The 121,896-nt window shown below is 40.7% G+C and overlaps 1 protein-coding gene across 3 annotated transcripts; it reads left to right on the top strand.

Annotated features, from left to right (window-relative positions):
- Positions 1 to 2,731: 2,731 nt before the first annotated feature.
- Positions 2,732 to 70,208, top strand: pcgf3 (polycomb group ring finger 3). Of its 3 annotated transcripts, none has more exons than XM_003443371.5 (10): positions 2,732 to 2,884; positions 33,901 to 34,010; positions 38,017 to 38,134; positions 44,398 to 44,494; positions 47,734 to 47,789; positions 48,078 to 48,185; positions 55,288 to 55,376; positions 59,935 to 60,072; positions 63,272 to 63,352; positions 64,504 to 70,208. In XM_003443371.5, exons 2-10 carry the CDS (start codon positions 33,996 to 33,998, stop codon positions 64,549 to 64,551), a joined length of 750 nt encoding a protein of 249 aa, XP_003443419.2. In that variant the 5' UTR covers positions 2,732 to 2,884; positions 33,901 to 33,995; the 3' UTR covers positions 64,552 to 70,208. The 3 variants fall into 3 exon arrangements, with proteins under 3 accessions (XP_003443419.2, XP_025765700.1, XP_019219261.1); XM_025909915.1 differs by lacking the exon at positions 2,732 to 2,884 and adding an exon at positions 28,559 to 28,581; XM_019363716.2 differs by lacking the exons at positions 2,732 to 2,884; positions 33,901 to 34,010 and adding an exon at positions 37,756 to 37,869.
- Positions 70,209 to 121,896: the final 51,688 nt, after the last annotated feature.

The following is a 121,896-nucleotide window of genomic DNA, read 5'->3' as shown; positions in this document are numbered from 1 at the left end:
TGTGATTCACAGGAAAGTCGGGTGGAAAGAAAGTGAGAAATCAGATCAGATCAGTTCTGCTTTCATTTATTTCACCTGATCTAAATTGCAGAGGTGTTATGTTATCCATTTACCAGAAAACATTTGTAAGTTCAGGGACTTTTACAGTTTTGATCAGCTGTTATCATGGCTAAAATAAAATGCAGCTAAAAATGTTGGTGAACCAATAAAAAGTGCTTAGTTATATAAATGTAAATGGGCAATTTGTATGTTTATGAGTTTGTTTGTTTTTAATAAATAATAAACAGCTATTTATGATCTTGTACAGTTCATCATTGAAGTCTGCTGCTGTAAATCTTGAGCATTTTGACAAACAGATTTTGATCCAGATTTCTGGTAGGTGTTTAAGAGTGCACTGCAGGTGGTCTCACTAATGAATTTAAAAACAAAAGTGCTGTAAAGAAGAAGGATTTTCCACAATTTGGCATCCCCAAAACTTGTTCTTATTACTGGCTTGTTTCCATGGCTGGATTAGCCTCTTTTCGGAGAAACGTGCCGGGTCCCTTTTGGCTTCCAGCTTCATAATTTCTGTGCAAGAAGAAGACAACCGTACATTAATCAACAGACAGAGAAAAAAAATTAAAACCATCCAATATTTTAAAGAATTGTCTATTAAATTTAACATGATGGAGGTTTATTTGTTTACATAGAGAAATTAAAGCACAATTGTACAACCTCAACAGATGTTCTACTGAGAACTGATTAGACTATTATACTACTATATAGAACCAAAAATAAAGGAAGATTCAAAAGTAATTTGACCAAGAACAAAATTGGAAAAATTGATGGTTTGCTGCCCTGGAACCAGTTTTGGTTGCTGGAGAACACAGGAAGAGGGCCACAGCCTGATCCACATGGCACCTAACCCTCTGTGGGAAGAGGGCCCCCCATAAAGATGGGCTCCTGTGCTTCACTTAGGGCCAGTAAGCTAAGGCCATATGAAGTCCTGGTGCAGTTTCCCTTAGGAGAGCCTACCAGAGTCTACCAATTGCTTTTGACAACACAGCTCATCAGAGCTCACAAACCCCTCTGATGCAATAAGGTGACAATCAATGCCCCAAAAGGAGCCATTTTTCAATTTGCTGATGATGCCTACATGGTGAGGTGATTTGGGCATATCCTAGCAGGAGGAGGCCCCTAAGCAAAACGAGGAGACGCTGGAGAGAATGTGTCTCTCATCTGGTTTAGTTAATGTCCTGGTGTCCTCCCAGAAGAGCTGGAGGCAGCCAAAATCTTCAAATTCAACTTAATGATTTATTGGTCAAAAATCAATAAAACCTCTTATAACTTATAAACTATGAGTCTTAGAAGCGCAGTGTGCATCATCAATATATAAAAATACATATATAAAGATTTAAAATATCACATGACTTCTGACCTCTCCTTAAAGGTCAACAGATTCACCTGAAGGTCAAAGTGATAATAATGATAATAATGTTACATGGAGCTATTTATCTTTCTCACTGACCTTGTTTGTACTGACAACAGAGAATGCTATGTGAGGATGATAAAGATTATTATTTTATTATAATTTGTTATTTACATTACAGTAACAGGTTATAATTGTTTAAATACATAACAGTTTGAATACATGCATAATGTTCCTGAATGAGTGGAAAGTTTTAGAAAATACCCCAAACTGTGACCTAAAGACTTTTTTCACTTGATAGTCATTACTAAATGATTAAACGAATGCGGTGTACATCAACATAAATACAAAATAAATTGAGTAAAAATGATTTCAAGTATATTAAAATGGATTTCAGCATATCAGATAACAAAAGGTTGGACTTTGCACTTGTTCTTTACTGCACTGCTGACTTCTTAAATAAAAAAACATTAAAAAGAATAAATAAAACAAAGTGAACATATACAAAATTCAAAACTATTATAACTTTTATCTTTTATCTTTTATCACTTTTATTATTTTTTAAGTGGACCGGACCACTGAAACTCTGCTTTCTGTCAATGTAAAGACATTAAACTATACATGTAATCCCTGTGATTTCTTATGATAAGAAAAAGAAGTGTTTCAACAGCAGGTCTTGGTTTTTCTACATGATAAATGTGTCAGTTACAGAAAACGTTCCGGTAGCTCATTGGCCAGACTGTCCTGTATTTATAAACCATAAAGTTAGGTAATTCAAAGGAAATGTTCCTGTTTTTTAAACCGAAATTTCTAAAGCAGGTAGTGTAAAACAGAAACTTTCTGCCATTTAATAGTTTATCTATTACTAAACTACGTTGATGTAGTGTGAATGGCAATGTGTAAGGTCGTTTTTTAATAATAAATGCTGTAAAACTTATGAAAATACACTTAGAAGTCCAAAATCCATGCACTCCTTTACATTTTCAAAAGCCTTCCACTGAGCCCGCCTGTAGTCTTTGACGGGCCGATTCTGGCCCTCGGTCCTTATGTTTGACACCTATGAAGTGCAACCTGGTGTTTCTGGGGGGGTCGACTTCAAGGGGGCCAGACTTGCTTGTAACTAAAATATAAATTTTTATTGATTAATATGAAAGTATTCAAATAAATAAAGTATTTACAGCTTATAAACCCATAAAAAAGAAAATGGTGCCAACTCGATAATCAATAACAGAATCAGCGGATCGATTTTCAGAAATTTGCCGCCCTCGTTCAACTCGCGCCCCCTTCTTTTCCCCCCCGACTCTACCGCCTCCGGTTTGGTCCCTTGGCCGCTCTGCGCATGCGTTCTGCCGCTTCGAGAGCACAGTTTCGGCCTGTTCCGCGACCGCTCGGTCATTTTCGCCTCTTTGTTTTACTGATAGTGGATTTAACTCGGATTCAACCTAACATCCAACGGACCGTGCTGCTCCCAAACAGGTTAGTTCGTCTACCTGCACTTCTCCTCCTCATATGTCCGTGCTCGGCGGGTGTGTGGCCGGTTTACGGTCCTGGTTTGCGCCCCCTCCTCTACATTTTTCGCTTGTCTCTTTCCGCTTGGTGCTACGGGGCACGCTATACGTGTTGTGTTATGTGCCTGTGTGTGCGTGTGTGTGTGGTAGTGGTGGTGGTGTATGACCGGGCCCTGCAGTTGCAGACCGGGGATGGGGGTATTTTTGAGAGAGTAAAGTGTGCCGTAAAGGTGGCTTTAATGCTATCCGGGATGCACACGGTTAGCCGTCCCGGAGAGGAGGCTCTGGCAGCAGCCTGTCTGCCTGTCTCGTCATGTTTAAATGCTGTTGTTCTTCTAAACCAAACACCAGTTTTTGCTTCCCAGCGAACTGGAATGTTCTTGAAGGAAACAGCTCATGGTCCACCATTAGGCTCACTACCTCCAACACCTTCTCCCTCTCCTTCTCCTCCTGCTGTTGTTGCTGTCCAAAGTTCAGAGGAGGATCTGTGTGAGGTTCGGATTAAATGGAGACACAAAGTTGATGCTTTTTCTTTTTCCTCTGGGTGGATGTCGCCCCTCACAACCCTACTCCTGCTGCAGCAAACCCTGGGTGACATTGTGAGGGGGAAGGCGTGCAGCCAACAAGTCTGTGCAGCCCTTTTATTTGTACGTACATATATATATGTGTGTGTGTGTGTGTGTGTGTGTGTGTGTGTGTGTGTAGGGGGAGATGCGGATAAAGCTCAGCTTTACACAAGCCTTTCAGTGTGGTGGAGTCAGTTGGACTGAATCCAGGTTTAAATGCAAGGGTTTCCCTTAACTTTACACCACGACGGGAATCTGCAGCCTGGGAAGCATGCTGTGGGTGATTGCAGGTAGTGTCTAGGTGAGAAGTGGGTCCAGTTTGGTTAGGAATTAGTATGCACGGTCACAGACAAAGTTTTGGTGTCGAAATCTGTCAAATCAAGCCGTGTTTATGTGTAACCAACCAATTTCTTGTTGGAAAATGTGCTCTTAAATTGGATGCTGGCAGGGAGATTTATGTACACATGCCTGTTGTCAGAATTTGGTTGAAAAATCAAAAAGCATGATCACATTTTCCTACATACATATGCCATATTTAGTTACAATTAAGAATTTGGTTGGGATTTAAAAAGCATGCCCACATGTGACAGTTTAAATTCATTTTGAGAAATGTGCTGTTTGAGCAGAAATGCACGTGGACATTCCAGTATTCACAGTTTAGATAAGGGTCAAAAAAAGGTTCAAAAGTCTGTGAAATCATGCCTTCTTTTTGTCTGCATTTGAGCCACCCTACTGTCAAAAAACCCACTCCTCATTTGCTGTTTGCACTAAGAGCTTTATGTGCACAAGCCTGTTGTCGTCCTCATCTGCTGGAGGGGAAACTTTCTCCGTGCTTACTTTAAATCAGAGTTGAACAGCAGGATTTTGCCACTTTAAGAACAGATGAAGGCTGTCTTGGTCCAATATGCATCCTATGGCTAAGTGTAATGTAGTGTATAAAGTCTAGAATGGGAGAAATTGTTTATATTAAATTCTGAGAAGGTCATTTAACTTATTTTTAACCCAGAAATTGTGAAAGACTGTGAATATTTGTTCATTTCTGTAAATGGTGTAAACAATCCTGTACAGCAGTCAGACGGAGAGTTTTGTAGTTCACGTTTAAATGTGATGTCGCTGTCTCACAGTGGAATAAGGTCATCACAGAAACCACTGTTACACACAGCGGCACGTTTAAAAAAACACAAAACAAGCAAAAGCCAAAAAACAAATTCAGCCTCTCTCTTACATCGACGTCTAGACATCTTTTGATCTGCAGTTTACCAAATCAATGCTCATGCTCACTGTAAACCACAGGCCGTCAGACTGAGCAGACTTTTGTTGCACGGAAACCAGAGTGCTCATCATGCCAGTGATGAATTCAAGCTGCACCTTACAGCAACAGAAAGTCGACCTCCATAACCTCACTGACGCTATTTGATTCAAAACGTTGCCTGATGTTGAATGGGTGAATAATTTCGCTGCTTTTCGGAGTCTCGGTAGCTTTGATTCACCTGAGATGTCTCTTCTAACCTGCAGCCAGCGCGCTTGTGTTTAAACAGCTGAGCTGCTTTCTGATGCTTTACATCAGGGGTCCCCAATCCCAGTCCACGAGGGCCGGTGTCCCTGCAGGTTTTAGATCTCACCCTGGGTCCACACACCTGAATTACATGATTAGCTCATTACCAGGCCTCTGGAGAACTTCAAGACATGTTGAGAAGGTAATTTATCCATTTAAATCAGCTGTGATGGATCAAGGACACATCTAAAACCTGCAGGGACACCGGCCCTCGTGGACTGAGATTGGGGACCCCTGCTTTACATCATCACAGAGGAAAGAGATGCAGCGTTTGGCAAGGCCAGGTTCTCCTTGATGGGGCTTTCACACACTGTTGTTTTTTTTTTTTTTTCCGTGCTTCAGTTTAAAGTGAGTTGCTGCTATTGTCTGTCACAGCTCCAGCTTTTAATTTAGGTTGTAAAACACTTTGATTCACTTTAAATTAACTTCACTGAGCCTCTCAAACTGTGCTTGCATTTACCACATGGTATAGTTGCTTCATAGCACTCTACATATCCTCTTAGTGTCTACTTTCATATCGGGTTTCTGCTGACTTTGCAGGGGAACCCTAAATTACCTGCAGCTTTTCTTTAGCGCCGACCTCTGACCTGGATTCAATAACACCTAACGAGGTTTTCTAACGTTACAGTGAGATTTCTGCATTTTCATCAGCGGTTAATGAATACAAATGGCCAAAAGAACACGGAGCTTGACCTCTTTACCCCGAAACATGCATCTCTGCACTGTTTTAACAATGTTAATGGTCCCACTGGGCAGTCTGATAAAACTGTCCGCCCTGCAGGACAGGCGAGCATTATACGACCTCTTAAAGCATAGCGCTTCTTGATAATGAGAAAACTCAATAGTAAGTGAAGCTCCGGTAGATATAGCATTTGTCTCTTTCCTCGGACAGGAAATGATCTCGGGCAGCTCCCTAAATGAGCCGCTGAACGACCGTGGAGAATCCCTCGCCTGCAAATCATGTTGCAGCTCAGCGAGGCTGATCCCACCCGCTTCAGCGCTACTTTCGCTTTTTCCTCCTTCACACGGTTTCTTTGAACATTCAGTAATGGGAAATGGACACAGTATCATCCCTTTGCTTCAGTCCTTGCCCACCTTTACAGGTCATATACCGGCAGCAGTCCTAATAGTGTGTGTGCAAGGTTCTACAGATACTGATAAGATGATGTGATACTCTTGGAATTTCAGGAATAATGAAATTAGATGTATCAGATAGGTGCAAAGCAGGATTGTGTGATTAGTTGGTGATTTTTGAAGTAGCAGAAGTTGAGGGAGGCTTACATTCTTTACAGGACAGCACTTCCTTATTTTTAACCTGGAGCTGTGTGCTTCATGGCTGCCTCTGTGTCAAGGCAGAGGTGTCATTGAAATTAATGATCGCTGGGAGGGGAGGCTGTCTTTTTATAATGCAGCAGTTGTCAGTCTGATGTGGCCTGAAGGCGCGGTCATGTCACCATTTAAACCTGCAAAATAACTTCCTAATTTTTAAGTTGAGAGAACACTGATGTAGTCCATGAAATCCTTATGGATTTGTCACATTCTGCTGTGGTTAACATGCACATTGGAGCCACATTGAAGTCTTCTTGATAGCAGTACCAACTGGCGATCTTGCTCTTTGGGAAAGGTGCAGAACGAGCTGGTTGACCTGTTGGCTCAGGATGTTTCTGGCAGCTCATTAATGTAGCGCTGTCATTTTCCAAGAGACAAAGACTGGTGCAGCTGTCTAACTGGTGTTGTACATTAATGAAACAAGAATCAATTATTTAACTGACTGGTATTTTTGGTACCTACTAGCAAGGGCAGCCCAATGTAAACTTGAAGTTGTTATTATGGCCTATAATTATGTTTTAAAGTGTGAAATAGTGTTGCCTCCTCCTAGTAGAGTGGAATTTGGGACTGGTCTAACCTGAGCAGTTTTCACTCATGAGCTTTGGGCATTTTTCCAGGAATCAGGTTGGGATGTTTTTCCCAGTATCACATGTAGCACGCAGCAGGAAATAATCCACTTCAGCCATGCTCCATGCTCCATGTGGTTTAGGTGAGGGGAGGAGCCTGGGTAGAGCATGCAGGAGACTGCTTGCTTGTGACCCGCTTGCTAGTGGTGAATGTGCCGGTCTATTAGCTGTGCTTTTTGCACACTGACTCATCCCAGAATGGACTATGTAGAAGGAATCTGGCAGGTTAGATACCAGCTAATGTCCAACTAAACCGCACCGAACATCTGCGCTTTCACAACCACTCCAGTCATTGATTCCTGGAAAGACTCAGGGCTGCAGCACATGTGTGCAAATGGCTCCAGAAAATGGAGTTTTCTAGTTTCTGTTTAATATTGAAAAACAGTACATTTAGCTTTAAACCAGGATTTCTCTGACCTCAACCCGAAACCAGTGTCTAGACACAAAAAATGAAACCAAATGAGATCGAAACTCAAGATGAAAGTTGAGTGTGTTTGTGCTTCAGCTGCTTTATATTCTTCATCTAAGGGTTTTATTTTTCTTTTCTTTTATTGCTTTTCAAAAACTCTTGCATAGGTCGTTTCAGACAAGAGGAGCTGTTGTTGTCACTTAATCACTAACAGCATCTTTTTATGTTGTGATCAGATCTTAGAGTGATTACAAGCTGTTTTAACACATGAACTGAGCTCTCGAATTTGCTAGACATCACTTGACTGAGCTGTGTGTGGAAAAAGGCAAAAGTCCAACTAAAGATCAGACATTTTACCCTACCCCTCAACAATCTCCTGCCAGGAATCTGCTGACATTTGTGAGTACTTATATTAATGCTATGATTTTTTATTTTTTTTTTATTCCTTATACTGAAGCGATCATTGTTACTCTTTCGCTAATAAACTAAAAAGCTGAGACAAAAATGTAACGTGAAATCAACAGGAGGAATCGACGGTGCTAAACAGGCCAATCATAATTGCTGTGGGCTTCTTGGGAGGTGCACGTCAGGTTACGGTGTAGAGTTCCTGCTGAAAATTGGACACGATGAGGAATGAGAATAGTAGTTTTGAATCCACATGATGTCCTGTCTCCTGGATACCCAGGCAGAAGCCTCAAGTAAACCTAATGAGCTTTTCAGTAGTGAGACAGTGTTGTTTCCTGTGCTACATGTGAGAAAAGTCAGCTGTGACCAATAACCTGGCTTGGTTCTCCTGACCTTGTCCAGATTTCAAGTCTGAAAGCAGCTTTATTGTAGCAACAGAATGGGACGCAGCGTCTGACATTCCCATGTTATTCTCCATAGATACCGTTAGCCAATGCAAACAGCAGCCAGATTCTTTGAAGAAAATGTAACATTTCCAACAAACCCAGGTTGGAACCAGGTGGAATTATCTGTTTTGAAACACAATTTAGAAAGTAGTTTGTTTTCCTGTGTTGTTATTTACACCAGAGATTAAAAAAATCTCTGCAGACTTTCTGGCAGACTTTTTCATTTATAGCATAAACACAGTGGGTTATCTGAAGCAGCCGTAAGGCCAGAGGACAGAAGGAGACACTTAAAATCAGTACAGACTTGCAGTGAATGTTTTTGAGGCAGCTCGGTCTGCACTGGCTCTGCTGATAAGATTCATGGCTGTGCTCGGGCTTTCGCAGATCCTATCTGTTTTATGTCAACATCTCAAATAGCTGGTTGTCAACAGGTGGTGTGAATTTAAATGGTTTGCTTTGCCTTTGTGTTGACATTAAAAACATTCCCTGACATGCTAAGTGCTGCATTCAGGTGGATGAAATTGCAAACAAAAGACGGGGCGCCTGTGTTTCACATCCTCATTCTCCTTTTTGTCTTTAGTTATCTGCTTAAATGTAGATGACACGGCCACAAGTTTGTTTGTGTTAGAATAACTGGTTAAGTCGTTTGTAGTATTTCAGGATGCATGTAGCATAGTGACAGGGTAATAAACAAGCACAGCGTGGCTTCCAGACTCACTTGTTAGTTCAGCCAGTTTAATGAAGACAGGAAGACGGTGTACGTTAACAGCTCGGATGTACAGAGCTGCTCTGGAAAGGTTTCTCTTTCTGTGCTTTCAGTTGATGTCACCTTCCCTCTGGCAGCCATACTGCAGCTCTCCAGCTGCAGCTGACTGGTTTTTCATAATATTTGGTAAAACTGCTGCGCTTGTTTTCACGTGTAAATGATATTTTAGCACTCTGACAGTGCAGACTTTGTATTAAGCCCGTATCCTTTTGGATACGGGCTTGTGGCTCAAAGTTAGGAGTAACTGGTAAGTGGTTTGCAAAGTTAGGCAGCCAAAAAATGCTAAACATTATACCCAACCAAGATCAATATTTGACATGCTTGATACACACCGAAACAGGACATTTTAAGGTTAATATATTAAGATGGCAATACTGCTTTCTGGTTCACAAACCCAACTTTTATGTAAAGGTGCAGCCGTAAATAAAATTCTCTGGTCATTATAGTCATTATCCTCTGGAGTCCAGAGGCTCATTATTTAAACCCCTCGTAGCTGTGTGCCATAAAGTTATGATCGGGAAAAATGCAATCAATGGTCTTGCCAAGTAACCTTGAACACAGATATTTCTTAATATACACCAAAATATTCAGAGCAGCGATATCTGTATAGGTAAAATATAGGTTCTCAAAGTATGCCCTGGGGGCCAGTGGTGGGACTTTGTAACGTTTTGTGTGGTCGGCAAGCTTGATGAGACTTTCTAACATTAACACTACAGATGGTATCAAGCGATGCTAAAATAAAGGTACAAAGATGACAGTTAACTGCAAAAACCACAGCTTCTTTAACAGACACACTGCAAACACTGACTACATGCACTCAAACGTTTCCCCATCGTCAAACATGAAGCTATAATTTATTTATTTTTTGGCCTTTTAGCCTTTATTGGATTGAGATGGTGTAGATCACAGGTGTTGAACTCCAGGCCTCGAGGGCAGCTGTCCTGCTTGTTTTCTTAGCTTCTTATTGGCAAAGCACACCCGATTCAGGTAATCGGCAGCAGGCAGGGCAGGGATATCTCAAAAACAAGCAGGATGCTGGCCCTTGAGGGCTGAGTTTGACACCCCTGGTGTAGATGGACAGGAAAGTAGGGAGAGAGATTAGAAGACATGCAGCAAAGGGTTGTGGGTCAGACTCGAATCGGGTCCCACTGCTCTCTGGCCATTCGGCATATGGTCGCCTGATCACCCACTGAGCTAAACCAGGACCCACAAAGCAATAATTTTGAGCAAAATGCAGCTGAAATGTACAAAATCCAAGCACATTCATGAAAAGAGTCTCGTCAGTGCTCTGCGTGTAGCTTATTTGGCGAGTCTCAAGCAAACCCCAGTGACAGGACTGATCAAAAATTTTCCAGTTTTTCTACTGTTTACGTTCACCACCACCATCTTAGATTGCTAACTTGGTTGGGCTGCTCTGACTTTCGAGGTAGTACGAGCTGAACAGGCGTCCCACATTAGAACGCAGCCTAGAACGTAATCTGGACTGCAGCATAAGCCCAGTTCCAGACCAAAAGATTAAGACCTTCACCGAACCACTAGTCTTAATCCCTGTTTTGGCAATTGAGCACAAGTGTTTTTAAAATTTTTAATAGCAGTTTCTAGTCAAAGATATTGTCTCTTACACGCTGTCAGCCAAAATAAAAAATCTAATGCTGCTAAACAGCTGAATCCACATTCACAACAATGTGCTGTTTTTATGTGTGTTCTGTGGGAGAGCAGATTTTATTAACCTGCAGCTCTCGGTGCTGCTAAGTTTGTGATTTAACTGCAAAGGCTGTAAAATCACCAAAATTCAATTATGTAACTTCCCAAGCTGTCAGTTGTATTGTGGTGTTTTGTCGCAACCTATCGCCATGCCCTAAGGACAAAGGCGGTTAATCCAGTGCTGAACATGTGACTTGTTAGCTCGTCATAGACCACATGAGTTTGAAAGTAACACATGAACAAAACTTTCAGTAGTTTTGTGTTCTTTAGACTTGCCGCCCAGCTTTCAGTCGAAGGATCCAGTGAGAACTTTACAGATAAGAGTTTAGCTGATGCATAAAGTTACTCAAGGACGTGTTTGAAAAAGGTTGTGACCACATCGAATCACCACTGTTGTCTTGCCTGTTTTGATTTTCTCCTCTCAAACTAAGCTGCAGACAGACAATCTAACAGGTCAGCTTTTATTTAGTTGTCTGTCAGCTGTTTGATAAAATGCGGTCAAGGGTCAGCCAAGGTCTGACTTCTCCCTGAAGTCCAAAAACAAGTGCGGCACAAGTGACATTACTGTTTAGCATCTCTGTCCTTTTAACAAGCCCAGAAAGCCTTTTCTAAGTGAATGTCGACACGCCAAATGAGGTATTAATTACTTGCTTGCCTTGTACTTTGGCCCAGCTCGTACAGAGCGCGGATAATAACTCTCATCTCAGGATCTGTGTGTGACGCGCCCTGTCTTTTTCCCGCGGCCGCTAGCCCACGGTTTGTGGTTAAAACTGAGAAAAGCAAGACGGGACTACAATTCTGCCAGCCTGTTAACCAGCAAACCCACGTAATGGCTCATTGCATTCTTCTTGTTGCAGCAAGCTTTTCCCCCACCACAGACTGACTGGTGCATTTGAATATTTTTATTTATGAAACTAAAACAGGAAGTTTTAAGTATATGGGTGTAAAAAATTAACAGTGTGAAGCTGTGATTCTCCATCCTTCCTGTAAAGACTGCAGCATGTCTACAGCTGGCATATTGTTTGGGTTTAATTATGCTTAAATGGTGTCGGTGGAGGGTTTTATGTGTAAGTACGTTGTAGTTGCTTTGATTCTGCTTCCTCTTGTTGTTCTGTATTGTTTGGGTTTGAACTGTTTGAACAAATGTAAGGACATTAAAGATATAAATTTGTGCTTTGTGAAGTTGTGACTTCACAGTCTGTCACCAATCAGGACACGTTAAACTATGCTGCAGAAAAAAAGGCCTTTTTAATACATTTTAAAAAGTATTACCAGTCCATTTTAAAAAGTGGACTGGTGCCAGCTGAACTACCTCCAGATCAACGCCAGTAAAACCAAGGAGCTGGTGGTAGACTTCCGCAGGCACAAACATCCTCCACTGCAACCACTGAACATCCAAGGTATGGACATCGAGGCTGTGGACAGCTACAGGTACCTTGGTGTTCATCTGAACAACAAACTGGACTGGACTCATAACTCAGACGCCCTCTACAGGAAAGGGCAGAGCAGGCTGTACCTGCTTCGGAGACTCAGGTCGTTTGGAGTGGAGGGCCCACTCCTGAAGACCTTCTATGACTCTGTGGTGGCCTCAGCCATCTTTTATGGTGTGGTCTGCTGGGGGGGCAGCATCTCTGCTGGGGACAGGAAGAGACTGAACAGGCTGATCCGAAGGGCCAGCTCTGTTCTAGGATGCCCTCTGGACCCAGTGGAGGTGGTGAGTGACAGGAGAATGGTGGCTAAGCTGTCATCCCTGTTGGACAACATCTCCCACCCCATGCATGAGACTGTGAAGGCACTGAGCAGCTCCTTCAGTGGGAGACTGCGGCACCCACGGTGTGGGACGGAGAGATTTCGCAGGTCTTTCCTCCCCACTGCTGTCAGACTCTACAATAAAGACTTTTGCAGCTGATCAAACACACAAACCCACACATGTGCAATAAGACTGCTATACGTGCAATTCTTCTTCTGACGAAGTTGTGTTTTTGTATTTTCCTACTCAGTTGTATATAGTATTTGTATTTCTATTTTATTCTATTGTATATATTATTCTATTCTATTTTATTCTATTGTATATAGTATTTTATTTTATTTTATTGTATTTTATTGCATTCCAGTGTTTTCTAATTTCTGCTACATAACTTTGCACTTTTGCTGTAACAAAACAAATTTCCCACCTGTGGGACTAATAAAGGCCATCTTATCTTATCTTATCTTATCTTAAACATGCGTCTATTGCATTGATGCTACTCTTTGGTTAAAGTCCTTCAGTTTTCCTTTATTATTCCCTTTATTAAAAGTAGTAGCACTGTTTTTAGTCTTAAGGCAGCCGGACTTTTTTAGGTTAAAGTGCTAACGACAGCCATGACTGGATGGATGAAAATGTTCAGATACACTGCTCCTGAATCGACTTTATTTATCTTGCAGTCAGTCAGTTGTAAAAGCTTTGGACTTTGAAATAACATTTTTTTGCCACTTATTCTGGCCGCCTTGCCTTCAACCATTTAAAGTGAAGTGGGCCGCACCAATGTCTCAGTAAAGGTTGGTTGTCTCCTTCCCCTAACACCATCAGAAGAGGTACCTCTTTGACCTGGAGAGCTTTTTCTCAGTAGGGTGTGGATGTTTATTATCAGGTGTAAAGGTGTAAGACAGAAATGACAGTTTTAGGCCTTGTTAATTGGTGATAAGGGTTAATAGGCTGTGAAACCATCAAGGTTAGAGCATTAGGAAAATATGTATATGAAATTCCCCATAGTTTCTGTCATTTTTCATGCAAACCTTTCTCTGGTTTTTGGACTCTTTTTCTATTGGTTTTGGATTGTTGCTTGGATAAAATAAGAAATCCAAACCCACTCAGATTGACTTTGAGGGTCTTTTTCCTCAATGATTTAAAAAATTTAAAGTGGCAGTAGACTCCTGTCTCTCCTCTGTGCCTCTGTTGCAAAGATTGGTTCCATTTTTAACCTGTTTGCATTTCCTGGTTGCATTACACTAGTAGGTAAACAGATTTGTTGCTTTAATGTAATGTAAATAACCCAAATCATTATCTCTCTATGGCGTGAACGGTCGACTGGGCTTTCAGTTTCTGCCAGTCTCTCCTTTCGCCTTCTGTACCTTCTCTTTTCGTTTGCTGGGTCAAGTTTTTACATTTACTGTGGTTGTTTCACCGTCCAGTTTTTCAGCTACACAGGGCGTTTGATGGTGACCCTCGTCCTGTTGTGGTTATGAAGTCTTCACTGGCAGACGGATGTGCAAAGTTACACAGAGGCTTACAGGAAACTGGCTGTAATCATGTCGCTGTTGATTTAGCATTTACTACATAATGATTAAAGCAAAAAGCTTGCCTACACACATGCAGTTTTAACATACAGATGTACTCCACTTCCTTTGGGCTAACTCAAGCAAAACTAGCCGTTTGTTGGAGATAATTTGGATCACTTGGATTCGTTTTCTGTGACGGTTTGATTTGCAGCTCGTAACAGCAGTCGGTTTAGTTTAGACCCGAAAAGATCAATTTATTTTTTTAGTCAATGATGAGAAAATTTGTAGTTATTGTTAGTTGAACCTGCATGAAGCTCAATGTCTCATTATTTGGCGTATAAAATGTAAGGTTTTTATTTATGACAGCAAATTAAATATCGATGGTTCTAGGCTTTCTTAAGAAATAATCAGGAGGTAAATTGATAATAAAAATAACCCTTGGTTGTAGCTCTATTTCACTTTATTCCATCTCAGTGGTCTTATTGAACGGTTGCAGTTTCTCAGTATGATGGGGGCCGTTACATTCAATTTCTGCTGCTGTAAAAAGGCAGATTAAGAAGGGCCCCATCTTCTTTACAACCGGAAGAAATGCGTTCGTAATTTGAAGAGCATAAAACTCAGCAAGCAGAGGAAATGGCTTAAAGTGCTCAGGGTTATCGATTCAAGCTGTAAGACGCGTTTATAATTCCTGGTGTAACAATGGAAGCGGAGACATGGACAAGCAGTGTTGCTGTTAATGTGGCCTTAAGCAAAGTAGGCCACTCCCAGTCACACCAGTGGTGCTGTTAAGTTGCAAATTGCAGGTGACTGTGGCTTAACTGGGTGTAACTGAAAATATGAAGCAAAATTATGAAGAAAGAAAATACACGTTCAGCAAACCCTCCCTGGGTAAATAAAGGTTTAAAATGCAGTATATCACTGAGGCATTGTCAGGATAAGTGGTAGGTGGAGGACTCCTGCACTGTGTCGGTTTGTTAGAGCAGTGGCATTTCTGACGGGGGCCTGAAGACAGACGGAGTGAGTTAAGTGAATTTTGACACTTGAGTCCTTTAGAAAAGAGACTGGTGTAAGGTAATTACAACACTTAAGCCTTCAGAGCTAATTGTTTTATTTTATCCAAAGACAAATAAGCTGGCTAACTGGGAGAATATATATCACAGTTTTTATTCTCACAGCATTAAACTTGGAGATATGTCATGTCTGTAGATCAATTCTCTTTTGATGGCCAGTACCAGTTTTTAGTAATGAAGGAGACGCATAACTGATACTTGGAACTGGTTTGCAGCAAAAGAATAAAACGTTGAAGTCAAAATTTTGACTAAAACAAGTTATGGGACGAAAGCTCTCTTTCAAATGATGTTACTCAATTCCTAAAATGTATGTTTTATAATGTGTACATACTGTCGTAATCTGGATTATTTGTCCATGCAAATGTGCTTTTGGGTGCTTTCTTTACTGTTTTTAGATGCATGCATTGTTGTGGTATTCTGTTTTTCTGTGGTTATCAGTTTTTTCTTCTTTTTTGCATAAACCCTTACTGTGTCAGGGATTGTAGATGAACTTATTGTAGGTTCTTTAACTTGTAATATAAAGCACCTTGAGGCAACTGTTGTTTGTGATTTTGCACTATACACCGTATTTTCCGCACTATAAGGCGCCTTTAAAATCCTTTAATTTTCTCAAAAATCGACAGCGCGCCTTATGTATGAATTCTGGTTGTGCTTACTGACCTTGAACCAAATTTTATGTGGTACATGGCGCTTAAAAATCTGTAATCTGGGTCCAAAACTCTGTCTGCTTCCGGTCCCAAAGTCAAACGAACACTGCAGCATCACTAAGAGTTAAAAACTGTCTAAATTCTTTCATCTTTAATAAAATGATTAGCATTGCTGCTTTACCAGGTGCAACAATTAAGTTTAACATCGAGACATCCAAGAAAACCATGTTCTGCACCATGTTCTGACTGAGAGATTTTTGAAAAAGTTAAAACCTACAGCTCTGCTATCACTTCTAACGTAAATGAACTAAACAGCAGTGAGATTTGTAAGGTTACTGAAGTTGGGGTAGCTGGTATATAATGATGTGCTACATGATTGCTAGTGACATGCTATGCTATGTTAGCATAACGTAAACACAGTGAAGCTGGAGGATGAACGCTAACTTTTTTCCACTTGATAAAAGTTAATGTGGGGGTTCCCCATGGTTAGGGACAAATGTAATCGTATGGCAGGATGCTGTAAACGCACCAAACTTCAGTCAGGAGAACAACTGAGATAATACGAGGTTAGTCATTAATATACTGCAACAACACGGGAATAGAGCAGCTGCAAGAGAATTCAACATTAATGAATCAATGGTACGGAAGTGGAGGAAGCAAGAAGAATGACTTGAGTAAAGTTTGACTTATCTGACTGTTCCGGAGCGCCTCATGTATGAAAACAGACCTGTTCATCGACCTTAATTATTTTATTTTATTTTTAATTTTGCTAGTTGTTTTGATCTGTGTTGTTCAGCACTTTGGTCTGCCTGGTGTGTTTTTAAAGTGCTATACAAATAAACGATGATGATGGAGACGGTGATGTCTCTGTAACAAAGCGCATTATTTGGCACTGGAACTATGCTAGCTAATAACTTAAGTGAAAAGGTTGATGATGTTTATTTCAGCCACAGTGATATCTGATGCCTCACTTTTGAGTAATTGAGCATTTGAGTAGTGTGTAAATGTGCCTGTCTGTGCTTGCTGCTGATAAACTTCTATTCCTGATGAGTAACCATTCAGGTAGTTCTTCTGGAAGGCCATGGCTCTAGTCCACAGAGTAGAGAGGGCAGAAAGAGCTAAATCAGCTGATTTAAATATATTTACTAAAGAGGGAAGAAAGATTGACAGTCCCTGCTGTGAGTAAATTCGGCTGCAGTTTAGTGCTGACCATGCACTTGTTGCTATTAATAAATTACATCTGCTGTCTTTTTGGTGCCACAAAAAGAATCACACTTGCCTCTGTGGTGTAATAGCGTTATGATATTATTCAGTCTTAAGTGAAATGTGTATGGCTTTTGCTCTTTGTTGAAACTGCATCTGAACTCAGTTTTATGTGATGAAAGCTAATCCTTTGATCTTATCTACCAGACGAATGCCTGTTTCGGTCCTAATCGTGCTTTCATACAGATTATTTTGAGGGGGGCAGAGGGCGGTGGATGCTCAGAGGACTCTGTCACAGAACGAGGGTGCCATGTAAAACTCAAACTTGTGTCAGGCAGTTAATTTAAGTGAGCATGTTTATGTAGCGGTAAATGTTTACCCAGCAACCGACAGTCTGAAGGCACCCTGCTAATACGGTCTGGGTTAATAGTGGTATGGTATTTTTGCAGCCATTATCATAAACAAAATCTTTATTTAATGTGATGCCGTGTTGATCCTGCACTGTAATCGGCCAACTTCTTATTCTGCCTCTTCAGGAGCAGCTGGTGATAATCAAACTAAGCAACTTTTTCTAACAGCACAACTGTTCTATGACATTGTTATGATTAATAACTTTATTTTAGCAGATGACTGATGGATTGATCCATCAGTCATCTGCTGTGCTACCTCGGAAAGATCCTGATTTTTGTCTAATTAAAAAAAGACTCAGTAGTTGAAATGCTGAGCCTATTTTGTCTTATTTAGTTATATTATGTCACACAAATCACTAAAGATAAATGTAATTGTCCACTCGTGTTAGTATAGACCTCGTAAACACTCCAAAAGTTGAGGCTGAACAGAGTAAAAATAAGCAGCGTAAAGAATGTAAATAATGTTAATAACTTAATAACCTAAATGGGGCAAATTGTGCGTAGTTCCTTGTCTGTATTGGAGTTCAAGATTTACAGTTTAAAAACTCCTTATCAAAGGTCAACATCTCTAATACAGCCGGATTATTTTAGAGTGGAAAATTACACCAGACTACACAAAGGCTGTAGAACCGATGCCTACTTGTGAGCATGCAAATGTAATTTCATTGGGGTTAGAAGAGGTAACAGCTAATTAAGGTTTTAGAACTTAAAAAGGACCTTTTATATTATTTATTCATATACAGTCTTACAGTGGCTGTGGTAAAGCAAGTTCGATTCCTGGCTTTTCTAGACTCCATGGCAAAAGTATCTTGGGCAAGATGTTGAATGCTGAGTTGGTCCCGGTGCATTCATTAGAGTGTAAATTATGAGTGCACTTTAATGTAGACAAAAAAGTGCTCGAGTACAGTGGAAAAGCGCCATGTACCTGTTTGGTGTTTTTTTTTTTTTTTTTTTTTTCTTTCTTTTTTTCTTTCAAGTAATCTATATGAGCCAAAAGCTCAGGCTTTGCCTGCCCTCAATGTTTTGTTTTGGACAGGTTTTCTTCTAGTATTGCCTCTGTACGATGTCAGAAATAGAGGATGTACATAATACGGACATATCGGACACACAGCTGTGGTCATGTGTATTTAAACCTTTTTAAATACACATGAAAAAAGTTAAGGACAGTGGATGTATGAAGCCACAGTATAAGATAAGGCAAAGCAGCTCTATTGAGTCCTAAAATGGAAAATGGGGTCTTGAAATGAGATAGTGGGTCCCTGTTAACCCATGTAAGGTCTTTAATATGATAACTGTGATGGATAGGTTGTCGTCAGGTTTTAAGACCTCCATATTTCATAAAGGGGCTTTCGCATATTTCCTAACCAGCAAAAGGAAGCAGAAGTGAGCAGACAAATGGGAAATGTGCAGTCAAAACTGACTGGTGTGTGATATCACATCTTTCCTTCCCCCAGCTTCTTGTCATGCATTGAAAATGATCATCTCCTGCCTCAAACTTGTCTGTAAGAGGCTCCAGCTATAAGTGCTTCCTCTCTTTGTCTGCACGGCTCGAGTCGGAGCTGCTGCAATTAGCAGAACTTACTCCTTTTCGTACATTAGAGGCAGTCTAAGCCACAGTGTTAAGTGTACAATTTGCATCTTAATGTGGCCGTAATTCGTCATAATTTTCTTGCGTACGTTAACCATACGTAACTTATAATTATATATTATTTACAGTTAAAAAGCTGTGAGAATTGGCACTTCCAATTCTGAGGTCATAGCTGTCAGCTAGAAAAGGCTGAATTGCCTGCTCTGGGTTTGGGATGAGTTTTTGGGTCAAGTAGAAAAGTTCAAGCACCCCTTCATTTTTCATGAGTCAAGGAAGATTGACAGGTGGAACAGTGCAGAAGGTGAAAAAGAAAATTGTGGATACAAGCAATGGAAACGAGCTTCCTGTGAAGGGTGTCTGTGCCCAGCCATCCAGGAGTGACTCAGAGAAGAGCTGCTGTTCTCCTGCAACAGAATGACCTGCTGAGGTGGTTCAGGCATTTGAATAGGATGCCTCTTTTGTGAGTTGATTAGGGTATGTTTAGCCCTTCAGGGGCCCTGGGTCACACTAGAAAGATTATATATCTCGGCTACTTTGGAAACCTCTCTCTTTATCCCCACAAAAAATTTGCAAGGGAGGTTTGAGTGTGCCAGAAGCAGAAGATGGATGGATACAAGTTATTTTTACTCAGAAAAGTCAAGCGAAGACAGGCAAACAGAATTGTTCTGTACATTTTACCAAAACATAAAATTCAGTTCATCTTAAATGCAAGAGAGCTGAATCCTTGCAGCTGTACATTTGGTCATATTTTTTGCCAACCCCCCCAAAACCCCAAAATGTTTAGTTGGCTGCTGGCGGTACTCCGGATGATTATCTGGGAGAGAGACGAGCTACTTCACAGCATGTAGCTAAGGTTACACTGTTATCCCAGTGTATACCAGTGTGTGTATTTCTCATGCGCACTCATTCTCCTAATAACCTTTCTAATTAATCCACTCCTCACAATTGGCTGTCAAGAGGGCAATTATGGATTTTTGTCTTAAAGTCATTGATGTTTTCCGGCTTTTTGGAAGATATTGCTACATATCGGATTTTCATATTTTTGCTACAATTCATCACAAGACAAGTACAATGTTATCTGACATCTGAGTTCATTAAGCCTGTTATGCTCTTGTACTTGAGGAAAATTGAGCTGCGCTGAGCGCTTTTTATTGAATACTTTATATGAATAGAAAATATTTATGTACTTTAAAAAAAAAAAAAAAAAAAAGCTGCTTTAGCTGCTGTCCTTTGATTTTCCTCATTAGTTGTATTTATGACTTTGTCGATCAGGAGTTCTTGGAGTAAAAGTGTCTCACAGCCAGAAACTTAGAACTCTGTCTTCAGTCTCAAACCACAGTGCAGAAGTTCAGCGGAGGTTATCTGTGTTTGCAGCCAAGAATGGTTTCAGCCAAAAGGTGTGGTTGATGCAGAGCTCTGCTGTTATCTAGGGCTTAACAGTGTGGTGAAGTCTAATGAGCAACAGTTTGCCCTTTTGAACCACTGGAGAAAGTCTTAATTATCTTACATGTGCACATGAAAAGAAATGCATATTTTCATTGATACAGCCTTGAGGCAAGCCTGACTTGTAATGAATTGGATTATTAAGGTAGAAAAAAGCAGTAATTTATAGTCATGTTTCTGACCATCTGATGAATGTAGCTGCAATGTTTTTGATCTGCTTTGGTCTGTGCCAACAGTGCACACAAACTAGTTGCCAATATTGTAGCTGCGCATGTTAAGGAACCTCAGTCATGTGATATTTCTTTTTTCAGTGTGTAAAGCGTGCATTGCATCTAAAACCAGTGGTCTCCAGAGATTTAGTTATATTAAAGGTATGAATACTTGTCAGCTAGTCCCTATCAAACCTTGCTGGTTTGGTTCTGTGATGTTTATAACACCACTAGAGACCTGCAGCTAGCTGCTGAAAGACAATGGCTGCCCGTGACAGGAAGATTCAAACATGGAAGGAGCCAGCCGTGCAAATAAGCAACTCATCCGTTCCACCTCCGGAGTAATGTAGCAACACATCTGGGCGACGCATACCACAACAACTCGAATGGTGTGGAAGGTTGCAGTGTAGGGATGAAAGGAGTTTCCAGTTACTGCGCAAGTTAGGATCTAGATTTCCAGCAGAAGTCTACATCGAGCTTTATGGTGTTTTTATGCTCACCATGCGATGTTTGACATCATATCCTCTGGCGTGTGCCACTGTGTTTGTGACGCTTAAGCAAAATCACACCAGTGTGCGATCGTGTGCGTTTTTACCAACATTTTAATGATAATCCAGTACAGAAACTCAGAGAGATACAGGGAGCAACAGTTTGCAAACTTAAGACTTTTTGGGGAAAAAGAATAAATGCATGAGGATGCTGAGAGGGTGTACTGACACCTTCACTGCTGTGGATCTGAACTGAGCTGCTAGCACTGCTAATATTAGTCGCTGCGCATTATGTCTGCAAATATGCGTGGCTGCACATTTTGGCGTAATTTAAAATATGATTTTAAAGAATGTGCTTAAAGGTCAGGTGCTATGTTTGCACAGTGTTTAACCTCATCCTTTTAGAGTTAAATGTGGTTTGAGCATTTTGACTTTTACATTACTTGATAATCAGTCCCCCCCCCCCCATCACCTCCTCTTTAAACGCCTAGTAAATTATGTGCCAGGAACATCCATAATTAAAGTCAACATCTTAAATAACCCAACTAAACAGGTAATTCTCTTGACATTAGCTGATGTAAGATGATGTAAACATGAGAACTATATTTTTTTTCTAAGCTAATGGGACAGAGAGAAGCAGGGAGTGGAAAGCATTATTTCTAAAGCCTCACTTGAAGCTTATCTGTTTGGTCTCGGTGCCGCCGGGGTGGGTTGTGTGTCCTCAGCCTCTGGATATTAAGACTGTTTACTCTTTGAAATCGTCTCCTTATGTAGGCCAGTGTCTGTGCCGCTGTCTCTGTCTGCACAGCGGGATCACTGCATGCTCCTCAGTAGCGCGTGTGTTTGATTACTTGAAGAAGCTAGATAATGAACCCATTTGGCAAAGTTAAATCGTTTAAACATTCTTCAGAAGCTCCCTGCAGGGGCATTAGTATACTTTGCTTTGTACAAACCCATGGTCATTGGTGTTTCTTCTTCCAATGGAGTCATAAAAAAAAAACACCAGTCCAGTTAATGCTGCTACTGTAATCTACTCATTTCTCATTCTAGGATCACAATTACAACTGTTGCATGCCATTAAAAATATTGTTAGTCCACACAAGAAATAGTTGTTTATTTCCACACATGAAACTACTCCAAATCTCTTCCAAAGCATGGCCTGACACAGATTTTTGGGTGGTTTTTATCTCTCCCTGATATTGAATTTAGCAGAAACCATGTGAGGTCCTTCGTGTAAGTACAGAGGAGCTCTATGTTTGGCTTAGCGATTGTTTCGCTTGCCCTCTCAACTGAAAGCATCAGGTCCTACGATCAATAGCTGTATCACTCTGACCTTCTCAGACAGTTCCTCAAGCAAAGGAGGGTTTTTTTGTCTTTTGTTTTTGTTTTTTTTTAAAGAAAAAAAAACAAGAAAAGGATGTTTTGCGTCATTGCAGCAACCTTAGACTTACAACAAGAATATGTAAGTTGTGCTGATGACAAAACTCAGTCAATTTATTTATTAGACTGAAGAATTTGGTCAAATTTGGAGTGGAGTGGGTCCTTGCAAAGTGTTAAGCTGGTTTCATAACTCTGCTCCTAGCCTGGGTTTACATGGTTTAACATGAATTCAAGCAGCTTAACTCACTGACCCTTTTTATAGAAGCATAATTACAGCGATTTTTATCATTCTATCAGACAAATCAGGGAGTTGGTTGTAGACTAGACATTGCTGAAACTTATTAACCAAGTTAGGATCACCCAGAGCTATATTTCTGTATGAGATGATGTATGTTTTGGAACAGAGAGCTTGCTCGAACTGCAGTGGTTAGATTTTTATTGTTTTTGCTGCTCTACATCTAAAATATTAGTGTCATCTTTTTATAAGGTGTAGCCTGCTTAAAGCCAATAACAGGAAAAAATAAAAATAAATAAATGATTTGATGTGTGCAACTGTATATATTCTTGCCTAGCTGACAGTCCAGACCGTGACGTAGACACCAGGATGTAACCCACTGGTTAGTGAAGTCCTTGAGTTTTTAAAAACAGTTGTGATTAGCATGGGATGGATTTGTCTATGACATCGCATAATCTTAGGCTAGCAGCTCGTTAATTGTGCCCCGCTTTACCTTGTTTGTGTGTTTTGACTCAAATGAAGGTCACAATTAGAAAAAAAAGAAAAAAAAAAAGAACATGGTTTATTCAGTACGACTAACGACCCAGGACAAACTCACCAGTTTTTACAGAGGCCACAGAAAAAGGAGCTGATTTTCCCACAGACTTAAATCCTGTCAGACTTGGTTTTGCATCCAGAGTAGTTGCCCCCTGCTGGTCAATAAAAAGAATGCAAATTTGACTTACTTTTACCTTGGTTTTGTTTTTCAGACGTTGAAAGTCCATCGTTATTATACAGTTTATGGGTTTTCCAGCTAATCCCAGACAGAAACCCCAACTTTTGGTTAAAAACTGGTTTCTAAAGTCAAAGATGGCCCAGAAAAAGATCAGATTGAAATGTTTATTTTGAAGATGGCTTCATGAAGAACCCCACACAATCTGTAAACCATACGACAAAAGGGCTTTTTTTCAGCACTTTCCCTCAGGCCTCACTTGTATAGAAACACTGAGAGGTTGATCCAGCTCGTTTCAGATTTTATTCCAGAAGTTATGAATTTTGTTTCCCAAAAACAATAACTTAAGGTTCCTTCTGGCTTTTTAAACATCGGCTGAGTTTATAATCCTGCAGAACTACTTGGGTTTTGCATACAAATCAAATTTACTGGCTCATGAGCTACTAAGAAGGGAGTAGGAGGTAAATACACAACAACTCTCTCCTCACTATTCTCCCCCTTTTTTAATATAGGTCTGAGTAATTAGTCTCGTTTGAATGTTTTCATTAAATTAATTGGTAAAAGGTTGCCAGATTTCACAAAAATGCTAACGTATTTTTAGTTGAGCAGAACTGATCTGCATGTGAAAGGCTAACAGAACTGTTTTTAGTTACGGTAGTTAATAACTCCTTTGACTGCAACTAGAGCATCTGGATCAGTAGGTCTGCATAATAATTTGCAGCTCTTTTAATAATGTGAATTGTTTATGTCAATCGCCAGTTTGATCAATATTCATCAGATTCAAGTTAATTCAAGTTGGTGTGTAGGTACAAATAACTTCTTCATGGCAAAGTGAATGATTGTGCCAGACCTGCTTAAAAGAAGCGGGTTGTTTTCTGATGCTGTAACCGCGATCAGACATGTGAATATGGGTTTCTTTTCCATGTTGCCTCTGGGAAAGACTCCGTGTACTCGGCCCCCCACATCTCCCTCCTCGCTCTTTCCAGTCTGAAGTAAAAAGGAAGCATCTTCTCTGTGCTTAGGAAATTCAGAACAACCGCATCTTTAAAAGCATAAATGTAAAATTTCTTAAAACTTTCAGTAACTGTTTCGGATTACTCGAGCACCAGCTATTTCTGTTCTTAGGATCTGTTCTGTTTTGTGTCTGACCTGTGGGGCAAATTGCACATTAGCTTCAATAACTCCACCGCTGGCCCTCACAACCTCAACTCAGAGCTCAATTATTCAAGTGTTGCTGCTTCCTGGCAGCGCGTACAGCCTCCTGGCCTGCTGCAGTCTGCTTCTCTTTGGATCCCGTCTATTGTCTGACTGATTTCCCCAGGCACCGAGTACTGGCTGGAGGATTGAGGGCCATCAAACAGAATTAAGAGGAGACAATAAGTGTGTGTGTGACGGTGGATGTGTGTGCAAGTGTGTGAATACTCAGGCAAGAGTGCTTTTCCATTTTTGTGTAGTTTTGTGTGGATTTTAGTCTCTGTGTGTGTGTTTGTGTGTCTCTGTGTGTGTATTGAAATGAAGCCCGAGCTTCCACAACAAGCAGAGGCCTCTCCTCCTGGCTCCGTCCACTGATGCAGGCCTTCAGTGTCCGTCGCTCCAGCTGGCGGCCAATTTATACCGAGGCCAAACACTCCAATACCCACAGGCAAGCCAACAGGGGCTCTTTGTGATGCCAGAGTGTGTGTGAGAGAGTGTGTATGTCTCTCTCTGTGTACTTATCAGCTACTGAGCCAGTTGTTCAGCTCATGATTGACTGCAAACGTTGTTAATCTTAAGTCTTGGCTGCATTGCTTAAAGTGTGAATTACATTATAATAGTGGCTCAAAATCAATGAGTGCGCTGGAAGCTGTAAAGCTGCTGTGGGGAGGAAGAAATGTCTCGTTGCAATTTAAAAAAAACGACAACAACAAAAACCCCTGTGTGTAGATAAGAAAACAATGATTTATCACAAAGAGGGGATAAAATTACATTTTTATTAGGGACTTTGCTAAGAAAAGCCATTAAAGTCAAATGGATTCATCAAGTTTGCGGCGATGATTATTAATTACCTTCCTATTAATATGTCTGTTGTGACTCTGCTGGTAATACTTACTTTAGAATTCCCACCTCAGTTGTTAAAATTCAGCAAAATATTGAGTTGCGCTAAACTGCATATATTGAAGCAGCTAGTTTATCCCATCTGCCCAGAGCAACCGGTTTAAACAGCATCCACTAATACTCATCAGCTAGGCTGGGTGATTAATCAGATTTTATTTTCAGTTATGATTTTTCGCTTCCAGTAATCTTGAAAACAAAATAATCGGGATGAAATGATTATCCTTTTAAGTTTTTATTACTACTCAGATCAAGTGCACCCCTTTCCCTAAAAGACCTCCCTGAAGCTCAAGCTAACTTGCTGCTTAGTTCAGTTGAAGCCAGGATGACATAAAAAAAGCTTTTGTTGGACAAGATATATCTGGAGGAAGTAAAATCATGAGATTTTTCATAGATTTTACTGCATGCCCGCTGCATGATCTCTCTGAGTCTTTTGGGTTTTTCACGTGGGGAGTGACTGTTGGTTGTTGGGCTTTCTGTGGCTTGTCCAATAGTTGCCATGCAGACAGCCCCACACTTCACTGGTGCCTAGATCTCTCTTTTTCTTTCTCTTTCTTTTTGTTTCTCTTTTTATTTAGATGAGCTTTGTTTTGTTTTTGTTTTTTTACTTGCCTTAGAAAACCTAGCTTATCTTTTTCCCCCGACCATTTGCTGTAGTGTTAGTCGTTGTCCCGCTCAGATAATTCATCTGAGTATTTAGAGACATGGTTTGCAATCTGAAAGAAAAATAAAATGGGTAAATGTGCATTATTTTTTTATTTTTTTTTAAACTTGGGTAAAACATAAATTTTCCCCCCTATTACCTGGTTCCACATGAGTGGTTGGTTTGTTGGTTGTGAAACCCTCTGCAGACATTACACTAAGCTTTTGGAAAGAGAGCTCATGCTTTAGTCATGTATCTAACAGCGATGCAGCAGTAGACTGAGGATCACCCACTCTCATTGTGGTCACAACCAACGGTGCTCGAGTTTGAAATGCTGTGTCATAACACAGCTTTTCTCTGTGGTCTAGAGGTTGTTCAAAAGTAGCAGGAAAAATATTTCTCAACTTTTGACCCTTTTGGGGTTTTTTTGTCCCCCCCCGGTCAGATCTGATTTGTTACTTTTACTGAGTAAGAATCGAAGATTTGCTGGTAGTAAACATATTTTAATGTCCAAAATAATGCTGTCGAAGGAAAGAAATACCCTTTTTCTTTGCTAAAAGTTCTGTTTTCACTGCTAATCCCCTCTTTACATTATTTGCATGCAGCCACTAAAATCATCAAGGCCTTAATCAGGCCTAGTAACCAGTTGACCGACCTGTCTGGCCTGTTGTTCTGGTGTGTTTGGAGTGGTTCACTTAATTCCTGGCTTTTGGGTAGTTTTTGGCCAGATGTTGGTTGTATCACTATGCAGGTTTCCACAGAAAATGTGGTTTAAGTGCCTTGTTACTTATTTATTAATTTTACTTATTATTTTATTGTATAGTCTCCCAGGAGGTCAAATATGAGTTTTAAAACCATTTCTTATTATCTGTATGTCAACAACATTCAATCATTTCAGAGATCATTGATGCTCACATTAAATCTAACCTGCTCTCATTTTTTTTACAATTTAAAAAAAATAAATAAATAAAAATGGCTAAACTCAGGACCATTGTCTCTGGCGATGCCCATCATGTCTTCATCTCCTCCCACTTAAGTTATTGTAATGCACTATTTTCCTGTCTGTCTAAAGCATCGAGTAATCGCCTTCAATTTGTCCAAAGTGCAAGATTTTTAACTCTTAAACCTTCTCTTATCACCTGTTTTATTTTATTTATTTATTTATTTTAAACATCTGCAGTGGTTTCTGCTCAGGTTTAGATGTAAGGTTAAAATCTTGGAACTTATTTTTATTACCTTAGGAATTGACTAGTGGGTGTTTTATGACTGCAAAACCCATCTCACAAGGGCACAAGTCCACTGCGAGATGCCTCGTGGTGCAACCTGAGCGACTTGAGTGCTTCAGGAGACCTGCACGTTAACCACAGGGAGAAGGATGGAGAGCTGAAGCCAAACAGAAGCCAAAGCAGGGAGGTGATCTATAAACAACAGCTCCAGGCAACCTTTAAGAGCTTGATTTAATCTACTTGCATCTTTTTGACTACTGTGAGTGAGTCTGGGTTTTTAGGAAAGAGGTGCACATGATTTATAATACCTGACAACAGTAATATCGCTAAAGTGAATGAATGCAAAAAAAAAAAAATAGTTCCATATAGCTGTGTATATTTTTGAAATCGTGCTAAAAACATGTTTAGTCTTCCTCCTGACTCTGCTCAAGTTATTCATTCACCACATGACATAAAGGTGGCACTTGGCAGACTGTAACAAGGAACTTGCTGCAGTGAAATGTCATTTGATCTGCTCGGTTTGTTTCTCTCAAGGGTCAAGAGGGTCAAAAAAACCTTTGACCCCCACAGAAAGTCGGCACGCTGAAATTTCACCTGCACTGCTATTTCTGCCCTTTTGAGGCAGCTGGCTCTGCTTACAAGCTGTTACACAACAGCTCCAAAAATATGAAATGACTCCCTGAAATGTTTTGAATTGACTGTATTTAGCTTAGAGGAACAAATTTAACATCAAGAGGCTTTAAAAGATATGTTTCGACATGAGTTATAGGAGCTGAAACTATATTTTTGACAGTAATGTCTCTGTGGTGAGCTAAACATGCTTTTCAGACAGGCTCAAAATCTTTCACCTTTGTCTCATAACGCTCTCCTTGCCTCCCCTTCAGCTCCGCTGTCCCTTGGGGTAGATTTACCTTGCAGTGTAAAGACCTCTGGGAGTGTGGTCTTTCTTAAAATAAATCTTTGTTTATGGCGCCTCGTCACAGGAGATGTTCTTAGATGTCTGAGATTTATCATCAGAGATCATTTAAAATTGATCTCTGATAAAGACTGGATGTGACCATACCGAGATACCTTCATCTCTACAATACCTTTTTATTTAAGCTATAGATGAATATCACCAGCACAAATTAAAACTGTTGCTTTGACATTTGTTTTCTAGGGGGAAAAACAGTGCTGTGACCAGCCTCATGTGGTCGTTTCTGTGGCTCATGAAAAACCAGAGCGACTGGTTTCAGGAGAGTGCCGTTGGCGTGAATGTGAGTTTCTTGTGGCAAATAGTTGCTGTTGGACAGGTTTGAGTGGGAGGCTGTGATGATGTTGATGGGCTCACCGTGAATCACTCCAAAAAGAAAATAAGAGTGGGAACGGAGCCACATAATTTGGTACTTTTACTTTCATCTCACGGTCTTACTCAGTATCAGAGTTTCTTTAAGTAACAGAAGTGATTTCTACATAAAGAAAGATTCAAACTATCATCTATCATTTTAGTTGTTTCAGTCATGTTTTGGTTTTTAAAGATGAACTTTCTCAGATGTGATTGATGTGTTTCTTTGAATTTACCTGATTCTAAAATAAATCAGACAAACAGGCCTTTTCCACTTTTAGTTTTAGGGTTTTCCATCAGGTGGTACCAGGTACTTTTTTAAGTACATACTCAGTCAGGGTTCCAAGCAATCTGAGGTGATCTGAAAAAGTGACACCAGCAGATTGCATGTCACCAATTGATGAGTCATAAGAACGACTCCTTCATGAAAAATCAATACTGTCATATTTAAATTTGGCCAACTCCACAAAAAACAACATTATGGTCGCCGAGTCTGACAAAAAGCCGTGCACCACCTCCATTGTTGTGTTTTGTTTGTGTCCCATACAAATGACGTCATGGGATGTGCATTACGTGGTACTGAATTGTAATGGATCTATTCAATTCGAATAGGGGTGAAAGATCTCATTTTTAGTATTCTGAGATGCTGTATGAGCCAATACATTTATAAAAGAGACAACTTTTTGAGCTCTGATGTGTTAAATTTAAAGTGCCAAAACATTTGAAGTCTTAAACTGTGTACCCGATCTTGTCTGGTGAAGCACTTTTTGTTGCTGGGCTGAGACGTCTGTGCACCGCAGTCTCTTGAAAATTGTATGTGGGGTCGTTTGACTGACAGCAGGAGAAAATAAAAGTGGGTGAGAGCAAAAAGTGCAATATTGGAAGTTATTTTCACATCTCTTTGTGAAAAGGCAGCAGGAACTTTGATGTGGCAAATCACAAGAACAATTACAGACTTCAGGAAATGAAGTTTGTAGATAAAATGCTGCCAAAGGAACAATTTCCCCCTGGGTAGCCTCGGTTGCTGTATTGTTTTGGTCCTTGGCCTAAATGCGGGATATCGTATGGCTCTTTGTGATTCTAGCAAATATAATGTGAAAATAAGCCTTTCAATATGAGGGACAGCAAAAGTTATTTGCCTTTTTTCCTGGCAGAAAGGAAGCTGTTATTTGTGTTTATATCTACTGTGAATGTGTTAAAGCAGACTTTTCTACACTACTTCATGACTTCAGAATAATGAGGGTGAAGAAAAAAGAAGTTAAGTTTCTTCTTTTTTAATACAGGTTAAGGGTGAAATGTCAGGCAGTAGGGAAACGCTTTCAGAGCATCATTTAGGGATACACAGAGCAGATATTTGGCTCATATCTGTCTGTTTATGCCTTAAAAAGCTAAAAGGAGCATAGTGATGAAGGAAGCCAACAGCAAAGGGTTGGCAATTAGGAGGCATTTCACACCTCTGATACCAACAGCTTTTCTTGGTATGTTTGCAGTATTTTTTATTTATTTATTTATTAAATTTAAACACAAACTGTGGTCATAGTGAGTCTTACTGTGTTGGCTTTTCTTGCTCTCACTATTTTTAGGGTTATTGTAAAACAGGGCCTGTAGTTTGTTGTGGACTAAGACCAGTTATTTCTGCTATACTTCTTTGAGGTCTGCCATGGTTGGTACGCTGTAGTGGTCAGTAAAACCTGGCAGGCATGCACAGAATCCTACTTTCACTACCTGATGACAACATTTTTGTCACTAAGACCCCGTGGAGCCCAGCAGATTTGCTCATAACCTTTGTTGGGAAGCATTGCAAGCACAATGGGCTCTATTGTGCTTGCAGTAATCTTAATGTGGTAATATCAGCTTGTTTTTTTAGATTATTTCACTTAAACCAGTCAGATTCACTCCACGTGAGATTTATGTGTGAGATCACATTGGAGTGAAACTGAGATCAAGGAAAGCTGAAATAAAACTACATTGCAAATCAATTAGGAGAATCCCATTATACCTGCTGGTTGGCTGGAGCCTTTCTATTTCTTTGCATATTGTCCTTGTGCCTGTGTGGGTTCTCTCCAGGTACTCTGGCCTCCTCCCAAGTCCAAGACATTAGCCTAACTGGTGACTTTAAATTGGCCTCAGGGGTGAGCAGTTGTTACTCTGAGTAGTAGATGGACTGGAGACCCGTCCAGGGTGTAACATATGTGTATCACCCAATGTGACCAAATTACCCCTGGTATCAGATTGTTACTGTGTTGCCAGATGCCTGTAGTGTGGCACTAATTAATAAAGCTGATGCTTCAAACTGAACACCACTGGTGCACACACTGAAACAATGACGCGGTGAATAAATGCATAATTCAGCGGGCAATGTGAAATGATGGTATCAGATTATAAGTCACTGTGATTCCCACCTCTGCTGCTGACAGGTGAGACGGGCAGGAAATGAGCTGACACACAGAGGAGACTGAAATGCATCAGAGGCCTTTCATGGATTTGATAATGGTAGTTGCAATTAAAAGCTGTGTGTCTTACCCACTTGTCCTCCAGGATGCTGCTTTTATCTGGTAGTTGACAATGGTGGAAGTGTCTCTAATATAATGGTAGAAGCGCGGTGCCTTTTGTGCTGCTTTCTGCAGCTTTTAAATAGCTGGTATCCTTAAATGACCCTGAATGCAGCGGCCTCAAGTTGGCACTGAACTGAGCTGAGCCCAGTCGTGGTTTGTTATGTGGTATGCTTTATATATACTGTATATCTCATCTCTACTCCATCCCACAGACAGACATAGATGGTCAAATATGATTTCAAAGCAAAGCTCTGACAGCCTGAAGGTATTTTTTTCCTATGCTGTCCAAATAATGAAGTGATCTCAGAACAGCGTGTCCATAAAGAATACAGATGCAGTGCATGTGATAAAGATGAAATCCAATACGATGTGGAAGACTGACTTTGTTACATGTTTGTAATTGTTTTGTTTAGAGGATGCAAACTAATCTCACATGCACGCTGCAGTGCCAGATGTTTGTGGACACTTCCTCTTCTGTTTTCAATCAGTTATGTCTTGATGCTTCAGCATACTAGAGCTGCTATGGACCAATAATTGCTAAGTTTTAAATACTAATCACTAAAGGTAAAGCAAGAAATGTCAAATTTTAGAAAGTGTCAGCAGTGTGCATTCAGCTACAAAGAAGCAGTTTTTATCAGGCTTGTGTTAAAACAACTGACTAACACTACATCCAACACCTCTGGGAGCATGATGGTTCAAAACTGGCAGGAATCCTGTAATGTTATATAACATTACATTAAAGTGAGAGTCTCTTATGTTGAAATGTAAAGTTCAGGTGTACAAATGTGTATTTCAGAGCAGCTGACATGCTTCAAGGAGAGTTTTATTCCTATGTTTTTATTCCTGGACTCAAAATGGGACAAATAAGCCTGATTTATCTGATAACGTGACGTGATGGAGCCACTCAGTCAGTCTTTCTGCTGAACAATTTGTTTTAGCTCCCTTCTGCATCCCTTTAAATCAGCGTCGGGCAATTAATTTTCCCAGAGGCCGCATGAGAAACTAGGACCAGGGCTCCACCAATAATCTGAACTCAATTCTGCTTAATATTTATCTTTTCATAAATGGGTGCTGGCATTATAATTTCCGTATCCATGGAGCAGTAGGGTCTGCTGGATGCAAATTTCTTCGTCAGATGTTTGCATGCCTGTCTCTATAGGCATGTATAGTATTACAGGAAAGACTACCAGACCCTCGGGTCTGCAACAGCGTATAGTTGAGTCCAAATAGAACTATAACCCACACCTGCCTTTAAGCCATCATTCTCCTAATTGGCTGCCCTTCACAAGCAAAAGCAAACTGCAAGTAGGTGGGTCTCATGAACTTGAAGCCGGAGCAATTTTCCTGAGAGAACCATATAAAGGATATCTCCACTCTGACGTAATAGACGAACAAAGAAGAAGAACAAAATGTCATGAACAGAGTGTTTACAGCAGTCTGAAGTTTAAGCTTTTGGCTCACAGAGTTTACCTGTACCTATACTGACCTAACCATTAAGTATGAGCATCCACCACAGGAGTAGATACACGAGGCACAGACTGTGGGTGGAGTTTTACATTCAAGAGTCATCCACATGTCGTGGCAAATGGTGAGGCTAGGGTAAAATGATGTTGCATGCTGGTTCCTTTTTTAAGCTCGTTTCTAGTATTTTTTTTTTTTTAAGCTATTTTTATGTGCATTCCTGGTGGGGGTCATCTCAGACTTTGGAAACTCTGAGCTCAACCCCATGTCTGAAGAAATATCAAAGATTACATCACAGAAGTGTTGCTGGATGTCATGTGACTGTAACATCTGTGTGAATCTCATCGGCGTGCAGCCGCTCTGTAACAGGCCGCCGTACAGTGTGTGTGTCCTCAGCAACCGTCGCCGCATGTCATCTCTGTCGACTAACTGGGCTAATTTCATGGTCTGATGAGCAGACAGAGGAAGGCTGGCAGGATGGCAGACTCACCGTTGAAGGCACTTTCTTTTGAAGCTGTGAGTGTGTATGTGTGTGTTTGAAGGAGCGTTAGGGGTGGTGTGTGTTCGCCCATCGTGACTGGTGTGGTTGGACTCCTACAATTAGGTGATGAATCACACAGAGTGGCGGCAGAGCCAGTCACTGCAGCATGGCCGCTTTCCTTGTGTGGAGGACGACGGTGACGTTCACGAATGTTAAACTAAAGCGGTGTTTCAGTCAATCCTGCTTTTTGTGTGTGTGTGTGTGTGTGTGTGTCTGTCTGCGTGTTCCTTCTGGCCGAGCAGTCATTGTTGTGGCGTTTGGCTTGTCAGTCAAGCAGTGTGGGTGGTACTGAGATGTGTAGTTTTCCAGAGTGTGCTGACTGTGGGTGGCTTTCCTTCTTGGGGTTTTCAGTAAAACACAACCAAATATAAAGCTGTTATTTTAATAATTAAAAATCAAAATAATTTTTAGGCTAAATATCTGGTACTCTGGCTCTATGAATATGCAGAGCAGCTCAAGTTAACAGAATGATGGATGCTTAAAATCTGACAGCAGATTTGGAGGCCTGTAGGAACCACAGTCGTGCTGGTAGATGGTTGATATTTTATTTACAGCTTTTTCATGTATAAGACACTGATGATCTTTTAAAACCATCCAAATCAGGTGAATGGATTCACAGATATTAAAGCGAGGCCCTGTTCCTATAATTACTTATTGTTTACAATATTAAATCTGCTTCTTTCTTTGTTTGTAGGCTTTGATAAGAGGCTCTTCATGATGAGCAGCTAACACTGACGGCCGCACAACCACAGGAAGAGACGTGGCTGCTGCACCACCCACAGTTGACGCATGGCGGTATTAGGGGTAAGAATCGCTCTGTGAGGTTTATCGGTGCTTGAAGAAGTTAGAATGTTTTTACAATAACAGGAAACATCTTTTCCTTTCATCTTTTCAGTTTCTGTTTATGGTACAACCTGTGATATTAACTGTCATCTGAAAACGTTCTGTTTAGGTGTTATGATTCATAACAATGGAGAAATAAATGTTGAGCATTTGAGTGATTTTCAAACATTTTATGTCCAAGCGAGACCAAAGAATGAGCCAACATTTCAAGGCACACTTATTGCCATGTTCTTTAATTAAAATATCATCATTTCTTCTTTGAGATATATACAGCGGTGTGGTTTATGAAAAACTGAACAGCTTTACTGCTAAGAGGCAAGCAGCAGACAAATAAGTTTGATGAACTCATCGTCAGCGAGTGTGACCTCCTTTATTAAAGCACATGTTAAGTTCACTTGCAAAATTCTTCCCAGGAGCGGATGTCCCAGCAAATTCCCCCCACGGTCAGACTGTGCAGGACTCAGAGAAACTAGGAAAAAAATAGAGAGCTACATCTCAGACTGTACAGGCCTTGGTAGCCTCCTAAAGGTTGAAGCAGATGACGGTACAATTAGAAAAAGTCTGAACAAGTATTGAAGGTTTGAAAGGAAAGCCTCTTCTCGCTAAAAAGAAAATGACAGTACAGCTTAGGTTTGCAAAGCTGAATTTGAACAAACTACAAGACTTCTGGACCAAAGTGGAGATGTTTGTCCATAATACACAAAACCAAAGACAGCATATCAGCACAAAGACACCCCAGTCGTCTGCACGATGGGTGGAGGGCTGAGGATTTGGGCACCTTGTAGTTATTGAGTCAACTTTGAACTCCTGTGTTTACCAGAGTATTCTAGAGTCAAATGTGAGCTCATGTTGCTGCTGCTTGAAAGCTAAGGCTTAGCCCAAAATGGGTCGTATAACAGAACAATGATCCCAAGCACAGCAGCAGATCTACAACAGAACAGACCTCAGCCTTACTGAGCTGCTGTGGTTGGACCTTCAGAGAGCTGTGCATGAATGCAAACCTCACTGAAATGAAGCAACATTGGAAAAACGATTGAGCCAAAATTCCTCCACAGTGGTGTGTTAAACCGATAAAATCATACAGAAAACGATTAATTCAATGTATTGTTGCTAAAAGTGGTTCAACAAGCTTCTGAATCAGTAGATTTACCGTTAGCTCTAGAAATGTGCCTTCATCTGACTATCCAGTACTGTGAAAAACTGTAGTTCAAACTACTGCACAACATTTGGAAACCACCGGCCTAATAAGAAACAGTTTTGGAAACTGAAAGGGTTTCACTCCGGTGGTGTTTTTTCAGTGCTTTACTTGAAAAGATCACATTTTGAGAAGCAGCTAAAGATTTGAATGGATAAATTAGCATCATATTTATTAATCAGTAATGAACTTAAACATTTGATTCTGCATCAAACTGCTTTTTTGCCTGAAAAATTGGTTTATTACTTATTTATTTTTTCCCCCAGAAGTCATTATAAATCACAGATGTTCAGTTTAATATTATGCTAGCTAAAATATAAAGTTTCAAATTTAGAAAACATTTATTCAGTATTTACCTTTGATCACCTTGATTACCTTTGAAGTGCTGTTCATTACGAGCTCTTTAAATATCTCTAAACTTGTGCGAACACCTGACGTTTTGAGGAACATTTTTGATTGTTTTCCATCGTGGTGTGGAGACTCTTGAATCGGTCTGATAGTCAGGAAGGATTTCTGAGCAGGTTTGAGCCTCTAAATAATGAATGTTGGCTGTCTGACTGTCTCCTTCGCTGAGTGCAGCTGGCCATTATCTGAGGTATCCTTACTGGTTGTTGCACATCTGATCATTTGGCCTCAGCAGTCAGTCTGCTGTTGTCAACCTTTATGTCTCTGATTTATCTGTCAGGAAGGAAATATCGTAGCTCTTGTATATTAATTACATTTTATCCTTATGGTAAATTCACTAAACTATACGCACATGTATAGAGTTGAACTGCACATCTCTTTAAACTAACCAATCAGAAGATCAGCGGGGTCTCCTCAGGGTGTCTCTTCGAGGCTGAAGGGCTAGATCCAGTCACATAAAAGAGAAACACCTTTTAAAGATACCACTCAGACATCCTCTTCTAAAAATGATCGGTGACAGTGGAGATCAGAGAGAGTTTTAAAAAACAAAAATAAGCTTTTCAGGTAGTTTTCCCACTGTAATTCAGTTGTAACTAAGTCTGTACATCCGTCTCGATCTGAGTGAGACGGACTAAAGCAGGGTGCTGAAGAAGGCCACACTGTGTCGGAACCACCAGAATATAAAAATGGATTTTGAATATGCCTTTTGCTCGCTGTTTGCACGCAGAGGCAGCAAAACAGACAGAGTGGATTTCCCTCAGATGAAGACCAAGACAGAGCTAAATGAAATTCAAGGTCAACTCAATGATTTGTATATCAGATATTCACAAAAAGCCCTATAACTATGTAGGTGACCTATACAAGTGTGGTTTTGTCAACATATAGATGGTGCTGTATAAAGACTTAAAATCTCATGTCACACTTGACCTTTGACCTGTTCTTCAAGGTAAAGGGATTGATCTGAAGGTCAAATAGTGCCACTGTTATTGACATATAGGGAATGTTAATTATAGCTTAAAGGTACATTTAAAAAGAACACAAAATTAATATATAGAAAATATTAATTTCCTTAAAAGATTCGAGCTCTCTGAGTGCTTCTTTTTTTGTAGTTTAAGGCTTTTTGTCTTTTTTTTTTTTAAATTATTATAAATAAATGATTAAGTTGAACTTAAGGACCACAATGGACGTAAGCCAAATTTTAATGACCCCATTCGACACACCTACAAAGTTTTATCAGAATTCATTCTAAACTTTTCGAGCTATAATATTTACAGACAGACCTGCACACAAACGCTACAAAAAACAACATAAAAAAAGATTATTAGGTGGAGCTGATCAGATGGGGTCACCAGTGTTGCTTGATGTAATCAAAATAGGCTGAAGTTAAATTAAAATTAAATCAGAAGGAAAGATAAAAGCCATTTTCGCCTGTCGCCTTATCTTTGATTGAGCCTCAGTTCTGTTTATCAAGGCGACACTCTGTCAACTGTAAACTCAACGTTTCCACCCAAAGCAAACAAACCAATGAGTGTTGGTTTTCAGTCGTGTGTGTGTGTGTAAGTAAGCGGGGGGCAGTGTGCAATGTAGCCTATGAGTCAAAACATCTGCTCACAGCTGTTTGAAGCTTTATGCACGTGACGACTGTAGGAGCTCATCTGGATTACAGTAGTTTAACAGAGGACACATATTTAAATTGGTTAAACCGGAGTAGTAACAGTTGAGATTTTCCAGCCTAATTTTAAGCATTTATTAAAACAAGATAATACTCTAGTTATTTAGTACATAATCTGATTTCCAGTAAGATCTGTGTTGTTTGTAATTTTATTTGTACTAATCTAAACAGATCTAAAAGGATTTAAAGTCACATTTTTAGCAGCCACTAAGTGAAGTTTCTGGTCTGACAGGTGAGTTGACCGTTAACACCCGAGCAGAGTTTCTGTGAGAGCGGTCGACTCCCTAAAGATGCCCCTCGCAGAGTGAAACCACAGTTAGTCATGCTGTTACTCAACGCAAACTCAGCTCCTGTTTAGCAAATCACTGCTTTCAACATAGCTCCCGTGCAGCTCTGTTAAAGCATGAATCACCAGATGAGCAGCTCCCCCCGCAGCCTGTTCTGCCAGCCTGTCTGAGAGCGCCGCTACGCTCAGCTAAAGGCTCGGCCGATTTCGTCGTTAGTTCGAAGTCATTACTGCATTTGGAGACTCACCTGGCTTGTCTCAGGTAGGAGGTAAATTCAAGGGAACAGCAGGGTTTAAATAGCTGCAGTAGGCTATAAAACTTTTTCTTCAATTGCATCAAAAGATTAAAAACCCTGTTCTGAGGAAAGCGTGAAAGATGGCTAACTGCTAAATTTGTCTCCTCCTCCAGAACCCCGACATGCTGACGAGGAAGATAAAGCTGTGTCACATCAACGCCCACATCACATGTCGTCTGTGTGAGGGCTACCTGATCGACGCCACCACCGTCACAGAGTGCTTACACACCTGTAGGTCCTCCCCTCACTCTGTTTGTGATTACAAGTACTCTCACTTCTTCTTTCTCATCTGCTCGCTTCTGTTTTTAAGTTTTCTTTTGTGTCTCTCTCTCTCTCTCTCTCTCTCTCTCTCTCTCTCTCTCTCTCTCTCTCTCTCACACACACTCACTCACACACACACACACACACACACACACACACACACACACACACACACACACTCACACGAGGGCTGTTTTTGTCTCCCAGGATTTTTCTTGGCTCTTTGCCATTAGGGGAAAAAAATCCTGGAGGCAGAGAGATGCTTCTGATATCTGTGCAGCGCCGCTTGTTGCTGTCTCTGTGAAGCACCTGCTCTGTCTGTTGGTCAGGTTGACTGTTGCTTCTTCCTTTACTGTTTCTGCACAGCATAATCTAAAAACTGTCTTTATTTGTACAACAAATGGCTTTGAATATGAAGTAGATGCGCACACAAAGGCTCACAAGAGGGCAGACCAGGTATTCTGCACATTTATTAGTCTCATAAAAATATCAGACTAAGTCACCTCTTATCCACACAACGGTGCATCAGCTGCGTGTTTTCAATAAAGCGGTGTGATAACACCTGGTTCATCCTGCAGGTAGAGGCGTTATCTTGTCTGATCCAATGCCTTAACCCAGACACAAAGACTCATCTAAACTCAAATCTGGATCCATGAGCATCTTTAGAGTTCTCTTACAAATTCTTTCATGAATGAAACACATGAAAATAAGTAGTTTCTTTAGGGCGTAACCTTAAAAACAGAGTTCAGTCAGCATCTTCAGTAAAAATGATGAAAAACCCTCTCTTAATCAAAGCTGTGTCCACACTGGACGCGACCAGAAGTAACCACAGTGATAACCGCTGGTGACAGGAAGTGGGCGGGACCCGAGAGAAACTTTTCTCAGTTTCCAGGCGAGTAACTGAAGAGACCAATAAGAGTGAAGAACACTATTAGTTGACATGTGGCCTGGTGGTAAATACATTAGCTAATTAGCTGGAGCCTGAAATGTTGCAAGCGATCGGCCACCAACTTCAAAGCGATGCGTGAGCAGCCCATTGCTTCCGGTGTGGACGCAGCTTAAGGTTTAAGCTCAACTCATACAGTGTAATTAACCGCGTTTACACTGTCACTGATGTTAACTCAACCAAAGAGGTTTTGTAAAAAGTTCAGTGTAAATTGTGCCAGAGGTGATGATTGGGTCGACTTTCGATCTGCACCTGCATTCAGGACTCTTTTTCATCTCTGTGGATATTTCCCATCCTATCTGAAACTGAAAATTAGTCAAGTCGTTTTATTTTAATTCCAACCATGTGCAGCGGTACAGTACAAGACCATGGTGCTACATATGACATATAACAGACAATCAACACAGGACTACATAAAGTGCAATGTGCAAAAAATATCAAACCAAAAAAAAAAAAACCCACCAAAGACTGCAACACCAGACAGAATAGAACCATACAAACACAATAGTGCAATAGAAATGTGCAAAAGACTGAGTATTGTGCAAAGAGTCACTTGGTGTGAAGGTGTGTGTGTGTGTGTGTGTGTGTGTGTGTGTGTGTGTGTGTGTGTGTGTGTGTGTGTGTGTGTGTGTGTGTGTGTGTGTGTGTGTGTGTGTGTGTGTGTGTGTGTGTGTGATTCTGCAGCAAGTGCTTGGTAGTGATGTGTATGAAAGTATGCGTCTGTGTGTGTCAGTCCAGTCGCAATTAGAAACATTAGAAGATATTGTCTTAGTGACATTACACAAATTATTCCAGATCCACACATCTGCCTCAGTCCAGGTTCTTTATCCATGCATTGGTCTTGTTTTCACAGATACAGAACTTCAATCCCCCTTTTTTCCCCAAACACACACATTCTGATCCTGCCTTTAACTCCTAACCAGTTTCCTGGACTTAAAAAACCTCTTTAACCAGAGTCTGATGGACTGATTATAAACGCGTTAAGTGTGACTGCTCACATTTTGTTTGTCTCATGAAGAGGCTCCTCATGGCTACACTTTCTTACCTTTTTATTTTTTTTAATATTAGCAAGTTCTACCCTTAATTAATGTTAATTTTGTTTTGTTTTTTTAATATCAGCTCCAGATATAAGGGCCGCACTTACACCACCTGCTGGTTAGTACAGTTTTGGTGATAATAGGATAGGTTAAAAGGATTTTTAGACAGACTGTTGCTGAAATACAGAGTGACCACTTCAATCAGGCAACACCTGTGCTGATGACTGTAAGATTTTTATTATTGTGTAAATATATCAAATTTTAAGATACTTGGGGTCTTAGTCATGACGTTACATAACATAAAGAGCCATTTCTTAAAAGAAGGGACCAAAAAGAGAAGTCTTTGCAGAGGACTGGTTCATATTGGAGAACATGTGTATGCAAGGTATGCTGAGGAAAAATGCAACTGGAAATTATTTTGGTTAAATCAGATTCAAAAACTTAAAAAAAATAAAATAAATAAAGGTAGAACCTATTTTAATGTATTTTGCTGGTGTATTTAATGAAATGGCAAGATCAGCATGTAAAAACAGAAGCAAAGTCTGGCATAGCTGCTTTAGAGGAAAAGAGTCAGATACGTTGCACTGGTTGTTGTTGGTTTGTGCTTTCTGGTGCGTGAAACCAGACGGCGCTCATGTAGAAAGACTGATTCTGTGTGTTCACCAGCGTCTGATCGCAACGGCTGCAGAGTTCATAATAACTACTGCGTATGAGCTGATTGTGCTTTTCAAAAGTAAACAAACAAAGTAAGCCAGGACTCCTCAAAGGCCAAGAGAAGCTAAAACGCAGCTTCAGTTGCAGCGCTTCCGAAATTAAAATGTTTTCTGGTCTTACAAGATGAAACTGAATGGCTTTCATTTGGAGCGTTGGAGGTAATTTACAGATTAAAGGCCTTTTTAATGGGGTTTGAAAGTTCGGTCAGCAGCCAATTTGATCGTGGATTTGATTAGTGGGCGAGTAACTGAGAGTTGCTTCGTGTATCGGCAACAATAAGTAAGAAATTGACGTTTTTAATGTAGAAGGAGCTTTGCAGAAGAAATGAAAACGACAAAAAACCAAGAACAAAGAGGAAATAAAAGGTTTGACGACATCAGGCGCTGAAACCTCAAAGGCGAAGGAAATGTTGTTTTTGTTTTTTTTGTGCTTTTTATAACTTTACAAGAAATCGTGTTTGCTCTCCTTCTGAATTTCTTTGATTTTTCTTTTTTTTTGCTGATTTGTTACATATGTATCCGATCACACTAATTTTAATATTAGACAAAGATAACTCAAGCATACAAAATGCAAACCAGACATGTAAAGCTTGTAGGTGTGCTCCAGGTGGCTGCGTCTTTACAGGGTTAAAACCTGCATCACTGCTTTTATGTCAGTTTTTCCACAAGCAAAGTTGAAAGAGGATGAAAAGTGCAGACTTCATATTTTCAGCAAATGAGATGGTTGAGTTTGAATAACTAGGCACCAGATGGGGTATTTTGTTTTATTTTATTTTTTAAAATAAAATTCTCAGTAAGTTCTAAACCTTTTGAGGGCGTCTGGCTTCACTTCCTCAAGCGATTCCTCCAACATGTCACCAAACACTTCCTGAATACTGAGTGAGGCCTAGTTTATCCTGCAGTCTCACTTTTAATCAAGTCATCACGTGCTGAGTGGTTACACATTGTTTAGCATTTTATTGCTTTTTTTTCAACCTTGAATTTGACATTTCGTAATCCCCGCAGGGGTCTCCGAGTTGTCGAGGCCTTGGCCCGTTTCCCCCCCTGCTGCAACCTTAAGTGCCCTCTAATGCTCACATGAGAGTCTTTAGATTGCCCAGCCAACCACACCAAGCTGCTCGTGTTGGCAGTTTGAGATGGCTGTTTTTGTGAAATCACAATTTTCTGATAGTGCAGGATAATAAAAAGTGTCTGAGCATTTTGAGCTGGGGGGGCGCTCTCACCCCTGCTGTGTGTGGAGCAGCTTAATCGAACTTGACACATTTATTTCAGGAACAGCACAGTCGGCATTTGGGGAGATTAAAAATTAATTTGATAAATTAGAAACTGATTAGAGCAGAACAGTGAAAATAAACATAACCCTGTATCAGACATGTGCTGGAGTATATGTTAAGATAACCACAGACATTTTAGTACCTCTCTTGCCCACCAGAGGGAGCTCTTCACTCACAGATGGAAGCCCCTCTGCCCACTTCAGGCGTCAGAGTCCAGACGTGACGCTTTGACTCTCCCTCTCACTTGGAGAAGGGCTCCACCATTGGAGAGTGGAGACAAAGAGATTCACATCACGTCACCACTGCAGCTGTTCTGACAGATCGAGCTCTATTGTCACAGAAACGTGACAATAGAAAAAGTGTGGCTGAGATGGGTAAAGTGGTGAACCACTTGCTGCAAATTACAGTGCTGGGTTGTACACAACATGTGCTGTACACATGAAGGGATCCATAGGTGAGGGGTCAGTTTCTTTAAGCAAAGGCATCGTTGGCAGTTTGAGATTCATTAGACACCAGTTTGTGAACCAGTATGTCTTTTTTTTTTTTTTTAAATTAGTGCATCCTTGGATTACTTGATTATCTCACTGTCTCGTGTATTAAATGGTAAGTGGTCTGTATTTATTTACAGCTATACACACAGTCGGTGATGGATGCTTTTTTTGGTGCTAAGACTTTTTCACATGCAGACTTGTGATTAGTGAGATGACCCGCTGTGCCACCTGAGCCACCTCTTACTCAAATCAGCCATTAAAAAACTCATCAACCGTTTTAATGAGCAGAAATATTTCAATGTTTCCTTGGGTGATGCTTTTATTTACAACCATTTAATAAAAACTCAGCATGAATGAGCAGGATCAGGAAATGAGGAGCAGCCCGTCTGACCGGGAAAAGGAGACGAGATTATTAATGGAAACATTTGCAGGTTGTTGTTTGAGCCAATGCTCTTATCGTTCAACAGTGAGTGCAGCTGGGGAATCAGCTCCTATCATGACTTTAAAGTTGTACGTTGTTGTTATTATTTTTTAAATTGAGATCCATAAAAATCCGTAAGACTTGAGGAGATTTTACAGTGGGGAAAAATAAATGTATGGTATATTTGAGATTAAAGAGAGAGGCTTTAACACCTGTGTAGTCTAGCAGAGAGCACTGATGCTTATCATTTCTGAACTACATCATCTTGTCACCGAACACCTGCTTACATAAGCTGATGTCACTTTGACCATTAAATATCAGCTGGAGATGGTAAAGTTCGCCTTAGTTAAGTTTGCCAGCTGCCTCACGAAGCCCCTGAACTTTGCAGACAGACTGACTTTATTAGCCGGACTTTTAACTTGCTGTAACACACAGTCTCCTTGCACTTATGGATCTTGTGCTTCCTCCTGTACATTATATCCAGACAGACACTTCAGTGAAAGCTGGTTTAACATCTTATTAACCTGTTTTTTTGGTTTTTTTCGTCTGTTTTTAGAAAACGCCAAATCGATGAGACTTCAGTTAATAGTTGAAATCTTATCGTATATGAAAGCTGAAAGTGTTAATAGAATAAAATAGTTAATCACCTTAAAAAAATAAACTAAAGCTGTTAGCAATCAGTACTACCTTTGAAATCTTGCTATTTTGTGTTTAAGAGTTCTCAACTGGAGTTGAACTGGGGTCAGGCTGGTGCACCAGTACAGTGTAACCATTAAGGACACATTCTCCTTTACGCCCCGATGGCCTGGAAAAGCAAAGCCTGTTGAAGAAATGGGGATCAGACTGAAAAGACATTAAAAGGTTTAAGAATACTAACACACATCCAAAAATACCTGTTGGCAAAATTCTGCCTCCTGGTGGTGAGAGTTTTAGTTGCATTTTAAAGAGGGTAACTGATGCGGGGTGTAATTGTTGACCAAAAGATCAAGTTGGCCAAGTGTGTTTGAACTTTAGAGTCATTTGTAGACGTACATGAAGAAAATATAAAGGTACACAGCAAGTACAACAGCACTGCACAGAGATCAACGAATGCAGACTCGAGTATTAAAAAGCTGAGGAAAACCGTTTTCTTGTCATGTATTAAGCAGGGAAATCTAAAAATGTGTGGCATATTCTTTTCTCTACAAATAAAGACCTTGAATGAAAGATGCTCTGTGTGTGCGTGTGTGTGTGTGCGTGTGTGTGTGTGTGTGTGTGTGTGTGTGTGTGTGTGTGTGTGTGTGTGTGCGCGTGTGTGTGTGTGTGTGTACACGATGAAGAGTAACCGTACATTTCTGCTGTGCATCTCCAGTCTGCAGAAGCTGCCTTGTGAAGTATCTGGAGGAAAACAACACGTGCCCCACGTGTAGGATTGTTATTCATCAGAGCCATCCACTGCAGTATATCGGGTGAGTGAGGAACCACCGCAAAGCTGCGCACACACACAAACGCGCACACACACACTCACTCACTCACACACACTCTGAGTGCCATCAGCTGTGCTCTGCCAGTAAACAAACTGCCGAGGACCAAAGAGCCGGCGGTCCTTTTCCATTTGATTTCTGCTCTTCTGCAGGAAACAAAAACCCTCCCGGGGTGGTCCGGCTGCTTTCTTTTGTAGATTTGCACCTCGCACAAAAACACTTAAAGCCCACACCCATTCACAGCTCTGTTTTCTGTACGAGAGTCTAGAAAATACGCGCTCATTGTACAGTTAGTACAATCAATGTATTATTAAACTTTAACCGTTTAAACATGGAGGGCTGAGAGTGAGCAGCTTCTCACATTAATCACACGAGTCGCTGTGATATCATTGATTAGGTTTGCCTGTAATCTGTGGCTGGAACGATAACAGCTCTCCCCGTCTGCCTTACACGATAACGTCGGTGCAGAAGGTTGTTACTGTTAGTGATGCAATTATTACTATGATTTTTACAACGATTTATTTATTTATTTTTGCCTGCGTTGCTCACCTGAAATGTTATATGACTCAGGAAGGACGGCGGTTACGTTTTTATTTCCCCATGTTTTTCCCCTTTTTTGGATGTGCAGTAATACTTTCCAACACCCGTTAAAAAAAACAACAACTTTGAAATCTGTGGAGTTTCCCTCTGCTCTCATTAAAAACTAGTAAAATACACGAGCTAAATTACATTTTTCTCTTTAACAAAAGCAAAGAGATGCCCTTATCCACATCGCACATTTAAAATGTAAAAAACAGCTGTAGCCCACTGAGATCCAAAGATACTCATTGTCTTATTTTTATGTTTTATTTGCTTACGTGTGCAGTATAAAGCGCGGCTCGTTGCTATAAAGTAGATGTACAATAGATGATCCTGCAGCTATGATCATAAACCGCTGCTGGGATTTTGCATCAAAGTGGCATCGCAGCTCGGCGTTCCCCACTGTTTCTTGATAACTAAATATGAAAAAGGAAAGTTGTACTTCAAGTCTGTTAATTGAGTAGAGATAAGTGCGTTGACTTTTGTAAATATCTTATTGTTTTTGGAAGCCGTCTCCGCCTGGTTAAATCCTGCTCTGCGAAGCATCGTGTGGTGTCTGCCCCTCTGAGCGCTCACGCATTAACGTCTGATAAATGTGGCACACAAACCTAATGTGCACCAGCAATTTAGTCATTACTGTGTAAACTGCGCTTTCTGCAGACTCATTGTTTTGCAGGAAATGCTCCATTTCAAACACATTAGCTCTCTGCGCAGCTGGTTTTTTTTTTTTTTTCCTCCCTTCATTGTTTGCAGGAAATTGGAGCTGATGGAAAACATCACAAGTGATTTGAAGGCAAAACGCCCAGCAGATGACAGGCAAAACCCCATCTGCTCATTGGGAAGATTGATCAAAGTTGATGTTTGAGATTTAGGCTTAAAAATCACAGTCAGATGTCGTCTTCAGAGAATCAGCTGGGCAGAACAAATCCTGCCGCTCCGCCCGCCAAATGTGGCTTTCTTTGATTGTTTTAATCCATTTGGTTTTCACATACTTTAAATTGTTGCGGTTACATGCGTGCAAACAGCCTGGGAATCAGTAGCTCTGGGAAGGAAATGTGCACATATTGTTGCCACTTGGTCTCATTTACTTACTTCAAAACATGGTGTTGATTCATGCCACTGCTTTTTTTTAAATGATATATTTGTTACATTTATATTTTGGTTTCTATGTGTGTTAACATTTAGAGACAGTTCATGGCTGCTGGATCATTTTATTTAGAGTTAATGTGCACGTCACTCTGTTTTCATAGGCTTTTAAAACAGAGTCCATAGAAGGAGGAGAACAATGCCTGTAACTCGGAGTCCATGTGGAGTTGGCCACTGGTAGCCAAGGCTGATCTCTTCTTCAGGAAGGAGATCATGTGATAAGGACATGGTGGCATTGGGGAGGGAAAGACATGCAGTGGCTCATGAGACCCAATCAGAGCAGCAGATGTGGGCGTGTGAGACTGCAGTCGTTTTAGTTAGCACGGTCACATTTTAATTGTTGGGTTCTTCATGCTCTTATTTGCTTCTTTATCAGTGATAACTCAGGTGATTTGCACAGGGCTGGATGATGAGCACACTCATTGTCCATTTTTGTTCATGGGATATTTATTTGACCTTTTAAAGTCTCATGATTCAGAAACTTCCAGGCGGGATCAGGAAATAAAAACACAGAAACACACAATGTATTTGTGATTTTTGTCTACATTTCTCACAACTTGGACATTTTTAACGCCAGTAACAGATCTCAGGGCTATAATCACTTTTGTCCAGCAGGGGTCAGTGTTTCCCTGCTTTTTTGCAGGGGATCAATCCTCAGCATTAGGTGGCTGATTTTGGTCCCTGATATAACTCCTCCTCAGTGGATAGCAGGGAAGACAAACATGTCACATTTTTAGAGTTTTATTTATTCATTTTTCTCCTCCATAACCTTGCAACAAACAGCACACTTTGTCTGTTAGCTGGCTGTCAGCACTGGGTGTCAAAACACACCATCACACATAACGCGTACCCACTGTGCACCCGTGTCACCAGCACGGGGAAGCGGCCATTTAGCACTCTGACAGAGCGTATGCTGAACATCAGCCTTTGAGGGTGTCAGTTGGGGCTTTTTGAGATTTTTTTTCTTGCACGTCACCTTGAGATTTTCAGTCATTTAGCAGGATAGCGTTTTGCAGTGAGGGTGGCAAGAACTTGTAGTTTTACCTCGGGGCATTTGCAACATGTCATAACAGGATGCGCAAAATCTATAGGTTCTCAATAGTTCAACCAAATGTTATTCCACCCTCTCAGACTGCTGCGCGCAGAGGCCAGACTAATTATGCAGCATTAGTTACAAGAAAAGGAAAAAACTGAAGGGGAATTTTGATAAAAAGAAGCAGCAGAATATTGTTTCCCACGTTCTCTCCTATCATGTTAATGATCTCATGACGTCAGACTGAGGTTTTTTTGTGGATTCCAGTCCAGACTTGAAGGTAGGGCTCCACTGCTGTGAGTTACAAAAACATGCAAATGTGTTATGAAGTTGTGCAAGTGCATCTTCACCTTGTTAGCTGTGTGTTTTTGCATCTCTGGGTTTGAAACTCAGTTGCTTTTCCCTTTTTATAATGTTAATTTTCACTGAATGTTAAAGTAACTAATTATTTTCTTGTCCCTTATAGCCATGACAGAACAATGCAAGACATTGTCTATAAGTTGGTACCGGGACTACAAGAGGGTAAGTGTTGTGTATTTATTTACTGGGATGCAACCTACAAGAGATCCTTCCCTAAAACGTAACTTTTTAGCTTTCCCTTACATGCATGCATTGATAAACTGGCTGAAAAATGCATCATTTTAATATTGTTTTTCCTCGCTGTTGTGGGTGAACCTCAGAATTCCTAAGGAACAAGCTCCCTGTAGTGCACACACGCTTCTCTAAATGTTAAAAAGATGACAGCATCAACCTTGGCAAAAATAACTCTGCTGTTTTTAACTTTTTTTTTTCCCTTTGGCTCTTGTGCAGCGGAGATAAAGAAACAAAGGGAATTTTATCAGAAGTTGGGGATGGAGGTGCCCGGAGACATTAAAGGAGAACTTTGCAACATGAAGACTCATCTAGATCAACGCAACGGTACGATGGCCTCGCAGACTCGTGCTGTTTTCAGAACCACAGAAAAATTTTCTTGTTGCTTCATCTAGTTTGGAGCTGGCTCTGCATGTAAACCAACACCTAACATGCACCTGTGACTGGTCTCTTATTTGTTTGACGTGAAGGATTTCCCCTTTAGTGAACACAACCTTAAAGGTGGCACATAAGTGTCTGTGAATGCAGCATACGAGAGGATGTTGTTTGGCTTTGTCACGTGATGCGTGCTGTGAGTTGAAGGTCCTCCAAATAGCACCATGGCTCAACCTGGCTGGAAAAAATACTGCAGGCACAAAAACAAATATTTCCTGCAGCCTCTTTGAAAAATGGTGTAAATAATGTTGTATTGATTGTCCGGGTGGATTTTACCTGTTGGTAACCACAACAATCTAAGACACATGCACAATATGCACAATATGCACATACATATTATACTTGCATACTAACATGCAGATATTGTGTTTACATACTTGCACTCAGTGTGTTAGTAGAATTCAATCTTCAATTCAAGTCAGTTATGTCAAATCAAGCCAGCAGTCATCTCAAGAGTATTTATATTGTTAGACAAAGATCCTACAGTAATGCAGAGAAAACCCCAACAATTAGAGGAACCCCTATGAGCAGGAACTTGGCAACAGTAGGAAGGAAAAACTCAATTTTAACAGGAAGAAACCTCTGCAAGAATCAGGCTCAGAGAGGGGCAAACATCTGCTGTGACTGGTTAGAAGTGACTGGATGGAGACGGGACAAAAGACGAGCTGTGATGGATGTAGATGGGTTTGTTTGTTTGTTCCCAAGTCTTTAAGAGTATGGCATTTTGATTTTTTTTTTTTTTTTTAAATGAATGTGACAAGTGAGGGGTAGAGACCTTACTGAGAAACCTGCCGGTCACAGATCCCTAAAGAGCAGCCTGCTTATCATGTTTCATTGTAAACTATTCTGTGGTAATGTCATGTTGTTATAAATGAGACTTCACCTCTTCGGTGTGGATGTCGTGCTGATAATGTGTAAAGAATGAAGTCTCTGGCCAGTAATGAGAAACATTAGAAGCACAACTAAGAGTAACAGCGGAAGCCATTAAACAGTACAGATAAAGACAATTTAGCCAATCAGAACGAGCCTCTGGCCTGCTCTTTGTGCACAACGGCTTTTCCAAACCTGCTCGCTTCCAAGGGTTGGTGTAGATGTGTGCCCAGAGGGCTGTCATGCTGGCAGGCCTAATCGCTAGCTTAATCCCCCTCTCTGATTTTGGTAATTAAGGTTCAAATGGAAGTGGAACTGCTCTCTGCATTCTTCAGCTTTGTCGCTGGAAGTCAGGTTTAGCTGTAGAATATATACACACACACGCACACCTCTAAATGTTCATACACAAACACATTTTAAGGACCATTTGCACAGACGCCAACAGAAAAAGAAACAAAGCAACTCCTGGGCTGCATTTCATCATTGAACAAACAAATATGTCTCTAGCTTTGAGCGGTGATAAAAATAATCTTGACTTGAGGAAACTATAGAAAACCAAATGCACGTTATGGAAGTAGAAATTCGTTCTCTTTGGTGCGTTTCTGAAGATTTTAAAGCTACCAGCCTTTTAAGGAATTGAAAGCTTCCTTTTAACTCCAGTGAATTTCAGATAATTGGTTTACCATCTGGTCTCCCTCAAAGCTCGTCTCTATATACAATCACTGAAAACACAACAAAGAAAATGTCACACTGCACAACAAAATTTCTCTCATCATTTCATCCATCTGGTTCAACAACGTTAGAAAAAGATCTTAGACTATTGAGCTATTATAACTTTATATTATTTAATCCGTTCGTGCATGTGTGTTGAGCCAAATAGAAGTCTGAATAGAAAAAGGCACCGTGCATAACATCCATGTATCAGGTAGCCGGCTAATGGCACACCATCTTGTGTGCAGTTCTCCGTAATGCATCCATGGTGAGTGGTCTTTTCAAATAGCCACTCTTGAAAAGACTCACCATGGTTGTACAACACCATTAGTGTTAGATAGTTTTGCAAGTGCCACAAATTGAGCTAAAAATACAGCCACAGCTCCCCAGTCATGGTTTAGATTGCATAAAAATGTTGGACAGATTTAGACATCGCCAGCAAATGTTTGAGAGAGACAAGAAAGCCGAGGAGTGTCGCAATATTACACATAGGTAAGATTGATCACAAAGTGGTGCTTAAGGGGTGGTTTAGCAGCAAAAAGACTTCCTAGGCTGAGTATGTAATATTACCATCATCTGTCTGTACATACAGGCTAATGCAGTATGAGGCACTGTAAATAAAAACAGACATTGCTCAGAAGCGATAATGTGCATCTTGGGTATGTGTTAGTCATCTGGTTGTGGTTGGCTTGTTTTACAGGTTGTAAATTATCTGCAAGGATCTTCATGCTTTATGTCTTGTGTTTTCAAAAATATATCAGCATCCATCTTTAATCTGGACTCAGCGATTTGACATTGCATCCAGATTCTTTGAAGACCTGTCAGGGCTTAGAGGCTACAGAGATTCTGTTTGCATTGACTTGAATACATGTGGTATAAAAGCTTTAAAGTAGTAGGCAGTGATTTTATGTAGGCAGGCGGCGTTCGGTTGCAGCGATGGCTCCTCTGAATCATACCCCTACGTCCCACTCCAGGACACGGGGGTCAATGCCAACAATTCTTCGCCCCAACTGGAAAAATAATAATAATAATGAGGTTTTCTGGTTTTAAACTACTCAGTTAAAAACTACTTTTTACTCTATTTTAAAATAGACAATACAAATCTAGTTTTAAATTGTGCAGCTGCTGGCCTCTAGAAGCTCTAATGTATTTCTATTTTGTTCTGTTTTGTAGCTCTTAAAGCTGGGTCGATTTCCCAAAACGGCGAAAAATATTATGTCATAGTCAGAATTTGTTTATCCAGCATCACCACGAGCAGGCTGGTTTGTTTACTTGAAATCTTTCTCTCCCACCTGAGAAAATGGACGCTCCTCATTAGGTTCCTATCTAAGAATAGCAAACCAAAGTTAACAGATGGTATCGCAGAGATCACACTGCACTAACAACAGGTGACAGTGGGCGCTCTGTAAATGTTTCCCCTGCCAGAGCTGAGCAGTTTTACACTTAATTAAAGGCTCATTTACCCAGAATCTCAAAAGTAGGAACTTTTTTTTAGGTCCTTCTAATCAGCTGAATAAAGTTAACCTCTTCCACTTTATAGAAGACGGATCGACACTTTCTAATCCATGAGCACAGAAGTCTTAACCAGAGGTTGTAATATTTGGAATAAAGAGTGTGTTTTCAGGAAATAAATGATGCGATGTCTGTTTATTAAACAGAGCGCTTGTAGTACACACCTGCATGTGAATCTGAATCAGGGACATTGTGAGTCATGTTGAGACCTTAATCCAAATGAATACCCTAAAGAGATGAACAATTACAGAACAAAAATCACATTATATTGATTACAGGGGACCAATGGCAGTTCATAATTTGCCTATTTTCTTCCTTAAGTGTTGGCTCTAAATATGACAATATGAGATATTTGCAGCTTGTTCCTTGACGATGCATAATCCAGTTTGCTTATCAATATGTTCCAAACACTTAGCAAGTGGCTTAACAGAGTACCTCCAAGCTCTGCATTCAGTCTCTCACAGAAACTGCAATATTGAGTTATCTGTCAGTAATATGCTGATTGATTGGAATATACTAAACATGCAAAGCAATATCAGAGATGTTTCTGTGGACTTTCTTGCAAAAAGTGTGTTTAATTCCCAACTGAAGGTTTACTTACATTAAGACAGAAAAACATGTGGCATGTGCAGCAGGCCCAATATTTTAACCACTGATAACACTGCCATTAAGCTGCAATACTGCACGATTTAAGCCTTCGCACGGTAGATCTAAGCCGTGGTAGCTGTGCTTTTAAGTGCATAAGCTGAGTTTTCTCCCAAACACTGTCAAAAATCTTGCCTCCTCTAGTATACAGCAGCCTCATTTCTCTAAATTACCTTCTTTTCTGAGCACTTTACACAAGAAAATAGGGAGACATGGGGCGATGATGAGTCTGTCGAGTGCCCTTTTCTACTCAATGACAATATAAACGCCCACTCACTAACACACAGTTTACTCCATCTCACTGCCATTACACAGCAGAATCACTCGAAAACGTTGTAGTACATGCCTTTGGGATTCGACTGTTTATAAGAGTTCCCACAAATCATAAACCTGTCAGAGAGTAGATGATTTTTCTGAAACAAAAAGAACTTTTGGAAGAGACAGACTGCTCAGTCTTTCTAATCCCCAGACCCAAGCAATCAACCCATTACACGATGCCATCACCTCGAACAAAAGCCAGGACTTCATGTTTGAGTCACTCAGATGCTCAGGGGTTGTTTGAAGGTGAGGCACAACAATAAGAGCAAGACCCTGGTGATAAGCAATCAGTGAGGCACACTCTGGAGACAATCACCACAGAGACACCAGAGCAGCTCAATAATACTTGGTGGAATTGGTGACAGTTAGCCCAGACAGAAAATGGTCACAGAGGGGTGCTCCCAATAGCATCTACTGTCTGAGTAGGACTAAACTGTCCACACACACACACACACACACACACACACACACACACACACACACACACACGCACACGTTATTACATCCACTGAATCCAGGAAGAACAGACCGAATTTCTTTGTTTTTTAAAGGTTACAGAAAAGCAATACTTGCCCGTGCGGCAATTTTGTCAGTGCAATGCAATTTTGACTTTGATAACCAAGTTTCATATCTAAAAATTCAATACTACTACAATATCGCAGCCAACAAGAAAATCCCTAGAGAAATATATAAACCTCAGCTGTCCTGGACAACTGTGGAGCATCTGTTTCACAGTGTGAGGTTTGAAATTATCGGGAGGTGTGTTAGATTTAGATATATATCTAAAAGTCTCTACAGCGAGACAGCATGTCATTTTTGAAAATCAAATACTTCGAATGAGACTTCATTTTTAGATGTACCTAAAGTCAAATGAACATCATAATTCTGCCTGACACCTGTACATGTTTAACCTTTTAACATCCACCAGGTCACTGGCGATTCACTTAGGTTTAGGGTCAGGAATGGGGTTCGGGTTTCGGACTCCACCGAGGCTGTCCTTTGTCAGCGCTTCTTTTCTTAATTTTCATGGACAGAATTTCAAAAGGAGTCAAAGGATGAATGGTGTCAGATTCCGAGATCTCAGGATCCTATCTCTGCTTTAGGCAGATGATATGGTTCCCTTGGCTTCAACAGGCAATGTTTGGTGACTACAAAAATAGGCTTCCTTCCAAAAATAGGGTGTCTAGACTGTCCATTAGAGAGCGGTGGAGAAGCTGAGTCATTTGGATGGGGGTCAGAGTAGAGCCATTGCTCCTTCACATCGTAAGGAACAGTTGAGGTGGTTTGGGCATCTTTCTACGATGCCTTCTGGTCTTGTCCTAGGGGAGGTGCTCTGAGCACTGGTGTAACCTTCCTGTATGTTTCTGGTTCGGCACACTGCTGTCTTCACTATTTGTCTTGACCACTTTAGTTTTCTGGGCTGGATGGATGTTAGAATAGCAAAGCTCTGACATCATGAGTGCAGTGGGCTGCTGGATTGATGACAATCCATGTGTTAATGCAGATGTGTTCAGAGTGATGATTTGTCTTAATAAATTTCAGTTAATGTACTAGTGAATGGAGGTAGTTAACTTTAACAGAATGAAAATGGGTGCAGATCAGTGCATCATGCATACATTTTATGTTATCCAGATGTAAAAGCAAAATTGCCACACTGGAATAAGGTGAAAAACCTGCCGTTTTTCATGACTTGTGATGCAAACCTGTGTGTTCAGATGGGAAAAGCTGCAGAAATGGTGCATCATAGCATAAGCATCCCTTGGGTTTAGCATGTATTCTTTCAAAGCAGTTCGCCAACATTATCTCAGGACAAACATTGGCAGTCAGTTCAGGATGCTGTCTGAAATTGCCCCTTGTCATGTGTAGAACACAGCAGGAGCTAGCCTGGGTCAAATCCATTCTCACCTTCAGAAATATGGTTTGCTTTAGGCGAGGGTGCTGTCTCCATAGAACACGGGGGAGGCAGGAAATGAGGCATTTACTTGCTCGCTGTGAACACTATGCGTTCAATCGGGCATCATGCAGAGTTTACACTAGGAAGCTGGCAGGTTGAAGACAACTTGATGTCCAATTTGGCTACATTTGAAATTTGCTGTAGCTTGTCTGGCTTATTTGGTTTTAGAAATTTGCAGTAATTGTTAGATCCCTTCCTGCCTACTTCTGGTAACAAACTGTATGTAAAGCAAGTGAAATTCATATATTGATGCAGGTAACCTCGTTTTCGACAAAGAAAATCTCACCTGTAGCTTATATATATATGTATGTGTGTGTGTGTGTGTGTGTGTGTGTGTGTGTGTGTGTATATAAACTCTAAATATAGTTGACCCAGGGTGTTCAGACTTCTCCCAGTGCCAGACCAAAAGCTCTGTGTGATGCATTATTAAACAGTACCTTACCTGCCTTGTAGCACTCTGAACACATTATCCTTCAGTAGTGCAGTCTGTGAGAAATGCCTTTTTCTTCCTATTTTACCTTAATGTTCACTAGACTGTGCTGCTCTCTCTGAAAACCAGCATATCCGAGAAAAGGAACAAAGAGCAAACTCAGACAGGTTAAGTTCAGAGCTGAGGTCACTCCTCATGGAGGCCAGAATAAGCGAACGCTTTTTATTGATTAGAAGTTCACCTGTGCTAGAGACGTGCCTGCACAGACGATAAGTCATATAAAGGATGCTTTAACACCCTCAAAGATGTAGTTGGTTTATAAATGGGCTTCTGCAAGAGGTGTTTTCACGCTCCAACAGGCACAGTCTGTTTTAAATACTGCAGGGAGACAAACCTGCCTGTTTCCCTGACAAATCTGTTTTTAACACAGCCACAGTGGACATCAGTAACGCTCAAATCTCTTAACTTGCTAAACATAAAGGGAGAATCTGGATTGAGTCCTACAAACAGCATCTTTTTTTTCTTACTCTTTGCTTGTTTGTTTTTTAAAACAGGTGATGCCAAATCAGAAGAAACGGCCAATAAGGAGGCAGGAGAGGAGAAACCAGAAGAGGACAACGACTATCACCGTAGTGACGAGCAGGTAAGCCGGACAGCAACATTTGCTCCTCGTTTCCTGCCTCCAGGGCCTTCTCGAGTGGCAGCCTCTCTTCTACTTTGTTACATTTCAGAAAAGCACATCCCCCCCACTTGCTTTGAGATATCGGCCTCCGTTCTGGCACAATCTTAATCCTCGGACCTCACTGTCAACTGTTTTTTAATTCTAGATATGTTTTGCTGAAGAGAAAGTCTTTGTGAAAACTGTTGACAGCAAAGTCTGAGGATAATTCAGGCCATCGGGTACATTATGGTGTCCACGGCACCGGGAAAAACAAAAAACCCAAACATAATCCCGTCCTTTGCTTTATTAGTACGGAAATGGATCTAAGGAGCTATCTGCTTTGTTGGATACCACAGCACTTGAGTTGTTTTCAGTCTAATTATGTTTTATATTTTGCACAAAAGTCCACAAGGCAGGGAAGTATATATATTTTTCCTTTTAGCAGATACTGGAAGTGAATCGGGTAAAATAATTATGGGTTACAAAGCATTGTGTCAGGAACAAAAGCACCAAGGAATAAAAATACTGTTTGTGATAATTGTTTGTACAATTGCCTTAAAAGCCTGAACATCAATTATTGCCTTTATAAAAGTGGCCCCCTTGTGGTTTACCAGGCTGTTTCACAATTACTGGGTTCTTTTGTCTTTCGGCTGTTTGATTTGCACGGAGCCACACAGACACCACAGCGACACACCACTGCTACCCACTGAACATATTTAAAATGAAAATGGGCCTTTTCTTGATTCCATTTGTATTCCGGTGCGTTCTTAAGCCCTGAAAAATGGCATTAATAATGCAGCGAGAGTGGAGTTACTATTGTTGCCGGACAGACGCCATGTGGAAATAATGACTCGCTCTTTGTTGTACAGGCTGAAAAATTGATCTTGTTCGAGTTTTAGCTGTTGCTTTTCTAAAGAATTAGATTTATATTTAAAAACACAAAACAACCACTTCTTTGCTGCCATGTGGGAAAGACAGGCTGCCCTGGTGAGGGTGAAGATCTTGCCCTTTGGATACTCGGCAGCAGTGCAGAATGCACTCGGAATAGCTAATACAGTGGGCTGCGTGAGCTGAATGCAGTGATGTCAGATGTAACTCAGAGGGGTGGGAATGGAACATAAGATGAGACATGGAAAAGAGACGAAGTGTAGGAGAGAGAGGTGATATCAGATCACCATGCAGGGGGGTGAGGTGATCATAAATACGATTCTCTGGGTTTTATGTCGGAGGGAAGTCTAATGTGAGATGATGGAAAAGGTGAGCCTCGTCAGAACATGCAGAAAGGAAATGGCTGAAATAAGAGGATGATGATGGTGCACGCTCTTAAAAGTAGGGAGCTTTTAGATCAGATGGGAGTGAAAAGAAGAAAAGGGGGGGGGAAAAAGCCCTTTCACACAAAAATACAACCTTGATTTCAGGAAGGCTGCTGCATTGATGAGACATATGTGATGTGGCAGGAAATCATAATACAGAGTGTCATCCTGCATACATTGACCAGTCGGATAAATGCAAGCGCACGCTGCTGGCAGGTCACATTATCACTGGAGTGGTGTTTTTCTGAAGTCACCTTTACAGTCATTTATACTTTGTGTGAAAAAGGGCTACTCCTGCTGTCAAATACTGCAGTTTGCTCCTTATTCTATATATAGAGGTGATGTTTGTGGTGTATCCAGGACTTCATATTTAGGCTTCCTTCGTGTAATATCATGTACTTAGATTGACAAACCAAGTTCCAAAAATGCTGAGATTTTATAAAATCTATAAAATGTAAATCGGTGCAGTACCGTAATTGCAAACAATTTTACCTAGACTGCAAATAACCAAGATGTTTCCGACCAGTCTTTAGGCCTGTGCGATTGGGCCTTGGACTGGCTGGGAGTTTGGATTTTCACAAATCCCCGGCGTAAAACTGCCAAATCAAACATGCAGAGCTACCTGTTGTGGTTGAGACCCTTGGGATAAGGGAACAGCTGAAAGAAGCTTTATTGGGGTTTTTGGTCATTTTAGTTTAAAAAAAATTATTCTCGTTATTCTCGTTGAAGTAATTTGATGGCATGGCTCTGCAAAACGGGATGTTGCATCTCTGAGCAGATGGAAGTGAAAACAGCAGTTTCATTCGGGGGGAATGAAGATGAAGAGCAATTTTCTCCCAGAAATCAATGGCCCCTTCATCACTGAGATGTAACAACCAGCAGGCGTTGTGAGCATGCATGGAAGACTTCCAGAACGCTTCCCCGCTGTCTTCTGGACGACCTTTTAGAGCATAACCTTGGGGTGTTGCTAGGCGAGAAAGAAACTTGCAACAAGCTCATCTAAAAAGGGAGAAACTAAATTCCTGATAAAAGCTGCAATTAATCAGAGCAGCCTACTTTTGCAGCAAAGCATGAAGCTCGTTACTGAGGTTAATGTTTCCAGACGAGGTATAAAGTCTCCGGATGGGGTCACCTTCAGGCTCTTATCAAATTTTGATAGAGTCAGAACAGATTGTGTAAATTTAATAAACTACAGCTATTTTGGGTTTAAAGAGTCTACTTTGGAGACATTTGCGAGAGCAGCTTTGGTCTGAATTATTTATTGAAGTCTCCAAATGTAATTTATCAGAGATCCAAATTCAAAACCCACACAGACAAACTTTTACTCCACACAGAAGACGGTGCTGATAGAAACGTTGCATCAGCGCTCTGCAAGCATTCGGGACTCGGCAACACGGTGTAAAGCTTTCTCTTCATGACTCCTGAAGGCTCGTGCGGTATTTTCTTGATACGCCTCTCCCTTGCATCATCACGTCTGTGTGTTTAGCTGAAGCGGGAGTCCTCGGCTCTGTGAGCACGTCACTAATCTATTTTAATGTAATGAAACTGCCTCGCAGCCTGCTATCAAGCTGCCGTGGAGTCCAGATCACTGCTAAGGGTTTTATTTCACATTATGAGCCTCCCTCATTGCCAGCACCACTGGAAAGCAGATATATTACGAATCTGTTTTTTGCTTATTGAAGGGCAGACTGCTCACTGAAGCACTGCCAGTGTTTACTTGAGAGCAGAGATGATTTCCAAGTTTAAACAGAAACCAGGGTAATGTTAGCTCTCCCCGTCTCAAAAGAGAAAGATGAAAAGAGGAAGAGGAACACCCACAAATGAAGAAATCCAACGCTTCTGCCTTTGTCTCTTGATATGTGGCGCTGGAGCCCAGTAGCAGTAATGCATTCTGACTCCCGCTACCGTCCACTGCCAAAAACCACCTACCGTGTTACCTCAGGGGGGAGACAAATGAATGGGCCAATGGCATTGAGTGTCGGTCGCGTGAAAGAAGCCAATAAACAAAAGAAAGCAGCAGAGGTTCAGTGAGATGTTGTGAGGAAGCAGAGGAGGAAATCAACACCAGCTTCAGGTCGAGTTTTTATGAGAAGGTGGGTGAAACGAGCTACAAATCCACCTGAAGTCTTCGGTTTCTTCACACATACCGTGTGAGCTGAATCAATCCCTGCGGCCGGGCTTCTTGGTTTCATGTCTTTGCAAAAGAGATGCTGTAGGAAAGGTGGAAATATGTTTGTAGAGGTGGGCAGGCTACAGTTCTGGTTACACAACCAAAACTAAATTGTTGAATGGATTATAAATGGAGGGCAAACCAAATATTGTGGTTGTTCACAGCCTCAGTGACAAAAAACTGACAAATTGGGCTTAAAGGCTGTTTAGTTATCCAGACTGAAAGCATTTCTGTCATTCTTTAAAAGCAGTATTGAAGATTGAAGCGGTTTTCACAACGTTGGAATAAATCAGGTTTGGCGATTGTCTGCCATCTCTGTGTTCACTGGACGGTTACCTGCTTTATACATTTATAAGCACAATCAACTAAACCTCAGCTTTGTACCAAGCTTTTTAATGTCTACTTCAGCCGAGTTGGATAATTTTCTCACATTCAGCTCTGCTGGGTGAAAAGTTCTGCAGGACTTGTGAATTCAGCCATGAGGTTTTTGACCTTTGCGGAGGTGGAAATTTTGACCTTTAGGTGCTGCCAGGTGAAACTTTCTGGGCTTCTCAAAGTAAGAAGGTGGTTCTTATAAAGACTGCAGATGTCTAAGTTGTTCTGAACTTTCCTCTAAACCAAAGTGTTTATATATTTATTTATATTTAACTTTAAACACATGACTACAGTTTGACTGTGAAACAGCAGCATTTTAAACAGCTTGAGTTTTTTGTGGATTATATGCTCTGTCAATCATGTAACACTAGATTCACGCTGATATTCAGGTCAGGGCTCTGCGGTGGACACGCTCTACATTGTCACTGATGCTAGCTCTAGCACTGCCCTACTACTTGCTCTTCAAAAGGAACCTTGTGATCCCTCGTGGTGGTGTTCTCGATAAGGATCCAAACATTCATACCGTCTGAAAACCTGTTCACAACACTCTTATATTTAAAAAATCTCCACTTGTAGCACTTTAACATGAAACAGTTTTTAATGGCCTTATAAAATGATAAGATCATGTACCCACACTTCAGTGGACGCAGGATTTAAATCCTCATCTTCTGTCTCCTAACAGGTCAGCATCTGCTTGGAGTGCAACAGCAGCAAGCTTCGCGGTCTGAAGCGCAAGTGGATCCGCTGTTCAGCACAAGCCACGGTCCTCCACCTCAAGAAGTTCATTGCCAAAAAGCTTAACCTGACATCATTTAATGAGGTACAGATAATATCACGCTCCACCAGCCCGGGAAACACAATGATGACAGGGAAATGAGTCTGTCACGAACTAAATGTAGTTTTAGTGTAAAATTAAAGCTGTAAAGGAAGCAGTTCAAGAGGAAACACTCCTCCCTCAGCGGTTGTTATCTCCATGTTGATAACCTTGAGAGTCTGCATCACTCTGGTCCTTTTATTGCTCAAAGCTAGACTTAACCTGTACATTTGAAGCTTTCTACTGGCCTTAATTACAAAGGAACAGAAATGGCTCCATATGTTTGTTCTTAGAGTTTAAATTAATCCTCATGTTATCTGATGCTGAGCCTCAGTGAGACCCTTAAGGCCATTTTCAGTCTGAAAGGAGCTGTTTTTGCTACTCCCCCTCCCTTTAAACCAACTATATTTTCACTAGTTGCCCCTTGTAAACAGAAAGTTTGAACAGCAAGTGGGTGGGGCTTCTTTGCCCAGTCATATCAGGAATATCTTTGACATTGTTCAGATTCAGAAGTGGGTTAAAGCGAAAAAGCAGCTAGAACCTGAGGATCACAAGCAGCCTGACCAGCAGCTAGAGGCGTGACCCGCATCCTGACACCATCATTTCAAACATTATAAATCCAAAACCGAAAAACTCCACAAAACCCCAGGACCATGACACTTACAGGCTTTCTTTCCAGGAAGTTTTACAATAATTCCTACAGTAGTTTGTGATTAAACATTGAGATTGTGGATTACTGCTTTTAGTCATTTTAATTCCTGTTCTTACAAAAACATTGTGTTTCTTTTTCCAGAAATGGATTTGTAGCAAATTGGAACAAATCTCTTAATTCTTGGCGCTTGTTTTAAGTTTTTGGAGCACCAGCTGGCCCGTGTGGGCCCTGCGTATCAGAAAGTTTTAGTTAATTGCAAGAAATTGCATAAAAGGTCACTTTATTGTAATTCTTCTGTACTGACTCATACAATGCCTTTTGTGTTTGTTATATTTAGCAGGAAACAAGCCCATATGAGATCTAATTTTTCTATTAATTATCGTTACCACCCTGTTATAAGCAGCGGGGGATGGGAGGGTGGAGGGGAGTAGGCGATAATTTGACAGATGGATTTTTAGATTGAATCATCAGTCGCCTCCTTGTCGTCGATTTTTCTGTTTTCTCCGTGTCTTTTTTTTTTTAAACTGGCTGTCACAGAGATGAGTGGGTAGGCTCCATCATATCGTCGGCCTCCATAACACAGCTTTGGCGAGGCGGATGCTCTCCCAGCCAGCCATTGTTGTCCTATCTACTGACTATCAAAAGATGTTGTTTGAAACGATTTCTGCTTTCAATGCAGAGCCGAGCGCAGAGCATTGTCAGGGATCAGTACACCAGTTACTCATTGATCATGTTTGTAAACCCGTCGTTGTGGCCACGTCAGCCATCTGAATGTCTCTGCAGGAAGTGTTTCCATTCGGATGAAATGAGGATAAAAGGAAAGCCCAGAATGGAGGAAAATCAGGGATCGATTCCTGGAATCAAATAGATTTTGTTAGGTCTTCTTTGATGACGATATAAACACAATAAAGATGTTGTTCTTATTATTAAGCATTATAAATGTGCTACAAGAATAAGCACATTTTTGTTGGCATTTAAAAGACTATATCTTGGAAAAAGCTAATCTTCCAATCTTAAAGTTTCACATATAGGAGATGTGTTTTTAAAAATCCATTATTTCTTTTTTTTACACACTCTAAAATCGGTCCCTGTGTTTAGCTGTGTTTAATCCATTTTTTAAACTTTGTGTGATTTCAGTTCAATGGCACTAGTTCACAACAGCAGTCGCCTCAGAATGCTTTAAACTGTAAATTTAATAATAGAAAATTAACCAAGCACTTGGCAGCTGTGGAGACGAAGAACTCCCTTTAAACAGGAAGAGACGTCCAACCAGGCTTAGGCCCGGGCAGCAATCAATCGCTGATCCAGCTGTAACTATAAGCTCTGTGAAAAGCCAAACTTAATTTTAAGAGTCCCAAATCCAGCGTGAGAAACTGGAAAGATGAAGGCTCTGCCTCCCGTTCTACTTTAAGGAGCTCCGGGAAACACAAGCCAGAGGGTCTGAGAGGGATGAGTGCTCTATTGGGGGTCTTTAAGTTACGATGGGACCCGATTATTCAAGAAATTAAATTAAATTGTGGTTTTAACAGGAAGCCAAGGAAGAGAGACTAATGTGGGTGAGATGACTCTCTTACTCATTCCTGTTAATACTCTCTGTGACATTTCAGGGAAACCTCTGAAGGCTTGTCAGGAAGCTTTTAGAACAACCTCATAAGGAATTTCAATAATTCAGCCCTTTAAGTAGCAAATGAATGGACAAGTTTTCCAACATCACTAGAAATGATTCATTTGGTTTAAAATCTCATAGAACAAAATTCAGAAGATCACAGTTATCCTTCGATTGGTTTTGGTGTGCCAGATTCTGGTTTCCTTCTTAGATTGCTTTTTAATATTTTTCATTCAGCATCTCATTTTTCAGATTTTCATTGTGAGCATCTCTGTTTAGATAATGATGATTTAATAAGTTTCTTCAGGGTTTAAGGGTAAAAAGCATCTCAGCTGTACAACTCAATTTCAGATTTATGTTTTTGTTTTGTTTTGTCGGACAGAAAACCTGATTGGAGAATGAAATTCTTCCCCTGAATTTTATTCTCCAATCAGACCTGGACCGTTTCAACTCCTCCCAGCCTTAAAATGTGCTCTCTGTGAGAGCCAGCAGGTGGCGCTGTGGCAGTGTCCCTCCCCAGCCTTCACTTTCTCTCCCTCCCTGTGTGCCTCTCAGTATTGATTGGCAGATGCAGATGCGAGGAGCTGCTCAGAAGAATATCAATGCCGGCTTCACGGGGGAGCGGTAGATTTGGCGAGCCGGCCTCGTGTTCAGTATCGAACTTTTGGATTCTCTGTGCGGGTGCCAGGGGCCACTCAATGTCAAAATGAGCCCCCCACTCACCCATCCACCCACCCAGCTACATCTCCAGGAAACACTGATGTTAGAATAGAAAGAAAGAGGGAAAAATAGTAGATTTTCACTTTGTCCTCGCACTAAACAGATGCAGCAGAGACCTCCAGCATACGCCGCTCATATTAACGTCATGTTGTTAACTACTCTAACTACTCTTGCACAAATCGGGTCAGATATCGTTCAGTAATTTGTTTCTCTGCTTCTTTTCTCAGCTGGACATTTTATGCAACGAGGAAATCTTGGGGAAGGACCACACTTTGAAATTTGTTGTTGTTACAAGATGGAGATTTAAGGTAAAAGACAAATGAGTTCTGAGTTTGAGACTGGTATTACCGGTAATATCCATTTGAATCAATTTCACTGAAATGTTTTTGCTATGTGGATACTTATCAACTGAAAACTAATCAGCTGACTACAGACCGTTCATGCATTGATATAATCAGCTAATATTGGCGGCTTTTCCCCAGAAATAAACTCCGATAGCACAAGCAACATGAGTAACAGTTAGCATCTCGTTAGATAAAGCTAGTTATCAAAGCTGCTTGTTAGCTGCTGTTATTCCTTCTGCATATCATGTTTAATTCAATTCAGTTTTATTTATACAGCGCCAAACTAAAACGGCAGTCACCTCAAGGCGCTTTATAATGTAAGGTAGACCCTACAATAATAGCATTTACACACATGGTGCTTAGATTTTTAAGAAAAACTGAATTTGAACACAGAGTTTGGCCAAAATATCTACAGGTGTTTGCTGCAGCAGTGAAGCAGTCCTTTGGTTTCTCTGGCTGATGTAATCTTCTCATCTAGAGTCTATACCATATAACTGCCTTTATGAGTACCCAGTGAAATTTCAGTTTTGCAGCGTAGGTCACAAAAAACTTCCTAGAAGGACGTCCTCCCAATTAGTTTTCAAGCTTGTTTGGAAGTTATACAGTACGTAATAAGTTTATTAGAGCACCTGCTGTAAAAACAAAAACACACAGACTGTAGAAATCTGTCAAAAACTGGCTTAAAATTAAAAATAATATCATTTATTAGGAAAATAAACTGAGTTCACATTTTTATAGTCAAATCTGCAAACTAGACTTCTTTTAATTAATCGAGTGTAACTTCAGGCTTCTTGAAAATGAGGACAAATTATGTTCTTAAAGCGACTTCCCCATATTCAAAGATTTGTGTACCAGTTAACAGTAGCGTAAACAGAGACATGTGTTGATACATCACGTCTCCACCTGTAGCAGTTAATGTACAACAACTAAGTCTCTGCTGTAGGTGGAAACCCATTTAGTCAATCTGTTATTTCTCGTAGAAGAACCTAAACTATAGCACTTAAACATTAGTATCATATTTTCTAAGCCAATCCATGCTTCAGTGCAGTTAATAAGCTAATTGTGAATGGTTTAAGGCCTTTTGCTCGAGCTTGTGTTTTGCTTGTTCCTTGCAGAAATCCCCCCTCCTGCTCCATTACAGACCCAAGATGGATCTGCTGTAGCTACAACGGACACAGTGGTTGTTTTTTTACTTTTCTTTCTGGCCCAGTGGCCGCGGACTGTGCCGAAACCTTTTTAATTTATGCAAAGACGATCAACCAACACCAAGCAAACGCCCGACGGTAAAAGTCAACACAAGCCAGCAAACGTCCATCTAACGGGGAGGGAAAGTGGGACAAACCGACACAAACTGGCCGCCTCTCCAGCACAGACACTGCACCACTGGCGTGTGTTTTTAGAAACTAAAACAACCATTTTTTCCCCCTGGTCTGCTACATCCTACATATGTGAACGAAAAAAAAAGAAAAAAAATATGGAGAAAAAGCATATATTTATACTTTTGTACAGAAGAGACACACGGAACCAAGACACTACTGGTGCTCTGTTTACACGCAAACAAGATGTCGGGAATCGTGTGGCCGTCTTTTCGAGCTCCATGCAGACTTCATCCTCCTGAGGTGATGACTGAGCAGAGAACAGGATTTTTTTTTAATATAAAAAGGTGTTTTGTTCTTTTCACACTGCACTCGACACGTCTTGGGAGCACAGAAAGTATATGGAGAAATTTATATAACAGGCATCAATTTTAAGCTGTTTATCAAGTCTCTGATTTCCTTTTTTTTCTTTCTTTTTTTTTGGTTTAAATTTCATTTTGTCGCTTTGTCTAATTTGCTATTGGGTTCTCAATTGTCAATTGTGAATAGGCTAATTTTTTGTGTAGTTATTTATGTTCTATATACCAATATTGTACATAAAATGTCATTACAGAGAGAGAAAGAGATTGAAGAGAGACTTTAGACTGTTAAAAGAGAGTGGATCCCAGAAGTGCTATCTATATGTTGGGCAATAAATGTCCAGAGGTGATAAATTAGGATTTTTAAAGACAGACTCACTATCAGTATCAAATTATATAAATGCATTTTTATGTTGTCTGAGAAAGACACAAAACAGCTATATCAAATCCTCTGCCATTTATGTGTATGTGGGGTCTAAATGTGTTCCTTTGCCCTGATAGATGAACTTTTAGGGGGCCGATAAGGAGAAAGCTTCACCCCGACCTCATCCTTCCCATCTCGCCTGCCTTCAGTGGAACACATTTATTGTTAATTTTAGTTATATTAACACATTTTAACATTACATAAAACACTCATGTCCGTAAATGCCTGGAAGATGTTTCATTTTTTAAACTTTGTTTTCGGTACCCACCGTGCAGTCTCTTAATATCCGTCCCTGTGTTTCTGCAGTCTTTCAGTGGCAGCAGCACCAGGCAGGTGTATGCCCATACCACCCACATGTTTACAGCTTTTGGTTTGAGCTGCTAGCTGTAGATGTTTTTTGGCACCCTCCATCCTTCCAGACATTTCCTTCAGCTCCATTTTTACTGCAGAGCTACCGAAGCTGCAAGGTAGAAATGTAGAGATACAGACAACTCCCTCATCTCAACAGCCTCAGTGACGGTCTTATCGTAGTTTCTTTTTTATGGTGAACATGGAAGTGAAGTGACATTTATTATAAACTTCAAGCTCGTCTCTTCAGATGGATTCAAACGTCGCAGATGTGCCAGTTCTGCAAACATGAGTGCAGGTTAGCGATATCGCTATTTTCCATTTCTGGGTTTTACTTTGGTTAGTTCTCACTGCCAGCTGGAGAGCAAAGGTGCAAAGTCTTTAAGCGCATCAATACGACAGCATTTCTGAAAGATAAGTGAATATTTTTAGGCTTGTAATCACACACAAAACAAAAGGAAAATCAGTATAAAACTTGGATTTTTCTTTTTTTTGTTTTCCTTTTTTGCAGAGTAGCCAGTGTTCAATATTGTTGACTTAACAAGACGATTTTATGAGTCTTTTTGAAAGAAATATCGTGCAAATTCAGGTTTCTCAGCGAGGAGGCTGAGGTTTTTTTGAACATTTTGATAATGAAATGACTGCTGTTTGGTCATTTGGTGCTTATAGATGTGTGTTTCTGACCTTGAGGAGGATTGTTCCTCATGCGGGAGCATGCCGTTCTTAACTTTGTGACGCAGAAAACCGATGTTCTGTCAAAAGCAAAATGTCTTAACCCTAAAAATCCTGAACCGAACTGTCTTTGACCACAACTGGATCCCTGAGCAGCGTGTCAGACCTCAAGTAGTCTTACCTCACTGACTTCTCTTATCAGTAATTAAAAACGGCAGTTCAGCTTTTGCGTTGTATCGCCCCACAACAAGCCGTCTGTCTGTACGCTCATGTGCGGGGTTCCTATGCATCTTCAGATCTCAAAAGTCTGGCGGAGTGATTTGAAATTGGCCGACAAAGCAATGTGTAGGGACTCGTTAGGACCTATGACGTGTGTATTAAATGCATTATAGCCTACAGGTCTGTACAAAACCAGCTCTACCAAAACTCCTTCTGCATGCTTCATTCATGTGCTAACCTTTATGTTTCAAGGACCTTAATTCAGCTACCTTTTGTAGGGTGCTCATTGTTTATGGTTTTTATGTAAATCAATATTTTATTATTTTTTTAAAAAAAAGGTGAAATTTGAATTGGCCTGTCCAGAAATACCTCTCCAGGTATTTCTTCTCCTCCTCTTTGTTCTTCTTAATCTACTTGCTACAATAAATTTGCATGCATAGAAAGTGATTAAAAACCAAAAACAATGAGCCTGGCCATGTTCTCAGCTCGTGGAAGAGTGTTGTGTTTGTACTAATCCCTGCAAACGTAATGTAATATCTGTGTGATATTATGTCTTTGTAAGTGCAGACTTGGTGTTTTAAAGGCTTATACTGATTATTTCGTAGTACTCGGACGAGTGTCGAGTACGCTTCCCGGAGCTATCACTGACACTGAGATCTGTGTTTTAAGTCCTCTGGTTTGCAGTCCTAGATCGTGATCGTGTTTTCTGCCGTTCGGCTGTCACAACTCGTTTGGAGTTCTCGTCGTGTTTGGTTGTCACTGATTAAATCTCTTTACTGTAATTCAGCGATTGAGCTGTAAAACATCCGACAAGGTGCTACTGTACTCACGACTACAAACGGAAAAGGTATAACACAGGACACTGCTCCGGAAACGCCCTTGTGTTTCACATCCACCTTTAAACATTCACTTTTTCCCTGCTTTGATCGTTAGTGTGCTCATCCTGGCCATCGTTCGCTACGATGAAGTCTTTCCAAATGTTTCAATCTGAATCCTCTCTAAAGCCTTGAGCAGTTTACCTTGATGAAACCTTCTGGATCTGTTGCATTTGTGTGTCGATGAAAACTAAAAATAAAATTTAATGAGCGCAAATAGAACAACTCCAAGGCTTTTTCTGTCACACAAAGAGCAAAATTCTTGGATATGACAATGGTGTGCAGCTTTTACGTCAAAATTAGAATTGTTTTGCCTCTCGTGCTTGTTTAGTTCTAAAAGCCCTGTGACCTGATGGAAAGGTGGAAAGGGCGAGGTCTTCGCCGCAGTGGCGGTCAGGCTGCGTCTCTGCTGCTGGTGCTCTCTATGGTGCTAACAACTATACACTTCAAACTTCAGAGACAGGGAGGAACTGTGTTGCGAAGCTCTCGTTCTCCTGCCGCCGTACGTGCTCCAGTCCTTGGACGTCTGATGAAGAAGGTGCTCGATCCCCTCCCTACTTTAATATTGGGTTTCCCTACTTGTCTGGGCTCACTTTGGAAAGGAAACAGAGGGAATTTTAAATAAGTCATAGACTGTGACGGGGCTGATGCTGTGAAAAATAAAATAAAAGTGGTGAGAAATTGGGTGCACCAGCTGCAATTTCGTGCCTCAAAGAGAAACTCGCACTTATTACAGGCTTCACTGGTGAGATGTTTGCGCCTCCGAGTTCGATTGAGTCTCACTCCAATTTCTAACAGATAATTGGCTCTGAAAGACTAGAACATCCATGAATTTAAAGTCGTGTACAGCTGGTTGTGTTTTCGTCTACACGTTTCTCTCAGGAGGTTCGACCTTCTCGCCACCCGTGTGTAGATGATGCTGGCCGCATCTTGTGCCAGAACAGATCAATGTTCGCCTTTTTATTAGGACTAACATTGAGACATCAGTGCTGCTATGCCTGACAGGCAGGATAAGAGGCTTCCAGGAGGCCTGCGGATGGTGTTGCTATCTGCTCTGAAATGTCTTTGGCTCATCTCTGCTTTGACCCTGATCTCCTGTCAGCCTGTTTGTTAGCTCCTGCTGGGATCTCGGTGAAGCCCGGCCAAAGTTTAGCCGCTTCACGTGGACCGTCGAGTCTGAGCAGAGCGAGTTTGCTCCACCGCCATGACGGGAAGACGAGTAAACAGTTTATTCAGGCCGCTTTGAACAGTTTTCTGAGCTCGGAAACTTTCCTCCTCAGCGGCAGCCGCTTTCATTTCAGGCTTGTTGGCAGCAGAATTATTTCTGGCAACTTCAAATGGCTCTCCTGTGTTTACTCTGCTGTAATAAGCGTCCACTCTGGGAGTCTGGTAGCTTTCTTTGTTACCCAGCTCTCTTTCTCCCTCGTTTGCTGCGCCTTGCAGAGAACTCAATCTCACAGGCTGGCTTTGTGTGCAGTAGAGACTGAGACCTCACTCGTATGAGCCACGTGAACTGAAACGGTCCAAAAAAATATAGATTTCATTTGGCCGGGGTGTCTCTTCAGAGCATTTTGGAGCCGGCAGCCCTCGAGGGCACAGCGTCACGCTGCCACAGGTGGTACAGTTTGAAGAGCAAATGTCTGCTTAAATTATGGATTGTTTTGCTGCTTCGGGTGATTGTTCACTGCCGATCGGGGCAACAAAGTCTCATTTGCAAAGGCGCAGCAGTTGCGAACGACTCCAAACTATCAGCTTTAGCAACTCAGAACGAATCAGTCATCTGCTACTAAATCTCACAGTGACATTCCCCTGATGTTATCACCTGATCTGTCCAGTTTTGTATAAATATTTATTTATGCTGAAAAAGTGACCTCTGCAGTAGTTTTTAAGTGTTTGAGATTTATGCTCTTGCTCATAATTTTGCAGTTTTTTTCCCCTTTTCTTTGTGAAACTGAGCAGACTCGTACAGGAAAAATGGCTTAAATTATGACTCATTCCCCCTCTTTCATATTAAATAAAGTGTCGTCTTCGCAATGTGTGACAAAACACATGGGTCGTATTCATTAGGTCAAGTTTATTAAAAAAAAAAAAAAGAAGAAAAAAAAGGTATGAATGTGGCAATGTGGTTATTGTATTGGCAAGGAAAACGTGCAATATACAGTTCCCAGATGGTTCCAGCCTTTTTTACAAATTTTGAAATGATTTTTCTTTTTCCAGTCAGGTCCTCAGGTCACTAAATGCCTTCTGGTCCTGAGGGTGACCAGGGAATCTCAGAACATACACTAATGCACCCAAAATTCAAACGACTGGATTTTATTTTAGTCTCTTCTTGTTTTCCTGCTCCGCCGCTCTTCTTGTCACAAATACCCCAGACTTTTTTTTTCTTTTTGGGTTTTGGTTTGCTTTCAGGTTAACACAGACTCTTATTCTGGTGTCCTTTTCCTTGCCTCCTTTTGTATTATTGTTATTTATTGCACATGTAATGAGTTGGTCTCCACTGTCATTTAATTCAAGGAGTTTTGGGGCTGGAATTTCTTTCATACAAAACTACAGAAGCTTTTGTCAAAACCTAAGTGTGTATTTCATCAATAAATGCCTTTAAAAGTGCTTCTGGTGCCGTGTTGATTGGATTTCTTTGGATTTGGAAGGCTGCCATCGATTTTGTTTATTTAACGTAGACAAAAAATGTAAAATGCACATTAGAATACACAGGCCATTAGATCAATCTGTACTCAGCTGCCACTTTGTAAGGTACTCCTCTTCAGCTGCCTGCAAACACATCTAATCAGCCAGTCAGTCACTTGGCAAGAACGCTGTGCATTTAGGCTTGTAGATATTTTAAGTGGTTTTGTGAACCTTAGGGATGCTTCTGCTGGAAAATTGCATGCTATATCCAGAGGATGGCCTGAAAAAGAAAATACCAGACCTTGTTGATGTTAGAGGTCAGAGGAGGATGACTTCGAGCTGAAGGGAAGGATTAGTTCAAAGATACAGTTAAATGTAACCAAGGTATGCAGAAGAGTATCTGTGAACACACAGCAGCAGAAGACGCCGCATATTTGCATTATTGTTATGTAACCAGGAAGTCCACTGAGATGACTTTTACAAGCGAGACCTGATCAAAACAGCGGTGACCCAAAACATCTCAAATGCTACAAATATAACAAAATATAAAAATATTAAAACATCAAGTGACTTTTCAAAGTGAACATCCAGATGTCTCCTTCACTGAATTCCTAATTTATGCTTTCGAACTCACCAGTAAATGGAGGCAGTTTAATTTTTGGGCTTTCTGTAAATTCTTCAAGATTACACAAGAGGTGGACGGCAGAAGATTCAAAAAATGTTGCTGGGTTTGACGAGTCTCGATTTTTACTGCAATATTCAGGAAGTAGAGTCAAAATGTGAACAACCATCCTGCTTTGTATCAACAGTTCAGGCTGCTCGTGGTGATGTCATGGTGTGGGGATATTTTCTTAGCACACTTTGGGCCGCTTAAGGGCCGCTTGTTGTGCCAGTACCACAACAAATAAATAAGTTCTGTTTCATCCAGTGGTGGAACATACAAAAATCAAATATTACCGAACCCCCCCCCCCAAACTATCAATGAAAAGGCCAGTCGTCGCCAACCGCTGCCTTACAGCATGGTGGCAGATGTCAGGTTTCCATCTGCTCACGCCGCAGCTGCAGATTCATTCAGCTGGTGGCCATGATGGCTGCAGATGCAACACGTTTGACTTGGAGGTGGCTGTGTTTGCATCGGCCGTCTGCAAAATACAAAAATAGGAAAGAATCTCGCATTAATACAACTTTTTATCTGACCTTGATGAAATAACATGACAGAAACTATCAAAAGATAAAACTGTGAGAATATTCTGTCTAATTAGCCACTGAACCAAATGGTAAATATATTTATTTGTGGAGTAGCAAAAAAACATCTTCAAATAATTGCAACCAAATTAGTTTTACACCCACTCCAACTGTCACAATCTAAAGCTGAAGTCTTGTTTTTGTTAGCAGTTTCTTCTCTAACCAACTTTGTGTATTATTATTTTCACTTATTATCATCATCCTTTATTTATCCTGGTAAAATGCAACAAATGCAACTGATGTTTGGTACAGACAAACATGAATCATAAAGCCTCTCACACACACATACACACTTTTTTTGAGAATTCACTTGAGAAAAACCTTTGCATTGCATCTTGGGTAAACGTAAGGGTCACATCACATGTACCACACAGTGATGCGACCCTTAAACCTACATTTTGATACCGGGCTCATCTTCACAATGATTTGATGCACAAGATGCGCTTTGGGGCTGCGGTTATACACATAACAGTCCTGTCAGCATAAGGAGCTTGAGAGTGGAGATGAAAGAGTTGATTGAGAAACCTGTGACTCAGAATTTGACTCCGGTTTGAATCTTGGTGCTTTGGTTTATTTACAGATTCATTTACTGTTTGCTCACTTTTTGTTTTTGTTTTTGTTTTTGTTTTTTTTGCTTTTGCTCATTTTTGGGCACTTGAAAATAGTTATGTTTGAAAATGTGCGGGATTAAAACATGACCCTTTAGATGAAGAGCCCGGTGTGCTTAAATGCAGATACACTTTGAGCTCCACAGCAGGTCTTCGACTAGTCTTCCTCCCCTCACCCCAACCAGTCACAGCAGATGGCCGCCTCGCCCTCATCCTGGTTCTGATGGACATTTCTCTGTTAAATGGGAGTTTTTCCTTCCCACTGTCACCAAAGTGCTTGTTCAAAGGGAGGCGGAGGGAGGGTTCATGCACTATATAAATAAAACTGAAATAAGCTACCTTGTTTGTAAATGTGGCACAGCGATGGCTTTGAGAAAACTCCACTATTTGACATCCTGGGAATAAATATGGGACAGAAAGTCAGAGGATCACCGTTACCCCGATGGGAGAATAAATGTCTGCATCAAATTTTATGACAATCCATTTAGTAATTGTGGAGAAATTTCACTCATAATCACAATAAAGTTTTTACATTTCGGGCTTTTCCTCCAATCCCGGGCCACTGATTCTCCGTTTGAAATGATGAATGTGACTTCATTTGGTGCAAATAGAGAGTCATGATGTTGCTTGCTGTACGCAGTTTGAAGAGAAATTGCTCTCCAAAGACGAGAGGATGCGCTGTGTTGTTTGTTTTCTCGGGACCATTAGATGGCAGCTATTTCAGTCGGTATGTGTGGGCGGAGTGCTCAGATGTGTGAAATGAGAAGAGGAAAACCACATTATTGACTCATTAACCAATTCTGTGGTGTGGAGACTGTGGGTCTGCCTTTTGTTTTCCACTGCTGGTTGTTGTTTTACCACACGGTGCTAAGGAGTCAAAATCACAGCAGTTAATCAGAACGAAACACCAGAAAGGTGTCTGAAACACCGCATTACATCATCCACCACATTACATCTTTAAGGTTATGACTTTATAGATTAAACACTTTTAGCTGCGCGTATTTGAATTTGCATGTAAGTTTACTTTACAAACACAAATGCAGTGCGATGCATAACTAAAACAAGGGAAGCCAGTTTGTTTTAAATACATAACCATATGCACTTCGAAGTATTTGGGGTTATCAGAGATGTAATTTTGATGCTTGCAGCCTCCACGGACTAAACCATCTAACATTTCCAAATATCTTATAGTCTGTAATGTCTTGTTTCAGCACTTTTTGAATGGGTGAGATCAATATTTAATGATGTTTTTAGGCTTCAACTTATAGATGTGTCATTTTGTATATAAGATTGCACACCACTTTGGGATTTTTACTCGAATACTGTGCAGAGTCATGTTAAAAACAAGGTTTTCACAGGACTCTCTGCAGCCCTATGAAAAACCGAGTACACCGTTACTGCTTCCATAGGAAGTAGGAACGAAAGTAGCAGCCGGGTGCTGCTAATCTAATGTATTTGATTATTGGTCATCGGAACGTGTGAGCATCTCTATAAATGTGGAAGTTTTGGGCAGTTTGCTGGTCTGGAGCATTCAGATGCATTTTAATAATTCCACATTCTTCCCAGGAGTGGACATCACAGCAAATTCAACCCAAGGTCGGAGGCTCAGCGCTTCTACTGCTAACCCCCTCTCCAGAGGTTCAATATGATCTTCTTATGCTAAATTCCTGCAGGAACCATATGTGTAAACATGAGAACCCCCTGCCAAAGATGCAAAGGCAGTACTGGGGTCTACTGCATCCTTAAGTACAATATGGTACTTTATTTGAAACCACAGTACAAGTGAGTGCAATAATGAAAGTGAAAGATTTCTTTTAAAGCTGCAGACGTGCAGCTGTGCATGTTCACGGTTTTAGGGTGATCCTTGTTGGTATGATCCTTAAATGACCATTTTCATGAGAACATGCTGAAAGTTGTGGAGTTTGCAACAAATCAGGGAGCGACTCAGAGGATGTAGTTTGACGCTAGCAGGAGGCAAGTGAGGGAATCGATGACTGGCGCAGCTGTTTGAGCTCCAGCGGGCCAGTTCTCTTGATGTGTCCAGGCTGTCATGGTTGGAATGACAGCAAAAGCAACCCCTCAGTTTTGACAGCAGCCCTCCCATCCCTCTGGCCTCGATGGAAAAAATCACAGCCTGCTGTTAGCAGCAGCACCTACCGTGAATCTGTTTAATGTTCAACTTTCCCAGTGTGCGAGTTCTTCTTTGAAAGAATGCACACACAAGGTTTGGTCATCGCAATTACAAAAACCATGTTGAAAATTTCATCCGGCTGCTGTCAAGTTTCTCGCTGTAATCTTCAATCACAAAACTGAGCCTTTGGGGTTATATGATGATTGCACCTCAAAGATGAAAAACGTCTCAGGCTTATAGGAGTTTTATCTTTCCATCTTTTATAAATTCATTTTCTATTATTTATTTCTTTTCATTTTCTTCCAATTCTGGCCCTTTATGGGTTTGGCAATATTGTTGCTTCGAGTTATTACTGCTCTGTGACGAAACGGCCAGAGACACCGGTGGAGAAGGCAAAGGTCAATAATTCATCAACCAAGACGCAAAATTGACACCGCGGAAATAATCTGAGCTCCAGGAGGAAGAGATGTTTGAATGTTGCACCGATGTCGCATTTTACAGAGATATTTCTCATAAATAGAAAATCTAAAGAAGTTTTTTCATGACTGTGAGTTGTATCCGCTCAAGCTTTCATTATTCTTCTGTATGTGACATTTACAACAGTAATATTTATTTAATTTGACTCGGTGCCTTAATGTGCTCAAAATGTGAGCAGTTACTGCCCAGAAATAACCTTCATTTTTCTGCTGTGGCCAGCCTGTTAATTAACCTCCGTAATAACTCAGTGAAATGTTGAAGACCTTTCCTCTGGGGGGTGATTCTTAAAACAAAATCCTGTAAAAGTGCACATCCCAGCAGGAAAATTAGCATAATCATCTGCTGATGATCGATGTGGAAGGAGCTTTGCAGGGTCTTACTGCTGTATCACTGCTTTACTGGGTAACTCAGAAGAAACAAACTGTGGTTTATTGTTCTACCAAAGCTGTCTACAATAAGTGTTTTATTATTATTAATATGTACTTCTCTTTATCTCTTAAAGGACTGGAAATAATCCTGATTTTTGCGGGTTTTTAAAAGTAGGTGCTCTCAGATGGCCAACAGTAAGTTCTTTCACAGTTGGCAGTGTTTAGGTGTGTTTGTACCACTGCTGCCACATCTGCATCATAATCTTCAACGAGGAGTCAGCAGATTGAATCACAATCAGGATTTCCAAGAATCAAGCATGTTAGGACACAGTTTTATCCCCCCAGTCGATCCATTTTAGTAGATAGAAGCTGAAGTTAAGTGACTTCTAACAATCAGCTACTTAAAATTTAAGAAAAGAGAATCAATCAAGGGGCAACTTATGGAACAAAAAATGATGCTAATGTGGAAGTGCCAAAAACCAACACAAAGAGCCATCTCCAAAAGGGAGCAGTTCACCTGTTAAAATGGCCAGATATTAAACATTAATAAAAGAAGGAGAATTGTAGATTTACAAAGTTGGGAAAGTCTCTTGGAGCCATTTCTCTTCATCAGTTCAAACAATTGTACATAAATACAAGTTTTTCAGATGTGTCATCACTTTGCCAAAGTCTGGAAGGAGGCTTAAACTGTCACCCTCAGATGAGAGGAAATTTCTTAGGACCCACCGAGGGTCAAGTCTGCCTTCACCATAGACTGTGATGGTGCGACCAAGAAAGAAGGCCCTGATCCAAAATCAACACCGTCAAACTTGACTGAGAACTGGAGCTGCCCACATGGACGAGCCAAATGTCTTCTGGTTTCATGGTCAGATGAGACAAAGACTGAACTTTTTGGCCACAATAGGTGTAAATAGGACAGGAGGTATGTTTGGAGGAGTAAAAGGTGAAGACTTCAAACCTAAGAAAATTATACTAACTCTCAAGCATGGTGGTGGTAGCATTATGCTCTGGGGTTGTTTTGCTGGTACTGATATGTCACACAGGGTAGGTGGAATAATGGAGGATGGCTTCAGAATTCTCCAACTTCATCTAAGATAAACATCTAGACTGTTAAAAGAATGTTAAAGAATGGATAAAGCAGCTTAACCTTAAACTTTTGGAATAGCCTTTCCAAAACCCCGACCTCAACCTTACTGAAAATTTGTGGACTGCCTAAAAGCCGGTGTTTGCCAGGAAACCAACTAATTAAAATGAACTCCAGTAATTCTGTGAAAGAGAGTGGCCAAATATCCAGCCAGAATTATGCCAGAAACTGGTCCATGGCTACCAAAAACTTCTGGTCAAGGTGCAACTTAAAGAGATTTAACCAAACATTAGTGGCAGTGTATGTATTTTTGAGCTTATGTGGATGCAAGAAAATCCAAAATAAATCAAAATAAATCCAAAATAAATAAATACATTTGTGCATCCAATCCTTGTTTTTTATTGAAAGTGAAAATGTGTGCTGTAAAATTATTCTGCTGCAAATTTCTGAACAGTCATTCAATTCACATTTAATACAAATCCATAAAGTCTTTTATTTTGAAGTAAATAATCAAAGGCTTCCATAATGAGGACAAATCCTAGGAAGAAGCTGGTACCTATTAGTGCAGCTTTGAACTTATTTCATTTGAAGGAATGCAAATTCATTCCACTCAAACCTGCAGTAACTTTCAGGACTGTTCAAGCCTCTTTATTTTTATAATAAAAGCCACTTGTTCTGGAACAAAACTTTCAAACATAATCTGCAATCAACCAAAGTAAACCTCAGCTTAAGCATTCTTTAATGCCTACATGAGAAAAAGCCTATTTCAGTGATTAGCGGAACAACATATGGCTCCTGTCTCAGGAAATCAGCTATTCTTGTTTCATAGAAGCAAAAAAGAAAAAGAAACAGCTTTGTGTGTGCTGATGATTTAAGGATTACAGACCCAAAATGTGCACACTGTGATCCGTGTAGGCTGGATATAAGACTACAGATGGTGTCAGCACAATGAACTGGGAGTAATGATACTCAGGAGCATCTCCCAAAGCCCTGTCCCCATGACAACAGCTGTCAACCTCCACCCCAAATATAGACTTATTTTTACACACAAATCCAGTGCCATTCAAGGCTGTTATTTCAGGCATGCACGCACGTGAAGCAGGAAGGACGCATTCATCTCTGTGCCAATTAGCAGCATCGCAGAGTTGTTCACAGGAGCTAAGCTGTGGTGTAAACATTACAAACTCCCCCCAGACTGATGTAGATGGTGCTTACTTATGGGCACCATGACTGCAGAGCTGTTTGCTCATCTTAAAGCCAACATGTGGCAGCAATCACTGCAAGGAGATAGTGACCGAAACACAGCATGAATTTGCTGCACCTGCAGGTACTAGCTTACACTGCAGCATGGTGAGCACTTTATATTAGGAAAGAGTTGTTATGCTTTTATACCTTTAATTAGTTTAAAAGTTTTTGTTATCAAACTACTTCCAGAGTCAGTTTGGTCATTACTCTTTTAGTTTCCATACTACTTTGAGTTTTATTGTTACCATAGAATAAAGCACTTTTAGTGGTACCCAGACGGCAAGCAATATTTACAGCACTTTATTCTGTGCACTTTTAACTACTTCTACTCACAAACTTTTTACAGCATTCCCTTTTAAAGTAAAAGCTGTGCCTCACAGCTGGAACCACATGCACAAAGAGTACGGCTTACCCTGAAGGTGAAAAGCCTGTTTTTGGTTTGCATCACAGTTTTTCCAAGTCATTGCACCTCAAGTAATTTGCAACAGTGTGCAGACATCTTCCATGCAAACTACAGGCAATGACAACAATTTGCTAACGATCGAAGCAACCGCAGGTTTTTGGAGCAGCACTTTGACCAACAACTTCCGGCAACCTCCCACAACCAATCGTCAGCTGATCGAGGAACACACTGCTGCACCACTGCACACCAACCTCAAAAATATCAACTAAATATTCTCAGTTTTATTCTTTGTTTTCATTGGTTTGAAAATTGAGATTTTGAGCTGTAAAAATGAGGAGAAATTAATAACTGTGGGAAAAGTGAAAAGGGAATTTAGTCTGGGATTTTCCAGACTGCCTTTTTTGTTGATTTATTTGGGCTTTTGTCCCAGCTTCATTTGTCTTTAATGACTCTGAAAGACTCTCTTTAAACAGACTTAAAAACACTTCCTCGCCAATCGATACTAAAGCTACAAGCAACCCAAAACTTCTAAAGTTAGAGCTTTTATACAGCTATTAACACTTTATTCAAGATTATAACTAAACATCTGAATGTTTAGATAAACTGCATGTATAGATACAATACAATAAAATGTTCTGTCCCTTATTAAATAGTAAAAAAAAACCTTAGGTCACAAAAGATAATTTCTCATACTCTAAAGTAATTTCCTCTTTCATGCATTTACAGTAATTCTTCATTACACATTTTCGGTTGGCTTTACTTACACCAGATCACAATGTGCCATTTCAAAGCCCTTTTCGTAGCCTTTTAAAGTCTTACCCACAGCATGTGTTTTTCTAAGTACTGAAACTGGCCTGCAGCTTGCCACACAGTGTATTCCTGCTAGTCTTGACTCTGTGGCTCTGCCCAGCTGCCCAGCAGAATATAATCAAACCAGTGACATTAGTTCTGGCTCTGCTTAAACTGAACCTCCATGGTGAGTTTTTGAAGCGAGGCCATTTCTCATTCCAATTCTTCTGGGATTTCACTCTTTAACCTCCGTAACTGCCATGTGTCTCGAAGTAACCTCCAGTCTATCGATGCCCCTGGAGGCAGACAGGAGGAAAAACTAAATGGCGCACACACTTGCAGTGCAGCGTCCCTGTGTGCTCCTCAAGTCCACATGCTGCAGGTTTCTCTGCCGTCAGCCTCCTGAGATTTGAATAAACTTTTTCTTTAGTACGAATGGGCTCATTAACTCTGCTCACCACAATGCAGTGAGACTGAGTGTGCTGTACCTGTGCAGGACACAGTGACAATGTAGTATATTATAATAATATGTAATCACAGTTTTAAAACGATCACTTTTGTTAAGCCAGTGAACACAGCATGTGTACAGCATGCAGGTTATTAGTGGCTTGAACCTTCCTGTTTTGCAGCCAGTCATGGGAGCTGCTCGGATCCCGTCTACATTAGCCTCAGTCTCATTCACAGCATGTCAAATGCTGTTTTGTGTTAAGAGCCTTTCAGGGGTAACCTTATCTAGTACAGCGTGCTGTAAGAGAGTATTGAGAGAGGCACTGATTCATAGGACTCGATTAAGAGGATAAAAACCATATTCTTAAAAAAAGTCCTTTACGTAGAAATTAAACGACAAATTATTCTAGACCAGGGGTCTCCAACTCCAGGCCTCAAGGGCTGGTGTCCTGGATGTTTTAGATGTGTCCTTGATCCAACACAGCTTATTTAAATGGCTAAATTACCTCCTTAACATGTCTTGAAGTTCCTGGTCTGGTAATGAACTAATCATTTGATTCAGGTGTGTTGACCCAGGGTAATATCTTAAACCTGCAGGACACCGGCCTTTGAGGCCGGGAGATGGACATCCCTATTCTGTTTAAAAAACCAAAAAAAACCCCCCAAAGTCTAGTTTTTTCAAGGTCAAAGGTTAGAGAAAAAATTTTTAATAAATAAAAGGGTTTAATATTTCTACACAGAGAACCTGTAGAAATAAATCCCATCTCGAAAGAACAAAGGGTAACAGATCCACCCACCAACAATTATGACAAAAACAAAGTCTGAGATTTAATACCTGACACTTTTTATAGCAGAACATTAAAATTTTTGTGTTGTGTATGGAGAGAACTGGCTCAGATGGTAAACGTGGATAGTGGGCACTTGTGCAGGATCCTGGCCAATACTGCACAAACATCCTGAAGCAAAACAGCTGGGAATTTTTCCATCTGCAGATATGACACAAGTTGATGCGCAAACTGCCTTCAGATGTATAAAGAACACAGGATCAATGATGCTGATTTTGTTTTCATTTGTCTTAAATTCATAATTTGGGCTTTTATGTATACCGTTGTGCTGCAGAACACATTGATTTACAATAAGCACATGTTGTGGCTCTAACCATCCAAGAGCTGATTGAGATTTATAGCTGAAAGATGCAACCAACCTCTGTAATAAAGGAGGCCCTTATGTACCCAATATCCACTTCTGCTGTAGGCACGAGTTATTGTTGTCGAGTGTTAACTTTTATTTAGCTTCAAATTACAAAGACTAAATGTGGTTTAGAATAGAATAGAATAGAATAGAATTCAACTTTATTGTCATTGCACATGTCACAGGTACAGGGCTACGAAATGCAGTTTGCATCCATCCAGAAGTGCTTTAGCCATGATATAGATATATTACAATATATATTAGCAATAATATAGATATGTAAGTATATTACAGAAATGGGTCTATTATGGTATGTTATAATGTACACGGTATGAAGTATGTTATGAATATTCTATAACTATAAGTATGTACAGGCTGTAGTGAGTACAAGCTATGTACAGGCTATGAACAGGATATAAATATGAAATAAAAAACTATACAGAAATATGAGATATACAGCTATACAGAAATGTGAACTATGCAAGTTATGAACAGTTGTAGGATTAAAAATTATTGTATGTACAGAATGATTATTTACACAGAACTATACAGTAGTGCAGTTAAGATAAGTGAGATATGTGGATAATTTCTACAGAGGCTATATAAAGTGCTAGTGGTTGTGAGTGGTGGTTCAGTCCATGTTATTATTGTGTGTTTGAGGGTACGGTTGTCCATTGTGTGTGTGTGTAGGTGGTTGTGGGTGTGTGTATGTTCAGTCCATGAGTTTAACGTGGGTCAGATGTCAGGAGGCTTAGTTTGTCCCTAAGTGCCCGGCTTAAAAAGGTAGCAGAGCTGCTACAGGGAGTGCAGAATTATTAGGCAAGTTGTATTTTTGAGGAATAATTTTATTATTGAACAACAACCATGTTCTCAATGAACCCCAAAAAACTCAATAATATCAAAGCTGAATGTTTTTGGAAGTAGTTTTTAGTTTGTTTTCAGTTTTAGCTATTTTAGGGGGATATCTGTGTGTGCAGGTGACTATTACTGTGCATAATTATTAGGCAACTTAACAAAAAACAAATATATACCCATTTCAATTATTTATTTTTACCAGTGAAACCAATATAACATCTCCACATTCACAAATATACATTTCTGACATTCAAAAACAAAACAAAAACAAATCAGCGACCAATATAGCCACCTTTCTTTGCAAGGACACTCAAAAGCCTGCCATCCATGGATTCTGTCAGTGTTTTGATCTGTTCACCATCAACATTGCGTGCAGCAGCAACCACAGCCTCCCAGACACTGTTCAGAGAGGTGCACTGTTTTCCCTCCTTGTAAATCTCACATTTGATGATGGACCACAGGTTCTCAATGGGGTTCAGATCAGGTGAACAAGGAGGCCATGTCATTAGTTTTTCTTCTTTTATACCCTTTCTTGCCAGCCACGCTGTGGAGTACTTGGACGCGTGTGATAGAGCATTGCCCTGCATGAAAATCATGTTTTTCTTGAAGGATGCAGACTTCTTCCTGTACCACTGCTTGAAGAAGGTGTCTTCCAGAAACTGGCAGTAGGACTGGGAGTTGAGCTTGACTCCATCCTCAACCCGAAAAGGCCCACAAGCTCATCTTTGATGATACCAGCCCAAACCAGTACTCCACCTCCACCTTGCTGGCGTCTGAGTCGGACTGGAGCTCTCTGCCCTTTACCAATCCAGCCACGGGCCCATCCATCTGGCCCATCAAGATTCACTTTCATTTCATCAGTCCATAAAACCTTAGAAAAATCAGTCTTGAGATATTTCTTGGCTTAGTCTTGACATTTCAGCTTGTGTGTCTTGTTCAGTGGTGGTCGTCTTTCAGCCTTTCTTACCTTGGCCATGTCTCTGAGTATTGCACACCTTGTGCTTTTGGGCACTCCAGTGATGTTGCAGCTCTGAAATATGGCCAAACTGGTGGCAAGTGGCATCTTGGCAGCTGCACGCTTGACTTTTCTCAGTTCATGGGCAGTTATTTTGCGCCTTGGTTTTTCCACACGCTTCTTGCGACCCTGTTGACTATTTTGAATGAAACGCTTGATTGTTCGATGATCACGCTTCAGAAGCTTTGCAATTTTAAGACTGCTGCATCCCTCTGCAAGATATCTCACTATTTTTGACTTTTCTGAGCCTGTCAAGTCCTTCTTTTGACCCATTTTGCCAAAGGAAAGGAAGTTGCCTAATAATTATGCACACGTGATATAGGGTGTTGATGTCATTAGACCACACCCCTTCTCATTACAGAGATGCACTTCACCTAATATGCTAAATTGGTAGTAGGCTTTCGAGCCTATACAGCTTGGAGTAAGACAACATGCATGAAGAGGATGATGTGGACAAAATACTCATTTGCCTAATAATTCTGCACTCCCTGTATATTGCAGGGCAATGGGAAATTAGCAGTGGTAGTGGATTAGCAATCTGTGGGCCTACCTATTGTACCTGCAGAGATCAGATGGTGTCCAAAATGTGTGTTCTCCAGCATATCGAGACTGTCTCTCCACTCCGTTACATATTCTATATGTACGGGGTATGACCCCTCTTGGTCATGGCGTGTGGCTATTTCTTTAAGACACTCCAGCTCTCCTGGCCACACCTGACAGATTACGTATAAAACAGCTGTGCAGACATGACACTGGTGATCGTTTGATCTCCACTTGCGTTGTGCATGTGATTGAATTACCTTCGAGAGTGCTGTGTGTGTGCGTCCGTGAGCGCCTCCCTGGGCGCTGCCTCTCCCTTCCCTTAGCTGGTCTCCCTCAGCCCCAGTTGCCCGCTTTCGCAGGCTTACGCGCCGCTGGGACCTTGGCCAGCGAGTGAGCATTCTCTGGTCTGTTAGCCTGTCTGGCGTATTGCCCAAAGCCAGGGTTAACGCGGCCAGCGGGACTCCGCTTGTATCTCGGCTGCAGTAAAAAACAAGGGGTCACAGTTCCAAGCATACACTTTCACTGTTTATTGCTTCTGTTTCATAGTGGTGAAAGGTGAAAGGGGAATTTAGGTTGCGGCTTGTGCCGGCTACCTGTTTGCTACTTCCTGGTTAGCGTGTGGCCCCGCCCCCTTGCTTGATCTGAACTATGGCAGCCCATACGTCCCAAACGTGCCTGGAATGTGGCATTCCTATGCCGTTAGAGGATGGGCACGAGCAATGTGTGCTGTGCTTGGGCCCGGAGCATGCTTTGCTGGCTAGATAAGCCCCTGATGCCTGCATGAATTGGTTTATTTTGCCAGCACGGACTAGATAGGCTGGTGCTCGCTATTTTGCGTCAAAACAGCCAGCCTCTCCCCCATCTCATGCCTCTCAGGCCAAAATGCGGAAAACGGCTGCCGCTGGGGTGGAGACCAGTCAGTCAGACCCATGGGCTCCGTCCCCTCCCCTGTTTGCTGATCTACCGGGCCCCTCCCATAGTGTTCCCTCCCATGGCCCCGCCTGAGCCTGGGCCCGTGGAGGATGATTATCAGGAGGAGGATGTTGAGGAAGCTTCAATCCTCTCCTCTGGTGGCTCATTAGATGTCACGAGGCCTGCGCAGGCGTCCAGCCAGGGTGGGGCGGCCCAGAGCTTCTGTGCCTCAGCCTGCCCCCGAGGCTCCAGTGTGGGGTCCTGAAGATCTCCGGACCCAGCTGGAGGCCTTTTGTAGATGCAGCGGCAACGTTCAGGGCAGGCAGGGTGGACGTGGAGCCAAGGCTCAGCCGTCCTCCAACCATCCCCCTCCTTCCTGACATCTCTCGGAGCCAGGCCGCCCTGCCCCCTCCCTGCCTGCAGAGCAACGCAGGGCGGCCTGGGCGGCCCTGGGGGCGGACCTTTGGGTGGTTTCCACCATGACCCAGGGTTATCGCCTGCAGTTTTGCAGCAGATCCCCTGTAACTACCACCCCGACCTTCACCTCCGTGAGCAATCCGGTGCAAGCCCAGGTGCTGCGGGAGGAACTGGCCACACTTCTGCTGAAGGGGGCCATAAGGGAGGTGGACACTGGGGATTGCCAAGCAGGGTTTTTCTCCCACTACTTCCTGGTCCCCAAGCGGGACTGGGGTCTTCGTCCCATTCTGGACCTCAGGGGTCTCAATTGCTATCTCCGGCCCCTGAAGTGCAAGATGCTGACGGTCCCCAGGGTGCGTCAGACCAGGATCCTGAATTACCTTGATGACTGGCTGGTCTGTGCCTCCTCAGGAGAACAGTGCCGCAGCCATGTTGCCCTTCTGGTCTCTCATATTCGGGCTCTGGGGCTCCGCCTGAATCCCAAGAAGTGCAGGTTGGAGCCATCTCAGACCACCTCCTTCCTGGGCATGTCCCTGGACTCCGTCAGGGCCTTGCTGCCGTTCCGCCGTGAGGGACACCAAGTCCTCAGGACATGCCTGGACCACTTCGGCCCCCACTCTTGGGTGAGCTGGGGCCTGTGTCTCTGGCTCATGATGGCCTGATGGCCGCGATGGTGCAGGTAGTCCCAGTGACTCGCCGCCTGCTGGTCTCCTCAGACGCCTCCCCACTAGGGTGCCTGGCCCCTAAGGCTCTGCACCTTAGGCCTCCCTGCCTCATTCGTTGACACCATGCAGGAGTCTTGTGCACCATCCACGAGGGCTGCTTACCGCTACCGCTGGGGGCTATTTGACCAGTCTTGCGTCTGGCGGACCGATGCCTCCACCCCCCGGCTCGGCCTTTAGATCTGGCAAGCCCTGACCGGGGTGATGTGTTTATATGTACATTTGTAAATAGTTCATTGGCACTTCACTCTGGGTTTGGTTGCACTCTCTCCTCGCGGAGTGTCTTACAGAGTTACCTTGTACATATGGAATATGTAATGGAGTGGAGAGATAGTCTCGATATGATAGAGAACGTATGGTTACTGTGTAACCTTGGTTCTCTGACTGAGAGAGATCTCTCCACCTTCAGGCCGTTCAGAGACGCGTTCTGATCAAACTATCAGCGGTGTCATGTCGGCGCAGCTGCTGCGCTGTTAGTGATATGGAAGCAAGTAATCCAAAAGGCAGCTAATAAAACTCCAAGCAGGAAATCAAAATTGTGGTAAATCGATCAACAGAGCAGACACAAAATAAATCCAGAATGATGTAAAAAAATAAATACAAAAATACAAAAACTAAACTAAGGCTAACTGACGCTTTTAATAAACACAAGGTAATCAGCAAGATAAGAAACACCAGGGTAATGGGACCAGCTGAAACTAATTAAGGCAACAGAAAATAAAACTAGAAAATGCATTTTCAGAAGAACAACTACTAATGCTCTTCAAGCATTCACACTAACTAATGGCAAAGCACAAGAGACAAGACTAACAGGACTAAACAAAAGCACAAGCAACTAAAAGGGACTCGCACAGAGATGAAGACTCGACAAGATGCAACACACAAAATTAAAATAGAAGGAATTAATTAAATCCCCAAAAGCAGATTACAAAAGTAACAAATTAAAAAGTAAACAAGAGTAAGGGAGTCAAAATAATCATTAAGCACAACCATGAATTCATTACTAAAGTATAGAAGTAAAGAAAAGCAAGACGTCCCAACAGAAACCTCAAAATAAGCAAACCAAACCCACAGATCATGACACTGACAAACACATCAACCCCAAAACTTTAGGAATCTCTAATCTCACTCTCTCTGTCTCACACACCTGTTTAATATAAACTGACTCCAATCAAGGTTCAGAAGTTTGTGGAAGAATACTGATTGCTCACTTTGCTTCCTGTAATCATTGTTACTCTGTGGCACTCCTGTTTATTAAAAAAACTTTTGGCTGAATATCAAATGACTCACATCACGTTTACTAACTCAGGAGAGGCTGTGACAAAATTGCAGCTCAAATAAACACAGATATTGTGCTCCGTATTAGTCATGGCAAATTTAAAAAGTATTAAAAACACCAACAAAATACATAATGAATGACATAATGATTTAACAACAAGCTTAGTTTACAGAAAAAAGTGAAGGGATGAAGATTTGCATTATTATAGGCATTATGGCAAGACAAGGTAAGGCAAGGCAAGTTTATTTATATAGCACAATTCAACAACAAGGTGATTCAAAGTGCTTTACAGAGACATTAAAAACAAAAACAAATAAAAAGCACGATTTAAATTTGATTAAAACAAGCACACAAACAAACAAACAAACAAAACAGTATATAAAATCAAATATCAAAACAGTAGATAAAATCAGAACAGTAGATAAAATCAGTAGTTAAAAAGTAGGTTTTGAAATTTAAACTTAAGTGTGGATTTGGTGCTTTATTCAAATGCAGCTGAGAATAGGTGAGTCTTCAACCTGGATTTAAATAAACTGAGTGTTTCAGCTGACCTGAGGCTTTCTGGGAGTTTGTTCCAGATATAAGGAGCATAAAAGCTGAATGCAGCTTCTCCGTGTCTGGTTCTGACTCTGGGGACTGATAACAGACCGGATCCAGATGACCTGAGAGATCTGGAAGGTTCATACTGGGTCAGGAGGTCACTGATGTATTTCGGTCCTAAACCATTCAGAGCTTTATAGACCAGCATCAGAACTTTAAAGTCTATCCTCTGACGGACAGGCAGCCAGTGTAAAGACCTCAGAGCTGGACTGATGTGGTCCACTTTTTTGGTCTTAGTGAGGACTCTAGCAGCAGAGTTCTGAATGAGCTGTAGTTGTCTGACTGATTTTTTAGGTAGACCTGTAAAGATGCTGTTACAGTAATCAAGCCTACTAAAGATGAATGCATGGACTAGTTTTTCCAGGTCCTGTTGAGACATCAGATCTTTTATCCTTGAAATATTCTTGAGGTGATAGTAAGCTGATTTTGTTATTGTCTTAATGTGTTTTTCTAAGTTTAGGTCTGCATCCATCACTACACCCAAATTTCTCGCCTGGTTTGTGGTTTTTAGGTGTATAGATTGAAGTTCTCTGGTGACCTGTAATCATTTTTCTTTTGCACCAAAGACTATTACCTCAGTTTTATTTTTGTTTAGCTGGAGAAAATTGTGGCACAACCAGTCATTAATTTCCTCAATGGATTTACCAAGAGCCTGTACAGGGCCTCGGTCTCCTGGTGACATTGTGATATATATTTGTGTGTCATCTGCGTAGCTATGATAGTTTATTTTGTTGTTCTTTATAATCTGTGCCAGTGGGAGCATGTAAATGTTAAACAGAAGGGGTCCCAAGATGGAACCTTGGGGAACTCCACATGTGATACTTGTCTGCTCAGATGTGAAGTTACCTATTGATACAAAGTATTTCCTGTTTTCTAAGTATGTTTTGAACCAGTTTAGTACAGTTCCTGAAAGACCTGCCCAGTTCTCCAGTCGTTTGAGTAATATGTTGTGGTCAACTGTATCAAATGCTGCACTGAGATCCAGTAAAACTAAGACTGACATTCTTCCACTGTCTGTGTTCAGACATATGTCATTAAACACTTTGGTCAGAGCGGTTTCAGTGCTGTGGTTCTGTCTAAAACCTGACTGGAAGGCATCATAGCAGTTATTCTGTTTTAAGAAGTAATTGAGCTGTTGAGAAACTGCTTTTTCAATAATCTTACTTAAAAATGGGAGATTTGATTACATGGTTACATGACACTTATTTTATCTACATAAAATGCACTGAAGTAGGCAATTTATCATAACGAGTTAAAGGTTTAACCCTAAAAAACAGACAGATAATAAAAACAAAACAACTTTGTTGCCCTTAGACTTTTGGGTACATTTTCTTTCCCATTTTTCTTGGGAGAAGACAGACTTCTTATTTCCCATCAAAGAACACAACCACCACCTTTCAGCTCCATAATCCCCTCCAAGGCTGCTTCTTTAGGTTGTTCACATGAAGTCAAAGACATCAATACAAAGAATCAGGCTCTGCTTTATTGACTGTGTAATCTTAGCATCTTTATCAACCTACCTCTCAGTGACTTCACCTGATTGGCTCTTACACGCTTCTGCGTTAAACCAATTAAAGCACACCGGCTCCATCAACTTGAAAGTTTTTAGCTCAGGAGCAGTTTTGACAGCACTACTTCTTTAATTTTTTTTTTTTTTTTTTACAAGTACATAACCAAATTGAGCTTTTTTCCCCCACATACAAGAATTCTGTTAACGTTTAATAATTTATTTACTGCTGTGAATTCAGTTGGAGCAAGGTAAATCCGAGGAAACTGCATGGACTTCATCTAAACAAGAGCTCAGGAAGTCTGAGTCAACTTGTTGGCCTTAATGCCAAATCTAATTCTGAAACAAAGCCCGAGTTCAGCACCTTTATTCCCAAACTCCAGCTTAAAATGTTGTCACACAGGATTCATTTACTTCAATGCTTTGCTGCCTTTGGAGAGCTTTAGCCAGAGTATAAATGTATTATGCTTTGTACCTTAAACGTGACTGAATCTTTGTTCCTTCTCCTAACATGTCACTTGTCTTAAAACTGTATACACTCTTCTCCTTTGAGTAATTCAGGCAGCAGTAGGAGGCTGGCTGTATGAAGTGTCTGAAGAGTGATGGCTCTCAGCATGCCAAATGGCAAAATTTCAAATAATTAAAATCGAAAAATGGCAATCACCTAATCCTTGTGGATTCATGCATCTAGCTGCTTCTGCAGGTCTATTATTCTCCCTGCTGCGGCCTTTTTGGCATGTCGAGTCAAGATTTTGATGAAATGCTTTCCTTGGAAAGCAGCTGAAGTAATTTTCTCCACACTACAATTTGAGAGAGACAGAGATGCACAAACAATCTGAAGTGGAGAGGAAAAACAAAGAAATCTCGCTCTTGCTGTGATTTTGAGCTGGGAAATGTTCCCCCTGCTTAAACGAGGAGTGGAACACGAGTCTGCTACAGCCAAACGCTGCATCGGTGTCACCTGAGGCTCCATTAAGCAGCAGTTTAATCACACAGGTGCAGAGTGAAGTCAAGCAGCTGCCTGTTGGGATTTCCAGAAAAACAAAACAAAACGTCAGAGCGCCTCGGAGAGCTGAGAGTGTGGTCCTGTGGCGTGTGGTAATATGCAGCGCAAGGAACTCCAAACTCTCATTATACAAACAGTGCTTTGGTTTCATTATGTTGTGCTCTTCTTGGGAGGTGACAAAGTAGGTAATTAGACCAAAAGGAAAAAAGAATCCAGAGTTTGTTCATTTAATTCTTTGTGGGAGTCAGGTGGTGAATGAGCTTTCATTTACTTGCGGTTGTTTGTTAGCGCTTCTTCTTTCAGCTTCTCCCTTCAGCAGTCGCTACGACAGGTCATGTGTCTCTACTCTCCCAATCCCCAGCATCCTTGTCTGTCACACTAAGCATGCATGTACTCCTTAACTACTCAAGAACCTTCTGTGTTCTTCATTCTTCAGCTCCATGTTGATCATCCTTTGTCCAACATGTCTACTGTCCCTCCTCGGTCTCCAAAACGTCCAACCTGAGCTGTTTTTCTAATTTCTCCAGCTCCTGTCATTTTATCAGCACCACTGTCTCCAAACCATACATCACAGCAGGTCTTGCTAACATCTGGTAGACTTTCCCTTTCACTCTTGCTGTCATCCTCCTGACACTCATCGCCACCCCACCTGCACCCTCTTCTTCTCACATGTGCACTGTCCACTTTGGATGGCTTTACCTGAGTATTTAGTATTTTGACCTTCACGGCCTCAGCCCCTTGCAAGGTCATCTCTTCTCTCCAGTCCTTAGCTCCACCCCTCCAGGCTCTCTACTCTCACCACAGATCTTAAAGTCATCTGCAAACAGGATAATCTATGGACCTCATCTGTCATCCTGTCCATAACCACTATAAACATGGAGGACCCCCGAAGCTGATCTCTGATGTAATTCCACCCCCAGGTGTGAACCTTTTTCCATATAGTGTCTGTTAGCAACATGTGCTCAAGATCTAATCCAAATAAATCAATATAGTCACAAACATCAGAGATGCACTATAAAATTAAGAAACCGGTTCATCCAGTTAACGTCAGGAGTAAATTGTCAGTTTCCACCACATCTCTAGTTTGCTGTATTATCAATCACTTCTCTTTGACAATACTGTCATCTTTCTAGAAAAGTCCATGAAACATCTCTATGAAACTCTAAGTTGCTCAGTTTGAACCTTCTGTCTTTCCTTTCAGTATTATTAGAAACATCAATAATGCTCTCACCAGACAAACATCATTTCTTACATAGTTTTTCTGTCCTGCTGGCTGCAAGCAATTTGTAGTGTATTTCATTCTTCTATAAGCCACTGCATAGTGATATTATCCTAAACAGAGCACTAAAGCCTTTATGGATAATGGTTTGCCTTGTGTAAGATTTGCAAATTCTTGTATTCACAGGTTCGACTCGTGTTTTGCGATCAGGAATTTCTCTCAACTCCACTTATATCAGATGCACATATGGCAATGTTAAAGAATTTGATGCAACTGGACTTACAAGCAGATATTTAGGATAAATGTCATGAGATTATTCTGGAAATTGGGACACAGATGTGAAAAAGTATGACAGAACAATATAAAAATGAAACCCAGAGAGAGCCCAGATGCCGCTGGACACAGAAGCAGATGCTGTTTCGCAGATTTATTCTCATATGGAGGCATGTTTTATTTATTTTTTAACACAACAAAGCTCTGGAGACTAACTTTAAACCGTCACTGTGGTGTGTCAGAGATGCATGGCTGAAGAGTCGGACTGCGGAGCTTTGACAGGCAGGGCCCAGGTGCGGTCTATGAGACTAATGATCACAGGTGAAAGCACTGATTACTGAGGGTCAAACCAGAAACCACCACACCAATCTTCAATCTTCTGACTTACTGAGAATTTGCTCAGACACAAAGCATATTCTCTCATATCTGATACTTTTATGAATGTCAGTGGACTCTTGAAGTGACAAAACAAACATCTTCTCAATAAATGTGTAATATATGTCTGTGCTTGACATTTAAACTTTTGTTTTTTCTCCAAACCTTCTGACTTTTGCTTCATTCTTTTGTATGTGATAAACACTCTGAATGTGACTCACACACAGCTAATCTTTGCCTCAGTTTGTTCCGACATACTGTCAGTCAGTGAAATATACTTTTCATATTTGCATGGTTCTGTCTACAACACAATATCCATTATCGATTCATTAAACCTAAATATTTTAAAGAGGTTTCTACACCTTGTTGGAGGTAGACTGAAAACCTGCTTTTGATTGTAAAAAATATAATTTTGCGTTGGATTCTAAGGTTTCTTTATAAACTGTAAGGAATGCACTACTAGACTTATTCTGGTGGAAAATCAGTGTTTTTAATTCCTAGCAAAGTTCACATACCTGTCTAATAAGCCTCTGCTCAGGTTTAGGGCCAGTTCAGGGAAATACAAACCGACAGGACGTCTGTGCTTTTGGGCAGTTTGTGAACCCTTTTGCACAAATGCAGTCCATCTGGTTCCAGGTAATTCCACTAAAAACAAGCCTGGTTCCAGTTCCAAACAGCTGGCACCAGCACGTCACATCACATCACCACAGCATAGCTGGGCCCAGAGTTGGAATCAGTGATCTGAGTGTTTCTAGTAGGGATATCACAAGTATTTCACCAGCGACTGATGTAGCAGATGTAGCCCAATGAGTCTAACATTCCTGATTTTCTTCTCATTAAAATAATTCCATCTTCTGTTAACACGACTGAATAACTGGTTCTCAAACTGTCAGAATGAGGGGTGGTTCTTAAAATGCCCCCTAAGGCGCAGGACAAGCCCCACGCTGGCTTTTAATGGATCAGTCTGTAATAATACAAAAAGTCGTGTCAGTGTTTGATGACCTTAGAAATGTTTTAAGTGGCACCTACACCAGAATCACCTCATAGTCAAGCACTGGGTTTTGGTATAAACCCATATATTTCTAGGAAATCAGCCAAAAACGCCCATCCTGATGTTGCATGTGTATATGTGAGAGTCTTTAATATGAAAGAGCTTTATGTTAATTAAAAGCTGAAGCTACTGTGCATTTATTTCAATATATTCTTCCAAATCATCAGACATGAAATTAAAAAACCCAACCAGCAATCGTTCTGCATAATTCACTTTTTAAAAATTCTTCTACGTGTACGCACATTTTGAGTTTACGAATGATATTATGCACTCCTTTATGGAAAGTAATTTTCAGTATATAACAATAATATAGGCTACTTCAGATTGGAGCATCTATTATTTAAGAATTTCCTGTCAGCTACACCCAAACGCATCTTTCTCTCTAATAAATCTTGTTCTTCCATGCAGATCCCTTATCTCATAATCTGTCTAGAGCTTCTTGCTGTTTTCCAAAGCCTTCCAAAGAGCTTAAGTGTTCAATAACTTGCTGACTTTTAGTGTACAAAGCTGTAAGGGATATCTGTGCTTTAAAGACAATTGACCTTTAACCGGTCAGTTAAAAGTCTGAAGTGTTCAGTCACAGTTTCTTGAAGGATGATGGATGATCAGTAGGCAGATTTCTCTGGCACAGCTACTGTATTTGTAGTTTACGTGGACATGCTATCACAGCCATCACACAGTTTCCCTCAGTTGGCTCCTTTTTCACAGTGAGTGCCATCATTGTCTCATCACCCAGCAGTGCTTATCTTCTGGAAAGCCTTTTCTCTTTTAACAAATGTTATTTACATGCAGACCTGCAGCTTTTCTTTCCACATATAGATGTGAGATGAATGCAGGAGGCTACAGCTGACAGAGTACAGAGTACTAACGCAGGGGCAGGAAATAGCTCGCAGTTGGCTGATACTCTTACTCTGAGGCAGCAGAGAGAAGTGGAGTCCTGTTGCTGGCAACCAAGAGTCATTCATTTGCACCTGTGAGCATTCATAGCCACTAAAACGTGAAATTAAAATGCTTTCATTCAGGGGAATTATCAGTGAGTTTCCATACACAACTGATGATTAGTGCAGTGCCATTTGTGATGTCAAAGGCATGTTAGCACCGGCAAAGGTGGCTGTCACAATCAGTGGAGTTATATTCATGAACTAAGGATCAAGAGCCTTTTCAGTGCAATTCAAGTCTATGTTTTAAGGTAAAGATAGTATTTATACAATTTTCTGGGAGAAAACCCAACAATCAAAGGAACACCTATGTGCATGAGCCAGAAACCTCTGGCAGAAGGGCTGGGAAATGCTATGGTTTCCAAAAATCACTGAAAAAAAGTAAAAATTATTATATTTTTGGGCACATGCACAACAACAACGATCTGGATTTGAACCTTCAGGTAGCTTGGATCCCGTGAGTTTGCATTTTCTAAGTTTGGTATTCTGGTTTCATTCCATAACCCAAAGTATCAAACGTCCATCTGTCCCAAAACGCCTCAACTAAGAGGCATCCGGTAGTCACCCAAATAAATCTAGAGAAGTGAATCCTTCCCAAAAGGCCAAGCAAATCACCCAACCTATAAGGGAGAGCTCAGCCATCCCCCAAAGCAAGCTATTTTCTGCAATCTCATTATTTTGTTCACTACCTACAACTTGTGTGTGTATCCCAACAAACAAACACAGAAACACAAAATGACTGTAGTTTGAACAAAACATTCCTTCATGGTTCTGCAGTGCTCCCAAAATAAATGTGCTGGCATCTGAGACAAAACCTGGATGTTCATGGATGTTTTAGTGAGAAGAAGCAACAAACACCACAGCAGCACACAGGAAATCTCTAATCTCAGCTAAAGGTCATCAAGAGGTGATCAGGTATCTGAGTGATCAGTTCTGGAAAGGAACAGGCAAAAGACAATGTCCAGGCTAGGAGGACTAAGAGAAGTGTATGCCAAATTTCACAGTAAACCACAAAGTGACTAAGCATAAGCTCAAAAAACATGTATATAATTTATTCCTCTTACTGTCAACTCCAGCTTTGACACAAGCAGACAGGGAAATCATCTTTAAACTAAGTGTCCTCCATTCCTCACAGTGATCACTAATGTAAAGAAAGCTTCAGAGCACATCCCACAACCTCTCTGCTGTTTCATCAAAACAACACAGACAGGAAATAGGTGGTGAATAGTGGTGCTTCAAAGGAATTAGCTGCCTGTTGTTATTAATGGAACGCATTCAACAGCACCTGCTGCTGCTGTATATATTACAACACCTGCAATGTGTCACTGGTTTTCATTTGTCACACCCACACACATACTGTTGGTAGAGCTTTGTAGATTTTTATTTTTGTGGATTTTTTTTTAATGTTGCCTAAAGGCAGCCAGGTGGTGGCTTATGCATCAACTTGTCACTTGGATTAAAAGAAAAGTTAAAAGATGGATGAGATTCGAAGGGGAAATTCCATTAAAACGTCCAATTTGATTTATATGAGTGGCAGAAAGACGGCTCCTGCACGAGTTTTAATGTAATTATATGCAGATAAGTTTTCAGATATGTGAAGTGCTGATGTGAATGTCATCTTTCATTGTTTGAATATCCTTCTAAAACTGGGCTGCTTCAAATTCTACCTTGATGTGAGCAGTGGTTATGAATTCATGAGTTTTGAATGGAATTAGTTTAGTGGATGTCTTTTGTGAGGGGGAGGGGGGGGTGTGTGTTAAATTGGGTGTTAAATTTGACTCCAAAAGCGTCATCACATTGTGACAGCCTTTAGCTGAGAACTGATTCTCCTGACATCATGAGATGTTTACTGTAGACTACCAAAGCAAATAAGTGGAGATCACACAGCATTTGATGTATTGAATGAGGCTTTCATCAGCTTTTTGGCTCCACATGCCATTTCAGAGTTATCATCACAAAGACAGACTAAAGCCTGTTTACTTTATAGGTCTTCAGGCACCGATCGTGTCGTTGCATAGCAACCACTTGAAATCAAATGGAAAACAAGTTGACCCGTGCATCGTGAGCCTACAATCAGCCATCACGACTCCCACAATTCCGCTGGTTATACACGGAAAGCTTTTTAGTGTACGTTATGTAACGAGTTCGGAGCGCTAAGATGGAAGGAAGCAAAAAAGTACGACCACAAACTGGACACTTAAAGGCTGGAAAGCAGAAGAAACATTAGAAATCGACACAATAGTGCAACCGTGCTGCTGAGAATTTCCAGTATGTGATCAACTGACTGAATGAACCTTGAACCTACTTGGACGTACTAATTTACCATCTTTTTAAACATTTCAAAACTTATCCCGTCCCTCGTTTGGGCTCTGAAAGAAATCCTCTTAACTCACATTTTACAACCCACTGTCTCTGAACTGCACACAAAAACACTTTAACAAGCGTACTATGGAAAAGAGATGTACAGGATATGATGTAATGTTTGAGGGTCTGGAAAAGGGTTTAGTTTTGTTCACTGGATTAGAATTGCTGGGACTCATTCAAATGTTTTGTGTGGCCTTCTTCTAAGTCTCTTAAGGTTGTCTCCACCTCCTCAACATGCTTAAATGCGGTGACTTGCTGCCATGTGATATTTCTGTTAGCCTCAGAAAGCTAACATATCAGCTAGCTTAAATAGCTTGTAACTAAATCACAAACTCTACTGGGAATTCTCCCAGAGAAGTAAATTACTGATTCTTTGAGTGCCGTTTGTCTTTTATGAAGCGGGAGAGACCAGTGTTGCTCTCTCTCTCTATACCACAGGTAGTCTGGCTACAAACAGGGCAATCATAACAAGATGCAAAATGCATCTTGCCCTCAATCACAACTTGATGACATGAGCTAAACTGCTATAATATGCAGAGACATGTTAATGTGAACTTGTCCCCCATCATAAGTAGGCTACAGTTTATCCTGGCACATCGTCATCAAACCTTGTGCATTTGGACTGAATGAGTCTGAGCTGCTGAGGCAGCGAGGTAGACATAAACACACTAAGGATTTTCCATTTGACCGATTTTGTGTAATGTATTACTGTAATTATCTCATCCATGTCTCCTCAGAATGGGTCACTGCTCGGATTTATCTAATGTGACACTTAGAGCCATCTCCGAATGTGATATACAGCAACACAACATGGACAACAAACATTCAAACTGTTAGCAGGACCACAAAAAGAGTTCAGTTTTCAGTTTTCTCTCTAATTTCATTTCTGCTTTTTGGTGTATGTCTTAGATTTTGGAGGCTTGACCACAGACTGTATGTTAAAGAAGGGTGTGATTACCATCTGTCTTGAGGTCACCTGCATGGTGTTATCCAATCATGCATTCATATCTTTAAAATAATATGATTAGTTATGATCAGAAACTTACATACACTCATCATGTGCATGAATTTTATGGTAATTTGGGGCTTTTAATTATTTATTTATAAGCATACATCTTTAAAGAGCAAGAATTGGCTGCACAAAATAATAAAGTAAAGTTGTAATTTTTTCCCTTCAATCCACACAGAGTCAAAGTGTGTATATATAAAGGTTCGGTTATATACATACTCTTCCTAATATTTGATTAAATATCCTTTAGCTGCAGTTGCACCTCAACCAGAAGCTTTTGGTAGGTGTTCACATGCTTCTAGCATATTTCTGCTTGGATATTTGACACCTCTACTTGGTTGAATTTGTACAGCTTATTCAAATTTGTTAGTTTTCTGATCATTGTCTTGGGAACACCCTGCTGTGTCCAAGTTTCATCTACGTATTGATTTGAGGTGAAGTTGAAGAATTTGTCATTATCACATCCACTTGTGTAATCTATCAGTACACCTGGCAGCAAAACAGCTCCTGAGCATGATGCTACCACCATGCTTGACAGTTTGTATAGTCTTAGTTTCCTCACCTTTACGCCTCCTTTGTGTGTCATTATGGCCAAACAGCTAAATCTTTGTCTCACCTGAACATAAAACTTTTGTCCAGAGGACATTCAGTCAAGCTTGAAGGTGTTGGTTTTGTAGCATTCATTAAAGATGTATGGTCTACAATCATTCCATCCTGGAAAAGAACAGTTAAAGAAATCATTAAAAACCCCAAGTCACCATGATGTTCATGCTTTCATGATGAGTGGATGGAAACTTTTGACCACAGCTGTATGCGTTTATCACAGTCACAGTTGGTCATTAGTCTTTTTTAGTTACTTTTGAGGAGGGGAACGATTTAAAATAAAAGCTTTTTTGCTTTTTTGTGATTGTGTAGTTTTCCCTGAAAGACCATTCAAATTATTTTTCGTTGTTTAAATCCTTCACTGTGTTTCACACAAACAAATACTAAATCCAAAAAACCCATCTGTAATAATAATGTTTGTGCATGCCTAGACAGCGTGAGGTAGAAAGCCTTTTCCTTTTCTTAGGAGTATTGTGCAAGACCTCCTAGAGAATAAAACAAGCAATATACCAATGCATGGAGAAAACAGCTCCAAGTTCAGCTCCAATACAAATCTGAGGTTCAGGTGAAATTGTGCTCTGTTTTACATCAGTGAACTATCATGAGTAGATGATATTGCACAATAATGATATTACTTCCTGCTTATCATCTAGCAGGAGTTCTACTTACTTACTCTATAGAATTTTCCAATATGCAGTGAGCCAATACAATACAAGCTGAGTGGAAACTGAATACTATGTGCTAGAAAGGTTACTGGTTAACATTTTTTAGATGGTTCTTCTGGAACACGTGAGAACCATTCGGCTATTTGGCTCTTCGTGTTTCTCCCCCATCTGTTGTCACTCTGTCTTTGAACTCTACTCTTATCATGACGCTAAAACATTAGTTGGCAGAAAAATAAATACAAGAGAGATGTGTAAAATGAAGGCTCTCAAAACATAATAACACAGGTACAGTGTTCCATTTACCTCAAAAAGGAATCAGAGTTACCAGAAAAAATGGAGCCCAACGTCAAATCCATCCTATTTACCCAAAGCAGACAGAGCACTATTTCACCATGATGGGCAAATGGCAAAACCCTTTGGGAGCAATGATTTCATGTGTTCTAAAAAAATAGATAACACATATAGAACAGCTTCAATAAGTCATTATCATTGCATCGCCTCCCTTGTGAGCCCAACGCCTGCGTGAAAACAATCTTTGAATGTTAATCTTTGATCAAAGCAGCTACCTAGATTTCAAATAAACCAGGTCTCTCCTCGCTTTATCTGTACTGTTGGCTGATTTTTATAAAACATGTTTTGCCTTCTATAAACCTGTCTGCACCTTCCACACTTCTACATGACTCGGCTCACATCTTCTCCTATACATTCTTTGATTTTCCATGCAGCTCTCATGCTGTAAGTGTAAAACCCCGCAGGAGGATGGGCACATGTATGCCGGCTAAGCGTGTCTCCTCCCACAGTAAGTCTCTGCTTTCATGATAATTTTGCATGCGTGCTCGCATGGTATGATGCACCATTGCTTTGAAAAACTGAATATTTTAAAATATTTATACTGGCTAAGAATACATAAAATATTTGTTTTCATGGCTCACGCCAATGCTGTTGAGCTGTTGGGAATAAAATGATTTATACTGATCGATGCTTCACTTCATGAGTTTGAGCTGTGCCAGTGAAGGTGAAAATTAAGCCTTGATGCTTGCACTGATATTTAAAGCTGCACTATCAAGTACCTGTCGAGCAAACACGGGAGTAACGGTGACACGTTCAGGCCATTTTCCCACATGAACTCTGGACAACATTGTGATCAGGACTGTGATCTGCAGGTATTCTTACGCTGGAACAAATCAGAATGACACCACCTTTGTACCGAAGCGCTTCCAGGTTATGAATTCTTATTAAGAACATCCAGCCTTAGTTCACGAGCAGACCGCCAGGCAATGCAGACATTTAATTTTTTCAGCTCATTATTACTTTTCCAAACCTACTGTGAGTGCCTGGACTTGGACGTAGTCCAGACTTAAATGTATAAGATGCCATTTACCTGTCATAATCTTTTCATGTTTCTTAGCTGTTATCAGCCAAAATGAGCTGACAGCAAATAAACAGTCATTCAAAAAGTCAAAAATGGCTGCTGGATGGTTACTGTCCACTGTTGAGTCTAAAGTTATATGTTGAGTACAACTCTTCTGCTTCTAACACCTTGTGCATTACTCTATTTTAATATATGTGTTTATAATTGAGTTTAGATATACAGTTAGAAACAGATGCCATTGCAATCAAATACATTGTTTTTTTTGAGTATTTGTAGTGTGATCACATTTGTCAAAAGTTGCATTTTCATTTGTCTACCACAGCAGTAAATTTACGAGGCCCCTTTCCAAAGTCTCTGAATCCCAGTTCCCCCTGAGGAGAACAAATTTAGTGTTGGTTTAAGCGCTGTTTAAAAGTAAGATGGATTCAAGCATAAGTCTGATGCTGGAACAAGAGTGAAAGTAGCTCAGTGCCTTCAGGGTCTCTCAGGATGGTAGGAAGCCACGCACTGAGATGATTTGTCAGCTCAGCAGGATGGAGGCAAATTATGTCTTTGAAGATTCAGATGCAAGAAATGGAGAATACAGAGTGGGGTTTGTTCTGCAGTGGAAAACTTGAGATTCCACTTGTTGTGAAAATATATAATTCTGACAAACTCGTCACTTTTTCTGTTTATGGAAATTCCTGGCTGACCTTGGTGTAGTTTAAATTCCACGCACATATAGACAACCTTATTGTTTTCCATAGCTTTAAAAGAAGTAAATACTAATTTGCTTTTTTTGTTTGTTTGGTTTTTTTTGGCCTGTCCCGTTTGGATCTTTAGCCATCAGAATTGTTGTCTGAAGGCCAAGAAAGATGTCAAGCGGATTTACTTTACCAATTGGATCATCATGGCCTTGCCATATTGGTCCATTTGACTGACCTTTATTATAATTATGTATTTATTTGATTTGATTTTTCGGTTGTTACAGACGGGACAGACATGACTGGGGGATAGGACAGGGAGAAAAAAATGAAAGAAAGAGAAGGAGAGAAAGAAAAATAGAGGTGAGAAGAGATGGTGAGAAAGGGGGGAAGAGAGAAAAAAAAAGAAAAAAACAAACAAAACACCTGGATCACCTGAATGGGGATAAGAAAAACAGACGAGAAAACAAACAAAACAGAGCAACATAATAAATACAACACCATCACAATAAACTAGCTAACAATAGATAACAGTAGATACTAAATATTACACGTTATTGTGCAGTATGCAAGATCGACAGCGCACAATGTGCTTTGAGGTAGCAGTCAAGAAAGGTGTAGCTTGTGTCTGTGAAAACCTGTGTGTACACCTGTGTGCACACCTGTGTGGATTGGCACGCTTGTATTCAAAAGGTTTCTCCATGTAATGATCTGCTAGGGAGTGTGGGGAGCCATAGCCCCGCCCCCCAGGGCATGAAGCAGGTATGGAGGAGATCCAGGCCCCAGACATCCAGTAGCCCCAGAATACGAGGACCCAAGGAGGACCACTGGGGGGTAACCATGCCACCCTCCTGGGAAGAGCTGAGGAGAGCCCCAAACGAGAGGTCACCCAGCAGCCACGGAGCAGAGGCCGGAGGGGGTTGCAGTGACGAGCCTGCGGGCTCTGCTGGTAGCCAGCTGTGCCAGAGAGGACCGGGCCTCAGGCCCAGAGGCCAGAGGCCTGAGGGCACCCCACCACCCAGAAGGGGCCCAGCCAGGCCACAGGTGCCAGGCCCCGCCAATCGGCCACCAGGAGTGAGCTGGTACATACATGAGCGCCCAGCCCCAGACACCAAGAACCACCAACACACCAATGTCTGAGGGCAGACGTTGGTGTGTTGTCAGCCACTGGCAGGGAGTAAATACAAATTTAGTGGACAGCAGGTATTGTGTGTCTCATAAAAGGACGCTTGGTCAGCGGACGTCTCTTTGATTGAGTGGCAGAGGATGTGGCTTCATCACCTGTCAGGCTGGTGCTTTGGAGGCAGGGATTCGGACTATATTTAGAAAAAAGGTGACATCCCAGAATGAATGAGCCGTCACTGTCACGGCAACCTGACAGGTTTTAAATTTAAAATGGTAATGGCACTAAGCAATAAAGTGTAGTGGTTTACACTTCACCTAACCGGAAAAAACTTACTGGTTTGATCACAGGAGGAGATAAAAATCCCTGGTGGGTCACATCAGGAACAACATCTGGCACAAAAATCTTCCAAATCAAACGTCTAATGCAATCAGAACCAAAGAATATCAGAGAAGATTATATGAAACCAACTTCCACTGTCTTTCACATTATTTTATGTCCACTGAGACGGACTCAGTAAGTGTGTGAATGGTGGAGAATTATTGGATTATTGTATAGTTTTGGTAACCTTACTGAACAGAAACCAGCTCTAAGTGGAGCTCATCAGCTAATAGCTTATAAAAGGTTTTGCGTTGGCCCCACCCAGAAGCCACAGAAAGCTTGTTGTAGCTATTTCCTGCCACTAGGGGGCAAGGCCACAAACGGTGTGTAGACTGCTCTTTCTCTCTGCTGTTGTTGGTCCTTCAGTCAACTCCAAAGAAGAGCAACATTAGTGAAGTGAAGTGAAACCAAGTGTGTCACTGTCTGTGGTTTACACACGGGATTTTTTAAATGTTTGATATTTTTTCACATTCCTCCCATTCCTGTTGAGCTCCAGAACCAGATAACCTGTCACATCCTTTCCTATTCTGGCCTGCTCGTTAACCAATCAGCATTCGACCAGCACACAGCTGAGCTACGTGCCGTTGGGTTTTTGTAGGGCTGCACATTTGCATTGGTATAGGTTGACAAACGGACACAATGGTGGTAACATGAGCATGCTTTATGTTGCACTTGCTTCTGTTTGTGCAGTACTACGGTACTGCACAAACAGTAAATCAAATCTCACATCACTTGTGCAGCAGCATCATCAACAATGGAGTCAAATTTTTGGCTCATGAGAACATGAGTATTAAATATAACTATTAGTATCAACTTTATAAATGAGTATACATTGTGTATGATGTGCATTGCTGTGTGCTTTTATGCAACATTTTTTAAAAAAAGAGAAGAAAAAGATATAGGATTAAAAAACATATCCACCACAATAGTAACTACACACAGTAATGATAGTAAAGGGAGGTACTGGGGAAAGAAATGGAAAGATAAGCACCAGAGTGAGAGAGGATCGTCAGGAGCCCCGTGGCAACTTAATAGGCCAAAGTCAACCGGATCACCAATACATAATAAACTGAACTTTTTTCTCAGCTAAATGCTTGGGGTAGTTGCTAACTGTAACTATCTGCTATTTGTACAGAGCTCATTTGCTGAAAACAGCTGCCTGCAGCTGGAAACAATGATGATGAGAGTGAACTCAAACACTGAAAAGCCTTGGGCCCTAAAAACTAAAACCACTGAGCTGAAAGACCCAGAAATTCTGGTAAAAGATGAGGGACTGACAGAGTTGGGTAATAATTTTGTTAGCGCGCCTCTCCCATCCAGGTTAAACTGTAATTTGGTATCTGCATTTTTAAAAAAGAGGAATAGAAGCATCATATTTATGCTGATGTCATACGACCTTGTTTTGTGCCAATTTTCAATGTCTGTGACGCTCACTTCACTTGTCCAGCTTTAAGTGGATGCTGAGACAAACTGCAAATTCCAATCAGTGCACTTCTGGTATGTATGCATACTCCTCCCACAGTGTGCTCGAAACAAACAAAAGCTTTCACACCGAAGAGACAACCGAATGAGAATAAAGAGGAAAAATTCCACATTTATTGATGGTGGCATTCAATTGATCTAGAATCAGGCTGGGTAATTGCACTTTCCTTTTATGTTGGGCTTGTTTGGATTCTGAGACCAGGGAGGATTACTCCGCCTCCAGCAGACACCCACACTTGGAAGGCTCACATGCAGCATTTAAAAGGAGAAAATAACTCTATAATAACACTGCTGTTCCTTGGACTGCACTTGCTCAGGGAAAAAAGCAATGCCATTAAAGGTGGGAGGATCTATCAGTGCTGAATTTCTTTGTAAAGTTTCTACTTTCTTCTCGACTGAAGTTCATTCACAAAGATTTTCTGCCACTTGCATTTACAGGGCAAACATACAGAGTTTATTCCAGATTCCCTTCTGTATCATTGTGGCACAAGCATTTTAAGTTATATATGTTATATATGTTGTTTAAGCTACAGAGATCCAGCTGGGCTCAAACATCCACAGTCTGCCAAACTTTCCTTGTGATGCATTATTTAAACTAGCTATAAATAAATAAATAAATAAATGAAACTAAAGTCATTTGAACGTGTTCTTTCTCAAAAGTAATTATGTTTATACCCCTAGTACCCCAGTACTTATTATATAACAGTATCAACATTCATAATAGATAAACAGCATATCTAAAAAACCCGATTAAGTTCTAACTAAGGGTCTTAAAGTGATTAGTTTTTCCAGTTGTGATATTGCCCCAATTAGTGTAGAAGTTTAAGATGACTTGTTTCTGGCCTTAATTTTAATAAATGATAAGCAGTGTTTAGAACTGGCCCATCAGTAGACGTCAATCATCGCAGCCATGATTGATGTGGTTGTTTACAGTGGATCAAAATTAAGATGGTTTAGTTACATCCAGGAATAAAGAAATTTCAGCTCCATATCTGACTTTCAGTGAGGAGGAGGAAAGGCTCATTAACTAACACAGCATTTCATAAAAAGAACATCATTCCAACAAACACAGTGGTGTGATGTTCTGGGGTTTGTTTGCTGGATAACTTGCCGTATTTGATGAAAGCATGAATTCTGCTCCCTACCAAAAAATCCTGCAGGAGAATATTAGTGTGTTCCCTGATGTTCCAGCACATTCGGTTTATGGAGCAGGAGAATGATCTGAAACACACCTGCAAGTCCACCTCTGAATGCCTCAAGAAAGGAAAAAATAATGAAGCTTTTGGAGTGACCTTTTCAACGTCTGGACTCAGATTGAAATGCTTTGGTGTGACCTTAAACAGGCCGTTCATGCTCAAAAGCCCTTCAATGTGGCTGAGTTAAAACAATTCTGCAAAGAAGAGCGGGCCAAAATCCTCCACAGCGATGTGATAGACTCACTGCCAGTTATCACAAACGCTTGATTGCAGTTCTTGTTGCCATGGGTGGCACAACCAAATATTAGGCTTGGAGGGTAATTACTTTCTCACACAGGGCGAGGTAGGCTCGGATAGCTTTTTTTCCTTAGGAAATTAATCATCATTTAAAAACTGCATCTTGTGTTTACTCAGGTTATCTTTGTCTAACATTGAAATGTGTTTGATTATTGAAACATTTAAGTGTGGCAAATGTGGAAAAAACTAGTCTTACTGTCAGCTGCACAGTTTTCTTACAACCATAAAATAAAAGAGGAGGACTACGTTTCCTTTTGGAGAATATAACACGCTCCTTTTCAGATAATGTGAAACACAATGACCTAAACAAAACTCAGAAAAGGATCTAGGCAAGCAGGTGTCGTGAGGTCTCGCTTTATAAATCAATCCCCATCAAAGTGCAGCTCTATCAACCACAGTGTGAACTTCTTCACAATAAAACCCGAACTCTTAAAATGAGATTGACCTGCTAAAGTCTGCACCTCACACTATACCTCGGGAAAATCCAAATAACTAATATATGACTAATATCGCCACTGAAATAGGAGATTGGCTGAAAAGCTATGATATCATCTTGGCCAGAAATCATCAATCCAAGGATTATACAACCACATTCATATATTCCAAACTTCAGAATGTCCCACATCTGCAATTAACTTTTGGCTTTTTTGTATAGTTACACAAATGACCCCCATATTTCAAATCTTTAGCTTAGATTTCAATTGGACCAACCCTTTATAAGATAGATTATCTGTGGCAGAAATGGCAAGAGAGCAAACTACAAATTGGAAATTTGTTGAATGTTTCTTAAAGAGCAGTTTTCTACTTCTGCCTTTTAAAAACTTGTATTAATTATTTAATTAACTTATTCCTGACAAAGTGTAAGAAGAAAGAAACCCCCCCCCACAAGATTAAAGGGCCAACTTCCCACTGATTGGATTGCTGCAGCAGCACAAGCAACTATAATTGATGCTTTATGCAACAAAATGCTTCTCGGGGGAGAGCAATTTAATTTAATTCGGCGCCACGAAGGGCTGACACAGCATTTAACACAGACATGCTATGCTAAGGTCGATTTGCAATCCACAAAATAAAATAAAGAAACGCAATTAAAAAAAGTCAAAAAAACTAAAGCAGACAAACGGGAAAATGAAGCCAACTGAGCAGCACTGGCAGCAATTATCTTCAATAGCAGAGTAATTATCTTGCTGTATGTAATTTACATGTTGCCACAAGAATACTTAAAGCAACATTACTGTATAACATGGACTGTGCAGAAGCTCAGATTGTCACAGCAGGCTCTGCACGTGGATCTCTGAAGCTGGACCAGAAAAGCTGCATGTATGCCCATTAAAACCACCTGTCACACCATAACCACAGAGGGAAAGCAGCATGCAGAAGGACACAGCCACTGCTTTACTGCTCACATGAATTAGGAACAAGGACGTGAAGGGTACTGCAAGCAATCTAGTCCAGGAGGGACATTTCACTAGAGGCTACGTTAAGCACAAAGAAAGAAAATATCAAGTAAAAAAGGCTGTCATTTAAGGTGATCTTTTTTTGTATTGTAATGGCTCTTGGCCTCATGTTAGTGTTTTTCTTGCTTGGTTCAGTATTTGCTTCCTTCTTTTGGAGGCCTAATCTATGACTTCTCATACTTTATAAAAGGAAGTCTTTCAGACAGTTTTCCAGACTGAAAGGAAAATTCAGACTGAAAAGATTAAATATCCTATTTATACTGACTACTGAATAATGAATGGGTCTCTGTGTGTGAATTAGCCAAAGCCAGACTTTTTGGAGGATTCAACCACTGACCAGTCTTCTTTTCAGATTAGCATGTTGCAACTTGATGTTACAGAATTACAAGTTTTGCGATACGTGTCTAAATTCTTAGCAGTATCCGAAACACATCTTATAATTTAGATCTTCAGCTGGATTAATCCTTGAAAACACAATAAAAGTATCCATGTCTGAGAAGCATCTCTGGTTATGCAGCAGTCTCCCATGTCGCTTGCAGATCAGTAGAGTCTCTTTTTAAGGAGCCCAAACCTGCTGAAGAAGGCCAGATGGTGCAATCAGCTGGCCTCCTCAGAGCTCGGCATGCATGTGGCTTGTCCTCATTCAGATCCCTTTGTCGTCTAATGCCTACTTGGATCCAAGTCAACCTGTGCCAGGCTGGCGGGATCAAAGAGAATATTTATATGGTGCTCTTGTGTGGGTTCGCCTTCGAGGAGAATCAGTGGATTTCTGCCTCTGCGGCACTTCTGTTTTCATCAGCAGGAGGGCTGGAGGCTAACCTTGCACTGCTCAGGTAATCTTCAGAATGGAAGAGGATGTAACAGAGCTGCTGATATGTGGAGCTTTGATCTTGGCATTGTTTCTTTCTTTGCTTTGGCATGGCTGATCAGCAGCTTGTGAGTTGTCACTTCGCATCGAGGTCCCTTGTGAGAGCTGATCGTGAGGATTTTTTTTTTCTACAACGTCTTTGCTTTTCATAAATGGGTTACTCAGCTCCTTTTATTGTAAACTGTATATGGGACTGTGCTGGTTTTATCAGTGTTTGAAAGGATGAGGATTAAAATTTGGAGAGCCTCCACTGAGGGTCTCAGTATTTTTAGGTAATATAAATCATGACACATCTGTGAGAAAGAACTCAGAGTGCTTGAGGCCTCCTCCTCATCAGAGAGTATTTATTCTGAAAAGCACTGCGATTAACTTACATAAATTATGTTATTAACCCTTTAAACATGAGGCTATTTTTTTACATTTCTACCAAAAAAACAACAACAACACAAATCTAGTAAGAACTGCAAAACTGTGAGGTCAGAATAAACTACTCTGCATTCTGTGGATGAATCACAATATTTAAATCCTTTCATTATGTCTCAGTGGCTCAGTGCATTTAGTCATGTAGATATAATCAACGCGACCTAATGAAGTTCAAGCTGAGCATCAGAATGGAAAGAAAGGTGCCCAATAGGCTTTTGATCTACTGAGATTTTCCCAATCAACCATTTCTCTGCTTTAGAAGGGATGGTGGAAAAAAGAGAAAATACACAGCAAGCCGCAGTTACTTAGGAGAAAATGCCAGAGGACAGAGGACAATGGACCAGACTTGTGAACTAATAGGTAGTCAAAAATAACTCAACTAGCTGTTACAGCTAAGGTATGCAGAAGAGCCTCTCTGAGCACATAACATGTTGAATCCTGAAGCAGATGGGCTACAGCAGGAGAAGACCACACCAGCTGCTCTCCTGTCAGCTAAGAACAGGAAACCAAGGCTACAATTTACACATGCTCACCAAAACCGGACAATAGAAAAATAGAAAGTGTTTCCTGGTCCTGTTTCTCAGTTTCTGTTGCAACATTTAGACAGCAGAATTCGCTGTAAACATAAAAGCATCATGATCCATCTTGGCTCGTATCAATGGTTCAGGCTGCTGGTGGTGCTGTAATGGTGTGGGGAATATTTTGGGTACAATTTCGAGCCTTTGGTACCAACTCTGCATAATTTAAACACCACAGCCAACCTGGGTATTGTTACCAACCATCCTCATCCCTTTATGAGCACAGTGTAACCATCCTCTGATGGCTGCACCATTTCACAAAGCTCAGATTATGTCAAACTGGTTTCTTGAGCATGATGCTGAGTTCACTGTACTTAAACGGCCTCCACAGTCACCAGATCTCAATCTGCACCTTTGGGATGTGGTGCAATGGAAGATTCACATCATGGATGTGGAGCACACAAATCTGTGGCAACTGTGTGATCATATCATGCCAATATGGAACAAAATCTCCAGCACCTCCAACCCCAAATGACTACTAAGGTCAGCTGAAGCCCAGTGAGAACACATACACAATGTACGGGCAACATTTGATTGTGATTGGCTTACTTCAAATCTTTGGAATAACAAAAGCAAAAGCTGGATCTTCCTCACCAACCAAACCTGACAGTAGAATACTTTAAAGCAGTTGTTCTGAGGACGATACAGTTGAGTTGAAGTAGAGTTCTGAATTATTTATCAAAAAACAAAGAAATGAAACACGAAAAAAAAGTCAAAGAGCTGAAGAACAAAACAAAAATCGAAATCAGGAGCATGAGAAGTCTGAGTAGCAGAAACATGGAGTGGTCCAATACTGTGGATGAGACGCAGGTGGGAACAATCATAGGTGAAATTAGTAAGAGTGGGACAGACGATTTAACACTCGACATTAAAAAGTAATGGAAGCCACAGGAAGCGTTACAGTTGGTTTCCTGTTAGATGGTGTCGTATTTCGTTAATCAGTGGGAAATAAATGTGTTTAGCCAGCTAAGTTTAAATAATACTGGTCCTGTGATTGATGCTCAAAGTTTTCATCAATTGTGTCCAACAGGTTTTTTTAAACAACCTTTAAGACCAGTGTTTTCACTGTTGTATACATGTATGTATACAGTGGCTTGCAAAAGTATTCGGCCCCCTTGAACTTTTCCACATTTTGTCACATTACAGCCACAAACATGAATCAATTTTATTGGAATTCCACGTGAAAGGCCAATACAAAGTGGTGTACATGTGAGAAGTGGAACGAAAATCATACATGATTTCAAACATTTTTTACAAATAAATAACTGCAAAGTGGGGTGTGCGTAATTATTCAGCCCCCTTTGGTCTGAGTGCAGTCAGTTGCCCATAGACATGGCCTGATGAGTGCTAATGACTAAATAGAGTGCACCTGTGTGTAATCTAATGTCAGTACAAATACAGCTGCTCTGTGACGGCCTCAGAGGTTGTCTAAGAGAATATTGGGAGCAACAACACCATGAAGTCCAAAGAACACACCAGACAGGTCAGGGATAAAGTTATTGAGAAATTTAAAGCAGGCTTAGGCTACAAAAAGATTTCCCAAGCCTTGAACATCCCACAGAGCACTGTTCAAGCCATCATTCAGAAATGGAAGGAGTTTGGCACAACTGTAAACCTACCAAGACAAGGCCGTCCACCTAAACTCACAGGCCGAACAAGGAGAGCGCTGATCAGAAATGCAGCCAAGAGGCCCATGGTGACTCTGGACGAGCTGCAGAGATCTACAGCTCAGGTGGGGGAATCTGTCCATAGGACAACTATTAGTCGTGCACTGCACAAAGTTGGCCTTTATGGAAGAGTGGCAAGAAGAAAGCCATTGTTAACAGAAAACCATAAGAAGTCCCGTTTGCAGTTTGCCACAAGCCATGTGGGGGACACAGCAAACATGTGGAAGAAGGTGCTCTGCTCAGATGAGACCAAAGTGGAACTTTTTGGCCAAAATGCAAAACGCTATGTGTGGCGGAAAACTAACACTGCACATCACTCTGAACACACCATCCCCACTGTCAAATATGGTGGTGGCAGCATCATGCTCTGGGGGTGCTTCTCTTCAGCAGGGACAGGGAAGCTGGTCAGAGTTGATGGGAAGATGGATGGAGCCAAATACAGGGCAATCTTGGAAGAAAACCTCTTGGAGTCTGCAAAAGACTTGAGACTGGGGCGGAGGTTCACCTTCCAGCAGGACAACGACCCTAAACATAAAGCCAGGGCAACAATGGAACGGTTTAAAACAAAACACATCCATGTGTTAGAATGGTCCAGTCAAAGTCCAGATCTAAATCCAATCGAGAATCTGTGGCAAGATCTGAAAACTGCTGTTCAAACGCTGTCCATCTAATCTGACTGAGCTGGAGCTGTTTTGCAAAGAAGAATGGGCAAGGATCTCAGTCTGTAGATGTGCAACGCTGGTAGAGACATACCCTAAAAGACTGGCAGCTGTAATTGCAGCAAAAGGTGGTTCTACAAAGTATTGACTCAGGGGGCTGAATAATTACGCACACCCCACTTTTCAGTTATTTATTTGTAAAAAATGTTTGGAATCATGTATGATTTTCATTCCACTTCTCATGTGTACACCACTTTGTATTGGTCTTTCACGTGGAATTCCAATAAAATTGATTCATGTTTGTGGCTGTAATGTGACAAAATGTGGAAAAGTTCAAGGGGGCCGAATACTTTTGCAAGCCACTGTATCTATTTACTGTCTAACCAAGTATTTGGGAACCTAGTTTCATTCTTAGATTTGTAAATGGTAACAGTTATACTGACCTGCAGCTTAGAAACATGCTTGTTTATTTCATTAGGAGATTGGGGAGGACCTACTGAAAAGACTCTTCAGCAGTAAAGGAGTCTTCAGACAAGCACAGAGTGAATTTAAACAACGTGAACAAGAATCACACTGATGGTCTTTCTTAGGAGTAAAACTCTGACCAAATGCATTTCCTCTCCAGTGTTTTTTTTTTTTTTTTTTTCTTCCTTCCTTACCTAACGGGCCTGCTTATTCACTTATCCTGATGGAAGTAGGTGACATATGCTCAACATACTTGACCGATTCACTTTAAATTTAACCTTTACCCAGACATTCTGTTTTTACCTCACCCACCCAAAATAGGCTGTGACCCTATCCCGTGTGACCCTATGTCTTCTGTTTCCCTTATAAATACTTTGATTTTCCAGTATGCCCTCTCAAATTTGGAATTTGCAGTTAAAAGCAGTTCATTCTTCTTTATTAGTAAAGAACTGAAACCTGTTGTGTAAAAGAGAATAGAGATGTGTGCATATGTGCTTTTTTTTAATTTTCCCATGAGGTACATGGGTGAGGCAGCACTGCCAACATGATGTATTAACACCAGTGATTAGAATTTGAGACTAAATCTACAAAGATATGTACAGATGCACTTCTCACCTGCTGGCTGAGGTTTTGACTCTGAATGATCTTTTTTAATCTGATGACAAAAGAGAGAAATTCCTTCATGAGAGAGAAAGTAGAGTAAGTAGTACATGAGCTAATGAATGACACCTACACACTCTGGCCAGTGAGCAAAAAGTCAGTAAAGTTCTGCTACTTCTTCTCCTCCTCTATTTAAAAATAAAAAGGAAAGCTTAAAAGTAGCTACAAAAATGGGAGTACATTTCTATACTGCTTACCCAGCTGCTGTTAAAAACCTGAACTTAAAGGTGCCTCCAGTTGCTTTTTTGGCTTTGTCTCTAACCTCTCCAGGACAGTGAATATATAGTAGCAGTTTGACCCAGCTGGCACAAATCAATACTTGAATTAATATTGATGGGGAAATGAAGATTGATTTTAAGGTCAAAGAATAGTTTTCCCTGTTCACACATTATAATCCACTACTCTCTCTCATAGTCCCCCCTCCCCACAATTTGACTTTTTATTACTAAATGTTTTTTTTTAAAATAAATTTAATTTTATCTGGTGTCAGCTCCAATTGCTCCACTATGAGCTCTCATAATCGTTTGAATCCATTTAAAGCTGTCCCTCCACGAGTTATTAAATCTTCTCTACACACAGGTAGAAATTTCTAAAGGCAGATATCTTGTTCGGGAAGGAACTCTTCACACATGAAGTGAACAATCTTTGCTTTCAGCTCCGTGATCCCATCACGGCCTCGCCGGTCTCTCTGACTTGAGACTGGAACTGAGGAAACCTACACAGGCCAAGGATAATGACTTTTGTGCTATGAATAAATGACAGCAAGCTCTTTCTTCTACCTCCACTCTGGAGGATGTGAATCCTGTCATAGCTCTTGTCCTGGAGCACAGCCTGGGCTATAATGAGTGCTGGTCACTGGTGACGATGTTATCATCCGACTCCAAGGGAGGTGGCGGAGGAGTAAAAAACATCTAGGTCTGTGCCCACCCTCCCTGCTCGCTTTCATCCTTACTAAAGGATAATTAGGCCCCAGAGGTGAGCGAATTACAAGGTATCTTAGGAGAAAGCAGGCACTGGCTGAAAACCCAAGGATATCAATCTAGCTGTGGCCTCTTTTTGACCTTTTACCGGTTGTTGTTCAGAATTGCACATCATCAGCTAATTTGTCCGTAAATGGGCGAGTCATGTATTTTTCACATGTGGCATGCTTCTCTCTCATTATCTCTGTTCTTGCAAACTCTAATTAGCTTGCAATAGGTCAGCTCACCTCTGTGGTGTAAAACAATGCAGGGATACACTTCATTGGTTCTGCTTTCACACACCAACCCATCTAAAAAACTGAATTTTCTCAGGATTGTTTTTATAGCTGCATATGCCTTTTTATATAAGATGTTTACAAGTCCAAGTCTCTCTAACTTTGTCTCGAAACTGCTCGACCTAAGCTGTCCCTGTGATGTACTCATTTCTAAAGTGCCATTTTTTTTTTTTTTTTTTTTTTACCCATGTTGACCCGTGTGTACTGTTGAAGGCGCCAACAATGGGGACATGCACATCAGAAACTGAAGGTGGAATGGTCTGATCAATCACATTTTTTTTTTTTTTTTTGCATGGCATGGACGTGGCATGTACATTGCTTACCTGAGGAACACCCAGCACCAGGTTGTACTATGGGGAGAGGCCCAGTCGGTGGAGGCTGTTTGATGCTTTGGGCGATGTTCTTCTTGGAAACTGTGGGTCCGGCTTTCCATGTGGATGTTATTTTAACACATATTACCTACCTAAGCATGTACACACCCTTCCATGGAAATGGCATTCCCTGATGGCTGTGTCCTTTTTAGCAGGTTAGCGCACCAGCCACAAAGCAAAAATGGACCAGGAACGATTTGAGGAGCACAACAATGAATTTGAGGTGTTGATTTGGCTTCTAAATCCCCCACATCTCAATCCAATCAAGCATCTGTAGAATATGTTGGACAAACAAGCCTGAGCCATGGAGGCCCCACTGCACAACTTACAGGATCTGTTACCAAAATTTTGGTGCATATATCATTGCACAGCTTCAGGGGTGTAATGGAGTCCATGCCTTGGTGAGTCAAGGCTGTTTTGGCAGCAAAAGGGGGGCCAACACAACATTAGGAAGGTGGTCGTAATGCTCTGCCCCATCGGTGTGTGTATTAGCAAATACCAGTTGTTGGTTGGAAAATTTTAACATACCGTCAAACCCTATCACATACTTTTTAAATACAATTTAAAACTTGGTTGAATTTGTGATCTTCTAATCCACCTGAGAGACTAATCTTTTAAAACATGCAGGAGTAAGTCACCTGTGCACACCTGGGAGAACCATTAAAGCCAGAGCAACATGCTCGCTGGTTTCCATGTCTGTCCCACGGGTGTATTCCTGTCAGAATCAAACGGGATTTACTTGAGTGAATAAGACACACCTTCTTATCCCTCTTGGCCTTCTTTACTGTTGAGAACTCCTTAATTGCGTTAGGACTTCTGCATTGCAGCAAGACTAAAACACCAGCAACACTATAGCGACTCAGCTAGTGACAGCCTAATGATATTTTAATGAAGTTTTGCGATTATGGGACACACGGGAACTTTAACTGAAGTGAAATTTAAATACCTGGCAGCTTTAATCAAAGGGGTCCTATTTTGTAAAGGTTTCAGTCATTCCCACAGGATCCTGAGACCCCATAGGGACATAGCCTTACGTGTTGCTCACAAAGGACAGGACCACAATCCTTGTTAAATCTTTTTCTTTTACTTCTGCCCACTGACAAGCAGGAGCAAAGGCAAATTAAATTAAAGTTCTTTCTCTCCTCTGTGGGGTACTTGTAAAGCCAAGAAATACAGTTTCTTTTACTTTAATGAGTAATACTTGGATGGAGAGCCGAATGATGAATGGTGCTCCGTATGAGAAACACCACCTCATCGTGAGTGTGGGTTTGTGGAGGAAACATTATCGGCCTTCTATGATTTCTCCCTGTGACCCCATTACATTATGAAGCTATGATTTGAAATGAACAGAGAATAATCATCCCAGACAAGATGAAAAATTCAGTTGTCTGTCAGTGAAAAAGTGACTAGCTGATTTTGAAAGGATGATAATGATTGACAATGAGGTCACTGTAAAATAAAACAGGGGTAGATGCACCTAGACACTGATATTCAAAGAAAGTGCACTCTTTTAAAAGTGCAATTTTCACCAAAATATTTCAAGTGTATCGCAATATTTCTCACAGACTGCATCAGATCAGATTGACACACGTACTGCAGGTGATGATTTAATATTGCAGCAGCTGTTATTGTCTTTCTTACACTTAACTTATAAATATCATGGCTTGTTTCAGGATGAAGTCTCTGCCAAAGCTGCTGAATAAAGGAGAATTTTTAGAGCACTTGGCAAATATTAGTTACTTTTGCCTTAAACTTTAATATAAGAAGAGTTCAGGGGCAAAAAACTTCCATCTAACAGTAGGTTTTAATTGCAATGTAAAGGTAATTTATTTAACAAATTAAATGTCTTATTCTCAAAAAATGTAATTGAAGTCACATTTTATTATCTTTTGCTGCAAACCTTCAACATCCTCGTGCGCCTTTCCTTTTTGCAGAAACCTTTAGTGAATTTTTTGCAACAATAATAAGAGATGGACTTGAAGATGTAACTGGACACATTACGTGTAGAATTAACTGTGACACACTGAACAAAGTGATCAGCAATAATTACACAGTACAACCACTTACAATGACACCAAAATGACAGCGCACTACATAGCTAAACAATAACAGAAGAACAAAGAGAAGAGGTTCCAAAATAACTAGACCATACGCTGTGGTCAAAATCAATAAGTATGCAAATTAAATTCATATAAAAATATTATGTCTCAATTAGAAATATAACCAGAAATAAATAACGGGAAAGTGGGTACTATCTTCATCCTTTGCACAGGGTTTCATTCATATAGGGGTTAATAAACCCTCTGCATGTCCTCCTTCACTACATCCATGAATCTTCTTTGAGGTCTTCCTCTTTTCCTCATGCTTAGCAGCTCCATGTTCACCATTCTTTGTCCAGTATGTCTGCTATCCCTCTGCTACACATGTCTAAACCATCTCAGCCTTGCCTCTAACTTTGTCTCCAAACTCTCCCTCTGATGTATTCATTTCTAATCTTCTCCATTTTGGTTTCTCCCAACTAAAATCTTATTGTCTTCGGCTTGGCCTCCTGTCTTTTTGTTAGCACCACCATCTCCAAACCATACATCACAGCAGATCTCTTTAGCATCTTGTAAACCTTCCCTTTCACTCTAATTCTTCTGCTACAAATCACTCTTAACCCGCTCAACCCTGCCTTTGTTTTGGGTGATGACCACGGGTGTTTAAATTCATCTGCCTGTCTTGACACAGTGATGATGTCTTGATTCATTTGTCCAGGTAAGGAAATCCCAGAAAGTTCATTATTTTCACCTGGTTGTCGTGTTTTCAGTGGGAGACATATCCTTCAACCGACGTCTTCAGTATCAGCTGACTGCAGGTTTTCCCAACCTTATAAACAGTACATTTGTAAAATGACCAGAACATCTTTTCCCAACAATGAGCCGTGAGTTCAGCTTTACGATAACTTTCATCCCGAGCATACCTTCACCTCTTGATGCTCTCTAACACCTGCTCTCTACTCTCACTGCAGATCACAGTCATCTGCATACTCCCTCAGCCTGTGCATCACCATCATAACCAAGAAGGGACTGTATATGCCACTCCTACCACACACCTGACCACTGTCTCTGTATTTTCTTATGTCATGCACCACCCTCACATGTTTCTTTGCCTCTCCTAAGTTCCTCATGCAGTGCCACAGTTCACTCCTTGTCATGAACTGGCTGTGTGGAGGCAGATGAGGACCCAAATGCAAAACTCACGGAGACAAAAGCTGAACTCAAAATCACTGCTTTATTGCAGGCTTCACAAAGAAACAGAACTAAACTGGGAATGCTAAACTGAGGACTGAGGGAACACAGAGAAAGGCACACAGGTTCAGGGAAGAGACATTGACGACGCGACACAGAGCTGAGGGAGACGTGGACATAAATACACAGTGGGAACGAGGGAAGTAGAAGCACACGGGAAACACAGGTGACACTGATAATCATAACGAGACACAGCAGGAGCAAACACAAGACTGACGCACACTGACGGGAGACTATCAAAGTAAAATACAGAGACGCAGACCAGAGGGGGGAGAGAGAGAACACAGACACAGCGGGCTGGGGAAAACATGAAATAAAACACAAGGAGGAGAAACGAGGACTCAGATACACAGAGGGAGCACACAGGGGACAAGTCACGAGGGGAAATCTAATAAGCAACATCTTAACAGAACAACAATGGAATAAATAAAGAACAAAATACAAAAACACAAGAAAACTAAGAACGCTGGGTCAAAATCACCCAGGACCATGACACGCTTGGCAAACAATTATATGATTTCTGATTCACAAAAACACAGAGATGCTCCTTCTGACCTTCTCTGTGCTTCTCCATCAACAATCTCCAAGCAAACATTGGCTGATCCACTTTATGCTGTAGTGAAAAGTAAAGTATGAACCTGTGTAAAGATACAAAGTTGGCAAACCCTATGAAGACAAACTGATAACTGGGACCTTGACCTGTTTGTCACATGATTGAATTTGTGTCTTCTGATTGGTGGTGCTGATGACAGCGTACAGTCTGCTGACATTGGGAATTTAAGAGGAAACAAGTGTTAAGAGGCTCAGTGTGGGATTTAGCCGGGCAACAAAAAGCATTTGATTATGGCATACTACACACTGAGAGCTTTCACTTGATAGCATTGTCTCATTTTTTTACTGAGGTGGCATTTAGAGGCTTTTGCATCTGAACTCTTCATATATTTTGCTGCATTTATGATTCAACACATTATTGTCACATAAAATCAGAAAAAAGGGTCAAAACTATAAAAGTGCTAGATGATTCACTTGCTTTGAACACCACGTACCAACAATCCTCTCACAGGATTTCACATAAAAAATGAAGAGAATCAGACTCACTACAGGGAAAATTGTGCAGGTTCAAATTTGAAATTTTGTTTGTTTAGTGCATATTTGACATACTTTCTTCTGTTGCAGAGTTTACATGTTTTAAATATGCAAATAATAAATTAACTGTCTCAAAGTAATCAGTGGTGGATTTTCCTGGTGACTCTAACTTGTTTTCATAACCCTAATAACGTGTTATATCTCTCCTTAAATCAATGACAGTGAATGTGGACATTTTCATCCAATTTATACTATTTTATTTAAATGCCTGTATATGTTTCCTAATTTGTTTATCTTCTGAAAATAAGAGCTATTTCAGGCTCTTGCGTGCCACTGAACAAGCACAGTTCCCACACTTGGGTCCAATTTTCTCACATAATGCATGTAATGATCTCATTAATCTGGTTCTTACCTTCACAGTATTAGTTTTGAATTCATGGCCTTCGTGTTACTTCCGAGAAGCATCTACCAGACGACAACGACACATTAGAATCAGTGTAGAAAAGCTGAATAATGCATGTTCTTCCTTTTTTAGCACGTAATTGCAGAGAGTATAAAACTGTCATCAGTTCAATATTACAGTGGACAAAATGGGAAATTATGCACAGGGAAATGTAATTACAAACACATATTCTGTTGAAGGAGACTTTTAAGCGTCTTTTTAAAGCAAAAGCATTGCAGCACATGTGTGAATATAAGGTGTTGTGGGGAGATAGTACTTGAGGATACTTTTGTACCACATATGAACCAAAGGACATATAAGAGCACATTCCCATCAGCCAGCTGTCTCATTTTTTTCCACTCCCCATGAGGAAATCCTGAGGGAGTGACTTAATGGCGTTTTCTTCAGATACAGTCTCGTATGTGGTGCATTGAATTTTCATGCGATTATGATGAAATGTGATACATTTGTCCCAATGTAAAGGACTAGCTTCACCACGTGTAGTGGATATAATCCCTAAATCCTCTTAATGTTTTCCCTTTGACAAGAGAGATTAACAAGGAGGTCCAAACCACCGGTAACACCTTCCTGCAGTAAAAATCTCATAAATGAACTTATTAGATGCTGCTGGTGAGACTGAGATGCAGGGGATTTTGTCGCTATCAATATCCAGCCTTGTTATAGATTATCTCTTGGTGCCAGAAGCTTTATTTCAGCCTAGAGTGTTGCTAACACTGTGCCTAAAAATCCATTTTTATGTAACAATAATTAGTTGAATATGAGTGACTTAAATGCACTCAGGCATTTAGTTTATTTGATCTTAATGACTTATTGTGAAGTGTTAGCATGATGTTGATGTCTGTGTAAAGTATCTCCATGAAATATAGTTTTACTTTAATGAAACTCGGTGCTGGTATTAATGTTCCCTGACTGAAATAACAAACTAATGATCCCCTCATTATTCATCTAGAACAGTGGCTCTCAAACTTCTTTTTTTCTACTTTGGATATTTTCTTTTAACAAAAATGAACCAAGTTGAATTTGTGTTAGCAGGCTGTGCATTTGCCCAACAAAAGACATTTAACCAAGGCTTTGTGGCCTATTCACAGTTTGACAACCACACATACAATGTCACCATTAGGCTAACATTTCAATTAGTAAACACTTGATTTACATGAAATACTTAAGTCTCAGTTATTTGAAAAAACTGGTTTACCATGGTAGCGACTGCTAATGAACACTTTTCAGGTGGGCTATATCCAATTACTGTCAGTAACAATTCCAATTGTTCACTGGAAGATATCAAACAAATTCATCCAACATATTTTTTTTTCAAAAGTACTTTATTAATTTATTAAACAATAACATATTTGAAGCATTGTTTGACCACCAAAGTCACAGCTTCTATATAATTATACACAGGATAAGCATTCTACATCATCATCATCATCATGTAAGAGGCAGAGCCATGAAGAGAGTGCTTTTTCCCTTTTCCTGTTTTTGATTTTTTGGGGGAATATTTGTTACATTTAAATGTTTTGGATCATCAGACTGATTTGATTATTATACAAAGATAACCTAAATAATGATTTCATTTATTAAGCGGGAAAAACTATTCAAACTATCCAAAAAAGGTGTGAAAATATCTGTAATGAGTGGCAATGAGCCTTTGATATGACTGTGGAGGAATTTTGGCCATTTTCTTACCCCTCTTTGAATTAGATTGGAAGATTCTCATTGTGTAAATTTACTATGTTTATCTTCAGTCTGCATTTTGCAGTAATTTCCATATTTGAAGTCCACACGAGACACCCAAGTGTTGTAGAATGAATAATTTTTGAATGTTTATGAAAAGTAAAAAAGAAATTGGTCCCTATTGGCCAGTTTCACCTGATCTGTGTCAACTTTTTTTTAAATTTTTTTTTATTGTGTACTGTTGGCACTTAATTGTAATTACTTGTGCTAACATGGCTGTAGACTCTAGTTTTGTTTGCAGGCAGTTCTTTTTTGTATCACTTCTGTGCCATGGTGTACTTTAAAATGAGGATTGTCATGGCTGGTATTGCATTACATTTCAATTAAATATGTTGGATTAGCAAGTCAGAAGAAAATGTAAGAATGCCCAACAGCTCAAACTTACACTTTCTCAAAACCTTCTTAGAAACGTTGAGTGTGAACGAAGGTTGTTTTTTATTTTTATTCTTGGTCTTTGCTAAAGTTTGTGCTGCATCCAAAAGAACTCAACAATGACATTTGTCTAGCTTGCATATTTAACAATGTAGATAAATGCTCATCAGTTGGTCCTGCAAAGTTACAGAGAACTATTATTCCGCCTTGGCAACCTATCTTTATGCCAAGGCAGCAATTACAGCATGATGAAGAGCATAGCATATAGAAAAGGTGCATGTGCAATTATACTTTTCTACTTTGCTCAACATGCACCGATCTATGAGGTGACAAAGCTCAGTAATCACACATCGCAGAGATTTTCACATTCACAGCCTCTGAAGCAAAGCAACACTGGTAATGCTGCCATGAGAAGCATTGAGGTGATAATGTGACAAGAAAAATACAGGCTGGTGTGAAGCAGCTGTGGCCTTTAGCTATGAAAAGCAATGCACCTGTATGAGCTGAATCTGTAATTTAGCATTCAGCTCAGTGTGGGGAGGTTATAAACAAGTGAGTGCGATGGCATCCTGGCTCCAAAATGAAAATCTAATTGATAATTCTCATCTGTTTCATTGCACCTGTAAACAACAAGAATAGAAACAAGAACTGATTATTATTCTTTTGTATCACCAGAGTTAGAGTGAGTTATGCTGAAATCATCCATTAAACTCTTGTCAGTAAAGAAGACAAAGGGATTGTCAAGACACAGTGATGGTTAAACTCCCCGGTAGCTTTCTGTTTAAGAGAACCACAGTTTTGCCTAACTTTTCGCCATCTATCTGTTTTCGTATGCTCCACTGCAAACTATAAAATGAGCTCAAACTAGTGGCATTAAAAAAAAGACAAAAAATAAACAAATATGGGTTTTATCAATTATATCGATTACATTTGACTTTGTTTGACAGAACATGATTTATGTCACGATACTGGGTCTTGGATTTGTGGTTTTTCCTGGTTTTGATTTTCACTATTGATTTCTGCTTATGTTATTTACAGTTCCTGATCTTTAGGTTCTGTCACCGCTGGTTTCCTTGTGTCACATCTAGTCAAGTTATGTTTTCATGTCTGTGCTTCTCATTGTTTCAGCGTCAAGTCCGTGTCTCTGTGTCTGTCTCGTGTTTCCTGTTTTACTTTGACGGTCTCACGTCCTATGTTACTGTTTTCAGTTTTGCTTCCTCCTGGTCTCGTTGTGTGTGACTACTCCCAGCTGTGCCCTCTTCCTGTGTCTCATTCCCTCATTATCCCTCTGTGTATTTAAGCCCTTTGTCTTCCTCTTTTTGTTGCCAGATTGTCTGTTTATCATCCACTGCTAACCGCCCATGCTTAAGGTGACAATGTATTTCCTAGTGTTCCTGGTTTTCGTGTATTTAGTTTTCCCAGTTTAGGTTTTCTGTGTCTATATTTCTCATTTATGTTTTTTTGTGTTTGGTTCATGTTTAGTTTTTTCGGCCTCCATTTTGTTATAATCAAGTTCTGTTTCCAAGTTTCGTTCATCTGTATTTGGGTCCATCAGTTTCCACTCCACATGGTCTGCCTGTGCAGACCTTGACAAGCTACACACAGTCCTAGTGCCAAAAATGTTGTGACATTTGTCATTTTGTAGATATATTGTCAGTTTGTGCAGCCTGTAATCACTTAATTTCCTCAGGGATTAATAAAGTAATCTGACTCTGATTCTGAGGCCTCAGTCACACAGGCTTAGTTAACAGTCAGTCTTATAGCTGCTTAGTGAGTAGTTGGTGAGTGTTTGCAGACAAACAACCAAAGCAATTTCTGAGAGACCAAAGCAGTTAAAGGTTTTCAGTGCACACCATGTACAGTTTCGCTGAGCAACAGCAAGTAACCTCCTCCATCCACTCGCCAACTCATGGGGAATAAACATTTTTCACTAGTGGGGGGCGTCACTGATCAGTCTCTAGACCTGCATGATGATCAGCTTCACACCAGCTGTGAATAATCTCCTGCAACCAGCAAATCCAGCATTTAAGTTTTCCATAGCGACCAGTGATTGCCATACAGTTGCCAGCCTATCTCTAGACCTGTGTCACAGAAAACACAGTTCTGTGGTAGTCCCCACAGACTGTGTCACAGACCATCAGTCTTTGATGGTTTCTGTGCTTCTCCTGTTTCTCCTGTCTGTCTGTTCTGTCCCACTCTTTAATCAATTAGCATTTAACCTACAGAACAGCTTGAGCTATGTGCTTTTTGTTTTATCAAAGACTGCACACAAGCATGTTGATGCAGGTGGTAAAACCCTCTGTGTGGGTGAATACCTATGGAAATAAACATGTTTGCTGTACCATAAATTTGCTTTAAGATATGCCAATATATAAGATATGCATATTACTGATCAACTATAAATACGGTATTGTACTACTGAAGTCATTTAAACCTCGCTGAAGCTT

This window comes from Oreochromis niloticus, linkage group LG2 (assembly GCF_001858045.2).
Source record: "Oreochromis niloticus isolate F11D_XX linkage group LG2, O_niloticus_UMD_NMBU, whole genome shotgun sequence".
In the NCBI taxonomy this organism is placed as follows: Eukaryota; Metazoa; Chordata; class Actinopteri; order Cichliformes; family Cichlidae; genus Oreochromis; species Oreochromis niloticus.
The sequence above is the reverse complement of the archived record's forward strand: the minus strand, read 5'-3'. Positions and strand labels throughout refer to the sequence as shown.

What these genes read in the sequence shown, in the direction of transcription:
- pcgf3 (XM_003443371.5), top strand. An exon ending in GGTACCGGGACTACAAGAGG is followed by an intron (nt 47,790 to 48,077) that starts GTAAGTGTTGTG and finishes GCTCTTGTGCAG; the next exon opens with CGGAGATAAAGAAACAAAGG. An exon ending in TTACAAGATGGAGATTTAAG is followed by an intron (nt 63,353 to 64,503) that starts GTAAAAGACAAA and finishes TGTTCCTTGCAG; the next exon opens with AAATCCCCCCTCCTGCTCCA.